We start from the raw sequence: 144,179 nt of genomic DNA, 5'->3' as shown, positions 1-144,179 counted from the left end.
AACATATATTCTCAAAAAGTATTTGTAAGCTAATACAAATACATTTCTAGGTTTTCCAAATTACATACATTTAAATTGTTTATCATTGCAAGAAATCTTAAACAATACTTTTGAACAACTTACAAATCATAAGTCACTTAGGAATGATTAAAAAAATAAATACACGTTTTGTTTGCTTGAAGTAAACATGTATTCATCGTGTTACCAAGCTTAAAGCCCTGTCGTGTTAAACTCACGTATTGGGGAATACATAAAACGAGTAACAGGTGAGGTCTGACGTGTGCCTGAACACTTGTCTGGAACCAAACCCAAACATTGTGTTGTGTATCAAAACTGTTTGTAATAATTCGTTGTTCATCAATTTCATTGTTGAGGACCCCTCGATTACTGTTTAAGATATCTTTGTCCATCATCATCAATACTAGGTGTGTTCATTCATGAAGGAAACTTTAATGCTGTAAAATGTTTCTCGTGTTAGTTAATCAACTATATTGATAATAAGAACTTCATCTGATGGCTTTATAGTGAGAGATACTAATTTTTAATTGTTTTAGTTTGATTATGTTAATGAAACTGTGTACTGAATTTCATTGTTATTCATACGAGGAATTTGGAAAGAGAGAAATAATCGACCAACCCCTAAGGCGTCATTAGTAGAACTAAGTCCAAAAGCATGTTTATGTGCAAAGAAGAAAGTTTAATAGGGCAATATTAGGCAGAATTAATATTAAGTGGTTTTACTATAGGCTAGGTAAAATTACTTTAGCAGTGTTTTTTTTATTTTATATCAAATATAACAAATTATTATTTTTTGAACTCGGTTAAAAAATTAAACAATTAATTTATAATATAAATACAAGTAACGTTTTCAGAATATGTTTAGACTATTAAAAAACTGGCTTAACCTAAAACTTACAGATACTATGGTTTCATTTTCAATGCATCACTTAAATCAGAAAGCGTATTAATTTTAGGTCAACCACAAGATCAGCAAATAAATATTGAGCGATCCTAAGAAATGTTTTAGTCTAAAAAACACATACATTACTCTATAAAAATTCACGCGATAAAACATTGTAACTGACGAATAGAAAGGACATTTGAATTGTAAATAACAAAAACAAAAAAGAACAAAAGTGTTTTAGATTTAAGTTTAGCTAAGATAGATCAAGTGTTGTACATTGATTGCTAGAAAGCTTTAGATCCAGAGAAACAATCAGTTTAAGTCTCTGACTTGGCTTGGACTTAGATTAAAGCTTTTGGAATTGAGCATTCGAATTTACGGTGTTACCTTCCTCTAAAAGCTGAAAGTCCCCATAAAAGGCCTCTCATTAAGATGAAGATGGCAAAAATCTACCTTAATTCACTATTGCAGTTTGAGACCTTTATCAAAGGAAATAAATCGTTTGTGATTTAGTAATCTCCTCACCTACCCAATAACTATTTTACCATTATTTTAAATGAAACTCGTTATGCAATGTTCCGTATCTTAACACTAGAGTAGAACATTCACTATCCAATAAAATTTTAACTAATAATAAAACTTAAGATGAATTTAAATTAACTATAATTTACGTAAGTGATCCACTATATACAAATGTACATTATCTAGCTCTAAAAAAAATAAAAAAAACATTTGCTCCAAGACTAAATAGTAACACACAAAATACGGTATCAAAAAAAATAGAAGGCCCCCCTTAGGTGAATCCTCCGGCCACGAACGGGTTGAATTCAGTCCTAGAACCTAATTAACACGTTACAATAAACTGCACAAAAATAAGTGTTTACAAAGGGAAAAAACAATTTTACCAGGGAGCCACAGCAGATAACGTTATCCTACATAGCTAAAACATTCAAATAAAATAAGAAAGGATAGGCTTTTTGATACAGAATCTGAAAAATAAATTAATAGGATTGAAATGGAAACAAAGTATGGATTGTTGAAATTGTTAACCTTTTTCTTATAACCAGCTTAAAGCTTAAAAACCCATAACTTCACGATTTAAACAAATATAATTTCGTGCAAAAATATATACTCTTTAATTTCAGTGACACTACTATCAGCAACACCAATAGTCACACTTGCGTGTAATTATTTTTAAAGATGACCACGTAAATTAAAAATCTTGATCGCAAAAAATGGAATAAAAGGGAGGAAGAGGAAAAGAAGACGAAACAAGAAGCTGCATTGCTCCAGCAAGTTCAAGGGCGTAAATTCTCATTTGCTTAGTGGTCTTTTGTTTTTAAAATAAGAAAAGAATATTTTTACCAGTTTACTTATGCAATATCAAGGTTTAATTAGCATTTAAAATAAATAGTTGTGAATCTTACTACAGATTGAATTATGTGTTTACTGGAAAAGTTTAACTGAAAAGATTCGGATAACGATTTTTTTTAAGTTTCTCTTCTAGCACCATTTAGGGGTTTCGGTATAGTTCAAATAGGATATAGCATAATAATATAGCATAAGTTTCAAAACGTATATTTTTTCTTTTGGTCCCATATTCTGCATGTTATTTTGATAATTATTATTTGCTGAGTCGTTATATAAGTAAGGGTGATTCTACAAATTCTGAGTTGAAAATGTTTGTCACATAATAACAAAGAGTAACCACATACATCAATAGAATCATAATAACTGCCTATTCAACACCAAATCACTTTCTTTTGTAGCCTATAACAAGGGTTTGCTAAAAATTCACCAAATAAATCATATTTACAGCCTCCACAAACATTGCATTTTTGAAGGAGTGCTTTAAAAATACTTTATTATTTTAAACACATTTTTAGGTATAGCCCCATGTTAAAGTCGTTAACTTTCTATCAAAATGTGTTGGTAATTGAAATTTAAATGAAATGTATAGTAATAGGCTAAATTCAAATTCAACATGTTTAGGCTTAGGTAATGAAAATAGTGTAGAATTTTATAAAATGTTGTTATGTTATAACAATTAAATTCCAAATGATACTTACGTTAAATCTTTTCACAATTGACACAACAAATCCCAGATAATGTCATTTTTGACGTACGAAATATTAAAGGAAACCGATGGTAAAAAATGGGCAAAATAAAAATTGTTTCCTGACTTTTCGAAACTTTCCAGGTTTTTAGCTGAAGAAGACTGTTTTGAACGCTCATTCAAAATTAAATCCACCACAGATCAAAAGTGATAAAATTTGTAACAAAAATAAAATTGCCGTTTAATTCACTAATTTAATAATGCCCATTACTAGAATTATACACACACAATACTCCACCGCTTGCTTTGCCCTAGCTATACTAATGCACTATTTTCAAGTTATTGACTCAAATTAAACTGTAACAACTATTTGTGAGCTAATTATTTTACAGTATACTATAGCTCACCCTGTGTTCGAAAACTTCTCTATTTTCACCCATGCATTAAATAAAACTTGATATTGGAATTTCTTCCATTTGTTTAGATTTTCGGTTTATATTTTGTTGTTTTTTCGTCACCAACATGGTAACCCATGTTAATATATTTTTAAATTTAAAATTAATTTTTTAAATTATTTTTTATTTTTCCATATTTTAATTTATAAAGGGATTCTGCACATCTATAGGCAAATCTTACCAACACTATGGGTAGATTTTCCCTGCGATGAACATGACCTGAAAAAAAAGGTTTTCAATAAACATGCTTGTCTATTAATATATAGAATTAGCCCCATGTTAAATCTCCATAAGAAAATGTGAATTTCCATTTTTGATCCCATTAACATAAATATTCTCAAAATACCAATAAAACCTGCACATATAGGACCGATAACATTTCTTATGGTACAACCCTCGTGTAATTCGGTCCAGTAGTATGGTCAGCTAGCTGACATAAGTTTTGTAAAACTTTTATAATATTGTTACATTATTTTTCGAATATTTCGAATACAAAATATAGCATTATTTTGAATTAATTTTCAAACCTTTAACACTGATCATAAATAATATAAAATCATAAGCTAGAAAGTAACATTTTCTTTGTAAAAAACACCAAATGTGTAATACTAACTTTCGATCTCAGTTAAAATGTAATACACCGAAGCAAGGTATGCCTTAACCAATTTCGTATTGGCATGGGTATATGAGCGTATTGAAGGCTCAAATTGGCAATGACATGCGAATCGTTAGCTAGCTTTGGTGTATGGTTTCAGAATGTGGATCATATACTCAATAGCTACAACATCTGATCCCATTGGATTGGTTAGAATGGGTTGTCGTCATAAATACTGTTATGGTCAATGTAAAACCAAAGTTTTTAAACAGTCAGGAAAAAACCTATATTTTCCAAGGACACTGAGTAGCTTTAGCTTAATCCATTAAACATGGGATCTATTCCACTCATAAAACTCACCCCCTCCTCGCCTGATCAACCCTCTCCCATTATCCCAGTTTTGGGAGTGGGGTTGAGTGTTGAGTGGAGGGAGGAAATATTGCTAGAATCGATGAGCTGAATCATCTACCTGTTGCTCTATCCCCTTACTACTAAAACGTGTATTACACCAGGATTTCTTTCTGTTGTACATGAAGCTAGCTTATTCATACATACAAATTTCACAGACAATTAAACAATAATTAGGTATTAATTCTGTTTATAACATGGTTTGTTTTTTGAATACGCAATGCACTATGTTATGCAAGCATTATAAAACGGGACTTGAGTTATTATTTTATTGTTTTAACTTATATTTCAATATTTAAACTACTGAATGTCAGATTTATTGACGTATATAAATCACGAAGATTTCAATTGTTCTCTTTTTATCCTACATGAATTATCGAAAGTGGTTAAACGATTTACTTAACCATTTTGCATTAAAGTAAAATGAAGATTTTTTTTCAACCGATTTCTTTGTTGGATAAATAAAATTTAACATGTTTGGTGAAAAAATCATGATGTTTATTTTTATAAACTTCATGATTTTTTCACCAAACACGCTAACACTTTAACTTTTGTTATGTTAGCGTAAGCTTGAAAAGGTCGATTTGAAATGGCTTGACAAGTTTTCAAATTTATATTATAAACTATCGATAACTAAACAGTAAAGTTAACTATACACTTAAACTTAAGAACAGATGCTTAACTCTTAGACCATTGTTTAAGAGATTTAAAAGGTCCTGAAGACCAATTTTAATAATCTAATAACCTTCATTGAAGTTTTCATGAAACTCATAATGAATTTCATAAACAACAATACTAAATATTTAAATCATGCTACCTACTCCAATGTTTAAATTAAGGTGTTTAACCGAGATGAATTAATATCAGCCGGAGACTTCTGTGATTGAAATTACATCCAAATTATATAGATTGTATAATCCTTTAATATTTTAAGATATTTGTTATTTACCGTTTATAAAACTAAGATAGAGAATCAATGGGTCGCAAATTTTACAAATTTTTGCCATAAGGTCACTAACAAACATAGTCAATTACAAAGCAATCGAAACTTTGTATCCTCTATCCTCACACTGATTTAAATTTTGCAAAACTATCTAGCTAGGTCTATGTCGACGTACAGTATATGAAAATAAATAAAAGTTAATTTAAAATTAGTAAATTTAAAACTTTTTTTACTAGTTAACTATTTCATCCATTCATTAAATGTAAATGTTTAGTTACTGTAACATTCACATTTGAAGAAACTTTTTATTAATTTGAATCCTAATTTTTTACTCTCTCCCCCTATACCTAGTACATGGAGAAAATATTGTTTTCGTCAACATTTTCGAGTTTTAAGTTTTGAGTGGATATATCCGTTTTTGGCCCCCCTGGACCCAAAAAAGGGGTTCTCGAAGTGATGTCTGTGTGTGTGGATGTGTACAGAGCTACAGACTACATCTATCAATGGTATCTCCAGGAGTTTTTTCGTTTTTTTTATTTTGATTTTAATTGTGATTTTCCCACCAAAACCCATAAAATAACGGAAAAATCAAAATTTCTCAAAGATCGCCCGAACGATTTTAATAAAAATGTAGTATGTTGTAGCCCTTTAAATTCTGAAAAAATAGTAGAACTCCCACTCCCATAAAAATTACGGTTCAAAAGTTATTGTAAATTATGTGATGGTCCTTGTAATTCTAAACAAAATAGTGCAATCTCTCATAGCTGTAACAATTACGGTTTACAAGTTATTGAAACTTTTTTTATTTTTGCCTTCACCTAAAATATCATAGTCACTCTCATAGCTTACCCACGATAAAGGTTGTTGACAAGCTAATGGGAGAAAGTATGTACAAGATTGCAAATACCGTTTTTTAAATTTTTTATTTGGTTGTTAGTTACACGAGTGCTTTGAAAAACCATTTAGAAATCTGTTATAGTAAAACGTTTTAAAATGTTTGATTTAATTTAAAAATAAACTGTCACAGCTTGGCTTGGAGCAACCATAACTATTAACGCAAACACCATTAACATCGAGAATGGGAATACTGTTGCATACATGACAAAACATTGTCCCGGTTCTAGAACATTGCACATTATAATGTCCTTTGGCTTCTTACCCATAGTACATTTTTTAAACCATAAAAAACTAATATATTTTAAATTTGTGACTATTGTATTGTAAACATTGATCTAAAAGTTGTATTTTTTCAGTAGCTATGGTTCTGTGTTTTAGCATTCGTAACCATTTACTATATATTTTTGATGAAGACAAATTGAGGTACATTTATTTAAACAAAATTAAATTTGACATCTTTTAGTTGAAGCCTAACTAAATTAAACATATAATACCTTTGACTATTGTGACTGGCTCACATAACTATGTTCTTTTTTAGTAAAAAACTATAGCTCACCCCGTGGTCGAAAGCTCAACCGAAAGTATATGTATTGTGAAAACTTCTCTATTTTCACCCCACGCTGTAAATAAAACATGTGATTGGAATTACTTCCATTTGTTTTGATTTTCTGTTTATATTTTGTTGTTATTTCGTCACCAACATGGCAACCCATAAGGTCCATGTTAATTTTTTTAAATTTTAAATTCATTTAATTTTTGATTCTATTTTAATTTATAATTACCGTATGGTCAGGCTAGCTGTCATAAGTTTTGCAAAAGTTTTGAGAATATACGATTGGTGACAGCCGGTCCATATAGCTGGGATGTCTACTTCAGTATCCAATAGTCAATGATAATACTTTAACACAACATAATATTATATAACCGCGTGTAGTACCTCTAGTTTTTATAATCGTAAAACTTATTCTGTAAAACTTGAGATTTAATGATTAGTGGTTATATTTAGAGTTTTGGCTTTAGGTTTTTTATAAGAATTAAGGAACTAAACAAGTTATAATATTTTTAATAAAATATGAAAATAACACAAATGTACTTGTATGTGTAAAAAAATATAAGTCAAATGTGTTCGATATTTACTTTATAGCTAAACGTGAAAGCTATAAAAATACAGCTTGCATCGATTTACCGAATAGAAATACTCACATCTACAAAAGTAATCCTTAAAACCAAACTATCTCACAACCAATTATAACCACGCTTTTAAATAAACCCCAAACCTACAAATCTAGAACGTCAAAGAGTAATAAGACCTTTGTTAAGCCACGCAGCTGGTTTAGGCAACGATCGTATGAATGAGAGCTTTTCAGCATTAAAGGTTAAACCTTGTCGACGGCCATGGTGTATAACGGGTTAACGTTTATGCATAGGATTAATGCTTCACCTGATAATGTTTACCCCCCCCCCTTCCCGCTACCCACTCATTCTCTCATTGCACATGAGTACCGTCATGTTGAACACGACAAACTGTACAAGTTCATGACATTGTATCGTGATGAGTTTGTGAGGCCTACATAGTTTATTAAGACTGACAGCATAGTTATCAAAATTATGGCTATATAGATTATCAAACTCTGATGAGTTGTTAAATCAGTTATTTTTAGTATATGGAGTTGGGGAATACTGGTATTGTAGCATTTTGAGTTTATTTTTGTAATTTTGAAACCGTATAGCTCAAAATTAAATACATTTTTAAAGCAATTTGCCAGATCCTTATTTTTGAAAACAAACTATTGTGTTGGTGTAATAAGGTACCCCAGTGAGAGTCTCATAACATTAAAAAATTAGCAGCATTGGATGTAAAGATAATTCCAGCATGGTGTTTAATGAAATCGATTGGAATACTTTTTATTCCTAACAATCTTAAAGCATTTTAATTTAAAGTAACTGAAAATAATATTTTGAAAATTTAGTTAAAGTTTCTGACAGTCTTTAACTATTCTAAATCAATGATTTAGGAAATAGTTAAAATAAAATACCAAATATAATTTATAGGACAAACAACTCAAATTCAAATTTTTTTTATATTTAAGTTTACAAATGCTATTATTCTTATATTTTTCAATTATTACTTTATCTGTTGCCTAGCTATCAACAAGAACAGATCTAAGATTCTCTGAAAATAAAAACCTTTCAGGGAAATAGTTGCCTTAAAACATACATCTGACCTGAGAGTATTTCCACGAGAGTTTCTCTAAATGCTTTCAACAAAGACTTCTTGATTTTCTATTGTTAAGAGGTTTGTTTAAACTGTATGTCTAATTTTACCTGTCGTAAACTGTTTCTCTATTTTATCTGTGAACTTAAATGTTTATTTATTGCATCTTACGTAGTTTTTTACTTTTCAACATATGCTAGGTCTTTGAATTAAATTTTTAATCGTACACGACGATGAAGTATAAAAAGGTTTTCTTAACTAGTTTTCTTTTTATTTGCAAAACGTATTTTTTCTGTGTTCCTATCTCACTTCTTCTTTCAAAACAGTCCTTAATTTAGAAATTTCTAACTGACAATTTTGTTACTTAAATGGATTGTTAGTGAGCATTGTATGGGTATCAGAGTTATTCATTTACATTTCTTATTTAAAACACACGCGTTTTTGGGCTAATGTATTTTATAACCAGCTCTTAGAAATGAAACATTGTGACTTGGCTTTGACAAGTTCAAACCTCAAGAATTTGCAATTATCAAGACATATGAACACAGACCAGTTGTTCAGCTACAGTTAACACTTTATTACTTCATACGTACGTAAAAAACTGGAGAAATTCAGTGGCCAAGCTAAAAAAATAGAAACACAGATTTCGTATTCGCGAGTAATTTAGTGTAAATAAAAAAATAAGGGATTGAAAAAAATATTCAACATACATATTGCTATATTTATTCCTACGATGAAAAAAGTAAAAAATATTTATAATAATTTTTCAATAAGTTCGTTGGGTACATTTAAAAACGAAAGAATACCGCTAAAAATGGTGTACTAAATTTGACCAAAGTAAAGAGACTGACAGGCCAAGTCATACAGTTTGTGGGATAGATTTATGTGTTTTCAGAGCTGGCTTTGTTATTTAGCAACAAAACAAACGTTCTCTGTCAATTTAAAATATCTTACAGCTAAAAATCTATTTTCGAGGGGAAAATACTTCTACGCTGGAATGATTTTACACGTCTAAAACATTCTTTTATATGCTTTAAGAATACGCTTATCTCCTGTACACGGAATAACAATACCAATATTTTATCATGTACACCATGAATAATACTTCACTTACCAACACATAATAATAATAAAAAAACGGGTTCAAAACGTAAAACAGTAAACAGTATTAATAAGTTACTTTGAGGAATTTTTGTTAGGAGCTGAACGTTCTGTTTAAGCTTAAATAAAGCTTGGTTATCTGTAGTTACGACCGCTTTAAAATATCATTGTTGTTTCTTGTGACAATATATGCATTGCCTTTTATCTTTAAGAAACAAGATAATATAATAATTTCTTATTTATTGGCTGTTGGAAAACATTCTTTGTCCATAGTTAATCCATTAGTTAGCCACTAAACTGGTATGACTTAAAAAAAATGAATCGTTCAAGCAAATGATTTGTATGGATACTATCTCATGTCTACGATATTCGAATAAAATTATTCATGAATTGTGTCAAATTTGCATTTCGATTTCTGTAACGATGATAAACCTAAGTAACTGATTAGTGATGCGATTCAATTGCCATACATACTGTACAAATTCATTACATTGCATAATAATTAACATTTAATTACTGTTTAGAATGCCTTCAAACAGCATTAAGAGTTTTAAAGTAATAAGTGTTAAACTTAACTATTTCTTAAATTTAGAAATTTTAATAACTGAGGGATATTTTCCTTTTTAGAGGTATTAAAAAAACTTTAAATTGAAATAGAAGTTTTGTGTGAAGATCGCTTTGCTTTTATGAAACCTAATTAAGCCCCAGCTGTGTTGGCATCTGGTGCTATTGTAGTACTGTGCTGCTATTTTGTCCTTCTACTAACTAAATTTATTTAATAAATATCAGTTTCAAATCATCTAACAACGAAGATGTTTAAAATAATGATTCAACCGTCACTAATTATTAAAGGCCATGCGTAAACTATGAGCAATAAAAATGTAGGCCTTCTTATCTTCATATGATATCATAGACATACAAATTTTACAACTATTAAATAAATTTTTTTTTGCAAAGAATGTATCAACGTACTTGTAGATGTTATCTTAACAAACGCACGATAAGCTTGCTAAACTATTTTCATTGGAGATTATGAGTAGCACTCAACTGAAAATGCACACGGTAGTTTTGTACATGCAAAACTAATTTGGAATATGCAGTCATTTGGAAAAACTATTTTTGATTTGAGTGAAATGAGATCGGTAGATTTTTTTACTTCCTGGAGAATAGTTACTATTTTCTCATGGATTTTGGTACATTTTAGCGAATTTCCCATATAGGGAATAAGCTATTACCGTAGTACTCATGGTAAGACCTGGACGCGGGACCGATTTTTTTTCTCTTTGAGGTCCCTAGAGGCCAAAAACACCATCCGTTCGAATTCATATATATATATATATATTTATATGTTTATATATTTATATATATATATATATATATATGTGTGTGTGTGTGTGTGTGTATGTGTGTGTGTGTGTGTGTGTGTGTGTGTGTCGGTTAGCACGATAACTCGAGCAAAAATGATCCGATTTTGATGAAATTTGGTACAAACGTGTAAACCTACGTTTATTCGAACGAGTTCGCGATCCAGCATGATTGGACCATGGGAACGGGGGTTTACGGGGGGTTTTATGGGGTAAAAATAGGTTTTTCCCATTTTTGACCCAAAAAACATAAAATTTAGCAATTTCTTTCCAAACCACTTTGTAGAGCTTAAAAAAACAAATAATTTAATATATTGAAGCGTTATTATGCGCCTAATGGTTACGGGTTACGGAGAAAATTCCAAAAAATTGTAAATTTAAAATTTCCATGTTATTCTTATGGAGAATAAGTAAACTGTTGTAGTTTGCTTGTTTATGAACATATTTTGATCAAATTTGGAAAAAGTTTTTATTTCTTACTAACTATTAATATTTTACAAAAAAAAACAGTTTTACCCTCCCTGATGCAGCAAACATAAGTACTTGTTAAAATAATTCTATTTAAATAGGGAATAAGTGTTATATTTTTAAGTAGACATTTCAGTGTAAATCCAATCAGTCAAATGGAAATTCGCTTAGTCTGCAGGTTTGCTGCGGCGGGGTATTATTTACTTGTTAGGGCAACACAAATATAGAGCATACTGAAATAACGTTTACAGAATAAGTTGAAAGAGCCACTGCGAAAAGCTTAGTTATTTTTTTGTAAAATCAACTATGAGACTATGTAGAACAGGTTTTTAGTTAGGCACCATGGTAGCATTCGGTTGCTATCGGTGTAAATGTAATATATGTATAATATAATATTTGCATTAATAAAAAATCCCCGATTTTCGTGACCAGTTGACAAAGCTGCTCAAGTTAATCGGTAAAATCAAACGACAATTCTTATCTCGTTATGACATCAAATTGATGAACAGCCGGAAATTGAACACAGCAGAATCACGATACTCGCTCTTTCTCTACTAACCTCGCGAATAATAACACATGTATCAGGTGAAACATATGCTGGGAACACCACTCCCCATTTACACAAATTTATTTATTTTAAAACTCATTAGCAATACACGAATAATATTCGTTTTAAAACCTTGTATAAACCCACTTACAGCAGTGTATTTTTCAATTTATCAAACTGTTCAAAATATTTCAATCCGTCCAATCTAAAAGCAGAGATTCTACAGGAAAGTATACAATAGCCATAGAAAATTATCAGCCAAAGATCCAACTGAAAGCCACCTCAAAAGTAACCACGAAAAAAGTATACAATACCTCTGTACCATAATAATAGTATTGTGATATAACGACTTGATAAAATATTACCAAAGAATTATATTATAGAAAAAATTATTAAGAAAGTTCTTACCCAGATACTCAACAGTTTAGAGTAGTTTGCACTGTCAGACAATGATATATTACTCTGTAAGTTCTTCAGGTACAGATCAGATTTGTTTAATGTGATGTCATTTTTGTTATACAGTTTCAAAATATAATGGGTATTGCTTTGCGGTCTTTTTGAATGCAAATACCTTTTGTAGTGAATTTTGGATGATTAAGCAAAGTTTGAGGTAAATTTAAGATGTTTCAAACAAAATTTCATTAATTACTCGTCAAAGAGTAAAATATTTCCTTCAAGTTTTACAGTTTGTCCATTAGGCTAAAATTTTGATAGAAATTTATGTCAAATATTTTTTCTGTAATTTGTACTATTTATTTTGATCCAAGACTTATCCCCCAGGGAAATAAGAGCAGGATATTTATCAAATCTGTGAGAGCAATATATAAGTGGCGCAATTGTTAATCAAGATACATCAGCAGCAATACAACAGTAATACAGTACATAATCAAGATACAAGTTTTAGAGTAGACAGTTACCGTCCAACCAATCATCGTGACCTCACACGAATACAATGAGGTTATACGTTTGTACTAAATTGTGTCAAGATCGATAAGTTTTTACTCGAATTTAGTGCTTAAACTTACGTCAAGAGGTTGATTTGTGTTTTTAAATTTTTTATGTAACCTTAATCTTTACAATGTATAGGAACGTACTAGAACCATAACAATGTTTTGTTATGTATGCAACAGTATTTCCCCACCCCCAGCGATGTTAATGGTGTTTGTGTTAACGACTATGGTTATGGCCAAACCAAGCTGCGACAATTTATTTTCAAACAATACCGAAGATAAAAACGTTGGTTATTAGTAAATAACGTTGTCTGAACCACATTATGAATCGAGTTACGCAATTTTCAGAATTGATTGTTAACCACCTACAGTTTCTTTCGAGTATGAACATTCCTTGTCTATTACAGTTTTGATACACAATTCACTATTTTGTTTCCAGACAAACATTCAGACACGCTTCAGGCCACATCTGTCTCACGTTTTATGTATTCAACATTACGTGACTATACAAAACAGGGTTAAATGTCTTGGAAATACTTTACATAAAAATATACTCGTGCAAATGGAACGTTCGTATATTTTATTACGAGTCTAAAATGTCTAATACAATGTTGCAGTTTTACACAAGTATTTTATTGAAGCAGGCCATTTTCAGAGAATACCTTTTTATGAAGGGATAACAGTTCTACCACACGTTTATAAACAAGTTTAAAATCACGAAAGTGCCTTTGTACTGTACCGGCTCACCCCTTGCTTTGCTGGATCCGTTCCACCATAGATTAAACATACTCCCTTGGGACTATGTCTATGGTTCCACGCACGGGCAGTTAGTCTATGTGGGCTGGCAAATGCAAGGTTGCTAAAAGAGGCCACAAGCCTCTTAAAAAAATTACCAATACGTCAAATTGGAATAACTCGTTGCGTGGACTCATCGAACCATCACACTAAGTTCAAAAGCACACAACATATAAACCTTCAGCAGGATATGCGCCTGCTGGGAAAAAAATAGACCAAATAGTAACTTGATTACCTATTCTGGTCGAATCGTACTTAGTCAACTACGGCTAAATATTTGAACCAATGTTTGACTAATCTTAGACTAATGTCCAGGTGACTCTCATTTTGAATAAATATCCCTTTTAATTCATCTGATTGCATTTAAAAATACTTAATAATACTGTACACCCTTTTACATTTTTTGTTATATTAAAATGGATATTTCATTATATTCTCGTATACATTTCACATACATTCGGACTCAAATGTGTTCCTGAGGCTCACACAACATAAGAAGGCAGTAAAATCAGCTGATATGTCGTTCCATGAATAATTCATAGTTTCCTGTGTGACTTACACTCTTTGTTCAGCTAACGACCGTTCTAAGTCACTGTTGTTAGCTGATCTCGATCAAAAGGATTACTATTCTTACATTTTACACGTGTTTAACAGTTTTAAAAGGCTGTACATTTTGGAATCTTTGTAACGTTCTTAAAGCAGTTATGTTTTTATTTTTAGGAAAACATCGTGAAACCGATATGAAATGTAGTATAACAACGCTTGTTACCGGGATGATAAAATTGAAAGCGAGCACCTTGTTTTACCCTATATTATTGTCAGGAGATTCCTTTGAGAGCGAATAAAGTATGTCATTATAAACTGGAGTCATTTAACAAGCAGGATGTTGGCTAACTTTAATGTTTGTTGGCGTAGAGCTAAATTTAAATTTAATTTTTGACAATGATATTGGTTAAATGCGTTTTAATATTTTTCAACGTTCATAGATTGTGTGTATGTTTTTATCACCAATGGCATTTTTTCGTTTTAAATGGGAACGGTCCAAATCTGGTCTTATTGTTGAATGGTATAGTTCAAAATCATCTATATTTATATTTTGCCTTTGATAAAATATTTTTATTGCCATTTCACTATTACAGAAAATGTCCCCAGGATAATTTATTAAATTTTAATGAGTCTGTCAACGAGAGGCTAGAAGACGTAATCAAAAAGCTTGGATTAAAGCAGGTAATTTTATTTTACACTTTACCTTAACAGTGCTTTAAATTCCTTTTGAATGCAAACGAATATTCATAGACATAAAACTACTGTGTAAAGATAAAAATAAAATAACCAGGTAGGAACAACCAGAGAGGATGCACATTGTTCAAGGGAAGTGAAACATGTATGTTACATGTTATAAATACTTTTATTGCGGACAAAGTGTATGTGCAGCAGTGAAACGGATTCAAACGACAATCACTCAATATATTCACGTATCCAAAAAAACTTCATAGCTCAATAAATGTTTAAAATGACATGCTTATTGTGAGGATTAAGAGGATTACAACAAACATAAATGCATTATGAGTTAGTAAGTCCACTGCATCATGATTAATATTTATTAGAGACCTTAAAGTTAATTCTTAAATGGAAAAGATTGAGTGGCGTTTGGTGATGATATATCACTCAGTTTAGGCCTACATGAACTGGACCACAAATTAATACTTAAATATAAATATCGTTCGATTTATAGGCTGTCAACCTTTTTCACGCTAGATGTTTTATTAGTTATAACACCGAAAGACTGATGATATTTAGAGAACAAAAAGGTTTCCGATATTATTACGGTTAACCTTAAAACTGTATAGCTAATAGGAAAATACAGCGAGTATTTTTCTTGGGGGTGAGCTAAACTTTATTCACTTACTATGTAATATTACATGTCATTCATTCATCATTAACATTAATTTATCTATTATTTTGTATATTTTCTCACATAATGTCTGTTAATGCCCCTGATAACGTGTTATCAGTTATTTAATATGCTTCTCCTTGTTAATGTATTATTTTCTCCAATTTTGTTCAATGTTATATAATATCTCATCACCCCACAGAAATATCATCCTATTTTATGTTACAATATAATATTTATGCCAATTCTCACCAGATCTATCCTATACTATCAAAAACCAACAATAATCAAATTGTCTTAGAATAATATATAATTGTAAGAAAATTGCAATATAATAATAACATCTTAAATATAGTATTATTTTTAAAATTATCCAAAGAAAATAAAAATTACTGTGGCAAGTGTCATTTGTGTGTATTAACCAGCTGTACATTATTTCAACAATGGACATGGACTTCCAGAGCTTCAACCATTGCCTCCCCCCAGATCCTGCCAACTCTTCACAGTGTTAACATCACTTTATAAGACATTGAGCCTGACTTAAATTAAATTCATCCCAACCCAAAGTGTAATCTAAATTTTAAATTGTTTTTAAATCAAAAGTATTAGGGACAAGTGCCTTGAAAGTACCAAATTTTAACCAATCCCAATTTTATTTATTAGATATGGTACAAAGGTGAAGACAGAGACTCCAAATTTGGTAACCATCATCCATCTTGTTTAAATAACTAAGGATAAATCTTCATTGGACATTTTAATCAGCATAGCCTAATAGGCCCAATTAACTTAACTCATCAAGATATACATATTTCAAATTGAACTTTTATTCAATATTTAATCTTCAAATCTTATTTTATTTCATTGAATTCAGTGAAACCATTTGGAATCTTTCTTTGGACATTAACATATTACATTATAGCATCATGAACCTAGCCTATTTTAGAACAATAATTAAATTATCTGCATTTTAAAGAAGCCTAATATATCATTCGAACCGGCACGATCACCCCTCCCTGAGATCAAGAGCTTATGTATTTAAATATTAATCACTTCAGAAGAAACCAACCCAATATAACTATTATAGCCTAAAAAATTTTTATCCACTTTGGAAGCCCCACCATTTTGTAAATTTACCAATGTTAGACCCTGTAACTAATTCAACCAACTTAACTTATCTTATATTTGTATTTCACTAATAAATTTCATATTGTAATTTATCAAATCTATTTATTCTTAAAATATTTCATATATTATAAGATTAAGATAAAGACTTACCTAATTAAACACAAATAAAACACAAGTTAGGAATTATCTTTATTAAGAAATGACTTTGAGTTTAATGTGGGCTAAATTAATAGCCAAAGGAATTTTGTAGGCCTAAGTTAATATATAGATTTATAGAAAACTTTATGGTGCGTAGCAACTGAACTGGTCCAGTCATTTTAGGGGAAAATACCCGTCTACCTGGAAATAATTCCCCAAATGGTGAAACTTTGCACATGCATAGTACTAGCATAGAATAAATAAACACCACTAGTACTTAATGTACAACATATAATACAACATATAAAAAATCAACAAGTGAAAGTAGCACAGCAAGCACAAATGTTGATTTTTGATATGTTGTTACTGAGTACTAGTACACATATGCAAAGTTTCCCTGTTTAGGGAATTATTACCACCTAAAACCCTAAAATGACTGGACTGCAATGGCAACTAAGGGACCTATAGTTTATTGTGGAATCCGAACCACATTTTCGCCTTGTACTTAACGAATTGGTCTAATTATCAGGATAGTACTGCGGATAATCGTAGTACTCACTGGTGCGGATGTTAATCCACACCAGGGAGTATAGCATCCACAGTGCATGCCTTAAATATCCACAATTCGTGACCTCCTAGTAGCTGGATTACAGGACGACGCCACTATTCCAGTATTTGTGTTTTTTTTTTGTCCAGGTGTGCATTTAACATATTTCATACATTGCTTACTAAGCTCTCACATAACGTGCATGTTTTACTTTCAAATTTGTTACTGTGTAAAATTTAAATGTTTATAAATTATATTAACCACTCATTTTGGTTAGAAAATACAACACTGCAAAGTTTCAAGTTAATATTTACAAAAACCAGAGAATGCTCCAAAAACTATCATTTAAAGGTTTAAAATTACGTTTAAGTGGTTATCATAATAAATCTATTGAGTTACTCACTCAACTACTAGGCTTATAATCCTTTTTTTCATTACTAAGTATATTGTGACCTTATAAAATCATAAATTACTCATGACAACCAAACACAGAGAAAAAGTGAGGGATTTGTAAATAATGGTTTTGATAAACCTGGAAAACGCTATCAACTCAGGGATTCAATATCCCGTAAAATGTTATATAACTCGAGCATTTGACAAACATTGCATCCATCACAATAAACTGTTGTATTCTGTAGTCTACAGTTTAATACAAGTGAACAACCATCTCAAACTTAAGACTAAAATACATTTTGAATTGTGTTGAATAACATAAAATATAAAAATAAAAATTATGATTTAGTGTATGCACTAAACTTTGAACTAAACAAATACAAAATCTCCATGACTAAAATGGAGATTTTGTACTTTTTTTCGGTGTGAACTAAGTAGGCTTCTGTTGAAACGTTGATGAATTGCTAAACCAATGTTGGCCACTTTACAAATTGGGCCAAACCTTTTGATTTTGATAAAAGTTAAAGGGAGTTTTAAGTAACAAAAACAACCTCAACGCATTAAATAAGTAGGAAACACAATGCTAAATATATGTATACAAAACTGACATTAACAAATCATCAAGGTTTTGTAAAATTAACAATGTTTCTTTCATATCTACTTGAAGAACTTACCTAGCAATATATCAGTATTTGACACTGCAAGTTACTTAGAACAAAGTTGGGTTTTGGGGTTGAAAACTTTTTGATACATTTTTCCATCCTCTAACATTTTCTTGATAGCATTCTTCACTTGACAGTTCAAACAATTTCGTTATAATGCAAAATAAATTTCTTAATTTTCGCTTAGTTTTCTCATTACCATCTTTATGGTGTTTAATTTTTTATTTTAAAATTTTCCAAGGTTAAAATTGTTACTAAACGTGTATATGGAGGAAAAACTTAAAAATTAGTTTGGTTAGGGTAGAATAAATATTTTATCTTCACATTTCTTATTGATAATTATATCAGATTGATAATTAATGTTTACTTTTTTTTAATGGTTTTTAAGTAAAAAGTTGGATTCTCTTTATAAACAGTTCAATGTTGTATTTTGGCCGAGTTTTAGTAAAAACTAATCCACTTTTTAGCAACTTCATAAAAAAATCTGTAAGTGTTCACTATCTTTCTATAACAACCTATGTTCACAAAATATGTAACTAACAATAAATTTCAATTGGGCTTTGAATAAAGATAGCTTTAAAGTGTTGTAGTAATAATTATCTAGTATAGGCGTCTTTCAAATACCTAGACCTTTTAATAAAAATCGTTTGATAAATTCTAAGGAAAATATTTTAAATTGTCCTTCGGGTATTAAAATTTAAAACATGTTGCAAAAACTACTTGCACCACTAAACGTTTTGGATTGTATAGAGATATCTCTTACCATAACCTGTAGGATAATTTCCATTTGCCCAACTAGTTACCACAAAGAGTAAATTTAAAATTTAAAATTATCTTAAATAAAAAAATAAATAAGAACCTGTAAAGATTAATCAGGCCACTACACAGCGTTGTACACGAAATTGCTATTTAAACACATTTACAGTGAAGTAAAACAAAGTTTTGTCAAAACACATTCGCGAATTTATAAATAACTTCAATAAGCTGCTCCTCCAAGCATATCACTGAAAATGATAATATAACTGAGACCAACTGTTAATGAAAATGGCAAGGGTAAGTTTGTCAAGTTTATTTGCAGCGATCTCTTCAAGCAGACAGACTTGCTGAAACAATGACTGTCATTTGTCTCTATTTATCTGTCATTGTAACTCGCTTCCTAGGTTAGAATATTTTACTATAGTAATAGTGAAGTTAATGATTGTCAAAAGTTATGGCTATTTTTAATTTTTTTTTATTTGTGGCTTAGTAAGTTGGGGAGACTGAACCTTTTATGTCTTAAAAAATTAAATTTATGTTTTTTGTCTAAAATTAATATCCGTTTCTTCCTGATTAAGAAAATATGTAATACTTAGAATATTAGAAAGCTTCTTATGATAACAATAAATAAACAAAGCTAACTCTACCGAGGTTTCGGCTAAGGGTTCGACTATTCTTATGGCTTTGAGTGTGTGCTGCAAAGCTTTAAGTGTGTTTTTCCGAAAGTTGGTTTTTTTATCTTTAGGTACACATAGTTTAAAATCTGTAATACATAGAGACTTAAAATTTTGCATGCATTAGTCTGGGTACTTGGTTAGTACATTAAACCAATCATATATTGGTTAGTTATAAATTTTCATTTAAAAAATAATTTGTATATTGATATATTTCTTTAAAAAGTGGTTTAACATAAAGATATGGATGTGATAATTAAGTGTGCAAAAAATCAGTATGATAGGTTTAGTAGTTTTCCTGCTATATGTACTTGAACTTGTAGAGAATATCCATTTAAAAAGCATTGAACCAGAAAAGGTACAGTCTCCCCACAATGACTAATAAATGACATCCTTGATGTATACAGATTATCAATTCTGATTTTTGAAATGTAGCATCTCAAATATTTTACCAACCCATGAATACATTTATTAATTTTATACCACTTATCAGAATATATTGCTTAAAAGTTCAATGGAAAAATATTAAAAATTAAATAAATTACTATAAAGAAGAATTGAGGATTTTAATAGGTTATTATCACAATAGGCTAGATTAAAACGTGAAAGGTTATGATTTAATGAACACATCGGTTGGAAAGTAATTAATCATTACATTGTATTATTGGAAATCGTTTTGTATAGATACACTAAATCAAATATGAATTCCCTAATATTCCAGTTAAATAATCTTATTATTTCTTTGTGAAAATTCAAGATCTCATTTAGTAAAAAGAGACTTTGCTGAGAAAAAATAAAACTTGATGTCAGCTTGACTGCTGAAGGAAGTCGTGAGGACAAACATACGTGCTTGGTCTTCCTCTTGACGTCCTTAAAGATATTCTCTGCAAAGAAAATAGCATTCACCTTCCTAGGCACTTAATCGCTTCTTAAACCATTTTATGAAATAAGTTTCATTGTAATTATATTTTAGGTTTATGATTTCAAAATATTCAAAGAGTAAAATAATCTTTCAACACAGATAACAACGTTTACCAAAATTTTACTCAGAATTTGTTAAGGCTATTGGATACATTATTGTAAAGTAGATGTGCTCCAAGTTTTGGCAGGTTTGATTTGTTGACCAGTTAACAAAACATCCGTTTTTTTAATGATATTAGTTAGCACAACGTACATCGTATAAAATAAATAAATGTATTTATTTGCGAGATAATGTTTATAGTTAACATAAGTACGTGGTATTGTAGACTGTCATATAGATGTGTAATGTTCGCGAGGTCAGAAGAGAAAGGGGGAAGCGTGATTTTAGAGTTTAATTTCCGGCTGCTCATCGATGTGATGTCACGACAAGATACGTCTTTTCATTTGGATTAGATTAACAAAATTAGGGTTTTCAACAGGTCATGTAAATTTTTTATACTATTTACTGTTGAAAATAAAAAAACAAAGCAAAGTGTGGAGTGAAAAAAAAACAAATGTTTCATACATCGCCTCATAATTAATTTACAAAATCTGACTCGGAAAATATCTAATAATCACCCTAACTCATGTGTAAGTCTAATAGAATACAGAATAGGACTGGCCTTTGAATAGGTAGGGTTGCCACATCGTTCTTGGCTGGTGATCTGACTTTCACCTAGAGCCCGGCATCCCCCTTACTCTATCTTCCACTTATAGATATAAGGTAGTTCAACACTACAAATTATGAATTTTTTTTCTTGGTGGTATCGGTTAGTATTTTTATATTTTTATATCGTATGGAACGTAAAATTCATCCCATACATTATTATGGTTTGATTATTTGCTATACAATTATCTTTAAAATGGCTCAAACAGCTACCAGATGCAGTTTTTTGAAAAATGTATAAACATAAAATTGATAAATATAAATTTAATCAATAAATCACCGTATATAACCAAACAATTTGTATAGCAGTTTAAAAATATTCTAAAATATTAATCAGCTTATTGTTTGATACATGAAACTAAATAACATTGGAAATGAAAAGGATACAATCTTTCATATTAGTTATTAATTTGAGATGGGGACGCCACCTATGAGCGTATTTTAACCTAAATGAGTGAAGGATGAGTGTAGAATGGAGTGAGATGCCTTGTGTAGCTTTGTTACTGGCCTGTTTCGAATTATAAGCACACTTTAAGGCAATTTCTTGACAAAACAAAGGATATACTCGAAACGCACAGGTCGACTGACGGGCAAAGACTAGTGCGTGGCACAACTTGGCAACCAACGGTGGACAGATTTCTGAAATCTGATTGGATGCCGCTTGCCCGCTCACCTCCCAACTCGAACTGGTTTCGGTTCTATTCTGTAATCTATTAGACTTTAAGAGTCTTCTTCAGTGGAACCCATATTGGATTTTAGTCCCATAAGAGCAATGTTAAATTTGACAGAACATACCATCATTTGAATCAGCATGCCGGTTTTACTTATAAAGATATAGTTTTGAAAATTTATAATTAGGTATATGACATAGTGTACTAAAGAATGAGGAAATGATATTTCAAATTTTAGTTTTTGTATTTTCTTAATAAATTAATTAATTAAATGCTTAATTAATGATCATTAGCTTTCCCTAGATGACCACTAAACCTTAATAACACCTCAGTCATTATTTTATCACAACAGGTTTATTCTGTTAAAAAGCTAACATAAGTTAACATTGCTCTTATGGGACTAAAATCCAATATGGCTGCCACTGATGAAGACTCTTAATAACTATCATTAAGCTGTCAGGCAACATGAACGCAATATGCCAACTGTGAAATTCTCGATGAGGCGCCTCTAAACCTATGCTAGAATTATCGGGTAAACTAGAACTAGCGCAGTTTTAACGAAACATTAGTCGCTAGTAATATTCTACACGAGCGTGAAATCCGCGACGGTATTAACGCGTGAACGCGACAAAATTTTGTGCAAACTACACGTGATGGGATCTTCTCACGTGGAGTCCGCTTGAAACCCGTCGGACCATTCTACGTAAGGCGGGACACGGTGAAGATTGGTATATAGCTGGAGTTGTCCCAGCTTATTTTTCTTATTTTTGTTTGATTTCATATAACTTACTTAAACTTTGATACTTACAAAATCACTTATCTTCGACGAATAAATAGCAATATTAATTTTTTAGAACAAATTCCGGTTGTCGTATCGTGATTTTTGTTTGTATTTACTTTGGCATTATAAAATGCATATCTATGGCAATTTATGTTGGTAAATAAAATACACGATTACTAACTTACTAGCTGGCCGATTATTTTTATAGTTTAAATAAAAATACTTTAGACTAAAGGAATATAAAAATGTAATACAAATGAAAACAAATGTAATGTCGACGTCAACAATTGCTCAATAGTGACTTTGAATGAATATGATTAATACATCGATCTATAAACACAACCCCAAATTTTATGTAATTTAACCATCCATCACAGATTATTTCTATATAATCTTACATAGTTTTTCCAACGTTTTAAACTTGACATTGTGAAAAAAACAAGTACTGTAATTGTAAATTATTAAAATGTTGAATTTGTAATTCACAAACATAACACACTTACTTTCTTTAGTGTCATATCTAAGTGCTCATTAGGATAATATTAATTAAACAGGGAATAACTCTGACAACTTAATGGAAATATTTGAGAAGGAAATTCGCTTAGTCTGCAAGTTTGCTGCATCGGATTTTTTTATTTTTATTTAAAAAACCCCTTTTGTTCTTATGTTATAGAGCCTACAAAATTAACAATTCTTTTATTTAATTTTTTTAACAAAAGAGGTTGTCGGCCTCTTTTAACCTTGCATTTGCCCGTTCACATAGACTACAGATCTGTGCCTGGAACGTATCCAGCAAAGCAAGGGGTGAGCCGGTACAGTACAAAGGTGAACTGTACTGATAAAAGTTCGTGGCAGTGACCAGGATCTGAACCCACGACATCGCTGCCTTGGGCCCGAAGTCTGTGACGCTACCAACTAAACCACCGACTCACCCACATCCCGTAAAATAAAATCCAAACTGAAAACCCTTTTAGCGAATTTCCCTAAAGGAAAATAGTTATTACCTAGGTGGCAATGTAAGACGTAGACCCGGTACCGATATGATTTTTCATTTTGATGTCCATAGAGGCCAAAAACACCATCCGTTCAAATTTGTATATAAGTAAACCCTATATATATATATATATATATATACGTCCGATAACTTGAGTATTTTTGTCCGATTTTGATTAAATTAGGCTAGAAGGTGTAGGGAGGGATAAACTGTAATGAGTTTACGAACCAGCATGATTGGACTGTGAAAACGGGGTTTTATTGGGTAAAAATTGAGTTTCCTCATTGACCCTCAAACAATAAAATTAAAAAAATTCACTTTAAACCTTTTTAAAGAGCTTAAAAAATAATTTTGTTTTTGACGTGCTTTTTATGGTTATTGTTTACGGAGAAAATTTAATAAATTACCCATAATTTTTGTTATACGACGCTAAATAATTTAAAAGGATGTTGTGTTTTGTAAATTGTCATAAAATATTAAGATAAATTACCTAGTTGCACCATTTTCATTAAGTTATATTTATATGATCGACACATAACCTATGGTACTGGTAAATAGTCCAATGACTATTTTGAGGTTAACGTTCAGTAAATCAAAGAATGACTATAAAACTCATTTATTCATTGTTTTATTTCACAGTTCTACATTCAGTAACAGTTGGATCCAAACACAATGAATACAGGTTCTTTACAATAATCTGACATTATACTGTTATCTGACTCATTTACGTAATATTTCGTATGTTTAATTTGTTTGCTTATCATATGATACAAATGAATGGATTTTTGTGGATTCAAAATAATTTACCTCCCCAAGAAAACCCATGAGGCGTTTTTTTAAGTTAGGAATATTAGTAAATCACTTCAACTTCCCTTTCTAAATATTGGTACATATTACATTACTCAGACTTCAGTATAATGTAAGGTTATTATGCTTTGCATTTAGAAGTTTGTTGGAATAGTTCCACAAATCAACCCTTTTTTAGCATTCAGGACGTAATTCATATTCACCTTTATTCTTTCTTCAAAGACTTCTGAATCCATCAGATTCAAATAGCGTTTCCAGTCGTCCTCTGAGACCCCCTTGGGATTCCGAAAGGTGAATTTCGCATCCTTGATGGCTACGGAACACTCTCCAATGCTCTTCGCTGAGGTGACGGTGAAAACGACTTGGCTATCTTCGAAATTCATGTTGTTCTTTTCTATTAGGGTTCTTGATTTTGTTAGTTCAACATAAGCATCCATCTTCAGGACGTACGTCATTAAGTATCCTGTCAAAGATTCCCCGTTTTCCATTGTTGCTGTCGTTGAGGGATCATTCGCTGTTCCCTTGTACATAAGTTGCATGTTGCTTAGTGTACAATAGATATGTTTTGACTCCCTACTATCGAACACATCAATGGTGAACACTTCTGGTGTGACTTTCTTGGCAATTTCTTCCTTCAAAACATCTATGGAACCTGTCTCAGTGAAAGATTTCACCAGTTCATCGCCCAAGCCGTAGTTTTCAGAAGCTGCGAGTGACAGTAGAGATGTGAAGCACAAAAGAAGCTGCAGCGCCATGTTGGAGTCTCTAGTAGCAACAGTGAACTGAAGTGACAGCAACGGTATGTGCTACATTGACATGCAATTACGACGATTAATGTTCAGTGGCATATGGTGTTTACTGGCTTCTAGGTAACACAACGTATTAATCAAAAATGAAATATTGGAAGGTGAAATGTGTTGCGCCGAATAATATTTTTTAAGGGTACGCTGGTTTTAAGCGAATTGAATTTACGTCTTGAATAAATAAATAGATAGATCTTTACTAAGCGAGCGTTTTTCAGGAACAACTGTAAACAATTGATTTAATTCTGTTTTTTTAACAGCTCTTGTCTTAACAGCAAACTGTAAAACAATCTATATAAATAATCTATGAAAGTAGAAACGATGCACACTACCAATCTATTAAAACAATCTCTAAAAACTATATTTCACAAATATTACTTAAACATTACCAGAATTACCAATACAAAAAATTAACAGTAATTAACAATAAAAACCAAATAAATTCATTTTACTTTAACTACTAATTCTTTTACCACTAAAATATTCCTTAAAATATTTTTAAAAAGGGGTTCAGAGTGTTGATTAGGGAAAGCGTTTTACAAGATGGGACCGAAGTAGAAAGAACAACTTTTCCTGTCACGTGGTGCGGGCAGAGACATCTCGACGGTGCAAACCCTATGCGGTCTCAGCGCTGGCTTGTTCGGGCCCGCCGAACTGTGGCGGAGATGCCCGAAGTCAGTCAGAATACGGCACAGTACACTTTCACTGCACTTTACTAAAATTGTTGAAAGATGTATGATACTTGTTTATTTATTTAAACAAAATGTACACCTTTGGTTTCAGGAGAGTCTGAGAAATGCTAATTTGTCAATATAACCCAATTTGAAGCAGTATAAAATTATTTATGTACTAGAGAAGCGGAATTTTGTTGCTTTCTAAACAAAAATATAATAAGTAGTCTTAGGAAAATGTAAATAAATGCGTACTGTAAAATCCAAGATACGTTATAGATTCCGAATATTGTTTTGTAATTTTGTTCATACTAGTTTTTGTAGTTAGTTTTATAGTTCTTCCTAAAGTAAAATATAAAATGCTAACACTAACAACTAAACTCGCTAACAATTTTACAATTTTCCCTATTTGTATAAAAATTAGGCCTACTCATATAAAGAGAGACATTCAAAGGAGTTTTCAATGATATGAGGGTTAAAAAAAGTTTCTTTGAATTTTTATTAAATAAATTGTAAGTTCGAATGATTTTAAATCGGGAATAAAATATATGGTAACTCCGATATACGCAAAGTGTGTAGTCTATCTTTCAGACTCAGAAAAAATATAGTTGTAACTACTCATAAGCAAATATGGTAGCAATTGTTGTAAAACCCGTATTATTTCTGAATCAAGTAGGCCTCTTCTTTTTATTTGATACCACTTTACATACCTGCACACTTACCAATGGTAGGCTTATGTGGTCTGGTCTACCTATACAAGTGTTTGCAGCTTTAGATGTAAACTACTGTACCTAATATAAGGAGAAAATTCAAACTATTGTGAATTAAAATTTCCCATGCTATTCTTAAGGAGAATAAGTAAACAGTTGTGGTTTGCTTGTTCATGGATATATTTTGATCATATTTCGGAAACTTATTTATCTTTCGACAAGCGATTAATATTTTACTAAAAACACACTTTATTACCCTTCCTGTAGCAGCAAATCTAGGTACTTTTAAACCTAGTATTATTCAATTAGATTTAATTTAAAATCCAATCAGGCAAATGGAAATTATCTTAGTTGGCAGGTTTGCTGCGTAGGGGGTATTTACTAATGAGGATTGAACATTGTAAAACATAAACCACTTTATTGAAACACTAAAAAAATAGTAATCACATAAAATCACGTTCAACCAGATATATTTGCATATAAACTATTCATACTAACACTACTATTGGACAGAACTGTGCACGAAATGAGACACTTTAAATGGGGCAAACTCCCCTGGCGGTTCATATACCACAATTCATAATACCACAGAATATAGAAGCTTTAGGTATCTATATTCTGTGACAATATATATGTGTTTCCTGTTTCGATACAAGCTGTCCGTGTTTCGAATCAGTTGCATATTTAATGTAAACCCAAATAATCTGAATCTATAAAAATGTACTTCTGTAAATTTAGAACGTGGTTGTTAATTTATTTAATCACACTATTCCAAAACTTAAAGTACTTTGTAATTTTTTATTTCAAGGGTAGAAAGTGAGTCATTACATAATTGAGACTTTAAGTTGGAATTGTAAGATTTAACCCACTTTTAACCGTGTTTTCAACGTTACTTTTCGCTACACTACAAAGTCTAATTATTTTCTTAATTGAAATAGACATTGGATATATCTTCATAACAAATATGAACCTTGCAAAACTTATAGCATTTTTTTTAGTTTAAACCTTTTACAGGTATAAATGTGTAGTTAAATGACATTTTATATACCTACTTTGTTTAAGGGGAGCAGTGCGCGAATACCACTCCCATGTTATTCTTATGGGAAAACATGTGATTTGATAGGTACTTTTATTTTTAAAACCGTTAGAGATATTGACATAAATTTTTTTTATATTCATTCCTCAGATTGATTTCTATGATTTCATGCTATATAAACAAGAAATTAGGTATAGTTTTTAAAATATAAAATAAAAAAATTACAAATTTTTTATTGTGTTTTTTTATAATAAACAATTTATTTTTAAAGTAAAATTAATGGTAACATTCTAAAAATGCATGAAACTATTCACCATGGTAACAGGAAGTATTGTGTCAAATTTGGGCTTGATGAGTTAAGTAGTTTTCTTTAGAATGGTACCTAAACTTATAAAAACTAACTTTCGGATATTCACATTTGAATCCTTGAAGGGTTAGGCTCAGTAGAATTCAGGGGACCCTCTTTCAAAAATCCGGGAGAATTATTTTTATATACAATATTAGACTATGGGTACTCAGATTGTTCAGTTTTTTTTCCTAAATGCAAATATGCAGTTTGATTTAAGATTAGACTTTTACAAGCTTAGTAAATCAGGAAAAACCGGGAAAATGGGTAGTTTCCTTAATGTATCTTAATGCAGAATTAATGATTCCTTCTTATATAAAAAAATATCCAAAGTATAAAGTGTTATATATTTTCTTACAGCACAAAATACACAATATTTTGTCATCATTTATTAAAACTTTTTTGGGGCATTTTTGCACACTGCTCCCCCAAAATCGGTTTATTGTTGCTGTGCAGCGTACGCTGCGAACTGGTTATTGCATGGCCTGCCGCAAACCTGTTACATTTTAGTGAGGGTGAAGGAATTCCGTGTTGTGTGTGGTGGTGTATTGCGAAGGAGATTTGGGGCTCAAAGAACAATCCGAGCTGCTGAAAACATTGACCTTGTCAGAAGATTTTGCAGTCTCCTCAACGTTCTGCTTGTATGTATGCATCCGCACTGGCAATGTCTAACCGTACTGTGCGTCATATTTTCCATGAGGACCTACACCTCCATCCATACAAGATGGTAGTTGCTCATGAACTAACTCAACGTTGCTGGCAACAACGAATGCAGGCATGTGAAATCATAATTTATTGTGGGCCTGCCTCGTGATGCTCGGGCGTTTCGTGCCGAGGCACACTTCCATATTTCTAGAGCGGGAAATAAGCGGAATATGTGCTTTCGGAGTGATTCTAACTATAGAGCAATTCACGAGAGATGCCTTGAAGGATGTAATTCACCTTGAAGTTGGCTGCACTCACAACATCTGCTTCACAGAATTATGATGAACTCCAGAACCATATTACAGCAGTGTATTGACAATGAGGGACACCACTTGCAGGATGGGCTGTTTTAAAACTAGTAAAGTTACATTAAAATAAACTGCCAAATAACCTTTCAATCCCGATATGAAGTTTAGTTAACAGTGTTGGTTGTCTTTAAATTTACCTTTAAAATTATGGATACTCCCCTTCCCCCCACCCTGTATTATTTGTTGGACTATTGAGCACAATTTTGTAGTGAAAAATAATTAAAAACAAATCTCTCGAATATTAAAACTTGTTTGCACTTTCAGTCAAAGGTAATTTTTAAAATGTTTACATCCTTTTTCTAATAGTAGGGTTCAAAGAGTTTTATACATGTTTAAACTTTCAAACTCAAACATAGAAAACGGTAAAAGCTTTTTATTTAAAACCATGGATTATTTTCACTTTTGAAGGAATGTGACCAAGTCAACTGTAGTTTATTTCTATTAATTAACAAACTGTTTTCCTATCTTCTAACAAACATTTAGGCTACTACCTTTCCAAGAACATTCTCAATAAGTTTCAACTACATTCTCTTAAATATGATAGTTTGAATTTGGGTTTGGGTTTTAACTGTATAGATCAACTGATAAACTTAAAATCTTATTACGTTTGAAATTACTAATCATATTAATTTTTAGTGTTAACTTATTGGGATTCATAAATTTACTATAATGACTTACAAATGTATCAAAAAATGTGTTCCTCTAAAACCAATTATGTTTTTTTATTAATATTGCAATCTTAATTTGTACAAATAACACTCAAATATAAGCAAATAAAGCCAAATGTTATTTTACTCATTATTCTTGTAGGTTTTGCCTATTTAACCTGGAAGTACAGTTTAAATACCGCCTCAATCCCACCACTAATGGCCCACAAAACATTGGACAGAGATGCATGTGTTTTCCAACACCTACTTGTTGTTTTGTGATGTATCAAATGTTGACCAAAGTGGAAAGTTAATTGTGTTGCTAAAAGCGTTTTACTTCAAACCAACTGTTACTTACTACTTACGTTGTTTTGCGAATAAAAATGAAATTAACTATTTTTGTTATGATTGGGTATCTTAAGGGATTAATATACTAGTAGTACATGGCCTAATATCAATAACATAATAATCAAAGATGTGTTTTCATTATAGTTGTAAAATACCAAAACAAATACAATAGATTCACAGTTAACATTTGAAACATGAAAACTTTCGTTGACCACTGAAATATAGAAGAAGAAGAATATATAATCACTATGAATCGAACACATTTATTATAACGTTGGTTTTAAATGTATAAAAACTAATAATGTATGTGTTATACTTAACTTAGTAGTAATATATGTTACTTATATTTTATTTGTGTAGTTTGTATAGTTTTTTTACCAAAAAGTTTGAAAGATCTAAATTTTTTTTACCTTTACTTTTTCAATAATTAAAAAAAAAACTATTTCAACTCTTTGAAATATATTTATTCTCATCCTAAAATTAGATCCCTAAATTGAAACCTTTTCATTTTCACCTTATTTCCTAGCTATTTAATTTCAGTAATTAATATGGAATATAACCTTAGTTTTTGTGCTGATTAAAATTATTGGTTAGTGACACGAAATTGATACAGCTAGTCTTTGAGATAAAATTAAGAAAAAAACGTCGAAGTATTCAAGAGAGGTTTAAAAACCAAGCTTTAATTAATTTTATGTTGTACATAAGTTTATCTCACGTATCAATATTAAAGAAAATGAAATACTGTATATAAATAAAATATAACTATAATCACATCAAGGAATGGTAGTCTCTTGAGCAAATCTATACAATTGTATGTATAAATACATACTAACTATATCAACTTTATTATTATTTAAGGTAAAATTATTAGGAATTCACTTTACAAACATCGGTTAAAATTCATGCTGATAAATTTCTGGACTGTAGAAACCAACAATGTTTTATATTGTTTGGATATGTACTTAAACACATATTTCTTTTGGCAAATTCCCCACATGAACTTGTTGGCGTATTTGTTGTATGCTGTTCGTACCTTTCTATTAAAAATTAAGTTTTTTGTGCTTTAACACTTCTAAATTATGTGGTCCTCATTAAAATTAATGTTATTCAAACAGGAAATAAATCTGACAATTTTCAGGGAATATTTTAGTAGAAATCCATCCATTAAATGGAAATTCGCTTAGTCTGCAGGTTTGCTGTGGCGAGGGAATTTTAATATGACCTTAATACTAGTAGAAGATTCTAGAGAAACGACAAACCAGCAGTAATGCCAACACAGCTGGGACCTAATTAGGCGTCGTAAAATATCGCTCTGACACTTAACACCCATTTTATTTTATCATTTTTTTACTTGAAAATATTTCGAATTTATAAAGTTATATATTACGAGTAAAATGTGTTAAGGTTAACATATATCACTTCATATTTGTTCATTAAGTGAGAGGTTTTCCAGTAAAGGTTAGTAAATTTCCCAATAAGACTAGGTTCAGTGATTGAGACATTTTCACTGAGTATTCAATCTTTTTTATAGTTGATATAGTTGTTTAAGTGAAATTCAATTTGCAAACATAATATCTAAGAATTTATTTATTCATGAAAACTCGCTTGAAACTTTAGTTCAAGACAACTCAAATTGCTCTCAAAATGCTCTAACAAATTAAACAGTTATTCACGATATTAAACAGCTAAACTAATTAATATGACTTTAGTGATGGTTCCCTTAATATTAACTCACAAGATTTTCTAACAAAAACTAAATGATAGCTCTTGTTTTGGAATATACTTGTTTTTACCTACATATAGTTTCATTTTCAATGTATTAATAATATAAATAAACATCCTCTTGCAACTGTCAGTCAGTATAAACCATCATGTAAGTTATGCATTTCCCTTAGTATAAGGTTCTTTGTCAGCTCCAATAACCTTTGGCTATGTAGGCCACATAAACTCAACACGATACAATGTCATGAACTTGTACAGTTTGTAGTGTTCAACATGACGGTACTCATATGCAATGAGAGAATGAGTGGGTAGTGGTGAAGGGGGGGGGGGTAAACATTATCAGGTGAAGCACTAATCCTATGCATAAACGTTAACCCGTTATACACCATGGCCGTCGACAAGGTTTAACCTTTAATGCTGAACCTCTCATTCATGGGATTATTGCTTAAACCAGCTGAAAGCTCTAGCAAAGGTCTTATTACTCTTTGGTGTTCTAGATTTGTAATTGTGTTGTTTAATTAAAAGTGTTGGAATACTTGACTGTTAGCTAGGTAATATTTAAATTACCCTTTTTAAAAGTATTTACGAGTAAAATAATTGAGCTCCTTGTATTTGTTTCATTTTTACAATAAAAGTAACTAACTTATTAGTCTGGTAGGGTAGTTTTAACTTACACAAATATTATTTTTACACTTTTTTTTAATGTGTAAAATGTTTTTTCAAGTAATTTTCATAATTACACATAGACAAAAAACATAAAGACCTTACTATTAATGATAGGCACGGAATCTTAACTAAATAATCAACTAAACAAAATATAACCAATATATAACTAAAATAACTAACTAAAATATATATTTTAAATATATATAAAATATAGGTCTAAACTATTCAAAATATTGATCTTTATGATAAAAATCTATTTCGGACTAAAATTCACAACTCAAACCTTAATGTAACAAATTTATCATAATTAACCAAATAAAATGTGTTTTAGAAAACATTTTCATAAATTTTAACATAATAAGTAGCTACGGATTAAAATATAGAATGTATTATATTAAGCTCTGGCTTTTAAAAAAGTCAAACGCAATTCTGATGTTATACTTTTACCTAAAATTAATTTATATCTGAGAATATAAGTTAAAAGTCTTGAAACAAATAAAAATGTTCATGAACGTTTGCATTTGCACATTATTCGTTATTAAAATATACGTGTAATAAACTAAAGTACATAATTATGTGCAATGTACTAGAACCGGAATGATGTGTTATGTAGCATCAGAAATCCCCATTCTCGATGATAATGGTGTTTGTGTTAACGACTATGGTTATGACCAAGCCAAGCTGCGACAATTTATCCTCAAACGATATAGAAGATAATAAGAATATATTCGTTAAATAGCACTACATGGAGCAGATTGCATTTATTCTTTATTGAGTTTTTTTATATTTTATTTGTTCTTAATAATATTAGTTATATGAATCATGTATAATATCCATACATATATATTTAGATATTGCATAAGTGTTAAAATGTAATAAATATGGTGCCAATTAAACTTATTAAACAAAAACTAACAAAAACGTAAAAAGGGTTTAGTTATACAAATATAGTTTATTAAAATTGATTGTCCTATTTAACTGTCTGAAATGTAAAATTTTTACTAAATAAATAATTTTATATCAGCATCAATTGCTTAGCCTATTCTAAATTGTCGTTTTTATTATTTCAAATCGGATCACATTATTTTAAAACAAAATGTTAACGTTACTGTTACGCAAAGTGGTTGAGGAAATTGGTTATCGATTTTCAATAATTCACATATGATGGAACATCTGGTTTCTTTGAGATTAATTTACGTCTAGAATAATAAAATATAACTCAGTAGGCCTAGCGGAAACATTAGCTTCAACATTAAATAATAAGACAGCTGTAGACCTTATAATGCTAGTATAACAAAGATTTATAAACTGATCATTAAAAAATAGTTCTACTTTAAAATAAACGATTAAAAAATTAAATGATAAAACTTGTCAGTGCATAAAGATATTTATGGAGGAAAATTGTTAATTATTTTAAATCAAACATGCCAATAACTCTCATGGTTTGGAAATCTTAATGAACATTTCAAGAACATAATGTTGAATTAATCTTGTTTATGCTACTGTTAAAACTACTATCATGTTAAATCCACACATATAAAACTCATAGTTAGTGTAAAGACGAAAACCTTGATCTTTTTAGCAAATCATTTTTGGGTTTCCATTTATGGAGTTGGTTAAGGTATTAATTTCATTACGTCTAGCCACATAGAATAGACCTGCCCTATAATTTCTTCCAATATTTGTAGGCCTATACTTCATTAAAGATTTACATAAATATTTACCATTACATTTCACGGATGGACAATATTATTAAAAAACGTGTTACAGGTAGAAATAAAAATGCCTGGCAAATATTTATACCTTATTACCACAGAAAACCAAATCCGCTATTATTTAAAAGATTCGATGTGTTAAAAAATGTCATTGAATTGTAATTATATCTATACATTAATTATTTTTCTATGTATAATTTTTGTATACAGCTTACAATTATTACTTAATTGAATCTTTAATGTTTGTGAAACAGGAATTATCGTAATTAAATTTTTCAGTAAAAAGCCGCTACACATTGTGCAACATAACACACACACTAATAATCCGTAAACATTCAACGCCTTTTTTCAAGAAACACTTACTGCAAAACTCCATAACACTTTTAGACTCGCTTCCTCTTTCTCTAAAACAAAATCTTTGAAATTTGGACCTGTTACAGCGTCCAAGAATTCTTTACTCGGATCAGCTCCAGGAATGGTATTTCAAATACTCATAGATAAAAGTGTATTATTCATAAGTATTATGTAAGACGTGCATATCTGTAAATTCAATTCTGTGTATATCTGTTCGTAAGTTAGCAATACAAATATATTCTCGATTCTTAAAGATAATATTTATGCTAATTCTGTCTGAGTAAATGATTTTGATGTAAGGGGAGTAAGGAATTTTACGTTTGTTACAAAAAAATACACTCAACCTTAGAAACAAAAGAAAACAGCTACGCATAAACAACACACCATGTTCAGAGCAGAAGATAGACATTTCAAAGTGGATGTCTATTTGTTATGGGTATGTATCACCTTCAGCAAGTTTTGTAAACGTGGGTAAAGCAACAGGTTGTGTTTTCAGCTTTCATCGATTCTAGCAATATTCCCTCCCTCCACTCAACACTCAACCCCACTCCCAAAACTGGGATAAAGGGAGAGGGTTGATCAGGCGAGGAGGGGTGAGTTTTATGAGTGGAATAAATCCCTTAAGCATGACTAAAGCTATTCCATGCTTTTTATCAGATAAGTTTCTCCAAGCTGTGTTAAACCAAATCACTTTAAACAGAAAACAAAATATAATTGAATATGACAAAATGTCTCCCGAGAAGAGTCTTTAAATTCCTTGTTTAGAATATTCACACTAAACCTACTTAACAGATTCTCATTTTCTTCCTTCGCTTTCGATAATCACATCCACCCACCTCAATATGAAATTGATCATCACCAGTTTATTGTTCTGTATCTAGTAGGTTGGGGTAAAGAAATAAGAAATTTCATTGGAATGCTTTCTATCCATAAAAAGGTAAAAAGTTAGCGAGCTGGGCTAGTGGTTAGAGCGCGGGACTTCGGTCCAGGGTTCAAATTCCATCAAATCGCCAATGTATATCCAAGTCATATTGCCGCAACTCTTAGGTCTAGCCTGAAGTAATGTGAAAAATAATCCCGGGCTCGTGCTTAGCTTGTGCTTAGCGTCCTAAGAAAAAATCAAAAAAAAGGTACTCTTTAATATTATAACTTTCTTTCACTTTTAAAGAATCTTTTTGAAGACTGAAATGTACAAATACACAAATATCGGCTGGTGCTGCAAATTGTTTTTACAGTTGAATTATTCAGATTATACCTCATCCTAATCAATTCTAAGCAGAGGCCAAACAGCAAACAGTGAATTTGCATGATTGTGGAGGGAAGATTACAGTGTTATTTTTAAATACTTTACACCAGAGAATGTTACATTTAACTATTCGAAAATTAAAAACTGCAGGACAATTTATAAAGGCTTTTATTAAGACACTTAACAGTTGACCTGCAATTGATTGATTTTCAAAACATTTATTGAATGCTTACCAGGAAAGAGTCAGGAAATTTACAAATTTTACAATTTCGGGTGCGTTATAATTTATACGCAATAAAATAATTATTTTCAATTCGTTGTGACGGGTTTATACAGTTTATTCGGAACTTCATTCCCTAATATTACATTTAAAAAAATATAAAAATAGTTTCTCACTAATCTCCATAATACACTAATCTTAATCTTTTAGGGTTGATTAATGTAACAATCCAAAAGTACTTCCTAATAAAATGGTTTTCCTAAAAGAATAAATTTAAAAAAGTAAGATTAAAGCGCCGTAAGTAACGATTGAACACTAAATATTCTCATATTCAAAAGTTCGTCCAAAATGGATTATTTTCTGTAGAAAATTTATAGAAGCTATAAATATCTTATGATCTCGATATTGCAAGCTATTTTGCGTATCTTTGGCGAACCTCTTGTTATAAATTACAAAAGAATTTAGAGAATAGGCAGCGATCACAATTCCGTTTAAATATATGGTTATAGTATTTCATAATGTTACATTGATTTAAATTTAACTTCTATAGTATCACCATTACTAATATGCCTACTTTCTTAGGGGTAAGCTGGTCTAGTGCTAGAGCGCGGGGCTTTGGATCCCAAGATCCCGGGTTCAAATCCCACCAATCACCAATGGATTCTATTGATGTGATAATGCCGCGTCCCTCTAGGTCTAGCCTGAAGTAATTCGTAAAACAGTTGCAGTCTAGAACCTAGCGTCCCTACTTGGTTTAAATTCGAAATATCGTGTAGATACTGTAATCACAGACAATGGAATTGTCTGTGCTGTAATGTGATTAATTGCACTTTATGAACGCCGCACAGAACTTTTGTACTGTAATCAGAACCAGTACTCTCAAAATTATAGAAACGGTATACAATCCTTCCATGTATTAATTGCTATGTCGAATACAAATTATCTCTTTTGTTTACAATTACAACTAAACCAGCTACAGAAGACACTAAATACACTTTTTATTCTAATAGAATTTAACGGTTTAAAAGTTAAAATGCACATGAAAACCAAATATTAAAAAACTATTTGTAAAAGTAATCTGTTCTTATTTAAAAAACAAAAGAAGACCATTAGACAAATGAGAATTTACGCCCTTGAACTTACTGGAGCAATGCAGCTTCTTGCTTTTATCTTGTCCTTTTTCTTCTCTTCCCTCCCTTGCATTTAGGTTTCTTATTTCCACGGTTATGTAAAAGTAACCACACCCAACACCGACTGTTGATGCTTTTGATGCTAGTGATGTGTATTAATATTATGTTTTCAGCTGAAAAATTCGATACTTGTGCTTCTGAGATATATGGGATTAATTGCTTTAAGGTATTTGCATAGTATTTATTAAGGCGATTCAATGAAACAGTTTATTATATACTAGTGTACATGTTGCTAGAAATCGAGCAATTGCAAAGAAGTACAGGAGTTATTTATAAACAAATAACTTGTTTAAAAACTAATAACAGTCATAATTTCTGATGATTTTAAAAGAGTCAACTATAAGATTATTAACTAAAGGAAATACTCACTATTTACATGACAGTCCTATTCCAGTTTAAAGGGTTAATTTTTAACAATCAATCTGCCCATGTACGGGAAAAGGTAAGCTTACATTAAGTCAACGTAAAAAGGCTCTCAGCTTTTATAAAGTACCGTACCTAAGTTGTTTAGCCAATATGTAGACAATAGGTGTAGGCTACTTTAAACTCTACAGGATAGTTAGGCAAAAACTGGCAGAACTCTGAAATGGTGTTATTTATCATAGGCTTACTCATATGCCAAATCCTTAGAGAATAAAAATGCAATAACTAATAACCGATATCTTCAACACAAACCAACATCCAAAACTAAACACATTTTTAATACAACATAGATAATTTACACATTGACTGTTTTACATATGTTCTTCTTCTCACTATTAATTTTTGCTTCGCAACGGGAAAAATCTGTTTCATAATCATTGAAATAGATTTATAATAAATAATCTATCATTAAGTTTAAGATTAAATAAACATACCACATAGTTGTTTTACATGGTCAAAGGAAAATACATTTTTTTGGATCAGCTGTCGGAATTTGTTTTTTTTTTTTAGATTTTATTAACCGATCAGCATTTCATTGCTATACAGGTTAGGTATAATTTAAGAAAGACAAAAATGACATTATTAATAAAATTAACATAAGTAGAGGTCAGCTTAGCCCCTCAGGCACTTATTGTCACTGTTTTAGCGGGTCGGACTGTAAAGGCACTGTCCACCAATGAAACACAAATTAATAAAAAAAAAAAAAATGGTTATAATAAAATTTGTGAAATAGAAATTTGACAGTTCTGGTTGTTTAAAATAAAATGTCAAAGCAAATGTAAACATTGTGAATTTTCTCATGCTTCCATGGAAACGAATTATTTAATACTAGTGTACATGTTGCTCGAATTCGAGCAATTGCAAAGTATTACAGGAGTTATTTCAAAACGAATAACAGTCATATTTACAATGAATTTAAAAGAGTCAATTCAAAGATTACCGGTGTGTAACTCAGACCATGTTTATCTTCGTTATTGATAAACCTAAAGCATTCCGGCCGGTTTTCTCCTTCTCAAAATGCCTCGCTGTACAGGCAACACAGGTCATTGATAGAGGGCCAATTGAGAACGAAAAGTTGTTTTGGGGTAGTGTTAGGGCGCATTTTTAACCTATTGGTTGAGCGTATTATGTGTCACTGTTCTGTAGCTGCGGTCGTTATCACGATTACGCCTCCTGTCTATGTTTCGCTGTCGTAGCGTCGGAGGCATTTGAAAGAAAAAACAACAAATAAACAAAATATAGCTACACAAAACAACGTTTAATTCACAAATTTAAGTTACAATCATACTAACATGATCTGTCATAGCGACACAAAACAGCGATAGATACACAAATTTAAGATACAACCATACTAACACGATCCGTCTTGGGGGTTATGTTTACACAAACTCAAATAGTAAATAAATGTACTTAATGCGTTTCATTGAATTGAAAAATAAATAACAGCAATTAAATTATACAGCTGATCAAAATGTAAACAATTATGTTCTTCATAAGGATAACATGGGAACTTTCAAAGCAACTGGGGCAGAGCCCAAGGGACTTAAAAAAAATGTAAGGCCAGTTTGCAAATCTACGCGACATGCTCTTTCCAATGAGACGTAAATGGATAAAATCGGTTAAGAAATGGCGGAGGAGTTCAACCGACAAAGTTTCATGTAGCGTATTAATTATATAGAGTTACTAGCTGACCCGGCGAACTTTGTATCGCCTAAGTTATAGGTTTCCCCTAAGACAGACCGATGGAAAGAAAGTACCGTTACGTTTAATTTTCAAGATGATCTCGTTCGCATCGCTCAATCACGTCCTGGTTGAAGTTCGTTCGCTACGCTCACTCACCTTTGGGTTGGAGCTCGTTCGCTACGCTCACTCACCTTTAGGTTGGAGCTCGTTCGCTGCGCTCACTTGCATTCAGGTTAGCTCGTTCGCTACGCTCACTCGTCTCCAGGTTGAAGTTCGTTCGCTACGCTCACTCACCTTTTGGTTGCAAATTAGCTGTTGTCATAAATGTAAAAGAAATAATAGTGCTGCACCCTGTTGGTAATCCTTGTAACTTTAATGCTATTGAACATCATAGAACAGAACCAACTTGTTTAATTGAAACAGCTGTTAAGATTCATTAATTCCATTTCTCATAAGGTTAACATGGGAAACTCCAGAGCCACTGGGGCGGAGCCCTTTTAAGAATTTCGAAACGGGAAATAGTTTACTTCCTATTCGCATACCTACAGAATTTACACACCAAATTTCATAACGATCGGTGAAGTCGTTCCGGAGGAGTTTGCAGACAAACACTGTGACACGAGAATTTTATATATTAGATTATCTTATTCCTCCAATTCCACCCCTAAAAGTCAGGCCAATTCAATTTTTAATTCAGCTGACCATAAACAAAATTGTATTAATAAAATGTCTTTATTAGCCAGTGTTTCTCTGATACATATAAGTTTTTCAGAAGAACATTTGACACTAATTACTTCTAAATAGTTATATATTTTAAGAATTTTTTAAGCTATTGATGGATGCAACGGTTTTTAAGCTCTCGGGTAATCTGTTGTACAATGTGGGTCCAAAATAAGAGAAACATTTCTTTACCAATTCCAAGGTGACCCTTGGAAGGTGAAGCCTCACACCATGACGTGTTCTACGTTGGTTGATCTCATCCCGGACAGAAAGCCTCTCGCAAAGATAGTCGGGCTCACGGAGAGTCAGTACCCTGCTCACAGTAACTGATCCCGACTATCTTTGCGAGATGCTTTCTGTCCGGGATTACTGAATGACTAAATTCAGCACGTCAAAGAAATGCACAAGGCTTCCATGGACAACAGAGCAGATGCTTCACGGAAGGGGGAAACATGATCAATTTTTTTAGGCAGAATACAAATCTGATTGCTGAGTTTTGAGTCCGCTGTATTCTGCACATGTCTTCCTTAGTGATACTATTGCCTTATGCAGGAAGCAGTAGTAGACTACTGACAATATCAGTGACTGCATGAGTTGAAGCATTGCAGCCTCAGGTAGCAAACATCTAAACCTGTACAGACCTCTTAGCCTTCCTATTGCTATTTATTTGCGTATCTTAATGTTATCGATTACTCATTTTATCATTTGCATTACTTAAACGTCATACTGTAGCTACCATACGTAAAGTTACCACATACCATTCATACGCTACTAAATAAGATCATGGATATCTTATGAGTATCATAAGATCATATTATTGATACTCACATGATTGGATAAGAATGTGGTACATGAAGTAGATATAGAAAAGATAAACAGGTAGTTAAAATAGTTTCAAAATGTATTCTATCTAACAAAAAAAAATTTAAAATTAAATTTTAATTGAAGTTAATCCTATTTTGTAAGTTAATCGTTAGCTTTTAGAACAATGTATTTATTCCAGAGCCTTTAATGTACGTCCGAGCCCAGCAGTTACAGATTGGTTCTCTGAATCTAAAGCTTTGCAGCAATCAATCGACAACACCAGATCTATCTTAACAACACCTACATTTCAACGAATTACAAATTTTTGGAAATAGTATTGCAATAATTCTTTTGCTACAGTTTTTCTCAGTTACCCAATGAATCTTGTGACGATTATAAATTGGCATTTTAATCCTGTCAGTTAAATATCTAACTGCAGTAGACATGATTTTTTTTCTTTTGTACATGTTTCAATTTGGAGAGGTTCTATCATCAAGAATTTTTATCATGGCGTCATTGTAACATTTAAACTATGAATTTTTCCTTTTTGGTTCATGCATGTCCAATTGTTGCATGCTTAAATGGTATTGTTGTTACAAACTGTTAGTTTTCAATCAATTTTTAATTTTATAAAATAACAGTTTCGAGAGAGTATGAATCATAAAACCAATAAAATTAAAATCCCTGTCTCAATTTAAAGGGTTATCAAGCCAATCAACACTTCCAAAGCTGTTTTCACGGTTGTAAAAAAATTTAATTTATTTTGGTTAGTTCATAGTTAAATTTCATTCAAGCACAGAAAACGCACTGGCTGTGAATTTATTTGCCAACGCAACGCTTTAGGGATTTGGTAGAGCGTTACTCAGTTGCCGATTGCTTGTTTAAGTTGTAATGGAGTTCAGTACACAGGTGTGTAAACGGAATTATTCAATAGGTTTTAATGAATGGTGGGAGCCAATATTTCTTTAAATTAGTTATCAGTTTGCGATTAACGTTATAAGTAATCCAATCAAAACCCACAGCCGTAATTCAGTTTACATAAAACACAGTGGCTAAATAAGTCTGGGCAGTGAGCATGCTTGTTGGTTGATGAAAATATTCATGATTTATTTGGAATGTTGCGTCTCAAATGGACTCTCATGTACTGTATAAATAAATGTAATCTAAATATAAAGCCAAAAGTACCCATGAACTTTTGAGAAAACTACAAGTCACACCCCCATAAACCATATACTTAAAATGTTCGTCATGACGAGAAACCTTGCGCAAAACTATCAATTATTTCATAAATTGCCCTATAAGGTCGAAATTTCTTTCCAAGGGGAACTTTCCATTTACCTTATGTTAAAAATACCTCAGCTGTTATTATTTGTTACTGTATTCTGTACCATTACTGCATTCTGTTTTGTTTATTTCAGCTTAACTTGACCAATCAATAGTTTTATTAATACTTATGTAGTAGAACGGGGTGGAACCCGTGGGTAACAGCTAGTATTTTCTAAGCTTCAATTTATCATTTGCTTTACGAAACCTAAAAAGGAGCAAAAGTAATAGAACATAGTTTATTCATGTAGAAAAATGCAATATTCCATAATAATAATAATAAAAAAAACAAAAAAAAAACAGTGGTCTACATGGCTCAGATGAGTGTCCTAGGTAATATATTATAATTTATACAACAATACTACACGGTTTGTTAGAAACAAGCATTGGTTCTCATGGGAAATTAATTAATGTTGCATTGAAAAACAAGTTAGATAAATTATTGTAATTCTAATGGTCTATACAACTTTTATTCATATTTATTTTCTCTAAGGTGTATTAATTTTTCAACTAACCTCATTTTCCATCAAGTATGAATATACAAGTTTTCCCTTAACCAGTGTTTATATATTTAAAATAATTGGTAGGATAATTTAGGTGTTCTAAATTGCTTGTTGTTGCTGGATCTGTCCACAAATATTGAAATAGACGAGTTGAACATCTCTTTAGAAGGACAATCTTCTGATCTCCATTGTAAATTTCTGCCAGCTGTCATACAATATTTTCACCTACATTGACTTGAATTGTTAAATTTACTACTCAATCCTAGATCGCACCTTATCTCACATTTATCCCTGCGTCCTAAAATAATATACGCATTTTTCAAACCTTAAATACTGTTTGCGCATTTTAAAGCTACATAAATTATATGAAACCAGGGGTTTAACCTATAAAACCTCTTTTATAATAGATACCACAAAAATATTTACAGTACTTTCGATTGTTAACAAAGCTAAAACATTTTCGAAGTAATGTAGGATAGGAAATAGTACGTGGGTAGTGCAAAAGCCAATTGTAGTATTTATTGAGTTTAGTATTTACAAAAACAATTAACGAACAATAAAAGTATAAACAAATATTCGTATGTGGACTGAATAACATCGGCACTTAATATTTCTTAATATTCACACAATGAAGAAAAATATCTCTGAATTATATATTTAATTAATAAAACGTATAAAAATAGTTTATAAATTCGAAAAAAAAATTAAAAAGAAATTGAGTTTCAACTCTTTGTAGACATTATTTTCCGTGTGGTCCTTCTTTTTCAGTTTATAGTCAATGCATTTATCGTTTAGAATTGACTGACTTCCATCATATAAATAGTCTATAAAAGCAAGCCAATGTTTTAATAAACAACACAACCGATCAAACAGTAAAACACATTCATTGAAAACAAATCAAAGCAAAAGTGTACAAAAGATTTTGCAGAAGAAAACATTTTACAACAATAAAAATGACACAGTATTATTGCAATATCACAACCATTTTAAAATTTACATAGAAGCATGTACAAAGCAAAGTGACCTTTTAAAAAGCTGTGCACGAAATTTGAGTACAAAAATATTACGATCTTTTGTTGCATTATTTAAACAGTTGCAAACAGTAACACTAATATATCACAATAATATTTTATAATATTTATACATCGGTTATATTTGAAAAATCATACATATACTGTTTACCAACAAGAATAATTCAGGTGCATTACAACTTTAATATAACAACAAGCAAAGGATATAAGTTATGTTTGGCTTACTATTTTAAACTGGATTAACACGGAAGATTTATAGAAAAATATCAACGTTTTAAATTCCCATAGCAGTTAACAGCTTGCTTATATTTTTCTGTTATTTTATGGTGTTTTATGTTATATGTCTTTACATTATTTAATATAACATGGTAGATTGAGAACCTATTAGCTGAAAGTTTAAAGCTATTTTTGGCCGACCAAAAACAGAATTGGTATTAATTCTATGAATACTAAGCCAAACTAAGAAATGAAACTTTAAGATCAGAAGTAAAAACTATTATCTTACAACATTTAAAAGCGTTCTTATATCAACACTGCAATATCATAATAAAATAGAATATTAATATCAGTAGCCTAATATTATTTGAACACATGACAAAATTTGATTTCGCCTTTTGATATTGAAGTCAGAGAGAAAGACTGAGGCGAATTTAAACTTTTAGGCCGTAGTTGGGGAACGTAGGGGTGTCACATAAAACCCTTGGGTTATGAGACTTTCAGGAATCAAAGGATTATGATGTGAAATTGTGTAAGGAACATTCCGGTATAGAAAGAGTTTTTCTAAATAAAAAAAATAAGTGACATGGAAAATTTACTTTTTCTTTAGCAATTGTTATAAGGTCAGTAACCTCTTTCGGTTACTTTTGTCTAACTATTCGATGTTTTCATTAAACCAATAACCAAGTGTATACAAAAAATAATTAAAAATACCTTCTGTGCCAATCTAGTGATCCCATAGCCATCTTTAATACAAGGCCGCGGCGTTGGTTTGTGGCAACATCGCACCACCTATTACTTTGGTACAGTAATAGCAGTGATTCGGTATTTCTGCGGCCTTAAGAGTCCTTGGAGGCGGTCATCTTTGGATGATTTTAAATAGCGGCTAAAGAGTTACATTTTTAACAACGAAGTAATTATAATTTAAATATCTAGGACACTATTGATCCGGTATCCGGAAGGGAGGGTCAGATTAGACAGTTTCATTGTAGTTTAGATTTTTTTTAAGGGAGCCCATGGAAGCCAAAGGCCATCTTGGATTTGCCCACCATAAGAGCAATGTTAAATTCGTTAATGTCAAACAGCTGCTGAAGAGTTATTTACCATAGGGCCTATCAATTTTTTTTTCAAATACCAAAAGGATTATAATTTAAATATCTAGTGCACTGTTGGATTTAAAAAATTCTTGTTAATTGTTTTTTATGAATTAGATCGTCTAGTCTCCAAGGACTCTTAAAGAGGCTATAATGATCTTGTTTTCAGGTTAGGCGACCAAGGTTTCAAACTTGACGGTTCATTGTTTCAAGGAATATCTAGCAGTTAAAAAGAACTTCTCTCCATTTCTGGGTTTACGGTATAAATTATAAATCATCTTATAACCAGAGAATCAGAAATATTTGCAAATATGTATGTAAGTATTTGAACAAGTAGACTGTAAGGTTGAGGTAGAGTAGACTGCTATCTGTAGCTGCTGTGCTGCTGTCCGTGTCCATAGGGGTAGTGCTGTCCCTCCTGTGCGGGGGACAGCAGCAACCCTCACGTCCTCACATACTTGTACACCACTCCGAACACCATCACACTCACAAGCATCAGCACCAGCGCCGTCACAATCTTAGCGAACGCGTTCAGGCCAGACTCCGAGGGGTCGAGAGGTGGCGGGTGTGTCTGCGAAGGCCGCCGCTTTCCCGCCAAACCACGAGCCAGCGCGGGAAACGCTAAACTCTGCGTGAACGTCAGTTTGTGTATAGACTCGGAAAGGCTGTATGGACCGACACTACCGCGGGCGGCAGCGCGGAGTAGAGCGTACTCTAGGTCTAGAGCGTCGAGGAGGGAGTACCTCGCGGTCACTGTGGAGCTCCGCCTCCGCCGGTCCCACGGGTCGGAGTGTCGCGACGCCAGGGAGGCGACGGCCGCGCCAGCCACACTGGTCATGGAGGAGGCGGTGCTTGGAGAGGAGGGACTCTGAGGTTCCTCCTGGGGCTCTGGAGTGCTGGGACGGCGGATGAGCAGTCGGGCGTGGTCCGGGTGCAGCAAGGTGCTGGAGCGACGTCCCGACACGGAGGCGGACACTGAGGGGGAGGGTGAGGCCGGGGCCACCTGACGCTCACATTGCACTCCTGGAGACGGGCTTGCCTAAGGACATAACATTCTATGAAGCTTCAAAATATAGAATAACATTACGCAATAGTTTTAGGTATTCCCTTATCACATTATCGGCGAATCCATTAGCTATTCAGTAACAAAGAGAATTTTGTTTCTATAAATTTGCCTGAGGACTGACCAATGGTTTGAGTCCTAGGCCCGTCATAGGTAGACGGGGTTTAGAAGACATAGTTCATCGTACAGACTAAATTTCATGTTAGTTTCACCAAACTATGTAGGTATTTTTGAGGTAAGCAAAAGTAATCAACAAGTTAATCAAGCTCAGCTGTGTAATGAAATCTTCGGAGAGTGAATCAACAAAGTTGTGAACCTTTAAATGGAAATTACATTTTAAGTTGTCAAAACTTTCGATAAACTTCTTACTCACAAACATACACTTACTTGACTAAAAATTTTGTAAATAAAAAAATTATGTTTCACTGTATTTGTTTTACGTATAATAGTTATTACGAAATTATTGAGTACTATCTTTGATTATGGACAAAGGTATACACCATATTCCTATGTGAAACTTTAGCTACTTATAAAATAAGATAGAAAGTAGTTCAATTAAGATAAACTGTATTATTACTGTATTATTGTGTGAATAACTGTGTTATTCAACTGTATTCCATCAAACTAAATATTGCTACAGCTGATCAATATAAGAAGGGATGTAGCTACTTAAGTATCCAAACAAATGCATAGCACTATATTATTTTTTCTACTGCATGATAAAGATCACATTGCCACCCCTGTGAACGGTCCGCAAAATGGCTCTATTCCGCTCTAGGGCGGGAATGACCATTTCCGCTCACTAAATCGCAAAATCAGCTGATTTCACAGTTTTCGTTTCTATATAACATTAACAACCGGTAAGCAAATAACATAACCCAAATTACATATTATATATACGTACAAATTATAAGTTATTGCCGCTCTCAGGTAAAGTTTCATGTCATCTACAGTTCTCGAGTGGAAATCACGTACTTTGCGCTCATAGTACACAAATAATTTTCAAATGGTAAATTACCTGGACAGACTCGATACCCGAGTCATTTTGATGAGCCGTCGCCTCATCTGCTGGAAACACGAAGCTTTGCCCGTCGGCCTCCCCTCTAGGTGAGTCCTGACTGGGCCACACTTGCAGCAAGGGCAGGGCACACAGGTGGCCTCTGACCTCTGCCCCTCCACCCTCCTCCCCACCACTGTCCGAGGGCACCGCACTCTGCTTCCTCGTCCCCCACAGTCGCCGCAGATCCCTCAGTGGCATCTGCAAAAGAGTTGTGGATTGTAATAGTTGAAGTTAATCTGGGGTTTTCTTCATAGTTTGTAGGGTATAGTTTAAACCCTGATCAATTATTTAACTACGAACTTATTATGTGCTGAGTAAACTAGTTCCTTTGCCTAGACTATTTTGACTTGTTGACTATTTCTGCATCAATATTCAAGGACTCTTGAGGTGGGTGGAATTTCGACTGGCAGTTGAAGTAAATGTGGCTATTATTTTAAAGAATGAGGGACATTACGGTCAAGGTAGTAGAAAGTTAAATTTGCGATTTGTTTCATTCGTTTACTAACAGTTATGATCACAAATGATCGATGTAATATTTAACACATATTAAAATAGCGTATCAATCAGCTGGTAAGTTAACCAGGGTCAGAAAAATCTTAAACGTCAAGATCGAGAACACCTGGTTTCAATTCTGAGCTATGGAAATGTCGCACCAAATTTCCCTGAGTTTAACTCAGTGGTGAATGAATAATTCCTTCGTTTTCCTAACAGTTTGATGAAAGACGGTGAGAAATAACACTATGCTAGTTTTATTTTACGCTCAAATTAAATATTTTATTTATCCTTAGTTAACAATACAAGTTGTACTGGCTGGGTCAGGTCATAAATTAGAATAAAAGTTTGCTTACATGATACGAATGATTTACGTTAGTCGCCTGTAAAGATTTTCAAACTAGATAATGATCTTACAATGTTATTCATTCACTATACTCATAACATTAAATGTGCAAGTACCAAATACCTGTAATGACCATTAGATTCGCCCAAGAGGGCATTTTACTTCCAGAAAGGCACTTAGGCGGTCCTAATTGCCATCCATTTACGTTTCCCTCCATTTTCTGTCAAACTACATCGTATTGAGAAACTTGTTTTCCCTCCCCTTTGACCATGTTAATAACTCTTGATTGAATACGTTTGGTGTACATAAACTAAATACATAACAAATTTCCCGAATTGGTTTTGTTGAATTGAATAAATTGTAGGTAAGTAAAATTTGTCGAGAATGTTCTTGATTTGTCGCACCCAGAAAATTGCACAAGGTCAATTATCATGCTCAACAAGCATCCAAAGATATTTTACAATAAGTATTTATACTGATTAATTTTTAGACAGTTTTTTGTTTCTTGGCACATTGAATGCTGCTTCAGAGCCCTTTAATTAATGTATAGACTTCTGCTGGTTACTCATATATTTTTTTAAGAGGCTGCCTCTTTTATCCTGCTTTGCCCTGGGCCCATCAGAGATATGTGCGTGGAACGTATCCTCCAAAGCAAGGGGTGAGCCGGTATAGCATAAGGTGAACTGTACTTATAAAATGTATTGTCCGGTACCAGTATCCGAACCCACGACATCTCTGGGCCCGAAGTCTGTGGCGTTACCGACTCACCAATAACATATACCTTGAATAATAAATAACAAGTACGTTGAATAATAAAGAAATTGAAATATAACTGACTAAATAAGTTGAATGATAACTACGATTAAAATTAAGCTTAACGAAGCTTATGCAGTTTGGTTTTTTCTAGAATGAGTAGTAGGGACATTAAATAAAAATTTACTATTGTGGAAAAACCCTTTACAAAACTATAACCTTTCATTAATAAGATTTAAAATTATGTAGAGGTAATTATATTGCATAAATCCTGGAAAGATAATAAACTTATTAATGTACTCCAAACATCTCTGAAGGAGTCTGAAAATCCTCCCTAATAAAATAATTTACGAAAGAAAAAGAAACTAAAAAGCCTGAGGGACGGGACATTGTGTAGTCTGTTCTGTGTGTTTTACTCATAAAAGTCGGGTTATTTCAACGTTCATCCTTTTTTTTAATTCGTTCTGTAACTATTTGTTTTTTCTGTTGTTATTTTTACGATTTGTTTATTTACTATAATTCAAAGCTGGTGTAGTGGTTAGAGTGCGGAACTTCAGTCCCTGAGGTCCCGGGTTCGATCCCTACCAAATCACCAATGGATTTTATCTAAGTGATAATGCCACAACCCCTAGGTCTTATATTTATAAGTAATGTGAAAACAATCCCAGGCTCGTGCCTAGCGTTCAAGGGCAAAAAAAAACATATTCAATTACCAATTAGTCATTAAGTTTCATTGAATCAAAGCAATTCCAACCACTTTAAATAATCGTTTTTCTAGTAGTAAATAATATTTTTTGTTATTTTCCCCGTAAACATATTAAAAAATTGCAAATGTTGTTAAGAGAGTCGTGTTTCAGAGTGAGTGTAACGGGTTTTAAATAAAGATGAGCCGCAAAACTGGCATCATCCGCTGTCGTGAAAACAAAACAAGTTATCACCAAACAAACAGTTGTCTGTGACTGATTACTTCTGATGGGAACGATTTGCTTCCCAACTTTACTAAAATACTTCTCTTCTTATTCTTCACCCTGCAGAATTTATGTACAAAGCCAAATTCTTATTTCTTTTATCCATTAAACAAAGTTTACACATTTGCAAATCTATGGGAGTAACCCTATAAAAACCATTTTTGTAGAAACGCAAATACATTTATTCTATTAGTCATTATTAACGAGTTTCACATTTAAGTTCATGGCCATGTAAAAACCCTTGAACTACAGGATTTGATTACCTAATTATTTAAACTTCAATTACGTTTTCACTTATTTTAAAAATAGTAAAATTTAAACTCTTTTTTCTATTTTTTGGTGGATAAAAAACACACAGTGAAGCTAAGTAAAAAAAAACAAAATGGCTGCAACACTGCTTACTTTTTCAATGAAATACTTGTTTCCAACATCCATCGATTACACCAACTGAGCCGATTACGGTTTTTTAGGTAACGCTCAAACGTAGGTAGTAAATTTACACAGCACACGTCAGGGGGTTTCAGACGTTTTATTTAGCTATTTCGTAAATTTAAATGAACTTTTGATAACGTTAAGCTTACATTTTATGTAAGAGTGTTTGGAGCTTAAAATGTTTAAATCATCCTACATCATAAATGTATTATTAATTAATGGGCTGAAGGCAATTATAGACTGTAATTGTATCCTTTTTATATAAAATGTGTTTTGATGAGTCTTAATATTTATTTCTTGTTATTTCATTAAATGTTTTGACCAATTAAAACGACGATTTTGTAAAAAAAAAAATACTTTTCAAATGATTAAATGACCATAGATTACAGTGAATTCTGTTAAATTCGTGGAAAAATAAGATAAACAAATTAAGTCTACATCAGTGTGCTCAAGCAAGATCAGACCTTAAACCTCATCTAAAACTTGTTTCAACCTATACTTTATAATAGAACGAGAAGACCACTGCCAATATTAAAAGTAAATCTTACGATGAAATTGCCATTATGTAAAGGATATTTACGGATTTACTTTGTATTACTACTTACATTTTAAATATAAAATTAACTATTATTATCTAAATGTGTCTGATTATACTACAAAAGTAATAATAAGTAGACATCTAAATCAAAACCATATTGGCTAAGCATCTTCTCAATCAAATCTAGCTTTCACAACCTACCGGTATTTACGTACTCGTATATTACACTCTTCTAGTATCAAATACATTTGAATACGCGACGGGTATTTTCTAGCTGGAAGTATACTTCCGAAGTTCGTTGTTCTCAATGCACATACATTGTCTCAAGCTGTATTCTCAGCTTCGCCTGCATTATTCAATGAACTTGGTCATACTCTCTCGGCAGAGCTCTCGTGTGTGATTCAAGTACTTCAATCTTAGTTTTCCGTGTTGTTAAAATCTTTCGTAGACAGGTTTTATGCGTATGATGACGTCAGAAAGCAATATAATTGTGTATTTTCAAATATTTTTATTGCATGTAACATATTCGAATATTGTAAATTATTGGTTAACGATTGATTTATTTTTTGTCCCTAATTTTGAACATACTAGCAATAATTAATAAACGTTTAAACTACGTCCCCAAATGGTAGGAAAACAATGTTACAACTATTCGAAAAGATTCCAAAATTAAATTAGGTTTCTTATTACCTCTAGGTGGTTTATGTGAATTTTCGAGCCTCCAGTGAAATTGTAAACGCGACATTATACATGTTTTTCATCTTTGGATTGCAAATTGAACAATTTTAGAGTTTTTCATAAATAAAAATTTCTATTGTGTTATATTTCCGCTTTGTTGCCAACGGCTCATTCAAGTTAAAGGTATCAGACGAAGACAGTGGTTTATATTCATTACTAAGTTAGTTCTCTGCGGAAATCCCGAACAAAACAACAGAGTTTGGAAATTTACAAGTCGGAACTCTGCTTTTGTTTCAGATACAATGACTATCTGTTTAGTATTGTCTTTCAACAATGTAAATTCGTATTGTTAATAATGGAACGTTAATTACTAGGTGAATCTATTAAATAAGTTGTAGACATTTGTTATAAAGAGAATTCACATCAAACACTTTAAATTATTTTAAAATACGTAAATAAAATAACACAATTTATTTAAAGTTTAATACATAACTTTTTCTTCTAATTGAATATTTAAACCTTTTTCTTTTATTTCATTGAATTAAAAGTTTTAAGTGGCGTAGGTAAATAAATAAACAAGTTTTATATAACTGGACAGACAAAGGATTGCCTTTATGAAACACGCGTGTGTATAAATTCTCTAGCATAAAGGTAATATCGCAGTTGAATAAAAAATTTAATTTACAGTTCGATGTAAATTATTTTTAGGCAAAAAATTGATCCATATTTTACGAGCAGTAGCTTAACTTTTAAGTATGAACCTATAAAGTAATAAGGTGTTTAGTATTATCATTAAGTAAACATCTACTCTAAGAATTTTGGTGTATGGGTCCAAAATGTTACCCAGAATCCGACTGACATGTTTTTCAGATTAACCCTTTGAGGTCATTTACCTTGTCATTCAAGCAGTCAGGAAAATGGCGCCCAGCGACATATACTCGCCATTCAACCAAAAAAATTAACTTTTTTGATTTTTTAATATTTTTTTTTTTTGTTCTTGTAGGTCCAACGTAACGTGACACAACTGTTCAATACGAAAGGGTTTCACTAAATTCTATATTGCATTTTAACTAACTGTATCCTTTCCCTATACGTAATATTTTTGAAATATTTGTAAAAAAAAGGGAAAATATATTTACATATATTAAACTAGCTCTTCTATGTTTTAAATCTCACTATTTTAACAATTACGGTACGAATAAAAAGATTAAAAAACTATATTTATAGTTTCGTACACACTTAAGCTAAATATAGATTCGATAAAATAACCTCACTACTGAGCTGTGTTTGGAAAATTCCATTTCTGGTGCCGGGATTCGTAAAATATTCATTGTTGGGCTCAAAGGGTCCAAACAATTTGGGCTTGCACTTCCGCTTTGTGTCAGAATATAGTATATTACGTTACTAGTCCTGAAAATAAGTGTTTACCGGACGAGTGTGGTCGTTCCCGTGCGAGACGAAGTCGAGTACGGGATTACCATACGAGTCCGGTACACACATTTTGGACGAGTGACGTACGATAGTTTACGCCATACTACTAAATCTGTACAAATCCTTATATATTTCCACCAACTAAAGGACTAAAAATCACTAGTCATTGAGAGGTTATGTTTTTGTTTATAACCACTCATTGCCACCTAAATACTAAATACAGTACAAACAGCTGATTGGTGTCCGGTAAAAGTCATTGCAGCACAGTAGTACGCAATGAAACCCCATTTGAATAAGCTGGCGGCAAACAGCTGTTTTCTGGACTAAATACTTGCGTGGGAAGTTCGTCAAAATATTGTAGTGTGGCGTAAAAATGTTTGAACAAATTTCTAATCATTGTTGAATTTTGATTCGGTAAAACTTAACTGTTTTTTTTTCCATGAGAGCTGAGGTATCGAAGAGTCTAAAAGAACTTGACTGAAAATTTGAAATTGCGCATATCATACAATCTTGGAATCTGAAAAAAATGAAAATTAAGATTCTTAAGTAGTTATTAATTTTTATTGTCACTAATGTTTGAGGATTAAACGTATTTTTATTACATCGAATGAGTACACTTTTTAAAATGTATTTATTTTATACTAGCTTATAAGCATAAATGCTCAGCCTTATCCATGCTATAAATAACATAACATGCTTAATTATGACATAATTAATACACATGACTTAATTAATGATGATAAACATACATAAAATAGAAAATATGTTTTAAAATTCAGTTAAACATGTTTTGAGCCTCGATGGGGTGTATGGTCATGAGTTAGGTAGTCTAAGGTTGTTGTATATCTTATACAAAGTATATTACGTACATTAAAAAATTAGTAATGTAATGATTGTACTGATGAATATTTAGTTGACCTTGAAAGTAATTTAATTTTCAGCTTTAAGTTCTAGATAAGTGTCTTTCTGATTCTTTAACACCTCTTTAACTTAACTTTACATGTACTTGAACCCAAAAAGTAATAACTAGGATGAAGCCTCATATAAGCCCCAAGAGCCCCAAGAGCTGGGTCAATATCATTGTTGGAGAACTGATATCCTACTCAACTCGCGGGAAAATGGCTTTAATTATTGAAAACTTCTATGGCGGGTGACTTAAACAATATTTCCGATTTATTTATGCACTTCCAAAACTATATTTATTGAGATTAAATTACATAGTTGATGAACATGACGCCTTGTATTAACAATCTATTTAAATAATATTTTTAAGTATTTAACTATTACTGAGCAGGGGTGAATTAAATCTCATTAACATTCTCGCAATTTAATAATGTATAATGCCAAGAAATTTTACTTTATAACTAAAGCTCAATTTATTTTCAGATTTGTCGATTGTGTTTAAAAAAAAGTATTAAAACTTAATTTTTGTGACTCTCACACTATCAGGTTTACCTATATTTTTTATTCAATTTACTAATAAACACTAAATTATTGAATTTGCATAGTGCATAGATTGTACCACTGCATCAAGAATAATTTGGCAACGACAAGTTGTGGAATATGATAGGGGAGGTATTATTATAGTAATAATAACAATTTTCTCTCGCAAGAGATACATCTTCTAGATGTTTATTTTTACCTACGAAGGCCAACTTATCATATGTTCTGAATGTTGTAGGCGTTGAATACACACAGATCTAAAGTTACTTTGAATATTAGCGGGATTGGAACCTGAATAATATTTGGAACAGAATCCATATTTGTTTATAAGAAAATTTAAACTGCATAAATAGTTCTGATCTCAATTATTCACTGAGTTGGACAATATAAACAAACAGAGACAGATAATGTTTTGGTCCAACGATAGTGTAACGCTGGATAAATGTGACTTGACAGTTGGCAGTTTCAGGATTATCTTTTATCAAATTTGTATATCTGACCGTCTTTAGTTTGTATTTTTAAATGTTAGATTCACCCTTAATTCCTTTCTCTCAAAAGTTTAAGTTTAAGAAAGTATTATTTATTCAGTGAAAGAAATTGAGTTTAAAAGAAATTGTGGTTTCTGTGGAAAAAAGTTTTTTTTTTGCTGTGATGTGTGTGCGCATGTAGAGCTAGAACCTACGCCAATTCCACTTTCACATTTTACATGTATTTAGGTTTGCTGCACCAGGGGAAAGGGTCTACCGTATACAAATTTGAACCAATAGGGTTTTTGGCCTCTGGGGACATCAAAATGAAAAATTTTAATTAATCGGCCACGAGGCTAGTCTTTCCGTGCCAACTACGGTAATATAGTTATTCTCTGTAGTAACTTAGTGATTTTTTGTGTTTTGCTATTTTCTTAACAGAAACAATCAAACGCAAACTGTTTATGTAAAATGATGATTCAGTGCTAGTTCATAACTGAAAATTAAATATTAAAAACTACTATATTCAAATTTCCCGTTTACTGAATTTACTTTGAATGACAAATAATTTATATTGAATGACACATTTTATTTGAGATCCGAGAAACAATCAGAGAACACACTTTTCCACGGGAATGTAAAAATTTAGTTTAAAGGATTATATAAATAGTGACAAAAAGTTAAACGTGGAAAAATCACTCAGAAAATCAATTGTACGTTCATTTGTACTATATTTATTATGCAATGGTAATGCCATAGGCTTATAAAGAACCATGTTTCTTTATACAATACAGCAATGAGTGTATTGGCAGAATAATGTATAAAATGGTGGATATTGCGTGGTCTTGTATTGTTATAAAGTAATGTGTAGAAATTGTTGACCATAACACTTGACCTAGACTCTGGATAACGTATTACGTCTGGTTTTTGTATTGGCTTCATGTATGGATTAGAATGTTATAATATTAAGCTAGTGGAATAATATAAAGCATAGTTCATATTTTTTTTTTCATTTGTATCGATATTTTGCAATGTTTGTTATACTTTCAATGGATAAAGAATTATTTTGAATGTAAATTACACTATTAAGATTTCGTATGGAAAAATTAAGTTATCTACTTATTTACTTTTGCGTGTTTTAATAATGTACCAGTAGAAAGTATTTCAATAGTTTGCTAAAGATAAGTAAATATTTGTGAACTCATAGTACCCCATCTTACCTATGCATGAACTAGAAAATAATACAATTATAAAAACAGTAAAGAAGTAGATAAGTGTTTTTAATTGTATATTTATAAACTTCAATATTTTCTTGGTGATTTTTACCATAAAGAATCATGAAAAACATGGACAGCAAAGCAAACAGTAATTTCAAGGGGTTCATTTCTGACAACGGTTGGATTAAATAAAATATTCATTAAATGTCCCTTTGAAATATCGCAACTGTGAGCGTATAGAATAAAACGCCAACTCCCTTTACTAGTGAAATATTATTTATGCACATATATAAACACAAATAATGTATAAGAGCGTCGTATTATTTAGTAAATATACAACCTTATTAATGACCTTGAAATTAAGGGAAAAATGCCTATCCTCAAAGATTGTAGGTTTAGGAAAATTCACATAATACATTCATAGAAATAGCTTATTTTGTAAAACTTAACCATCTTATATAATCTAACACATAAAACTGTAGTATTAACATGATCAAACTTTGTCTAAGATAATTGAAATCTGCTTTTATTTTTTCTGTTGTAGGGAATAGGCATACTAATAGTGTATTTCTAAATGGTTGATTAAATTATCATATGAATTACAAATTTATTAAAGGAATTGTATGCTTAGAACACAACAACTGCGAACAAAAGCCATACGTTTATGAGTACATAGGTTTGGTGCAGCAAGGAACATACAAAAGTACAATTAACTTCCAATTCACCAATTAACCAATGAAAATCTAAAATAACAATCATATTCAGTTTAGGTAACTAATTAGATATAACTTATTCAATATTATTGGCAATTGGTTTGTTGATATAATAAGTTAGTTGTTTTAGAGGCTCCCAAGAAGATAAATTTGAAATACTGACTTCTAGAGGTGGAAGTTAACCTTATTTAGTCCTTGAAAGCTCCAACTCAAGTGGGTACCATCACTGGAATATTAATGCAAAAGTTCTGTATTTCATATTTATATTATTTCTATGGTTTGATGGTTCGAATTTATGTTCTGGTGATTAAAACCCAGACATTAATTTCAATGCCTACCATTTTAACATTTTTTTAAATATAATTCACTATTACAGTTCAAAGATTTGAAAAAGTATATTTTTATGTATTATTTTGACTTAAAGTATCTAGAAAGGTAAAAAATGGAGTAGCTATAGTTTTTGATTTTAGTAAAATAAAGGAAATTTAAACACATATCTTCCTTAAAAAATTTAAGTCTTAACGCAGTTAGACATTCAGTGTTCGTAAGCCTCTTTAATAATACTCTTTTACGTAAAATAAAAAAAAAACTTCACAACTTAATTAAACTTCGTACATGTTAAGTCATAAATATTTATAAAATGTATAAATGTAATTGAGCTTATTTTTTTAAAGTAAAGTGCTTGATTAGTAATCCTTATAGGATTATTTTTTTAGAAAACCATTTGAATTATTTAAGCCTCTATTCTTGATCTAGTCACTATTATTATAGGGCCTACGGTGGGTTATTCTAAAAGGTCACATCGGTAGGTACATCCAGGATTTTGGAACCCTTTAAATGCCAGCGGCATCAAATGCCGTACTCATTACTCAAGGACTGTATCATTAACAAACTATCTGTCACTATAATTTCATTTTGCATTTTACTTTTTGTTCAATCGTTCTCAAAGGAAATGTTTATATTACTTCGAATAAACATGGTGTTAAATGTGGATGGTATAAGGAATTTTAAAATAACTTGCTAACTCTAAAAATGAGGTCTCTAAGGAAGTTTTCCACATATTTGAAACTTCTGCTGATAAAAGACATTGGAGTCTCATGAGTATTTGCACTGTGTTTTGCCTTTATAATCGAGTCGCGTTTAAAGGGTAATAAAAGACTAAACTAAAGGGCCTGTGGGACAGGACTTTGTGTAATGTGTTCCGTTTGTTCTACTTATAAAAGTCGGGTTATTTTAACGTTGTACTGTTGTTAAAGTGTATTACGTGACCAGTCCGGTAAAAGGTGTTTTACGGTGCGAGCACAACAGTTACCATGCAAGACGTAGCCGAGTACGAGCTTACCGGGCGAGTAACGTACGATACTTTACAATAAAATAGGCCGTTGCAGTTAGTCCAGCTGACTAAGTGCACGGTAAAAGTACATGAAGATACTTTTCCGTGTTTAGGCACGGTAAATGGCATCTTTCCGACCATTAACTACATTAAATTGAAAGTATGAATACTTCTTATAATTTTAATAATAATCGAAATGGTGACCATACGAATGTAGATATTTTAAGCCAAGTATGAATGGAGATAAGTGGTGCGATCTTGTTGTCTTGTTACTGTCTAAGGCCGAAATGTTCCTTGGACAGAACTATTTATTAACAGCCCATACAGCCAATAGCAACTAAAAGACCTAAATATTATAGTGGAATCCGAACCAAATTTTTGCCTTGTAATTTATGTATTGGTCTAATTATCAGGATAGAACTGCGGTAGTACTCGCTAGTGTGGACATTAATCCACACCAGGAAGTATCGCATCCACAGATCATGTCCATAATTATCCACAATTCGTGATCCCAAGTAGCTGGATAACAGAACGACGCCATGATCCGAGTTTATGAAGCAGTCATACAAAATATGACCATGAAATAAATAACATCAAACCTATGTCGTGCACACATGTTTCTACCCATACGGAATTCGCTAATAAAGAACTGCGGAAGATATTTCTGACCGTTTTACTTTTTACGTTTCCAACAATAAAATCTGACACGACTCAAACACGCAGGCTCCTAACCTTGTCAATAGCTTGTTATTGGAGTTGGTTAGTGTTGTCACGCGAATCCTACATTATTCCACAATACTAAATAGGTTGTGTCTCGCAAAACAAGACATCTCTGGAAATCGATTGAGGTTTTATTTCATGTATTGATTGGTGTCTATCCTGTAACTATATGAGCTGATGGCATGACTTGTATGGTTAAAACGAATCTTTCAACATTAAGTTACACAATAAAACTTGTTTAGCTAAATAAATTTGTCAAACTCGGTTTTGCTTAGTTCTTTTTCAGTTAATTGTCTGGTAAACAAAATGGCGGATAAATGGGTAAATATGCATTTTCTGACATACCTTCACATAAACTTTTTCTTCCTTTTAGTATGCGGATTCATTTCCCAAAGTCCTGAAACGTTTTTTATGGACACCCTGTATAGCTGTGTCTTTGACTCTTGAAATTTTACTGCTCCATAAATATGAATTGTCAAACACATTTACTATCAAAATTTCATTCATGTGTATAATAATTCGGGAACGCGCCAAGGCGCCACCACGTCAACCCGCCACCAAGTCAACCCGCCATCAAAAAGAAGAAGAAGTTTGAGGTGGCGGGTTGACGTGGTGGCTCGTTGTCGGGGTGGCACGTTGACTCTAGCGTGCACGACAACCCGCCACCTCGGAAAAATGTGTGGTGGCGGGTTGTCGTGGTGGCACGTTGTCCTGGTGGTGCTTAGACATGTTCATACACGTCAACCAGCCACCTCTTTAGTGTGGTGGCGGGTTGACGTGGTGGCTGGTTGACGTCTACGTGCGAGGTGGTGGGTTGACGACACCGAACATTGAGCGTACACGACAACCCGCCACCTCATAAAATAGTGATGGCGGGTTGACGTGGTGGCACGTTGTCGCTTACATGCGAGGTGGCGGGTTGACGAGAGTTAACATGGGGCGTACACGACAACCCGCCATCTTTGTTGGCAAAAGCCGCTGTTGTCTGTGTATTATAAAATGCATCACTTTTTGCAGTTTACCTGGACTTGTGTTACACTAGTTTACTGTTAAGTTAACTAGACATTAGTTATTGTGAATTCATTAATTTTCGAATTGTTTTAATCAATTTTTCCTTTTAATCAACGGTTATTGTTTAAAAAAAATTTTGTAAGATAAACTCAATACAAATTAAACGACTTAGGGTCATTCTAGAATTACAATAACAATATTTGTTATGTTTTCGCATATTTTTATTAAAGACAAAAACATGAAACTTTAAAAATTTTGAAAAATAAGTTATTAGTTTCTTAGGATTTTTTTTAGGTGTATACCTGGTATAATACCTATACTTATTTTCTTTTTCAGCATTATGACAATGAATTGCAAAATAAGTTACCTAACAACTTCATCAATTAATTGTAATTCACATGTGTATGGCCTAAACAAAAATTATGAAAATGTATTGTTCGGTTATAATCTATATATCTAATTCCGTAAGCCCAAAATTTTACAATGAAATTGTGAGCGAACGGGAGGCTGTAGAAAGCTGGGAGAGGCCTCATTTTAAAGCTCTGGGCATGAAATTTTGGGGGAAAATATTCATTTTTCTTAATTATGCACCAAAAGGTTGTTACGGAATAAAATAATTCACATTTAAATAGCATGGAAATCTAGGTCATGTCTGCTTTGTTTACTTTAAAACATGTGGTTTAACTTTATTTAAAGCATATGGTGATATGTAACAGTCAAAGGTCTTTGACTATTAATACAACAACTAGACATTCCATCCCCATGTTAAAGTTGTAGCCAGGTTTTTAATAAAATTTGTTAGTTGATGTGAGCCCCCTACAGATTGCGCTGATCTAAATTACTGATGTCTGCCAATTACACGATGGTTTTTACCAAGTCAAACTGATGGAATGACTTATTATGTGCTATAGCAACTGTTGTGACCCAGCAACGATGTCAGTAGCCAATAGTCAATGGTAATATGTACTGTAATATGTATACTACATATTATAAAGCTGAAATAGACTTTTCCTTATTTTAAGGGTCTGGATTATAGTTAATGGAGTATGATTGGTTGTGTTAGGTGTGTCTGAAAAAAGTGTTAACCTAGAAGTAATTGCTGGAGTAGGCAAATGGAACATATTATCATGCCAAAATAAAACTAATATCTACAGATCCTAATATGCCGTTTTATAAGGATTCAATTCCTATTGCGATTAGCTTTCGCTATTCCTATAATTTAAGCGCGAGGCCCGCATACCTTCACAAAAGTCGGCATCTATTTGAAAAAATAACCCATGGACAACTTTATGTTGCTTTAGCCAGGTTAAGCGGCCAGATGATGTTAAAATAGTACTAGAACCAAATAAAGACCAAGGAATCGACCAAGATTAATAGGCCTACTATACAACAAATGTTATTTTCAGAGAGATTTTGTTATAGAATTAGCATTTTACAATTTGGAGGATGACATTATCTATATGTGTTTTATCGAAGTGAATTTGTCTACATTCAAAGAAATATATATATTTAATTAATATTCATGAAGATTATCATTGAAAATGTTCCTTGGTGGTATTATAATTAGAAAGTTCATATTGTAAACACACTGCATGAACAGTCCTTTTGAATTTTTTTTTTTAAACAGAGCAGACATCAAAATGCATTATGCAGGGTATGTAATAAATATTATATTAAACAAACACAAATTTTTAACGATAATTCAAGGTAGGGTAACCCATGAGACTAATAATTTGTACAAAATAATTACTAGAATATAGACCTATAGGGGCTATTGCCCCTACAAGCCACTAGTTTCTCTTAAAGCCGTATTGTGGTGAAAATAATAATACATTCAACCAAAAACATAAAACAAAATATACATCGTTGATACAGAGTACAACAGACTAAAATGTACTTTGTGTGGTCTAGCGCGCACCTGTTTTTCTATTTAGAAGAATTTGATAAAGGATACAGAACTAGACTCGACCGAACCGGTAACTTACTTTGACCTCTTGAGTCAAGGGTATTGCCCAGAGAAGTTCATACCAGACAGATATATTCCAAAAATCTCATTAGGAGATATCTTAAACTAAGATTTCTATTGAATTTATCATGCTCTGCTTGAAATTCCATTTCATGCTTCAGGAAATACCGTACCGTTACTTTGGTATTATTCGGAGGCCACTTGTTTTCTAGAGGGATTTTTTACCTAAGACAAAAAAACACATAATTAGAAAGAACATACTTTAATTAACTTACTGTCCAAATACGAAATTATTGCAATTGCAATTAGTGGTTTTTGAGTTCTGCCTCCCAGAAGGCAAGATTGAGTTGAATGCGTCACCGCCCCTAGCTGCCACACGAACTCCGCCGAGTAGATACTGAGTAAATACTGCGCGCTGTAGCGGTTATGTTAGGTTGGGTTTCCTCGGTTCATTATGAATCTAACAATACAACATGAGTGGCGATACCTGAGATACAGGTGGTGACAGGTGATGCGCGCGCTCCGGCCATTGGTCAACGACCTGACCTTGGCCTACTTGGAGGGGATTTGGCGATGGTATGACTCATCTGGTATCATTCCATCCATAACGAAACTAAGAAAGTTCTACAAACATATTTATGATAACCCAACCTACCATAACCGCCGCAGCACGCTGTATATAAGGGTGGCCTCCGGATAATATCAAAGTAGCATTAATACCGTACTTTTACTCTTGGCACAATGGGTTCTTGGCATTCCACTAATGTACTGTTGAAAATTGTATGAAATAATTTATTCATATTTAAAAGTATCTTTACTAACTAAACTAAATCTGTGTACAACTTGTACACAAATCAAATATAAACAATAACAATAATCACATAATAATGACATCTATCTATACTATTATAAAGAAGAGGTGGTGTTTGTGTGTTTGTATGAGATAAACTATAAGCTACTGAACCGATTGTACTCAAATTGGACAAAAATCAAGCTACCGCTCCGAGGATTACTACCCCCCACCTTCGATATTGAACTAGTATCTGCTCCACGGGCTTTCAAAATTCTGAGGTGAGGGATTTTAAAACTTATTTAATACGCAAGCAGGTTTTTCTGTGACATTTACTCCTCCGAAACTACTAAACCGATTGGCATGTTTTTGGTGTCATTTGGAAAGAGCGTAACGTGAAGTTGTGCAGGAAACTTTCTTTTTAGGGAAATAATTAGAGTGAGGCCCTGGGGCCCTTTACAGGTTCATATTTCTCCATAAAATTCATGGGAAACAGACATTGTTATCTAACTCCAGCTGTTGTCAGAAATTAAAAATGAGAAGAAGAACATATGTTAATTGTAAACATTATGTAATTCACACAACTATGTGGTAGGTTTATTTATGCAATTGATTATTGAAATGAAGAAAAATTCTATAACCATAAGTTATAAAAATTATGTTATTGATATATTTTAATGTAAACAGTAGGGTAATTACAATGTAGGGCATACATTTTTGTAAACATTTGATTGCTATTTGTTTAAAAATTCAATCTACTTAACAAGTATTTGGATTAGGCAGTATGGACTTTTGGTACATCTTCCCGTTGCGAATCACGGACAGAGCAGCTAGTTCCGTTTATTCACTAATTGTAAATAAATTATAACGTAAAGATATAATTGACAGTTGGTAGGAAGACGATTACACTAAACAGGTCGCCAATTTTTTTTTCAGATAACGTATTATCTCGTCACATTATGGTATTTGGTAAGTGACGTTTTAGTACAATTTTAAAGAAACGTGTCCAATATCATTTAAAACAGTGATTTGGATTGTTTTGTCTAAAATCTTTCAAAAAATATAATCCGACGACTAAATAAAATAAATTAATACAAGAAATAGAATAGTTTTATCAACAGCAGAATATTAGTTTGGTTCTCTTTTGTGATTACTACGTGAAATGAAAACAGTATTTAGTTTGGAAATTAAAGGACAATCGCGATCTCGCAACTATACGGGAAAGTGAACTGACCTGAGTGACCCGACACCTCAATAACTGGAATGGCCTGTTGATGTGAAAGAAAAATCTAAGAAATTTCAGATTAAGTCCATTCGCAGAAACGTGAGAGGGGATTAACGGGACACCCTTGTATTCTGCTCCCTAATATTTCCTTTAAAGTGCCCAGTACTGACTGTTATGGGTTTGTTTATATTAAACAATCGGCCAAATACTTTGCACCAGGTGTCCACGTCTACATTTTACAACATGCATTTCGTTCACCTTTCCCAATAATAATCCGTGGTTCGTTCCTGATTTTTTAATAATGAGACATATTGTGCTATTGTTCTAAATACATACGAGAGATATTCAAGAAGGCAAAAAGAAAGAAAAAAAGTTTGAGGTAATAACAAACCTATATTTTAATCAGGAAAGTGTTATAATCATGCCAAATTTCAGCCTAATTCCGATGTGCCCAATGAATTGTTATTGAGTGATTGAACCCCAAACAAACACACAAACATTCATTTGTAATATTAGTATAGTAAAGTAGCACTGTACTTCAACGTATGAATCAGGCCGTAACTTGAAATAAACGCTTAGGCCAGTTACAACATCCAAATGTAATATTATTTCGCCAAACAGCGTTGATCAGTTACTAAACGGAGGCAAATGGTACCAAAAGTCATTATCTTGCGAAAAAAACATTTTTTTTTTCAAACAAAAATCAGGTTAACAAAAATAAAGGACTTTGGCTTTGACTTTTTTCAGGTTATAATCCTAAGTCAAATTTGTATCTAATTGTATAATGAAACTGCTTGATGCAATGGGGTGTTGTACTATTTTTTTAAAGCATCATTTGTTTATGTTTATAATCCATACCCGGTCTCTTCTAGTATTCGTGGTCTAATCACAGAATAACGATAATTTCACCCGAATTACCTTTTGAATTCAAGTGAATACAATTTTCTTTGCGTCTTGCTTTCGCAATCACCATTTTAAAATGGCACAAGACTATCCCTGACTATCGCCGGTTAAAATGTATAAAATGCATGCTTTTCACACGCATGTTGCGTGCGCACGTGGTGGTAGGTGCGCATAAAAACTTATATATATATATATTTATACGCCTAATGAAAAAAAACTTTTATTCACTGGCAATTAAGTAAAATAACTGTTCTATTTTTGTTTTTGGTATACGTTTTTATCAACTCATATTAATACGACTGTGTTTTGTGAAAACTACTCCTCCCTTATTTGTGGTCAAATTTCAACGTTTATAAACTAAAATATCCAGAAATGCTATTTAAGAGTTAGGTACATTAACTTTCTCTAAATTAACTGAATCAAAGTACAATATATTTAATGCTACAGAATATAAATCCAACCGATTTATTTATTGATAAATCCAACCGCGAGGTGGCGGGTTGTCGAGGTGGCACGTTTTCGCCTATGAGCGAGGTGGCGCGTTGACGGCACCGAACACTGAGCGTACACGTCAACCCACCACCTCGTAAAAGAGTGGTGGCGGGTTGACGGGGGGCACGTTGTCGCCTACGTACGAGGTGGCGGGTTGCCGACATCGAACATGGAGCTTCACGACAACCCGCCACCTCTGATAAAAACTGGTGTTGGCGGGTTGTCGTGGTGGCATGTTGTCGTGGTGGCTCATTGACTTGAGTGTGTACGACAACCCGCCACCTCGGAAAATTGTGTGGTGGTGGGTTGTCGTGGTGGCCTGTTGTCGAGGTGGTGGGTTGACCTGCACGTACACGTCAACCCACCACCTCGGTTTTTTTGTGGTGGCGGGTTGACGCCTCTGACCAAAACACCGAGATGGCGGTTTGACGTGGTGGCGCACTGACAGCGACCCAATAATTCACATCATGTGTATGAATTGGTAAACTAAAACAAATTTACTATGGTATTAAGTAACACTACAGATCACTTGTAGAACTGTTAGGGTCATTTGTTTTAGTTTTTCAAACAACTACAAGCTTCTCGTGCTTTGTACATATTCGCTACGACCACAGATAGCAAAAGTTGGTCCTTTGTAGATACATTTTTGCATAATAAACGTTGTATCCTATTTTTATGTACACTCATGCCCCTTTTTAAACTAGTTTCTATGGATAGCTTGATGTATAATTTATCAAAATTACAATTATAACTTAGTTCATAAAACATATTGTAGTTAGTTAAAGTCTAAAGTATTTCCAAAGATAAGTCACTTGGTTAGAAAATATCAAATTACTGTACATAAATTTGAATCAGCTGTTAAAAATTAAGGTGGTTGGTTTGTTTTTGTTGTTGTTGAGAAATTAAACAACAACAAGAAATATTAAAGACATTCTTTAAGTTGCTATGTAGACCAATCAATATTCACCTTCTAAACTCATAATATACATAAATTTACATCTAACCTTATCCTAACAGTCTTATTTCATCTTATCAATAAAATTGAATTGTTTGTAAGTTTGACCCAAGTCAATCTCGTGACCTGGCCGACTGCATGGGTAGAGCAGCAGTACATTTAGTATGTCTTAAAATGTTCGTTTTATACAATGTTTCTTTTATTTTTTTTACATGTGTAATCGTTCAAAAAACCTATCTTTTGCAGAGTCATGTATTTTTCCATTATATTTAGAGGGCCTTTAATTGTAAGTTATACAATTGACTGACAGTATGCAATTAAATAATTAAGGCAAGAAATTTGCAATTGAGATAAACCACAGTCTCATATTAATATCCCCAATAGTTACTGATTGCTTTCACAAATTCAGATCTGATTGTGAAGCAATAATAATGAGCTCATTATCATAAACCAAAGCTTGTCTTGAATCTTAACGACAGGAATTCGTTTTCCGAGAATTAATATTTCTCCTTGTCAGTATTCAAGTGTTAATTTGAATTGTTTTTCAAGCTGTCTGGGGCAAATTTGCTTGTTTATTATTTTAGGAACCACAATGACTAAACTGTTTTGACCTTTACAAATTAACTTCCTAAACAAAGTATTTTTATTTTCTTTGTTATCATACAGATGTAAAAATGTCTTGAATATTTGTTTGTTTATATAATTTTATTTTATAATCCAATCTAAACTGCCACTGACAGTAATGTGATCTGGTAGAGGGTTTTTTATTTATGTACGAATGGAATATTCAAATATATAAAATTTTCCATCTACATGTGTTTTAGCAAATTTCCCATATAGGGAAAAAGCTATTACCGTAGGTCTACCTTACGGGTTTTCGTACAGTTAAATATTAGTTTGTTTCATATTTAATTATTATTCTCAGAAAATGTAAGCCCTTGAAAATTATATGAACACCTTTACTCCCTCTGGTTTGACCACAATACTAAAATCGATGTATGTACTTTATACGAATAATTACTGATAACACAGCCTTTACTGCAAATAAGGTCCACCCTCTTACAACATAGGGTAGTCAATTAAAGGGTGGCAGGACTAGAATCGATGAAGCCTTGGTGTTCTTCCGGTGCTGATAAGCAAAATTACTGATAACGGCCACTCTTGCAAATGGGGGCGAACCTTCTCAGAACTAACGGTGGGTAACAACAATTCACCTTATATTTTGATAAGGGCTTGCGAATCATTGATAAATGTTTGAAACTAAATTAATCGTCTAAGGCAATCAACACAACCTTTAGCCCTGCTGGATTGGTTTTGGTATCAAATTGTTCTTGGAGACACGTTTACATTCATGCAAACGATGACAAATACAACGGATTTCCCATCAGACTGGAGATGGCACGTATTTTGTTCCGGAACAACAAGGTCATTCTTTCGCAGTCCTTGGAGGCTAGCGGCCATCTTAGATTAATTTAAACAACTGCTGAAGTGTTATTTATCTTCAAAAATAGTTTTTTTAATATCAAAGAGACTGAACAAGTAACTGAAAAATCTAAGGCACTACGAGATTCGAAATTGTCTTTGTTATTGATAATGAATAAGCACGTCAAGGTCCTAAGGACTCCTTAAGTTCAAATATGACTTATAGCAGGTGTGCACTATTTCCCCTATGTTATCATTAGTCTCCTTATAATTACATAAAGGTACGAGTAAAATTATATCCAGATTATCAATGTGAATAAATTAACGTATGAAATATTGTATGATACTGCAGGACTGTCGGAGTGTTTTGTATAAAACTGGAATGAATACACATAATACATGTCGTTTGCAACACCTCAATGATATGACATGTTATAAATTCGACGTAAAATACATTTATCTCATTCTTGAAACAATGCGGGAAAGTTTGACAAATTATCCAGCACTTGAAATAATTCATCTTTCACTTTCCCAAAAGTATAAATGTGTTGTGAATTTTTTTTTTTCAAAACATATTGCAGATTAAACATAAAGTTTTCGAATTTGTACCTTGACTAATCTATTGAAGATTGGTTTATATGACACGGTAATTTAACATTTGTTTAAGGCATAAAAATTTATAGCGAGGTAAATAGTTATGAGCAAATATTACTGGTATATTTAGTTCATTTTTATTGCGTACCCTATTCTTCTGATATTGTTATTCAAAAGTGAATGCGCTCAAATATTATAGAAAGTAAAATTTCTAAAATATCACTTAAAAAAGTCTTACAAATGGAACTTTTTAGTATAATATACAATAGTATAACACTTTAATACATTTAGGTAAATATTTGGTTAAGTGGGCGACTCTTATAGAAGAAATAAGTATATTTTGGTTTTAAACATATTTTGCATACTATATCAAGGTCAAACCTTTTCTTCACTTAATAAAATTCCATAAACCCTTTTCAATTAAGTAAAATTTAGTAAAATATGTCAGAATATTGAGAAATATTTTAATTCAAGCGTGATATTGTAATAATGGTAAATAAATTGTATGAAAAATAAAATGTATAACCATTAACCAATCCATAAATTGATTCCCATAAATTTATGAATTTTAAATATAGTACATTTTATAAAGTATAAGAGAAGGAGAAGGAGAGCATCCTAATCTTCGTTCATTGAAATGTAATAGTAAACTTTTCTTTAACTGGAATCACTGGTGCGTTTACCTTCTAACTCCAACTTAACAATGTGTGATTTTCCCAATGTTGTAACGTCTCTGTTATCCTTATGACTCCTATTTCAAACTCATTCGAGATAGTCTAAATAATCGAATTTTAAAATAGTGACTGTTATAATTATTACATGTTAGACCATATGAACCATAAACGGTCAATGATTAGATACATTTAAAATATTCTTTATTTAGTACCCTAAAAAACAGAAATTTAACTGATTTCTGGGAAACAGGGGAGTACCACTTTTAAACGAAACATTTGGAAGCACACAATCGAAGATTAAGAAAACCAAATCGTTTTGATAAGATTTTATTTCCTAACCCAGTTCTAACACAATACAGCTCTCAATGGAACATTAAAGCAGTCAACAACGCCAAACATTTCTGTAATATTAAGTTCTCTGAAATTACTACAGGCTAATCAATAGTTTGATAGTTGTCAAGCTACAAGTCATTGCAGAGTCGCTATAGGGTAGAGTAGGGAGTGTAGGTCAATACACCAGTTGTACAGTAGTTTCTACATTAGCATAGAGTAACACATAGCACTCAAGACAGACACCGGCTTATTTACTGACCTTACCCTAGGCTATTTAGCTTACTCCATACACCATTCCTCCAATCCAGTTGATATTGACTGTTAAAACATTTTTTAAATAATAATGTTGGTGTTATCTTTATTATTGTACTAGCTGAGTACCCGTCCTTCGTACGGGGTTGGTATACAATGCTTACTCGTGCTTTGCATTTGCAATGAGAGAGGACAAGTTTTGAGAAAATTTGGTTTATTATAATCTACGGTATACTATAGTATATAGAACATCTACCATAGCCATAATGTTCTACCACTTCACATAAACAAATTGTTTAAAACAATAGAAAGAAGTAAATTTCTCACACTCAGGTTTTTGTTGCTGCTTGGTTCAAATTAGCTGTTGTCATAAAATGTATAAAGAACTAATGGTGCTGCACCCTGTTGGTAAACCGTATAACCTTTTAATGCTATTGAATATCATAGAAAAAAATTGTCTAGTTGAAACAGCTGGCAAAACTATTCAATTTTTTTTAAATATGAATACTCATAAGGTTAACATGGGAAACTCTAGAACCGCTGGGGCGGAGCCCGAAAGGATTTTTGAGGTAAGAATATGTCTATATGTTAATCGGGAATGTGAGCTATCATCATACCAAATTTCAACACAATCCGACCAGTAGTTAATGCGTGATTGAACTTCAAACAAACAAACAAACAAATAAACAAACAAACACACAAACTTTCACATTTATAATATTAGTATGATTTTGTTCTAAATGTAAATACTATTTAAGTTTACACATTTTGACCATTTCTAAGGATGTATATATTTTCCCCAGGAAATTCTGTATGCAATAGTATTCATGCTGGATCTCCTTTGGAAATCTGTTACCTCACCTGAATTATGGGTATACTGATTAATAGTTTAATGAAAATAAGTAGTGTTAAATTTTTGTTCGTACCGTATGTGATTACTTTGTTATTTGTGTATGTTTTACTTTAACTTTTAGTTGCATAACTGTGTTGGATTAATATGAAGGGTTTAATGTAATCATATTTTTATAAACATTCTTAAGATATTTATAGTATAAAAAATATGGTTAGGGGGTTTCCTTAAACCATAACAATAAGACGTACAAAGTAAAATATTTCTCAATATCACTGATGGTAAACAGATTTTGACGAATTTCTTAAGTGGATGGTATAGTTATAAGATGACTTTCAATGCGTTAAAATATTGTGTACAAGTCACAACGACAAAGTAACGAGCACTACAGTATTAAAAAAACACAAATAATGTTTTAGTAGGTTTTTTATAACAAGTATTTAGCTCGACGTCAATGAGATGGTGTAATTGATTTAATTATTTCATATGTAACACTTGTTTTTATTAACTAAATTTGGTTGAAAAAAAGTAATTACTACACCAAATAATGATTTGCAGACAATTTCGATAAAAATCAAAATCATAATCAGTAATTTTACTTAAATTAAAATTATCTAACAAAACCCATTTAAAACTTGGTTATATTTTATTTATATAAGATATTAACTGAAAGTCTAATAAGCTTTTATCACAAAAGTATTTTAAAATCAAAAGACAATTTTGTATGTAGTTCATGTTTACCTGAGATAATGCATAAAAAGCAATATCACTTCATTAAATTCCCTAAACATCTAGTTTCCCTGTTAAAACTTGGTAATTCTGAAAAACAATTTAATGTTCACCGACAACTTAAAATATTTTATCGGTTAAGTTTTCCTCCTGGTTCCAAATAATGTATCGTTAAACATGTTTCAAAACAACAAAAAATGTTACAAGCTGGTATTTTCTGGTATAAAGGGTTTTAATTTTGTTCCAATGAAAAAACAAAAAAACAAATTAAACTAGAAATTAAATTCCAACCCTTTTTCTCAAAAAAGAATTAGCAAATGTTACTGTTATATTTATATTATCTATAATGTACAACCTGTGTTCCCCACTCAAACTTTTGTGACAATTTTATGCAATTTCATCCAAATCAATGTTCATAACCCATTATTTAAATAAACACATTAAATAAGCCAATGGATCATTTCCTCAAAATATTTTGAACCAATCGCATATAACATATCATAATTAGCATACGGAAATAATTATATAGCCTAGTATTTTTGTTTCTACTTGAAGAATATCTAATAACTTTTTGTAAGTGAATAGTCCAAAACACGGGGTTGCTAGTGTCTAAAATGTACCATATAAAAAACACGTCAATAATGGATAGCTAAATGAAAAATTACATCTAAATCTGGAAAAGCTACTTCTTAAAATACTAAATATTTTAATTTAGAAAAACGCTATCAACAATCTCTACATGGTCAACAAAAAAAGAATAAGCAAAGGTTATTACCAATGATTTTTTACTTGCAATCCTCGCTCGAAACAGGGTAATAATTAATTTAAAATAAAATTATAATTGAACAAGGAATAAATCCTTATCATGAAACTATTTCATTTATATGACAACATTGTTAATTTTTAGCCATCACAAATATTAAAAAAATATTTTTCATAATTCAATAAACTATTTTCAATTAACAGCCAAATAATTAAAAACTGATGAAAATTGTAAATATTATTCCTAATTACGTAAGCAAACAAAAAATCTAGTACAGTCACACACAAAAATAATTTACAAAGGTTAGTGTTATTGATTAAATAGTGCAATAAATTGTACAAAACCTATTCTCCACTCAAACCTGGGTAACAATGTTATTTGCGTTGCAAAATTGCAAGTAAAAAACATCTTCTTCGCCACAGTATTAAAATAAATACGTACGCTCAATAATTTTTAATCAATTATTCCACACAACATATCTACAATCACAACAAATAATTATTTAATTTTTTCCTACAAAAACGATGACTAAAAAAATACAACATAATCTAACACAAAAAGAATTAGCAAAGGTTAGTATTATTGATTAATTACCTGCATTATAAAGTGTTGGGCCGCCGTACATGCCCCCCGTGTACGTAACCTAGCGCACCGACCAACATACTGAGGGGGTCTGGTGGCGCGCGCAACTGGGGGTCAAGGCGCGTGCATCGACCAACAGGTGTGCGTGCGTGCGTCTGTGCGTGTGTGTGCTACTGCCATAACCTCCCTTATGACCTGACCGTCACCCTTGGGTTACGCTTTCTATTTATAGTTCACCTTCACCTGGGGCGAAATACTATTATTATGGCGGATTTTGTTGTATCGGGTTTTTAACGACGAGTAGGCTGTACAACTTGGTGCTAGAATATGGATGTAAATAATAATTGTAATATTTATGAATACAGAGTCCACGAAGAGGTTTGGTTTATAGTTGAGACTATAGATATTATGAAATGAGGTTAAAAATATTTTGCGGATGTAAACAATGTAATCATTTGTTTCGTTGCCATTGTGATTAATCCAATATGTACTCTAGTTGGTGAGGCGGTAGCGCCACAGACATTGGGCTCAAGACAGCAATGTCGTGGGTTCGGATCGGGCGCACGTGAAAAGAGCCCAAAAACTCAGGCAGACGCTTGAAAAGCGCCCGACCCTCCAATGTCCCTCCCAGGACGGTGCGGAAAGAGCCCGGGCTCAATAACACAGTTAAAATACATGAACTTATTTACATTATTAAAATATAGATTATTAAAATATATTTACATTACTAAAATATATAGTCTGTTTACCTAACCTTACCTAACCTAACCTAATCTAACCTAATCTTACCTAACCTAACCTAACACAACCCTATTTTAGAACACGAGTCAGCGTCCTCCTCCTCAGGTACCTGTGGAGACATGGGCTCTTTCCATGTTTAAGATTAGTGAACCTTTTTGGGGATTAAAATTTCGGGCTCTTTTCATGTGCTCCATTCGGATCCTGTCCCTGTCACTACTTTTTATTAGTACAGTTCCCCCCTTGGGCTGACAACGAACTGCACTCACGGTCAAAGGAATTTACAAGGGTTGGAAGGGTAGCCCGCCTAAGCCATATGGAACTCACGGTCAAAAATCGGTCTTTCACGGCTGAACGCTTCGCTAGCCCCTTAGTCATCTGTTTATTTCGTCCTCTGTCTTACTTTATCCAATACTTTATTTAATACACATTTAGTGTCTGTCCCAATAAATACAACAATAAATAACCTAACCTAACCTGACCTGACCTAACCTAACCTAACCTAACCTAACCTAACCTAACCTTTACAAAAGAAGCTTCGTTATAATAAGAATATAGCCTATCATGTTATCGTAAATACTATGCTAGAATTTTTTGTGCACATATATATGTGTATTTTTTACAATGTCAGTAGTAAGTTTATTTTTTGACTTTTAGATTAATTTAATCAAAACTTTTCAATATATTTCAACTAATTTAATAAGTTTTAATCAATTCAATCATGGTGTTGCACAATGTGATATAGGCTAATTAAAAACTGACCGTGAGTGCAGTTCCGGTACCCCCAGAAAGGCTCAAAGTGACCGTGAGTGCAGTTTCGTAGTTGGATTAGGACCAGGGACTGACCGTGAGTGCAGTTCCAGCCCAACCCCCCCCCCCTTGTACTGTACCGGCTCACTCCTTGCTTTTCTGGATTAGTTCCACGCAAAGGCCTCTAGCCGCCCATGTGGACGGGCACATGTAAGGCCAAAAAGGCCGCCAACCTATATAGGTTACCTATATTTATTGTACTGTATATACAATAAATAAATATATATATATATTGGCTGTCTTTCAGCCCACTTTCAACTAATTTCATCGATCGACCATTATGCAATGGAAAAGACAGTCAGACGCCTATATTTTTACAATTAAATTGATTGATTGTTAAATATTAGATAGTTTAAGTTTAAAGGATTGCTATGTATGTGCGTTCCTAAAATAAAATATAATTGTTTTGGTTTACTAATCAAGCGTTTCGGCACTTTTAATCCGTTCTTCAATTAGTTGCTAAGGATTAGGTGAGTAATTTTGAAATTTCAAACTTTTGAAGTGATTGATAAAAGTGTGTTTTAACAAAAATCTGTAATGCCATTGGACAGTTCTCATAATATAGTATTATACTGCGTATAAACAAGAGATTGTATAAAAAAAGGTTTCGCATGTACATCAAATATTTAAACAAAAACCCTATTACGTAAAATTATTGAAGCTAATAATTGTACTATTTAACAAACGTCCATTGTACTTATGTGTTTAATTATATGTGGTTTAAGGCTATTTAAAATAGAGAAAATCATGTTTTGTTCTTTCTCTTAATGGTATGTTAGTTTTGCATATCTTCTAGCCATAAAATATTATCTAAAACTTAAACTATCATTGATTTATAGATCTTATAGATCGAATAAAACGAATTATGATTTTACTTTAATAAGTCTTTTTTTTAGTTTTTTCTATTTAGTCTTGGTTAGGTCCAGACCTAACTTAAGCAAAAAAATCAATAAAAGTAAAAAAATATCTAGAGCGCTCTAATGCCTCACTTGTTGATTCAAAGCTTGCATTCCCAGCCTTCTAGATCCAAAAGGTTAATATATTCTAGGGAAATCCCCGTCTGTCGCTGAAGGCTTCAACATCTCCATTTTAGCTTATCCGCAAGCTTTGCCCCAAAGGAATAGTAATGCTCTTTGTTTCGACTCAACTTGATTTAAAGTGATTTGAAAATATATTGTCTTTTATACAAATTACTGTGTAGTGTTCGTCTTTAAAAAAGCAGAGCTCCTTGACGATCAGCTGTAATAATTTTGTAAAGGTGCAACTCCTGAAAATACCAAGAAGAGGTTTTTACTAAAACAAAGAAAATGCATCATTTTTTTAAAGATTTTTTACCCCATAACCCATTTAGAGCCCCACTATCTTGGGCCATTGAACTGTATATTTAATTTTCTCGACGGAACCAATATTAATGCTTTTTACAGATAACACATGATTGTTGGTGATAAATATTTGAAATTATATCCGCCTGGTAACCTTTTAACTGTCTACGATTGTGGAATTTTTCAAATGAGGTGGAATCGGAGGTAAGCAAACACTTTTGGGGAAAGCGTTTCAAACACGTATTTTTTGTCGGTGTGCCGTGAATCTAATCCGTCCCTCTCGAAGTAAGGTCTAAGACGCTACCCTACGACCAAACCCACAAACTGAAAACAATTACAGTAAGTGCTGTAAATGTATTACCTAAAATGTCGACTTTTTAATACGCATATTTAAGCAGAACTTTTACAATATCGTAGCATAATCAATTTTTGAACTGTCAATCTTTATTGCACTAACAGTGAAGATTCTTAACGTGATACTTGTGGTGTACATGTGGTCTGCAGGTTAGCTGCGGTGGCGGTTTTATCAATATTTTATAAACCATATTCCACTAGTAGTAGTGAATTAACGGAAAAGGTCCCAAAATTGTATTCATATATTCAAAACATTTTACAAAGCTATAATATCTATATACAGGGTGGCTGAAAAGTAACTTGCACCCCCCTTAGCTTTTCAACCATTTGAGATATTTGAAATCTGTTTGCGGCAACCTTCTTAGATATGAGGGGCTACAATAATTATGGTCAATTTTGAAAATTTTGCCCTTAGGGGTAGCGGGGGTAGGGGGTAGCTCAAACTTTTCAAAGACAAGTATAGTCGAGTTTGGTATCATTTTACAGGTCTTGACGAAACATAAACATTGACAAAAAGAAAACCAAAATCGGCTCACTAATAACAAAATGTCACCCTAAAACGTTTCTAATCCAAATAACCATGAGGGTGGCAAAACAATTAACTTTCACCCTCTTTAACCTTTTGACTATTTGAGATATTTGAAATCTGTTTGCGGCAACTTGTTTGGATATAAAGGGCTACAATAATTATGGTCAGTTTTGAAAATTTTGCCCTTAGGGGTAGCGGGGGTATGGGGTAGCTCAAAATTTTCAAATAGCAAATATAGTCGAGTTTGGTATCATTTTGTAGGTCTTGACGAAACATAACAATTAACATAAATAAAATAGAAATCGGAGCATTAATAACAAAATGGCAGTTCAAAATTACTTTAAATAACCATTGTCTCAATCATTTTTAGCTGCCATTTTGTTATTAATGCTCCGATTTCCATTTTCTTTATGTTAATTGTTATGTTTCGTCAAGACCTACAAAATGATACCAAACTCGACTATACTTGCCATTTGAAAATTTTGAACTACCAGACCCCCGCTACACCTAAGGGCAAAATTTTCAAAATTGACCATAATTATTGTAGCCCTTAATATCCAAACAGGTTGCCGCAAACCGATTTCAAATATCTAAAATAGTTAAAAAGTTAAAGAGGGTGCAAGTTAATTTTTTTGCCACCCTCATGATTATTTGGATTTGAAACGTTTTAGGGCGACATTTTATTATTAGTGGGCCGATTTTGGTTTTCTTTATGTCATGTTTCGTCAAGACCTGTAAAATGATACCAAACTCGGCTATACTTGTCATTTGAAAATTTTGAGCTACCCCCTAACCCCGCTACCCCTAAGGGCAAAATTTTCAAAATTAACCATAATTATTGTAGCCCCTCATATCTAAGAAGGTTGCTGCAAACCGATTTCAAATATCTCAAATGGTTGAAAAGTTAAGGGGGGGTGCAAGTTACTTTTCAGTCTCCCTGTATATATTTAGTAAAATGTATATCACAGATATGTTACATAAAAAATTTTTACTACCAAACTAACTGTGGTATTGTTCCATAAAACAACGATTCCCAGAAATTGGAAGCAATTGAAGACTACTCGTTGGATCTGTGGCGCACTGGGGCAGATTTGATTGGAATCGTGCATTGTATAATTGAAGGGGTAATAGACACCCTTTCCCCTTTTGCTCTAACGCTAACGCCCCCCCCCCCCCCAGAGCGATTCTGTACCTCTCTTCTTGTTCAGCTATTCCAAACTGCTGGAATATCTCCGCTTTTAAATTATTTATCCTATTTACTTTACCAGGTCTAGTATAGGGGCTACGTATGTTCAAGTAATTTCGGATTTTACAGATTTGGAAACTAACTTCATTGATTTATTTAAGGATTTTAGAGGGTAAAAGAGGTGCAGCTTGTATTTATGTGGAAGAATTGAGAGTAAAACTTGGAAACATCTATTTGCTATCCTGCTGATCATCAAAGGATTTTATCCATGTGATGGTTCCTAACTGGTGGATTTGAATCTACTGACCTCTAATTCGACCAGAGGATGACATTCACTTAGCTAAGAAACTACAGCAACTCTGTATGGGAAACACCTTTCTTCGCTAAGTGATAAGAAAAATGAATTGTTAGTCTATAAAAGTACAATTTACGAAAATCTCTTTCTATTTCACTAAAACAATGATAACACACCTCAAACAGATTTTAAATTGCTAATGGTTTGTGGATATAAACTATAATATGTTGTGGATGACATAGCGGCTGTAAAACATTAAAGATTATTGTTTAGTTTTGTTAAAATAGATATTATAACAGACTCTGAATCGTATACTGAGAGACAAATTAAACCATAAAACAAATTAAACTCTCTAATCTCTTTGTTGAAGATTTTGCTGATACGTAACCTGCCTTAAAATGTACATAAAACCTTTTTGTCTTTCCCGTTACTGTATTTTTATTTACTATTCAAGGCAGTTATTTGTTAAGCTATTTCAAATTTTTAATAAGCATTGCCATCTTCATCGTAACTAAGGTAAAATCAAGAACTTATGCAGTATGGGCTTTAAAGGAAGAAGAATACGTTACAACTTTATATATTGTTTTCAGTACATATGCTATTCAGAAGGGGAAATATCGTGTTCTTGTAAGCCCATTACAAACAGAAAGAAGGAAGAGTAAATATTTCATAAGACATCTTTGTCTGAAATGTCATTTTGTTCAAAACCATCAGTGTATTGTTTTGATAGGAATTAATCGGCCATATATTTTCAACGTCGCCCTAAGAAAATGTTACTAGATTTATTTAGAATAGTAAATAGCAAAGTCTTATAAACAAATACATTAACTGTGATAAAAACCTTTATATAAAAACAATTTATCATCACCTTTTGAAAATGATAATATATAATAAACCGTTGATAAGGAGTACTTAGATAAAAGCTTGATGAGATACAATAATACTTTTGCAAAGCATAATAAAGAAAACGAGGTTTTCCAGGCTATGATTTTGTTGAATTTTCTGAAGACTTCTGATAAACTCAAAGGAAACACAAATCGTCTGTAGGGAGTTATATTCTGTTACACACTCTGTGTGGATTATTTTCTGTCCTACTTCGAAGTAGAAACACATAATATTCAGCTATCGACCAGACTGCATAGCTTGAGCCAAGCCAAATATCACCTCGGTGATTAGAACACCTGAAAACGACCTTAGCTTGACGTTTTAATTAAACATGTCTTTACATTTATTAGATATTACTAATATCTACGAGAATTCAGCACGACATGTGTGAATACTATTGTAATTAATTCAAGCAAAACCCATTAGCTTGATTTTAGAAGCATAACTTAAAAATTATCTGGTCTCCAAATCAAATTTAAAAACTTATGCTGTATCATTTTTGTCATTTCAATGACGGGCCTAAGATCACCAAAGGTTGAATCTATGTACCCCTACTACTGAGTGGATGCATATAGCTGTTAACTGAGACATTTTTTTCTTTACTGTTCTTATATACAATATTATATGTTTCAATATGAGGTTAGTGACAAAAAAACTGATTAGGCTTTGAGACTAATACGAACCTGTTTGCAGATTCACAAAGTTTATTAACTAAACATACTTCTTTCTTACTATATTGTTAGATTAAGACAGTTTAACCATTGACTAATAACTATATACCATATAGTCAATGGTTTAACCACAGACAAGGGAAACAAAACGTTTATTTCCTTAGTCAATGGTTTACCGTATGTTATTATGGATAACGCTTGAATGTGCTGGTGTCATGTTTTTCTCTCGCTATCACACAAAAACTTCAAGGCTATTATGTAAACATCAATTTAAAAACTACTGACTGGTACTTATTATACAGTATAACTAAAGAAGAAAAGGCGCAATAAGTGTATTTAAGCAGAAACATGCTGTCCACTTAGATGAACATGGGGAGTTAATGGACTTCAAACACTCTTCGAATCAAGCATCAGATTCAAAAATATGACGAGAAACCAACTTAAAATATCAAAAGTTAACCTTAAATAGGAAACGACTTTTCCTTACTACTTTTACTGCAGACAACCACAATCTCCCAATTGCCGCGGGCGCTCGTGACGTCATGGTTGTACAATATCCAACCCAATACTGCGGATTCCGTCGTATATGTCCCCAATAAAGCCGTGTTGTCGCCATAACTGTTGTCGTTATCTAGTGATAATATCGTAGACGAGGGAACGTTACGTTGTAAACGTTATAAACGTGATTCCCCAACATTGCGGTCCCGGGATTACACTAGGATCATGAAATGGGATGGTAAAATTAATTGCCGTAATTAATCTTTTAATTTTTTTTATTTTTTTTAAACTTATATTAACTTTTTTTTAGTTATCAAAAACACTGTTATATATATTATATTAATATAATTTCACTTCTTTATTTATAATATTATAAAATTGAGGTAGTGTCTGTCTGTCTATTTGTCTGGGCAGATAATACTACTAAAATACTAAACCGATACAGCCAAAACCAAGCACAAAGATGTTCCACATATCTAGCAATGTCTTCACTTCTAGGACTATTCACTTCCCTGAGTTCCTCTTGGTCTACGCCACTTGGATGTCCAAATATTTGAAGTGAAGTTTTCAAAAGTAAATATTTATAAATGGTCTCCGTTGAAGCATGAGAAAACTCACAATGTTACCTTTGCGTTAATGTTTCAATGTAAACAATCAGAACTGCCTAATAGTTATTAGCGAATTTCCCTATAGGGAAGTAGCTATTACCGTAGGTCTCATAGTAAGACTTAGGCCCGGGACCGATTTACTTTTTCATTTTGATGTCCCCAGAGGCCAAAAACACCATTCGTTCAAATTTTTATATATGTATATATATATAGATATATATATATATAGATTTATATATATATGTGTCCGTGAACACGATAACTTGAGTAATTTTTATCCGATTTTGATGAAATTTGGTTTGAAGGTGTAAGGCGGGATAAACTTGAATGAGTTCGCGATCCAGCATGATCGGACCATGGGAACAGGATTTTATGGGGGGTTTTATGGGGTAAAAATAGGTTTTTCTCACTTTTGACCCTCAAAACACAAAATTTTCCAATTTTTCTCTAAACCTTCTTAAAAAGCTTAAAAAAAACAAACAATTCAGTATATCAAAGTGTTTTTGTACAGTTATTGGTTACGGAGAAAACAAAAAAGAATTTATATTTAAAATTCCCATGTCATTCTTATGGAGAATATTGTAAAATGTTGTAGTTTGCTTGTTTATGGATATCTTTTGATCAAACTTGGCAAATATATTCATTTCATACTAAGCAATAATTATTTTACTTAAAACGCACTATTTATTAGTTTCCTTGTAGCAGCAAACCTAGGTACTCGTTAAACCTAATGTTATTTAAATAGACCAATTGAAAATCAATTCAGCCAAATGGAAATTCGCTTAGACGGCAGGTTTGCTGCGGCGGGGGTATTTCACAATTTCAGACAGCTGATCCAATCAAATTAAATATAATATTTGACAGAAGGTGATAGGTTTATTTATTCTAAAGCTTTAACAAAGACTATTTATTCTAAAACTATGTCTTTGATTATGAAAATATAAAAAGACCCTACAACTGTTGCTGTATCAACCCTGGCTCTGCTTTCGATGTATTAAAGTGTTTAAGTTATGTAAAGAGTAGAATAATTACAATGTAGATTATACTTTGTAGCATAAATTTAGTGGCTTTAATAAATAAAATAAATTCGAACTAATTAACAAATGTTTGGATTAGGCGGTACAGTACTTAGGGGTTTTGAAAAGCACTGGTATGGCAGCTAGTTTGCCATTAATTATGGATTTAAGGATGTCAAAACATAAGGAACAATTTCTTTCATTGCAGGTAATTATTTGTTTGTGATGCCAGTGAGTTAGGACAACACAATAATTGTATAACTGTTGAAAAGAAAACTTTCCTTATAATATACTTTCTAGTAACAAAGGCTTATTGAAGACCCTTATTTATAAAGCATTAATTAGTAGCCAAATAACTAATGGTAACTTTGTCCAAAGTCAAACCTTCCACAATCAACAACTGCTGACATACCACCCTTTTCCTTTGTTAGAAAGAAGCCAGTAATTGTTAAGCTACTGTAATCAGTACATTTCTATAAATTGGTTAAAATATATAAGTATGTATGTTTACTGCCAATCTCCATCTCCTATTTAGTTCATCTGTTTTACAATTGGTGTGTATTAGAAGTGTAAATGGTTACGCTTTTGCAAACAACCGGATTTAAATTGGAACGAACACTTTTTAACTAAATAACTTAGGGTTTGGGGAAGAGGGCTTGTCTCGAAGGAATAAGGGAAGTAAGTCAGAAAAATACTTTTTCGATGGGAACTGAATACTTACATATCATAGATAAGCAATCAACAGACCTTTAATCATCGCAAAAGTTAGGTTACACTCGATCATGATAGTTCAGCTTATGCTAGGCTAGATAACCAAACATAAATTTACTCAGAACTTTACTACAGTCAATTACAAACAGTCTTGATTGAAGTTTACCCTGTTAAATAGTTTATAGGTCAAGAGTGTTTGAGTTTACAAATTAATCCGCACATAATATTAACTATACGTTTAGTCAACTTTGCAGCGTTAAATTATACCTTAGGGGAGGGTCTGATTAACTCCCCCCCCCCCTCTCATCCCCACAGTCTGCTCACCGTCCAGGGAGTAATCAAAAGTTTTGTGAAACTAAAACTGGCATTTGTATGTTTCATTTTTGCATTTTTATCATTAAAGTTGTGTTTTACATTTTAAGTAAGTTTCCAAGTCTGGATTGTTACTATGTCGACCTATTTTTTAACACAAAGGTTTGTATTTTAAGACAAAGATTAATAAAGAATGAACAAGATGAGAGCATCATTACAGACTAAGATAAGCTGGTTCCTCAGCAGGACCGTTTATTAAAAACCTAGTGATCAAAGAAACTGGTTTATTACTTATAGAACAACTTTACTGGATCCAGAAAGAATCGCTTTCAAGGCCAAGGGTAAACCCTTACCTATTTTAATTTTATTTTTTTATGTTCCACCACCACATCCTAGGACGCTAAGTTCTAGCTCGGAACTGTTTTACACATTGCTCCAGAATATTCCTAGAGGGTTATGGCATTTTCACTTCGATAAAATCCATTGGTGATTGGCAGGATTTGAACCCGGGACCTCAGGCTCCGAAGCCCCGAGCTCTAGCACAAGACAGGCTCACTCCCAACCCAGGTTTGAATGCGAGGACTGTCATCCACTGTGTTATTCAGAAGATCAATAGTTTGTTTCCAAACTACTCGTATGTATTAACTTGAACAAGATTATGTAAATTCAATAATTCCGCGTATGAAACCCAAGTCATTTGGGTTTCCAAAATGAATTTCCAAAATGAAATTTAGAAGTTATTCACTTCCAAACTTTATCAAATGTGTTGAGCAAAAAGCCATATTGACTCTTTATAAGTAAGACATGGAATAAATAAAAATGTTGAATAAATTATTTGTACCTATACTTGTTGGTATTTAAGGTTCGAAACTTCCACACGGTGAATATTTTTCCACGTTTCGTTAAGTTTAGCATTAAGCCACACTATCTATAAAAAATACATGAACAGTTTACACAGAATAATAAATTTATATTTCTTGGTGGAATAAGAAAAAAACTACTTGCAATATTTAAATTAATTTATAGTTTATGATAAATCGTAAGATTAAGCCCCGTTTACGTTTTAAAGCAAAAAAATAAGGTATTTTAAAAAGAAATGTACCAATTAAATGGAATTAACCTTCACTATATACCTTACTTAGTTTTAACGATAGGAAATATTAGCTTTGAACATCCACAAACACCTGCAAAAACGTAGTTATTTTGGGTATAAAAGAAATAAATATCCACAAACACCTGCAAAAACGTAGTTATTTTGGGTATAAAAGAAATAAATATCCACAAACACCTGCAAAAACGTAGTTATTTTGGGTATAAAAGAAATAAATATCCACAAACACCTGCAAAAACGTAGTTATTTTGGGTATAAAAGAAATAAATAAGTTAATAGTTGACTTCCACGACTTGTTTTATTATTTGGAGCTGCGTAGGATATATTTGTGACAACAAAAGCACCAGTATTGCTGGATAAGTCAATAAAACCCAATGACTTTCAAACAATGACATATAAGCTTAAATTCAACTGAGTGGTGAAATTTAGTTAGTTTCATGCTTGCAAATTAAGTTTTGGCTAGTTATTCAATTTTCTTGTTAAAAGAGAGCATTTTAATCGTAATTTGTGTTATTGGTAATCTCACGGTATCTATATTATGTTATACACAGGAAAAATATATTTTGAAATGTTTATGTACATTTCATTTTCTAGAAATCCTAGAGTGCTTTACGTTATACCAATCGTATTACCAATTTTAAAATGTTTTATTATTTGATATGAATTTGGTTTAAGATACCTGAACATAAAATTTGCCTTTTGAAAAATAAGATACAATTTCTGTATAATTACATAATATCCTGTTTTACTAAAAACGAATCTGTATTTGTGCGAACACTTCCTGTCATATTACGTAATAATTTGTACTTATAACAACAAGACTCACAAATAACGAAGTGGATCAATATTTTAAATATAAAATGATCTATTAATTGTACAACTATGTTTTTGCCATATTTTTCATAATATACGATGAATTGTTTAACTATTTTTTTACTACTTTGTAATAATTATACAAGAAACCACAATGTAACTAGTTTATTATTTGACAGTTTAACCAAATAAATTACTGCATGTTTTGATATTAAATACATTTAAAGTGGCTTACTTTTGGGATACAACAGTCTAAGAATATATTAAAGTAAATCCAGGTGATGACGGGAAGATAATTACCTTATCTAAGAAAATACAGCCTCGGAAATATCTGGAGGTTGTGCGGCTTTTATTGTCATCGGTACTTCATATACATCTCACTGTATAAAATATCACTATAAGCTAATTATACTTGACACGTTTTTAAGTGTTTCTCCCATCACGTCATTAGTCTTAAAAATACTTTTAAAATCATGTTTCAACTTTTTTTGTTTTTGATTTTTGATTAAGATTACGACAAACCTTTTATTTTAATACTAAAGAACTAGCTGAAATTAAACCAACCATTAATATTTTTACTCCCTCCCTTAGCAGCCAATAACCTATTGGCACGAATAAAATAATCAAAAATATTATTACCTTCTTAATTTTTTGTTATTATTTTGATAGAACTGAATTAATTACAACAAAAATAATTAATTTGCCCTATTAATTTGGACGTGTAGCAAAATAATCTCAAAACTTGCCAGACGTTTTAGCTAAAGTGTAAATATATGCAGGATAAACAGGCTTATTCTCAAACAAAAGTAGTTCCAAAACGTTTTCTGATATCAACAAACAAATTATCTTCATTTTGAGCACCTGTGATTTCTCCTCCTAGGTCTGTTGATTTTCATGTAATAAAGAAGGAAATAAAGTGTTATTTGCCTACTATTCCATGGAATAAAAGTAGAATTTATAACACTTTATGATGTTTTGAAAATTTAAATTTGCAGCAGCTTAGTAAAATATAATAAGGAAAAAGAGATTTATGTTGCATTATTGAAAAGTAAGTTATTATGTTTAGGAGCTAAGAGAGTATTAGTACGTGTTATTTATTATATAATTTATATGTGGTAGCGAACAAAGCAGATTCATCATGCGTTTTTCAAACGAAAGACTTAAAGAATCAACAGTATTTTGTGCTTAAAATAATCTGAATTCAAATTAATGCTGTAAGTCAAACCATATAATACCACAAACAAGGGCTTGAAAGAACAATGAAGTTATACTTGTGTGGTTAATATTCTTGGGTCTGTGTTGTGGATTAATCATATGTTAAGTTACAATACAGGGTGTGGGGATGGATACGTCACCACTACTTTATATATTGATTCACTTACTGTAATCATTTACAAAGAGTATTTATTATTTAATTTCTCATTTAGTTTTTTTTTTAGTTGTCTTCATCATGGCAGTGTGCTTTATCAAAACTTATTTACATTTTTTACGTTTTAATTATCCTCATGTTTAGAAACATTCACCCTGAGGTGAAAAATAACATCACTAGCGAGAGAAAACATCCCTTATTAATATTCAGGCTATGGTGAGGCTTTTGCAAAGTGCTGAAACAAGGTTAGAGCTACAAACAAGGGCTAAAGTTTAAACTTTAAACTCCTCTCAGAGTAAATAAAACCGCTCAGCCAGTATCAAAGTTCCTTGGGTTTATTTATCAATGTCAAATAAAGATCAATCGCAGAATATATAAATCATAACCAATAACTGAAGAAATAAATATTATTATCAAACGATTTCTAGCTTCTAAAGAATAAATCTAGTTGTTTTATTGCGTGGTTTGATTTTATTATGCATACATTCGTTGGTAATACTCTAAGCTACGTTTTGAATACAACTTATATCTGGTACAGTTTTGCCCTCATACAACATGTTATCTAGATTAGATTTTAAATAATACTGTAGTTACCTGGTGCATATCAAATGTAAACTACTCTTAACAGTTTTGTTTTACAATCCCAAACCTTTTTGGGCATCTGATAAAATGTTGAAGTAGGGCAGTAAACGGGTTTTTATAACTCTTAAGTCAAGAGCTATTGTAACAGATTAAGTGCTTAATTGATTTCAAAAAGTAAACTAAATAATTTGTATTGTCTCTTGACTTTGTGAGAAATATATAGTTAAGTAATTCTAAGTGTAATATAACTACATACATAAATAAATACTTCTTATAGTGTAAGCTGTTGAATTGATAAATAACAATACTTGTTGTATTCAATAGTTGTTACAGAATCAATACCATTATAGGCACCAAATGTAAACACTCTTTTATAAACTCTACCAAAAAGTTAGTGAAACTTACCCTAGATTGTGTTATTGATGGTGGATTTGAATTTGTTTCGTAAGGTTGTTGCCGCTGCTAGAAAAGGTTGTGCCACAACATAAATATAATTATATGTTTATTTCTTTCATATACATATATATAACAATATTATATTTTATGATGCCAACAAAGTAGTACAAAGTTACTGTTATTGGGCTTGCTATAAAAATAACAACTCAATACCCTTTTATGTGATTCAACATCTAGTTGTATATTATTTATGTCAAATCCTTAGTGTAGTAATCCTGAAACTATACATTAATCAGGAGTAAAAAAGGGATAATTTTATCAGGATAACATGATTCAGAATTTTTTAATACTAAATTAGCGTTGGCATAAATGAAAAAAATAGTTGTTGAAATAAAAACTAAATACCTTTCTATTATAAATGACCCACAATGCAGAGTATTTTACACTGGACAAATTCTCCTTTGCGGATTACCTTCGCTGGTGTTAAGTCTGATATAAACTAGGATTATTGCTCTTGACCGTCTCATAAATCACATAAATCACATCAACTTAAACACGTCTTTCTACTGTAAACGTTTACTTTGTGAAAATTACTTGAATTTTGTGAATTTTGTGTTGTTGAAACAGTGGACAATATACAGATCCTATCATAGATGAGATTTTACTGCATAAGTGTATATTCAGTAACTAAGCTGAGACATTTAAAATCTATATTATTAATACTCTACATGAAACTTTGTGAAATATAAGGCTTTTTTGTTTTTAGATTTAACCATACATATTATATACCAAAATGATCATTTTAGGTGTGTAGATTTCAAACTGACCTTATATTTTTTTAAAGTCCTTGGCCTCTGCCCCAGTGGCTTTTAAAGTTCCCACGTTATCCTTATGAAGAACATATTTGTTTACATTATGATCAGCTGGATAATTTAATTGCTGTTGATATTTTAGTTGCAATTTAAGGAAATGCGTGCTACAAACATTTATTGACTTGGTTGAAATTAAATATTAACTATTTGAATTTAGGTTGGTGTAAATATTACAATGAAAAATATCGAGAAAGCCTGGACAATTTGATATACTAAAAATAAAACTGAATTTGTGCAATCATTGAAAGAGCCGATTTGCAACTATGGAAACATAGGAAAGTCATACTGTAGTACACCACCAAGAAGAAGAAATAGAAATAATGTTATTTTTTTTTAGATTTTATAATCGTTATTATGGACAGCCTAACGCGGCTAAGAGTGGAATCATTTGTAGAAAACACAAAAAAATAAGATCAGCTTTTGAAAAATTATAAGATATTTACAAGAAATGTTTATTATATTGAACTGTTATGTACATCGTGAATATTTCCATAATCTTTGAGTCGACTCTTTTAAAGTCATCGGAAATTTTTAATGTTACTCGTTTTAAAAAAACGCCAGTAACCTGTAATACTTAGCAATTGCTCGAATTCGAGCAACAGGTACACAAGTAGCTTATTAAACGTTTACATCATCAATATTAAAAACTAATAGTTTTAATTTTAAAAGTTCCACCTAAAACATATTAAATTTCAAATAGATTGAATATTTTTTTGTATTTATAGTAGCTTTACCTGACCCCTTGTACCTGTAGAAAATATCATTCCTTTTGATAGAAAAACAGCTGTGTACTTATCTGTTAATCTCTTCAAGACATATACAAGAACGTCATAAAGTAAGACTGAATAATATGTTTTGGGTTTACATAGGTATTTAGTTTATAAGCCTTTCACATTTATTTTTGTTATTGTTTATTTTTACCTACTTCATCTTAGAACATAAAATTCCACAAATAATTAGACTGATCCCAAACCTATTTAGGTTATTTCGAAAAACAGTGAGAATGGTATTTTAATAAACAGTTTCTTATTTGATAATACCTTTACATGAATAATCTAACGCACAGTTTTATTTTTTTACATTTAGAGGAAGTGGTTGGGGAGTTATGGGAATATATGGATTTTCGTCTGATAAATCAGAGGACCTGAGACCGTATACATAGTACTAATTTATAACTTCAGTTCAACCATCAAGATGAAAATTAGTATGATACTAAAAATACTAATGTATAATCCGTGCTATTAACAATTTGTCACACCCCAATGTGATTTAATCTAATTCACACACAAAAATTTGTATACTGTTGATCTTTTTAGCTCCCATGATGGCTTCTATCTTATAGTACATACATTGCACCAACTATTGCTACCGCAGTCAATCTTTTTATTCAGTCTGTACCAGTGATAAAATTCACAGCTGATGCCCTCTTTACAGCTGATTGTTTTTTTACCCTATGGATAAAGAAAACTTTGTATTGTATTTGATCAATCGGTGCTACGAATCTTATAACCAAAATACTACGTTCATCTTTCAATATACATATTAAAAACAAACGTTGTATGCATCATGAAGAAAACCCTTAACCAAATCTACACTTAAAGTTGGAAAGCAACATAACAGTTCAATCCATAATTACTTATCCAACATGCGGTTCTCACTACACATTGCAACCCCATATCAACTACTGTACTTGCACAGTAGAGATGCATTGTTGTCTAGTGTGTACATTAACACAACAGCTGATGTGAAACTTCTATTACGTCATGACCCTGACGCAAACCACCATGACAGCTCTACTAATTGCTTTTGTGGCTGCTTTGTATAACATATAGTTAACATTGTGTGGTTGGCATAAGTTAGGCCACAGGAAGTTAACAAACCGAATATTATATGTCAATAAAACTTTACAAACCGTTAAATAACTTTTCAGATACTATATAACTTAAGAAGATTTGATTTTGAATATATCGGCAGATAAAAATAAGTCAGTTATGTAAACAACCACAGTGTACCAAGTGTATCAATCTCAGTTTACCTTATTTTATGAACATTTTTAATTTTTCCTTAATTTGGGTGATTGGGTGATTCCTTGATTTGAGGTTGGTTATGTGAAGGTGGATCAAGATAAATGTGAAGATATCCAAACGAGTTTCAAAGATTTGATTACCAAAACCCATTACACTGTGGTTAGCACTGCTGCAACGCTACCGGTTAACCCTAACCTCTGTGATGCGTAGGTGAATCTGTACTCCACTTCAGGCACATTATTTTACAAGCATCAGCATTTAACTAGTTTGTCGTCAATTTAGTATACTAATCATTTCGATTTTTCACATACGGTCAACACTGTTTCACAAATCATGTTCAGAAAAGTTAGCATGTTTAGCCACCATCTTGAACTGACCGGAGAACCCGTCTTAATTGTAAGTTATACAGATATGTTGAAGTAAGTAATACAAGTTTAAGTCTGTCTGCTGACTTTTTACTATTCAGGCATCCGTTGTGCAGTGACGTCACCTAGGGAACGTTTGATAAGATGTAAATATACTACAGTACATTACAGATCCTTTTTGCCATTTCATCTGAAGCTACCAAGATGCGAGCTAACAAAGCAAACTTCATTTTTTTATAGCAAGATGAAAGTTTGCAAACTTCCAGTGTTCCAATTTGACCCATAACATTCGAGGCTAGAATATAAATTATGTTGTCTCCTGTAAGACGTATTTATAAACGGGAAGGGTGTAACGACCCAAAACCCGTCAAGGGGTAAAAACCCGATTTTTAAAAGTTTCATATTAAATATTATAATTGTCTACGTTCGGGGTAAGCCGCGCCCGCGTTGTCAGCGGCATCGTAGGGGCAAGGGTCCTACGTCATCGTAGAGGGGATGACGCTAGTTACCTACCCCGCCGCCAGGGGCGATGGCGAAGAAGGACGAGAAGAGCGGATCTCATGGTCAGTCGTCCACCCGCTACCGAACCGTCAGTACGCTTGCTGTTTGGAGACAATCCAACAGTATATAACCTCCTAAATTGTGGTCAATTAAAGATTTCCCCCGTTCCTGGTAGAATCCTAAGTCATCAGGTTAGTGTGCTACCGAATTTATTTTGTTTAATCTCATAGAGAAGTTTTATTATTTTTATTTTACTGTGCCGCAGTTGCGCGCAACCCGCACGCCTTTTCACGTACGAGCACACTACCTTTTGTCTTAAACCAGCTTCGGAAATCAGTTAAGTTGCCAGAACGGTTTACGTACGACTTACCCCGTTACCCCGGACCGTCCTACGTAAATTTGGTTTAAGAAACCCCGTACCGACTCTGGTGATCGACCGAGTCTAATTTTCCCGACACGTTTACTTTGGTGATTACCAAGTATAACGACCGATTCACGTTTTAGTTAAGTTTCTAATTAATTAGGTCATCCGCATTCTCGATAATTTATTCAAAATTCTAAATTTAACTACACATATTTTTCGAGTGGCTATGATGAGCACTTGTTAAAGGTAAGCTTAACATTGTAAGCATTATTGTTGTATTTAATTCTGAGCCAATAAACTCGAAACGCTAATTAATTAACGAACACGTTAGAGTCCTGGACTATCTCATAGTAGGCTAAGCTATCTGGACAAATTTAAGGTGTGACAGAATTTCAGGTGAGACGACAAACACGTGCTTTAAAATATAATTTTGTCTCTCAACCCGAAATTTCGTCATATCAAATGGCGATCCGAACAGGGACAATTGAATGTTAACGATATCTTATGGCGCCCGAAGGCATAGTCGATAATTAATTGTTTTGGCTCAGAATTTAATAAATATTACACATACGAACATTACCATAATCAGTGTTGTGTACGAGACGTTACAGTGGAATATTGGTTTTATACCGTAGAACTAGATACGATTAAACGTCAGTACTGTTGTTTAACGTACTACGTTTGTGTAATAGAATTACAGGATATTTATTGGAATTTAATTGATTTCGAACTTAACCGTTTATACACCGCATTAATTTATACCAGTGTTTATACATTTCCTCTGATAATTCATTGTTATTTGATTATAATCATTTAAGTAGGAAATAGTTAACACTGCCTTTCGATTTAATTCCGAATATTCTATAAGGATTGTTCTGCTTTAAGAAGGCTAGTCGACCTGTCAGTTCACTAGTGTTGCGCTTGCCTATTGTTCTCTGTATGAATGGGCAAGAGATAAGAGCGGCCCGATCAGCTGTTTGATAACGGTTGTTATTGGAGTTTCCCCGTAGTTCTTTCAATTCTAGTGGGCTTATTTCTAACAATATTTACATCCATTACATTGCATAGTATTTATAACGAAACCGACGTGCGTTAAATATTTGGGATCATAACTGTTTTATAATAGTATTGTTGATTAACATATTGTTATACTTCTGGTCGTCCTAATATTTAACAGCAATTAGAATACACCAGTTTTATTGTATTGTAATACACTTAATATTGTTACACACAGGGAATAACATTGTTTAATATAATAACACAGGATTGTTATATTTTGGATTGAGCCTAATTACGACGGTTTACGTACACGTTAGTGATATAATAATATTGTTGGTTAACATATTATTGTATTGCTCAGTAACAATTAGTTCACAACGATCATTAGGCTAACGTATTATCGGAACTTTGTTTACTTTTTGCGATTGTAAACATTGATTGTTGGGGTATTGTATCAGTGGTTTAAATATTATACTGAACATTTGCGATTAGCGACGAGCCTTACGACAGTTACACAGTCTTTTGCGTATTTTTCCGACAACAACCATTATCGTCGACTGTTGTATTTCCTAGTAATAATTAAAAAATGACACCTTGGGAATTATTTTTGCGCCTTTGGACTTATCTTTTCCCAGTTATGTATATGCTGACTCCAGATGAATCGGGGAAAAGGCCCCCGCGCAAAAACAATGACCCACCGCCAACTGCTACCGCTCCCGCCGTAACAACCGCTCCCGCCGTAACAACCGCTCCCGCCGTCACAACCGCTCCCGCCGTCACAACCGCTCCCGCCGTCACAACCACTCCCGCTGTTACTACCGCTCCCACCGTTACCACTACAACTGCCGTCACCACTTCAACGTATGTCGCTACAGCGACCACCGCTGCCACTGCCGTTACCACTCGTGGGTCTACGGAATCGATCGTGCCGCGCACACCGTTTGACGAACCGCGCGTCGGGTGGATTTATAGACTGAGCAAAGAGGAGCTGCAGAATGAGATGAGTAAATACGGCCTTTCTACGGCAGGTACGGCAGATGAACTTAGGAACAGTTTTGTGGATTTTTGGCGATCGCCATTCTCCGCAATTACCCGTACCGAACCCTACCGGACCGTTGAACCTCCACGCACTCTTAATATCCCGCCGGCGAATTACGGGTTGGAATACGCGTCTAAGGACAAGTTAGGCGTACATACCGCCCTCGACGAACGTGACAGTGTACGGGAGATACTTGGGTTGTCACCGAATGCGGACTCTACGCTAGTGAGACGGGTCCTAGCCTCAATGGTGAATACCTTGAGGTCAAACGACGCGACTCCCACGGGACACTACGCGACCGACACGGTTCCCGCTCACGCCGCACCCCCTACCACGAATTATGCCGATCTGTGCTACGGTGCGGTACCACGTCCTAACGCCTCGGCAACTCGCGAGTTGCGAGATGCCGATCCATCGAGCCACGCTGGCCCCTCAGGCCGCCAATCGCTAGACGGAGCCTCCATTTACAACGTCGTTCGTAAGTGGAACCTTCGTTTTGACGGTCGCAAAGACCCGGTATCGTTCCTGGAACGCTTGGAGGAGCTAATGGAGGCGTATTCCTTAGCCCCAGACCAGGTCTTCAGGGCTCTGCCGGAACTGTTGACTAGTAACGCCTTGTTATGGTACCGCAATAACCGGGAAGCGTGGGCCGATTTCCAGGATTTTCGTAGCCATTTCGAAATCCAATATCTACCTCTCGGTTATCGCCGTAACTTGGACGAAGAGATTCGTAAGCGGACACAGGGTGACCAGGAGCCGTTCAGAGATTTTGTAGTCGCGTTAAGCACGCTAATTCGAAGGAGAGGATCCATTTCGTCCCACGATAAGATTGACTTGATTTACACGAATATGCGACCCGAATACAAACTTATGGTTCGACGCCAGGACTGCTTGACTCTGACCGAACTGATTAAGCGTGCCGAGGAGTACGAGTCCTACGTTAGGGATAAGAGCACGTTTCGTCCACCACCCCCTCCGGCTATCTCTCTCATTCCTGAAACCGCGTACCACGGGCGAAGGCGTTCTGAACGTCCGGTCGATAACGCCGCAGTCACTGCTGAGCCACCGCGCGAACCGAGCTCCCGGTCCTACCCGCAACACCAGAGGTACGACCGCGCGCGGCAAGGACCGAGTTCGCGATCCAAGGCACAAACCCTATCCGTGCCCAACTCCCACACGAGTGTGAGAGGGGTGGCACTGGAGAAAACCGTCCACGTCAACAACCAGTACGTTTGCTGGAATTGTGACCGTATGGGACACTTGTTCCGCGACTGCCCCGAACCAAGAACATGGAAGTGTTTTTATTGCAAAACAAAAGGCGTCTCGACCGCAAAATGCAATTGTAAGGCGGGAAACGCACACAGGATTCAGCTAAGGAGGGGGCGGCTGAGTCCAAATCCCCGATCCGAAACACAACTCCCCCAACAATGGAGCGCATGGCTCCAACGAATAAAGGATTTCCCCGTCTCTACCAATCACGATGTTGTTTCCCTCGACACAAGACCCTTCGTAACCGTAGAAATATTCAGTCGACCGTTTAGGGCCCTCGTGGATACCGGCGCCGTGGTCAGCCTCGTTGGTGACCGTCTCGCAACGTTATTGCAATCCCGAGGGGTCCCGCCTATAGACAGCGATGTCGATATAAGAATGGCGAATGGCATGCTGTCTCACATCACGACTGGATACCGAGTTCGCGGATTATTCGGTGGACTCGAACACGAATGGGACGCGTTGCATGTGAAGGGATTGGCTTGCGATTTAGTTTTAGGAATAACGCAAGTTAAAGACCTCGGCTTGGTGCGATTTGAACTCACTGTAGAACGCGGTCATGGAGAATGTTCCGGACCCGCCAACGACGTAGCTGCAGTGAGTAGGCTGTCGAATGACCAGGGCAAGCGACTGGAGACGTGCCTAGCCAACGAACTCGGGCTTCTCGAGAAGGTCACGTCCGACCTGGAAGGCGAGGAGGAAGAAGAGCCACCCCATCGACCCGCGGTTACAACGGTCGTGCTGGTGGAGATATCCCCAGCCAACCGTCGCAATGCTCCCGCAGATACGCCTCACACCCCGTTCACCACTGCATCGTCTAACCGGCCAGTGCCACAGGAGGTGCGCGACCTCCTGTCCAATTTGCCGATGGAAGACACGAGGCGGCGAAGGAAAAATCAGAGGATGAAGGTGTTCAGGGGAGATGGAACATTTTTCCGGGTCCGCACGAAGAAGCTGCGGACGATGAAGTAAATATATTGAGACGATGTGCCCGTTTTAAGTAGTTTCAATTTTGTTTTGTTTACGCTCGAGTGAGCTTCGCGGCAGATGCCGACAATACCCTAGGTTTGGGTATTCTTTTTTTTCTTTTTTTCCGTTTTTCTTTTTTTCTCTGCGAAGTAAGAAGGGGGTGTAACGACCCAAAACCCGTCAAGGGGTAAAAACCCGATTTTTAAAAGTTTCATATTAAATATTATAATTGTCTACGTTCGGGGTAAGCCGCGCCCGCGTTGTCAGCGGCATCGTAGGGGCAAGGGTCCTACGTCATCGTAGAGGGGATGACGCTAGTTACCTACCCCGCCGCCAGGGGCGATGGCGAAGAAGGACGAGAAGAGCGGATCTCATGGTCAGTCGTCCACCCGCTACCGAACCGTCAGTACGCTTGCTGTTTGGAGACAATCCAACAGTATATAACCTCCTAAATTGTGGTCAATTAAAGATTTCCCCCGTTCCTGGTAGAATCCTAAGTCATCAGGTTAGTGTGCTACCGAATTTATTTTGTTTAATCTCATAGAGAAGTTTTATTATTTTTATTTTACTGTGCCGCAGTTGCGCGCAACCCGCACGCCTTTTCACGTACGAGCACACTACCTTTTGTCTTAAACCAGCTTCGGAAATCAGTTAAGTTGCCAGAACGGTTTACGTACGACTTACCCCGTTACCCCGGACCGTCCTACGTAAATTTGGTTTAAGAAACCCCGTACCGACTCTGGTGATCGACCGAGTCTAATTTTCCCGACACGTTTACTTTGGTGATTACCAAGTATAACGACCGATTCACGTTTTAGTTAAGTTTCTAATTAATTAGGTCATCCGCATTCTCGATAATTTATTCAAAATTCTAAATTTAACTACACATATTTTTCGAGTGGCTATGATGAGCACTTGTTAAAGGTAAGCTTAACATTGTAAGCATTATTGTTGTATTTAATTCTGAGCCAATAAACTCGAAACGCTAATTAATTAACGAACACGTTAGAGTCCTGGACTATCTCATAGTAGGCTAAGCTATCTGGACAAATTTAAGGTGTGACAGAATTTCAGGTGAGACGACAAACACGTGCTTTAAAATATAATTTTGTCTCTCAACCCGAAATTTCGTCATAAGGTTCCATACAGATTTTGTTACTTTTTGTCGTAACTAGGTACGAGTCTGGGATTGTTTTTCACATTCCTTCAGACTGGACCTAGGGGTTGTGGCATTATAAATAAAATAAAATCCATTGGTGATTTGACGGGATTTAAACCCGGGACCGAAGTCCTTCGCTCTACCCACTAGACCAACTCGCTCCCCAGCTGTTAAGCTAGTAATACGATTATTTAACAACACTTAAAAATATAAGATATAATGTTTAATGCAATATATTTTTTTAGTTTTTCAGCGTGTTTGTATGTTAAGAATTGAAGCTCAATTTGCATGGCGCTGAAGTCTGACGCAAAGGATAAATAATATATATGAGAACTCTGCACTCCTTTAAGATCAATATAAACATCGTCTACAACGAATTTAGGAAAATAACAGTTGTTTTAAGTTTTAGTACATATACACACATTAAACCTTTATGTTTCTTCTTGCAACCCAATGCGGTAAGTTATTTTACCAGGAGCACTTAAGAAGATTGGAAGGGGTAAGAGAATTTGTATTCACTTCTCGTTCTGTTGAAACACCTTCAATCAACATTTAAGTAACTAATTGAAAACTAAGCATTTACTAAACCCACTTTTACAGAAATATGAAATTACAATTTTCAAACTCAATTATAAATCATATTACAATAATTGATAAATACGAGTAAATGAATTTCCATTCCTTTTAATTATCTTTTTAATTTATATATACTATTGATACTTATTTGGTACCAAAAGAAATCAGTTAGTTCCCTAGATGTGCATTTTGTGGACTAGTCTAGGCTATTATAATTTTATACTTATGGACTCCCTAAATAAGTAAATGATCAAGTAAATCTTGATTTCGTTTTTATGGGGTTGTTAGTTACCCCATCTTTTTAAACAAACATGCTTGAATGTTGAAAAAGATAATTTTAAAGATTGTGTCAATGAAATAGCTTGATTAAATATACTCAGTAATTTTAAACTTAACCATTACATTTTAATCTTCTAGAATCAAAGACCTTCTGCATATTGGCAATGTATTCTCTTCACATATACCAACAAGAATATTATTTAAAACGCAACTAGGTAGAACTAGAATAATCAATGTTTAATAACTATTGTGCAAATACATATTTATGATTAATTTTGTTTTATAACGTTCATACTTGTATCCTATGTATTAAAAATCAATGTCGAATTTATTACTATCCTATATTTTATTGATTGGATGTAACCATTGACTATTGGATGAAATATATAATCAGTTTTGGCCTGTCAGCAATGAAGAGTGTGTTCTAAAAGTGTCTCTCTTTACATTTTAAAATCCAAGGCTGCGTTATTATAATCCATCTTTTCAAAATTTACGCCACTAATCCTTTTCGAAGTGGCATCAAAGGCTTGCCACTGATTATATGATTTGTCATTTATAGCTCCAGTTACCCCCCTCACCCCCCCCTCTACACACATACACACACACAGACATAGTTACATGAAGGATCATGTGTCATTCCCAATTTAAACCTAACAATCACCTACCTAATTACCTAACTACTAGCTACTATATATAGTCCTGCCAACTTCAACAGTTTCACTGCATAATACTATCAATTACCGTCAATTTTCTCGGATATTGTTTCTGACGTTGACATTTGTATGGGTTCTGACATAACTGCCAGACTCAATACAAACGTCAGTAGCAATAATGTTATCATTGTATCGTATACAGAAGTACAATGAATTCATTAATCTGCGATATGAATAAGGTCTCTCGAACTATTTGTTTTTGTTGTAGTGACAAAGTAATACGACGAAATAATTCATCATAAAATTTAATGAAACAATAAAATATCATGTTTGATAAGAATCTATTCGCCAATTTGATCAAACATTTAATTGTACTATGACGGGTGTACTCGAAACATTATTAGTTAAATTTGGACACTGATTAAAAAATAGAAACTCTAATTTAGAACAGGATTTAAGTTGTCCATACTTTGACTCAAATTCATTGTAAAACCGAATCATTAAGCTACTCGAATCATGAAACAATGTAAACTATTACACTAAACAGTGATTTAAGTGTGGTATATTACAGGCAAATATAGCTAAATACGATCATTACCGTACACTATAAACGCCAATTCGTTAATTGATCCACTAAGATTTATTAAGATAAAAATTACGCCACTGGTCTGAAACTTGTGGGTGATTTAATATTTAAATTGAATCGTCAAAAATCTGTTCAATCCAGATTTTACGGTTATTGGTATCATCAAATAGTCAATGGTATCATATTCGGTATATATTAGGGTCAGTGACGTCATTTGTTTATGCATATGATTCATACCGTAAACTACCATAGTGCACACTACTAACGATTGACTATAACTTACAGTATAACACCTTTATGACATGGCAACCACACTGAAAATAAAGGTGATATTTACCCAGATATGAATAAAAGGAGTAGAATAAGTGAGATAGTTTTGTACCTTTCTTATACTGACTAAAGCCTGATGTTTCATTAGTCAGGACCATTTATTAAAAACCCAGTGATCAAAGTAAGCTGGTTCATTTAAGACCTTTGTATTTTATTATTAAAACTATTTTACAAACCAAATTAATTAGACTAGAGCTTCGGATTCAAGCAAAACCTGTTTTACATTTTCTCACCTAATAAGATAAACAATAAACAACATTTTTAATACAGTACCGCTTATCTCTTTTGCAATCCATCTTGTATCTACAATTGGGTTAATAATTTATTGTAAATAAAGATTTGTTTATTTAGTAGCTGGCATTATATTTAAAATGCAGGTAATCACATCTTTATTTTTCTTTAAGAATTTAAAAGTCAATTTAATAATTGGATTTTAATTACTGGAGTAAATAGTATTTTGCAGACAGCGCACTCTATTTGAGACCAACTCAAATACATTCTACAATATTTGAACAAGAAAATTCGCAACAGCTGGCCTAAAGAGTCGGGATGTTTACTTTAGTAACCAAAATTCAATGACAGTCAATAAGAAGGAAATCCAATGTCGATGCACAAATATTTATTAATATTTCATTAGCATGACTGGCATGAACAATACCCAGTCATACATTGACTCATGTCTGATGTCATATTCAGTATTCAGTGACAGATCGGTTTGTACGTAGTTGATTGTTGTTTTAATTAAATATTCAACTAATTATTAATTTGTTTACTGTTTTAATTCTGTGCATTGAATTTAGAAAAGCTATTGGTGTAAAACCAGTCAACTGAATATCAAAATACTGTAACCATTATTGTTAGTGTATAAAAGCGAATCCTAATACTCACGGAATTTGGATAAGGTCAACTTAAATTATCTGTTGAAATGCATGCATGGTAAAGAATGTTCATGTTATTTGTAAAACTGTTTACTCAAATCAAAAGTTAATTTTAAAAATATTAATAAATCATGGCTATATAATTTAATCAAAAGTGTTCATTACTTTTTAAAGTAATTTTAATTTTTCGAATAAAATCAACGTATAAAGGAAATCATAAAAAATGTTTATGTAAAAACATTATAGAGTACTACGTTTCAAACTGGGCTATTTAAGCTTTACCTTTATGATATAAAGAGAACGTGATTATCACATCAAAATTGACAAGTCGTGGTGCAGCTGTGTGTGTGTGTGCGTGTGCTTGTTTGTGTGTGCGTGATAATGTTTGTCTCTCTGCGTTGCTAGGCCACTACTTCGATCTAGACCATTCTACTGACCCCCTCAACAACTTACTGTGTGTCTTCAAAACAAAATGGAAATATAAATACTTCTCTATAGTACTCTATAGTTCTACAACATGCGCGGAATGAATTTGTAAATCTCAGCAACACGGAATGGTCAGATTACCTGATTAGTAAAACTTCGCGTGACATTCAGCAACGTGTCCTTGGGTTTTAGAGAATTACCCTTGGGAAGTAGTTATTAGGTCTACCGTAGGTGGCACGGTAAGACCAAGCCCCGGGACCTATATACTTTTTCATTTTGATGTCCCCAGAGGCCATAAGCACTATTTGTTCAAATTGTTATATGTATGTGTGAGTGTGTCCGTGAACGCGATGAATTGAGTAATTTTGACCCGATTTTGATGAAATTTGGGTTGAAGGTGTAGGGTGAGTTAAACTAAATTGGGTTTGTAAACTAAAATAATCGGGTCTTGGAAACGGCTTATTCCCCTATAAAACATGGGAATATCAAATTTGTATTACAGCTATCGTATGGAGCTTAAAAAATCATTTTTTATGTTGAAGTGTTGTACAATTAAGTTTAACGTAGAAATTAAAACTGTACATTTTAATTAGCAAGTTATTCTTAATGAAGAAAAATAAAACTGTTATAGTTTACTTGTTTTTGGATATACGTTTATCAAATTTGGCAATTTTTTTCATCCTATAATATTAAAATTTATTACTAAAAAGAACACTTTCCTTCTCCGTAGCACCAAATTTACGCACATAAAATAATAGATATGTCTTGTTTATGGAAATATTTTAGTAAAACTTAATTAGGAATATTAAAATTCTCTTAGTCTGCAGGTTTGCTGTGGAGGGGGTATTAGTTTAACCTTTGGTAGTGTAGCTACAAAATAAAGCGGGAAGGAATCAATTCTAAAATAAACTAACTTACAGTAAATTAAAAAATTTTCTTTTAATTTTTATTTTTCTCCAATCTTAGTACATTTAGTGTTCTTTTCGTACAATTTGTTTCTACATTTTTAATACCATACCCTAATAACAGGGAATTCTTCAACCGTATGCAGTTTGTTTTATTATTATCAAACGATTTCAGTTTGAATACGCTTTTGATCAATACTGCCGATAGAGAATAAGGGAATGTCTACTTAGGCAAGCAATTATGTTTTTATGATAATTATAGAGTGTATAGAAATAATAAACGAATGATAATTGTTACACAAAAGAGATCTGGCTATGCGTTCGAAACATTTATTCAGAATACATCATTTCAAATAAATAATCTTTTATAAATATTAATTTTTAACCGGCTTCACGAAGAATGCAAATTGTTGATGCAAATTCATTGATGTTCATTGAGCTCATACGGCTAAGCTATTTCATCGCTGAAGTAGGACATATTCTCATTGTCTATTTGAAGCACATACCTCCTCAAATAGGTTACCTGAAATTAGGTTCATACATTGAGGCTTGAGAATATCGATCTTGTATAAACTATGATTTTAATTTAATATTTTCAATAGAAGGGAGTAAACGATTAATCTTAAGATATATATCAAGACAATTTATTTGGCTTTCTTTTGTATTGCTTACTTGAACGAAACATAACTGTAACTATGAGTGCAGCTTTTTTTGACGAGGATCTGACACGTTGATAATTCTTTATCCATACCTAAGTAAAAAAATTATAGCGTTGCGGTTCTAAATTAGTATAGGGAGTAAAAAGCCTTTTAGTCCCTAGGGAGTGAATGTCAGCTGTTGTAAACAGTTGTAAATTACGATTGTAAGCAACCGCATGGATCTAAATTATTGATCGATTGATTTAGGCTAGGTTTTAGCTTATTGTTGCATTCTTGACAATAGTTCGGCATATTGATGGTATAATGGAAAGTACCGGTAACACAATCGTAATAGACTAAACTATTGAATCCCTTACCAAACAGCTGCTCATTTACATTAGCAGAATTAAAAACAAGCTGGAAGTCGTTTTTGAGAGGACATCTTTACATGAAAAGTATTTTACGACACACTATATTATATTGACGAACTTCCTACGCAAGGATTTAGTCCAGAAAACAGGTGTTTGCCGCCAGCTTATTCAAATGGGGTTAAATTGCGTACTACTGTACTGTACTGCAATGCGTTTTACCGGACACCAATCAGCTGATTATACTGTATTTAGGTGGCAATGAGTGGTTATAAACAAAAACATAACCTCTCTTAGAGGTTATGACTAGTGACTTTGATTACTTTAGTTGGTGGAAATATATAAGGATTTGTACGGATTTAGTAGTGTTGCGTAAACTATCGTACGTAACTCGTACAAAATGTGTGTACCGGACTCGTATGGTAATTCCGTACTCAACTTCGTCTCGCACGGGAACGACCACACTCGTCCGGTAAACACTTATTTTCAGGACTAGTAACGTAATATACTATTGTTTTCTAGCTTAGTTTGTTCATTAATGATGTAATACAATGAAACATATAGTTAAACACACGGGGAAAAAGTGCCTTTTCAACCCTCGCTTATTTTCTGAAACTTGAGCTCAGGTCAAAAAGAGTCACTTTACGCCCTAGTGATGAAATATACTATTTTACATAAATAATAGGTTGCGTAATTTTTCATGGACTACCTGTTTTGTAAAAATAAGGAAAATATGAATTTTTGAGGACAAAGTTCTATCAAACAGGAAAACGTAATAATGATTTACATAAACCAGACATTTTGAGGCGGTAGAACACATTATCCAAGTTTATATTGGAGGGATTTATCAAAGGATAAACGCTGTCACGAGAAAAATAGTTCTCAGTAAAATGAAATGTTGTTGTAGTTGTTTATTACGGTTATATCTCCTGTTTTTGTTATGACATGCAGTTTATTTTATACTAGGAAACCAACTTATTGCTGGACTACTAGTCCAAACTAATTAAGTTCAAAATACAGTTTTGTATGGAAACTTTAATCATATTTAATAATTATTGTTAATAATCCATAGCTAATTAAAAGTTTTTTATAGAGAAGTAAATAATTTTTCAATATATGTTTCGAATGATCTTCGTCTATATTTTTTTTCGGATTTCATTAATAATTTTTACTAGAACGTATTATTATTACACAACATATTCAATTACTTTGTATTTTACAATGGTATCTATTACAACTTATTACAACTATTACAACTGTGAAGCTATTGATTGATACAATATTAAACCTTTATTATTTAACCATACAACTCATTAATTCAAAATAATCACTTCTAATTATTAGAGTCGTATTTATTTAAATACATGGCAGGTTTTTGTTACGTTAAATGATGATATCATACATACTATATTTCCCATACAAAATTAAGTTTAATCAATCATAACCATAAGAATAGGTTTAATATTACGTTTTAAGCAATATTAAAAATAATCGTGATAGTTGAGTTTTTATTTACACTATTTTGCCTTGTTATTATGTTATTCTCATTATGTCTTTTTCATGTTATTGTTTTTAAAAATGCTGTAGGCCAGCTACGTTTATTTTTTTAATTTTTTGTGGAACAAATATTTTACCTAAAATGATTTCCTAAACTATAACAACAGTCCAGTCCATGAACGATCCAAAAGTAGGTGTAGAGTGCGTGAGCAGGTAACTAAGCGATTCCTTCAGAAACTTGTTCAGGGGGCTTAGGGTGTTAACATACCAAAAGTCCTGACTCCTAGGTGGTGAGCCAGGGGGTGGAGGGGGGAAAAAGGGGGGGAAAAAGATACGCATTTTGGGTTTTTTGATTATATCTCGAAAACTATCAACTTTTTGTATACTATAGTAAATTATAAAATTGAAGAAGATTAAATTTTCTACAAGAAAAGTATATAATGTGTTTATTTTGGTTCAACAGATTACGAGTTATAACTTATTTAATTGATATCTTATTAAAATCTTCTTCCATAAGAAATACATGTAAATGAGTATGCGAAATGGGGCGAATCCTATCCGCCCAAATGAAATATAAATGATATTCTGGAAATCTTGACAAAATTTCCAGTAATTTGACACTTTAATCATTAAAATTGATCCAAAATTAAGGCGAGGGCGAGGTAACAAAATTTCGAGTTTTGGTGTTTTTTTATTGGAAATATAAAAAAAAAAACCTTAAATCATCCCATTTTTAAACGCTCACCCTCGCTTTAATTTTTGACAAAATTTCATGATTAAAGTGTCAAATCACTGGAAATTTTGTCAATATTTCCAGAATATCAGTTATATTTCCTTTGGGCGGATAGGATTCGCCCCATTTCGCATACTAATTTACATGTATTTCTTATGGAAGGAGTATTTTAATAAGATATCAATTAAATAAGTTATAACTCGTAATCTGTTGAACCAAAATAAACACATTATATACTTTTCTTGTAGAAAATTTAATCTTCTTCAATTTTATAATTTACTATAGTGTACAAAAAGTTGATAGTTTTCGAGATATAATCAAAAAACCCAAAATGCGTACCTTTTTCCCCCCCCTTTTTCCCCCCTCCACCCCCTGGCTCACCACCTAGGAGTCAGGACTTTTGGTATGTTAACACCCTAAGCCCCCTGAACAAGTTTCTGAAGGAATCGCTTAGTTACCTGCTCACGCACTCTACACCTCATTCCTTGACTGGACTACAAATAAGCCCAAAATTTAAATTTACTATGAAAATAGGCATATTTTGTTAAAGGTTTAGTTATATTTAGAAAATAACACTATTATCTTTTGAATATTAACCATTAACACGCATACTCATATTTTAATCGTAGACCTAAACCTTTATCATTTTTACTAACAAGTTATTTGATCTCTTTACTAAACATTTAGCAAAAAATTAGGAAAATGTGTTAAATAATGTTTAGGACTATGACATTGACAATGCGGGTGACATTCGTTAACTGAAAATTTCCTTGTTTCAAAGCACATAAAAGGTTTGACAGTTTTTTACATATGCTGGATTATTTGCAAAAAGACCATGAATAAAAACCTTTGTACTAACTAAACATGACTAACCAGTTTTGCACCTCTAGTATATGTTTTACAGAGTGGATTTGTAGTAATACAGTGTTACTTAAGGTAAGAAATTCTTGGAAAATATATAGAGTATCATGCTTTTGAACCATATGTTACACCGGATTAGAGTTCAGTTGAATGCGATATGCAAATACGTTAATGTTTCGTACATAAAAAATAGGTCAATCACTGCTTAGTAAAATGTGTTACGAGTTCCTATAATTCCGGAAATTAACTTCCCCCTGGCCTTTAAATTCATTACCGAGTGCGTGATTTGAACCCATTCAACCTTGCACTCTGGCCTAGAATTATCGGAGATTCTAGAAACGTTTTAATCTTAATTTGTTAGAATTTTTCATAGCATCTACTTAAGAGAGTAGTTGTTATTGCACCAACAATACATTGGATTATATTGTACAAACTAAGCTAGGAAACGGTAGGATAAATTAATACTGCTAGTTAATAAATACAGCGTTAAACCTAAAAAAGGTATATTCTTAGAAATATTATCAGCTACATGTTTTTCCTTAACTACGTGGGTATTAAACTTGTACTATACTTTGTTGGGTTTAACTTTGAAGGTCAAATTCTTATGTTTAATTTGATTTGTTTTGTCTGAGAAAGTAATTTATTGCAATGTTCTAGTATAATAAATTATCTCATTCATGTTTATGGCAACTCAAATGGCAATTACTAAACAGAAAAACGTGTTTTTACATAAATTATATGTGACATGATACTGATTGCAGTATTATATACAATTCGATTATATGCGACATAAAAGGATTTTCAATAGCCCTCATAAGCTCACTCCTCAAAATAAGCATACTCATAGTTCTCAAAAACTGTACCAGTATTTTTCATCACTTGATCAGAGGTATTTTTTTAATTACTTATCTTGCACCGATTTCCAAGACACTTATAAGTCCAGTTGTATCTGATGAGGGAATTCCCTATGCATTTTAACTGAATATTAGTAGTCCTAACATTACACAATGTGTAAAGTTTCTTCAGCTGCTGAACAGATGCATCTTTAAATTTCCATCCCATTGACTTACTTCTTTGCATTCCCGAAACATTGTTAACTGTTGGATGGTAGGGGGTTTTTGCTATAAGTCAGGTACATTTTGCAGGCCACTCAAAGGCCATTTAAGGTTTCAGCTAATCAATTATCCATATCAAAATGCATTGACTTTATCCACAATTAAGTTCGTTAGAAAACAGATTTAGTTTTGTCTGACCATGCAAAGTTTCCCCATGTATTTTTATTAAATTACAATTAATTATTGTATTAATAGTGTTGAAAGAACAGTTTATTTTATGACACCTGTTGATTACTGTTAAATGATAATCATATATTTATTTGCTTTTATTTGTTAAAAAGGTAAACAAAGTTAGTTGATTTGGAGTTTTGACAAAAAATAGTGCATCCACTTAATTATTAGTAAGATAGCCAATAACGTTTATAATATCAACGTATTGACCCAATCAAACACAGGTTTTCTTCTAATTTTGATGAGAAAACCATAAACTACAGAATAAACAGTCCATTGTCAATACTGTAGGAAGAGTTTGTCCTGTACAATACTATTTTCAAAACGTTATTTTTTATGTTTCCTAATATGAAATTTAACACTCATACACAAAAAAACTAATAAGGATCTCCATGCACGACAACAATACTATAACTGATTGAAACAATGGCCTCCTTATGACAAAGAGCACAATGAGCCCTATTGTTATGGACACGGATCAGTCTACATAAAGGACCAAATCTGCACCATTGTTCTTAGCTTCTGCAATGTACGGTTGTTGTTGTTCAATGGAAACGCACAGTGCGCAGAAACTTAAGGCTAACATTGGATACATTGACCTTGCATGTTAAAGTAGATCTTTCCCCTTGTCATAAAAATGAAGTTTAGCGTGTGTTTTTCTTCTCCGGGTTGGGAGCGTTAAAAGCGTTGGGAGAAGATAAAATCATTGACTATATAACCTTATACAGTGTGATTGAAAAGTCCCGGAACGGTTTAATATTTTAAAAAATAATGCAGATAGAGCTAAAATACTTGGTACAAAGTTACAGGGCATAAAACTCTATTTTAACACATATTCAGTGATTCAATAACTCTTCAGGGGGACGTCCCACAAGGAGTCAGAAGAAAATCTTGAATAGAAGCATAGGTCAATATGCACATCAAATTAAAGGTATTTTTTAGTAGAATACAATGCCGCAAACCGCACTTCAAAAGGTTGATCCTGCTCAAAATGACAGTTACTCAAAGATTCATTTAATTTACATTGCTATCATACGCTTACTCCTCAGGGGGCACAGCCCTAGGAATCGGAAGAAAATTCTTAACGTAAGAATAGGTCGATATGCACATCAAATTAAAAGTCTTCACTTTCATATTACGATGCCGTAAATTCAAGCTCAAAAGAATGCCTGAGTAATAAATGGCAGTCGTTCAAAGATTCAAAATGGCGGATTCAAGAAATTTTTGAACATCTGCCATATTGCGCAGGATCAACCTTTTGAAGTGCGGTTTGCGGCATTGTATTCTACTAAAAAAGGCCTTTAATTTGATGTGCATCCATTTAACCTATGCTTCCATTTAAGATTTTCTTCCGACTCCTTGTGGGCCGTCCCCCTGAAGAATTATTGGATCACTGAATATGTGTTAAAATAGAGTTTTTACCCTGTAACTTTGTACCAAGTATTTTAGCTCTATCTGCATTATTTTTTAAAATATTAAACCGTTCAGGGACTTTTCAATCACACTGTATAGTCAATGTTAAAATGGACCCGTTATTAGTATACAGTTTTACAGTGCTTTCCTCTTTCCTCTTTGTTTAAAATGTCAGATTTAAAGCAATGCTTGCCAAATGGTTTGTTTGGTTGTAATAATTACTAGGTGAGTAAAATTATTCAAAACTGGAGTGGTGTAACGGGTATCGTTGACGGGTTGATACTGGGTCCAGTTGTAATTTGTCATTGAGATGATTAAATTGTTATTTTTATCTTGTGAGAATGAGACTAGTGGTATTTTCATAAAACTGTGCAATCCTGGTGTTGTTACTGTCTAACGGTAATAGCCCAGTCAATCTAGGTTTTTACCCGGAAATGCGAGATATAAAGCTAATTGTTTGCAGATGTCCGTTATGGTATGTAAAATCACACCCTAAAAGTCCCCTGTGTGCTTCCCCCGTTTTAGCGAAATAAAGGGGGGAGGGGCGCAACTTATTTAAACGTATCCGTGAACGCAATAACTTGAGTAATTTTGGTCCGATTTTGATTAAATTTGGCTTGAAGGTGTAAGATGGAATATTCTTAAATGAGTTGGCAAATCAGCATGATCGGACCATGGGAACGGGTGTTTTATGGGGTAAAAATTCTGTTTTATGGGGTAAAAATTGAATTTTCTCATTTTTGACCCTAAAAACACTAAAATTTCTAATTACTCTCCAAGCCATTTTAAAAAGCATAAATAATCAAATAATTTAGTATATTAAAGCGTTTTTGTGAGGTTATTGGTTGCGAAGAAAATTTAAAAAAATATAAATTTAAAATTCCCATGTTAGGAGAATAAGTTAGCTGTTGTAGTTTGCTTGTTTACGTATTTATTTTCATAAAACTTGGCATCTCAACTTAATTTATATTAAGCTACTAGCCGCTATACCCGTGCCTTGCAACGGGGTCAAGATGCGGAAGAGACAATTTTTGGTTCCTTGAAAATAATGGCAAGCAGCTTGAGAACGCTAAATAGAACAGTTCTTATGTACCCTAGATCTGCTTTATGTAGATATACTTATATTAATTTACTATTGGAATTAACTGGCTACACAAACATAACTGTAAAAAATCCATCCATTGCATGTAGCACCTGTTTGATACAAATTAGCTGTTGCCATAAATAAAAAAAAAATAGTGCTACACCCTGTTGGTAAACCTATTAACTTTTTAATGCTATATTGAGCATCACAGAATGAAATTGTTTAGTTGAAACAGCTGTTAATATTCTTTCATTCCATTAAAATATAAGTACTCATACGGTTAACATGGGGAAACTCCAGAGCCGCTGGGGCAGAGCCGATTGGACGGATAACGAAATTGATGGTGTATAAACCTATTCCATGAAATTCTACACGTATGTACCAAGTTTCGTGGCAATCGGTCCAACGGTGTCCGAGATCATAACGTTCAAACATACAAACTTCCTCTTTTATAAATATAGATTGATACTTTACTAAAAAAACTCACATCATTACCCTCCCTGTAGCAGCAAACCACGTACTTGTTAGGCATAATGTTATTTAAATAGACTTAATTAAAAATCCAATTGGGCAAATGGAAAGTCACTTAGTCTGCAGGTTCACTGCGGCTGGGGTATTTTCATACAAAGTTCCACTGTCCTAAATTTACTTTATCAATGGTTTTCGTCAAAACAACACTTATTGTTTCCCCCTTAACAAGTATATTTAAGCTGACAATAGTATGAATAAACCCCAGAATAAACTTGGACAATGGTCTAAGATGCTTTATGTGAAAACTTGGCATGCATGCCTTCAATTTGAGACCTCGATCATAAAAATCGATCGGGTAGAAGAGCCAAACGAACTCGGAAAAGAAAACCCAAATTTAACTCCAATAAGAAATACATGGGGAGCAAATTTCGTTTACGTATACGCCGAGTGGATTTATAGATAAATATATGCCGATGCTTGATGGCAAGTCTGTGCGTGCACACCTTCAATTTGAGACCTCAATCATGAAAATCGGTCGGGTAGAAGAGCCAAACGAACATGGAAAAGAAAACCCAAATTTAACTCCCATAAGAAATATATGGGGAGCAAGTTTTGTTTACGTATATGCTGAGTGGGTTTATAGATAAATATATGCCGATGCTTGATGGCAAATCTGTGCGTGCATACCTTCAATTTGAGACCTCAATCATGAAAATCGGTCGGGTAGAAGAGCCAAACGAACTCGGAAAAGAAAAACCAAGTTTTTTTAATATATAAGATTCGCCCCTCCCCCCTTTTTTCTTTATACCGGGAGAAGCACACAGGGGACGGTAGGGGACTCTTAGGATATGTTAAAGGATATCATAAAGAACATCTGTGCCAAAATTCAGCTTTATATCTCGCATTTCCGGGTTTCCATGATTTTTTACCTAGATTGACTGGGCTATTCATCGCTGATACGAGAATCGTGTGAACTTCAACCTTTGTTTCCGCCGCAGTTGTGGTTTTGGATTCGGTGAAGATTAAAGGAAATAAACGATCTCGTAGAGGGTTTTCTTTCAGAGGAAATCCTATCTTTCTACAGTGCGTTGTTTCGGATTTTTATCCGATTTTTTAAATCTAATGTTTCTTTTCTCGTGCTCCTTTTCCTACTCTGTTTAAGAATTGGATGGGTAAATGAAACAAACTACATGTATACTTGCGACTAGCACTTGGTGTAACCAAGTCGTGAAATTGAAATTAGTACCCATATAAAATATTTGAAGACCGTGTATGAAATCCATGCTGCGTTACAAACATGGAAATATTAATGAACACAACGATATCTTGGATAATTTATGTACCTTCCTATCAGATAGTCATGCGGTTGAGCGGAGGCAATTTTAAGGTATGTTTCTGTTCGCAGTAATCGCAGTGTCTGGGTTGTGTATAGTTCGTGTAAAGACTATTAAACCAGGAAATATTAGACCTTAAATAATATGGTTTCAAACCAAGCTTCTCAATAACTATTAGAAGCGTAACTTATGTTAAATTAACCCCAAATTTGCAGAAAACGTTTGCCCGACATCAATTATCAATTATCAATCAATTATCAATTATTTAACATGGGGACGCCACTATGTGCGTATTTTAACCCAAATATGAGTGAAGGATGAGTGTAGGATGAGTGGCGCAATCTTGTAGTCTTGTTGTAGGTACACTTGAACATACTGAAACGTGCATCAAAACACACATACAATTATAATAGGTTTATTTTATTAGGTTGGTTATTAGGTTTATAATTTATAATAGGTTCAGAAGTCACTAGTATCTGAACCCTACTATAATTATTGTTTTCACCATCAATGAGGCGTAGACATAAAATCGTATACCACACCAAGGTCAGATACATCTCTTTGTAATCTTTGTTTGTTAAGTAACAATGTTTGCTCTCAATATTGCTTAGTAACGAAAATCATTTCGAGATTAGTTCACTCAAGAGTTTTACTGGCTTTTAACTCATGGAATGGCTCTGGATTTAACTCCCGCGGGTGCAGCTGCAGGTGGAATTATTAACCTTAGCCCCAGACAGACAGACGTTATGATGACGTCATCTCATTAGTGGCCCACATGTGGTCTCCGGATGTTCCATAGTTTAGGACAATGAACGAGACATGAACTTCCAGCAAACGTGGTAAGTTCTTTGAATGTAATTAGACACGGTGTTGTATGGCTATTAGGAGATCACAACCATGTAATTTAGACTCAGACAACCGCTATGTCGGTAATTTAAATGCTAATCGATATATGAAACTCTCTCGGTCATGTTTATTCAATTATTCTATGAAACGTCATAGTTAACGTTTGTCCACACCTCGATTGTTTAACGTAAGCAAACCGAATGGGTTTAGTATTGTTTACTTGACGATTAGTTGTATGGTCATCTATAGACTGATACTATCAAACGTGGGTTTTAGTTGATCGGTCCATATTGTTAAAGTACGGTATAATTATTTTGTAGTATCCTGGTAGTTGTTAACGATGTTGAACGATAGATAATCTTAAAGATGATAAGCGATAAACCAGAGCGATATAAGTTAGATTATTTTTAGGAGGACCGTTTTCAATAGGCAGTTCAAGAAAATTCGATTTTACTATTATTTTTCTCATTCCCTAGAAAACGTTAATTATTTGGAGGCATGGATTCTCCAATATGCCGCCCACTTACAAGCGATAGGGTAGGTCCGGGGAAAAAACGGTTTATATTTTAAAATTTATTTATATAGATTTGTAAAAATAATTTAAAACCATGGAAACAATGCATTACCTACATCTTATTTATGGCGATGCAGTATGAACATATTCAACTCAGGGTGAAAAGTGAGTAAAATTCTTAATAATATCTAGTGTAGGTTTCTTATGAGTATGATATCCTAAAAGCCTCATTGTGTACTAAAGTACCTATGAAGTATTGTACTATTATTGCTACCAATCGTAATTTCATTAAATGAAAATGGTTAAAATAGACGGGCAGTGTAACTGTCAACTATTTTGGAAGCATATTTAATTTATCTTGGTTACAATCAGAATGGGGTTAAAGATTCAACTGAAGGTTCATCTTGTATATTACAATTCAAATTTAAACCGTTATAAAGAAAGTTAGTAAGCAGCACTGGGAGTGTACTTGTTGACAAAATGTTATTTTGGTATCTATTAAGTTAGGGGAAATGCCAGAATCAGTGGTGTAGTCTGTGGACGTGCACGTGACTTATGGAGTTTATGAACCAGTCATGTATTTTTCTACCCTCAATAAATAGGAGATTATAGTTATACTCACACTAGTCGAACCGAGGAGCGTCTCGATCCTACCCTTGCGAATTCTTCGGACGTGGGGTTGACAGTTGCTCCTCTGTCCGTTTCCCTTCCACCCTCACGTGTAAAGGTATTCAAGTTGGCATATTATTATCCTCTCACTTACCAAAGAGGATTTCAGATAATTCTGATGAGGCGTTAACCTCCAGTTAGACAAAGAATAACAAAAATAATAACAAATATGTATTGATGAGAGTTCATGTTCAATAATGAGATCTAAGAACTTGATTTTCATACTTTCAGTAGTTTTATATTATACGGATCATAGATGTTTTACAAACTGTTTGTAAGCTAATTTGGAAATCTTTTAAAATGATTGTCAATGCAAATTACCAAATAATATTATTAGAAATCACCTCAGTTTAGACCACAAAGATAAAACTGTCATTTGTGCACATTTAAAATATACTATGTTGAGCAAGATTTGAGTTGTTTGAACAAAAACTCTACAGAGTGTGCTCATATCAACTAGAAAATTGTTTAACATCTGGTAGACATAAATGAAAAGTAGCATTACTAAAACAAATTAATATTAAGACTCTGACTATAAAAATGTTCAAATGTTCAAATAGAATTTTAAAGAAAATCTTTAACGTTAAAAAAAAACTTTAATGAGATTTACTTACTGTATACTGTAATCCTTAGTAGTCGGGGAAATTTAGTTTTAGATGTTTACTCATTTTTACCAAATTTGAAATAATAGTAATTGAACTGAACATTTTATATGGAATTTATTGCTTTTGTAATTTGATACTATAACCACAGAGAAAAAAATGCTGTGACATTTTCTTTATAATGGAGAAACAAAGCTATAAGTGGCTTTTTTATTAAGAATACAGTAAAACTAGCTAATTTGACTAAACTATATTTTTTCAAACGAAACTGATTCCATAGTATGCCTATATTAAAATTAAGAACAAGTTTACATATTGCTTTAATTAAACAAAAAAAATGTTACAATATAATTTTGTTTTTCTGTTTCATCACTTCACATCAATAAATGGAGTGCACGAGTCTCTGTCCATAACAAAAGGAAAATGTTAGTGCTGAAATTGTATAGAAGAAAACTACGAGAAGCAAGAGCAGGGAGGTGTTGGAAATACTGGAACAGTACAACAAATGGAGAAAATTGTGAGCAAAGGCTAGAAACTCAAAGAATGTGTCAAGGCAAATCAAATAACTAAATCTCTAAAAGTTTACCAAGAACCATGATGCCGTGATTTTGCAATAAACTTTCAAATGTTTTATTGTTCAGTTACTTACAGTATCCTTTAGGTTTTAAGTTTCATGATGATTGTTGTTACATGGGTTTTTACCTTAGTTTTATTTTTTTACTTTCTCCCCCTATACAATGTATATGGAGAAAGTATCGTTTTCGTTAAAATTTTCGAGTTTGATTTTTGAATGGATATATCAATTTTGAGTCCCCCCCCCCTGAACCCAAAAAAGTGGGTTTCGAACTTGAAAACCACTGTGTGTCTGCGTGTGTACAGAGCTACAGACCACACCTGTAGTCCGATTTTGATGAAATTTGGTATGTAGGTACAAATTCATGGTATCTCCAGGCGTTTTTTTTTCATTTCTTTTATTTAAAAATAAAATATAAAATATTTACCCTCGCCGTTTATGATAAAAGGTTGTTGACAAGCTTATGGGAGAAAGTATGTGTAAGAATGTTGATACCATTTATTTCTAATTGTTGTACATACTGCTCGTTATATAAATCATATAAACCCCGTATATACTTTGTTCTGTTTACGTTATTTTACAAATTAAGAATGTCATACGTATTTAAAGATTAAAAATGTAGGCTATTATGTAAACATATCTTTTCTTATCAATTCGGTTTTAGGTACGTTAGGAATGATTCGGTTTAATGACTATACTAATACCGTAAACGCTCAATGGAAAAATATTGTTCTTCAATTTCCCACTTGTGATATACATAGGAAACTGGTGGCGAGGAGCAGCAGTATGGAATCCTTATCCGATCGACGTACGAGACTTGTTCTTCACACGTTTTTTCTCCACCTCCATTTCGGTGGTCACGTCGGAGCGTCGTCAAGGCCGAAGACAAAGCCGAAGGTTGGTGTCCGAGGCAGAACCGATGGACGTGCGACAACCTGCCACCGCGGAGCTATCAAACCATCCACTGACTAGTGAGGGTATAGTTGGTATAGACCAAACCGAAACAGCTGACACAAAGACAATGTCGACAACGCGAACGGCTAGGCACTAACTGCACAAAATTCAATTTTTGTGTTGTAGTTATTGTTTTCTCAAAATGTAGGTATTTTACACATTAAAATAAATAATGAAAGAAAACTGAGGAAAACAAATTATTAAATGAAAATTTAAAATATTTTTCACGACAAAGACAAAATGTAATTCTACGAAATGCTGACCCTAAATCAAAACATGGCAGCTGGTTATCCTGTATACCATTGAAGAAATTAAATTTAGACATGTCACCCCAAGAATTTAGGGATTCCCTGGCACTGAGATATGGTCGGACACCGATCCATTTACCAACCAAATGTGATGGCTGTGGGAAAGAATTTAATATAGACCATGCCCTTATATGTCTTGTAGGTGGCCTAATTATAAAACGACACAATGAAATTAGAGATGCTTTAGGACACATTATGGAACAGGCATAGGGGAATTGTATCAAAGAGCCCCTTATGGCAGAGAATGGAAATGCAAACGGGCCTGCAATTAAAGCTGACTTGGCATGTAGAGGGGTATGGGAGACACAGAGGGAAGCATTATTTGATATCCATGTCGTAGAAACTGATGCTCCCTCATATAATAATTAATATATATAGGATTGTAAAATTATAACTGGTGAAGGTACATCTTAAATTGAAGAGTTAGAAAATAAATCACATCATGTGTTTCGGTCGAGTAGTACAGTAGGTAAATATTTGCTGATGCTTTATGTGAAAACTTGGCATGCATGCCTTTAATTTGAGACCTCGATCATGAAAATCAATCGGGTAGAATAGCCAAACGAACTCGGAAAAACCAAATTTAACTTCCATAAGAAATACATGGGGAGCAAATATCAAATGTCATATTACAATTCCGGTATTTAAACAAACTCAGAATAACATTATCTATGTGTCAGAATAGGCATCCCTACACAATATCTTTTGTGTAAAAACCAGTTTGTTGTTCTTCTTTGTTTGCTTTTGTTAATGTCATTTTCATTAAATAATTTGAATCACTCCAGTGGTTTAACATGAAAAGGCAGCAAACATATCATTGTTTGTGAATAAATACTGGTTTACTAAGGTAGGCTAGCTTATTGTGGTTAATGAGGATAAATAAATAAAAGCTTCCCTGTTTGGAAATTTTTAAATTAATTGGAGGTTCGCCTTCAGATGAATTGAAGACGCCAGCAATTTCATCTGCAGTAGGCTTATTATACCTACGACGATCCATATTTATCCTGTCTACAAACCTAAGTTCTAATTCACTGTCACCTTGTACAATCATTTCTTCCGAAGCTCTTTTGTAAATTTGTGAAAATGTATTTTCTAATAGAATTTCAGCTAGTTTTGACAATATTTCAGGTTTTAAGTCACTATTTTCTCGACACCTTTGACGAATTTCTGTTGCTGTTGATGTGTCAATAATGTACAATTGGCCATACACGGGGTCCTCATCATGTTGAGGCAGCAAATCTGAGATTGATCTTGAATTTTGAAACAGTATGGTCCTTTTCCTGGAATATCTTTCTTACTGGCTGAAAAATAAGCAAAAGCCATCGCACTGTTGTATTGTCGAATGAATTTATACAGTTGTGGGCTCTCTTCAAACAAATTTTTAAGTTCTACATTAGTTTTTGGCTGAGGAAGGTTAATAAGTCCGTTATGGCAACATGTCATAAAATGATTATTCGTTAGTTCTTCTCTAAAATGAAGAGCACTACATTGAATGCACTCTTGGTCCAGTAATCCTGCATAATGAATATTTACATCCCTCTCGTCTACCATGGGTCTCCTAAAAAGGGGTTGTAATATATCTTGATTAAGTTTGTCATTATCTACTCTTGCTCTTCTACGCGCACTGTCATTCCTATGAACAGTTCCCCGCCTTTGTGGTCTTCCCCTGGCGTTCATATTAATTACAGTACTTATGATGAAAAGAATATATATCCAGCAGCCTACATACCAAAACATTTTGAATCCCTGGTGATTTTATAAAAATTTTGATCGAATATGATTACTCTACATTGTATATTCACTGCACTAAAAAAATATTTACTTACGAAGGAATGAAAATACACCATTTTAGAACCAATAACATTTATAGGTTATTTTAGTTGTATATATTAACACAACCTTAACCTTAAAATGTGTAGAAATATAAAGAAAACAACATCATTTAAAATAAACTTGAAAATATGATTCTAAAATAAAAACAAAACAGAAGTTAGATTTAATTTCGACTCTTTGATTATTTATACAGAATATTTATTCTATGTCGTTTGTTCCTTTAACACGACAATAACGTAAAAGCATGAAAAAATGAAACTTGAGTATATGATTTAAATATAAACAAAGAATGCAGACGTTTTTCCGATTAATCTTCAAGATTTCAGTTTTATTATAGTATACATAGTTGACTGGCTAAAAGTAAACCAAATGCGTGTATTGATCACTGTTTTCAAGATATAGCACGATCAGCTGTATTGAAGTAAACAGAAATCAGCAGTAAATGACTTCTAATGCTATTCTTATTGAGAGCATTTTACGTTATATCTAATTTTGTATCAAGATTTGGGGAATTTCACTATTTTTCCCGCCGTCACGGGGTCGAGACCATTAATTTGAGCCCTCTCCCGTCCTTCTACGACTTTCCAGTCGCCCACAATTTTGACGCAAAGAATCGGCTTACGTAATTAATATATACATAGAAGATAGATAGATAGATAGATATATATATATATATATATATATATATGCCGATGCTTGATGGCAAATCTGTGCGTGCATACCTTCAATTTGAGACATCAATCATAAAAATCGGTCGGGAAGAAGAGCCAAACGAACTCGGAAAAGAAAACCCATAACTCCCATAAGAAATACATGGGGAGCAAATTGCGTTTACGTATGCACCGATTGGGTTTATAAATAAATATATGCCGCTGCTTGATGGCAAATCTGTGCGTGCATACCTTCAATTTGAGACCTCAATCATGAAAATCGGTCGGGTAGAAGAGCCAAACGAACTCGGAGAAGAAAACCCAAATTTAACTCCCATAAGAAATACATGGGAAGCGAATTTCGTTTACGTATACGCCGAGTTGGTTTATGAATAAATATATATGTCGAAGCTTGATGGCAAGTCTGTGCGTGCATACCTTCAATTTTAGACCTCAATCATGAAAATCGGTCCGGTAGAAGAGCCAAACGAACTCGAGAAAGAAAACCCAAGTTTTTTTTAATATATAAGATTCGCCCCCTCCCCCCTTTTTTCTTTATACCGGAAGAAGCACACAGGGGACGGTAGGAGACTTTTAGGATATCGTCAAGGATATCATAAAGAACATCTGTGCCAAAATTCAGCTTTATATCTCGCATTTCTGGGTTTCCATGATTTTTACCTAGATTGACTGGGCTATAAAGCAAGCTGGTTACTCTCGAGTGGTGCAGTGGAACTTCAGTTCCAAGGTCCTGGGTTCAAATCCCACATATTACCAATCGATTTTATATAAGTGATAATACCACGACCCCCTTTAGGGCTAGCCTAAAGTAACGTGAAAACCAAAATGTGGCTTGAATCTGGTATGATAAAATGTCTTTAGAATGCACAGTCGGGTATCAACCATGAAGACTTATGTTTTTGATTTGTTTTTTTAATGACAGAAAATGTTAAAAATTGCATATAATTTAATTGGAAAACTTATAAAATAACTTTTATGTGGGAAACACTGTTTCCACATATGTAGCAGTTCCCCTCGTAAACTTAATGTATTGACGACAGTCAAGACACATATATTATAAACTACAAACCTTTAGAGTTATAATTAGATAATGTCTCCATAATCTTTGTGCAAACCTGTGTAATCCCAGGACCACAATGTTGGGGAATCACGTTTATAGCGTTAACAACGTAACGTTCCCTCGTCTACGATATTATCACTAGATAACGACAACAGTTATGGCGACAACACAGCTTTGACATTTTGTACTGTACCGGCTCACTCCTTGCTTTGCTGTAAACGATCCACGCACGGGCGCTTAGTCTATGTGGACGGGCAAGGTTAAAAGAGGCCGCCAACCTCTTTAAAAAAAAAAAAAAAAAAAAAAAAAAAAAAAACATATACGACGGAATCCGCAGTATTGGGTTGGATATTGTACAACCGTGACGTCACGAGCGCCCGCGGAAATTGGGGGATTGTAGTTGTCTGCAGCAAAAGTAAGGAAAAGTCGTTTCATAACTATCATTGACTTTGGATACGGCAAGTATACTGCTCATCCTGGTGTGTAGAATTGTGTTTTGATGAGTTTTTAATGCCCGGTAATTTTTTAGTCAAACATATTCAAACAATATACAATTTCAAACACAACATCTACACTGGGATTGATTAGTTAATTTCATTAATAGATACACTGATTAATAACAGATAAATATATAATTAATTTATAATAATGGCATTTTTAGTACGGTAACTCGTAAGGAAAAAACCATTCAGCTCCAGATATTTAGATATATTATAGATTCCAAGAGATTTCTCTTTGTTTCTATTGGTCAAAGATTAATTAATTACCAGTAAACTGGAGTAATTATTGCATTTGAAATAAATTAGAGATTAGTTCGTCTGAAGCACGCTGCTGAAGAAAATTTCATTATAAAAATTAAAAGGGTTACTTAAATGGTAAACAGAGCGTAGGAACTGAAGAGCGCAGGCGAGCATATTAAACCTTTCTGTTAACATTTACAGGATAACATAACTTTGCTGATAAACATAAATTTGATCCATGTTAAATTCTTTTAAGATAACGTAATGCTTTGCGAAATATATTTTCTTTAACCTCTAACAAATTTAAAAATATTTTTGAAGGGAGTTGCTTCAAAACGTTGTAAATTTTGCAGTATTTCTTCCACCGGATCTATTTGGTGCTTCTAAGAACTTTTTACGACTTAAACCCTTGAAATTGCACCTAATATGTGAATAGTAAATAAATCATACATATGTAATTAATATTAAAAGCTTACGAATTTTTGTTATGCTGATTTTCTCTAAATACACATATTATGTAATATTTACAAACATCACCCTTGCCCATTATGCCCTTGTATTTCTCATGACTAACTTACAAGAATCAATAAGCCGTCGTCTTAACCCCGTTGACCCCAATAATTTATTTATCAACCGCTCGAGGTCAGTTATTGTTTATCGAAGTCACTTTCCTACTTCTTAAGAATTCTTTTCAGATATAATATGTATCAGAAGTTAGCCGAACATGGTTGAACTTCATACACAATTTGTATCTATGAATCATCACTATATTGAATTATTAAACAGAGTCAAAATACTGTAATGTTTCCTAAACCTTAATTTGAATGAATTTAGATATTTTCATGTTTACATTTATTGCATTATGTTGACTAAGTGTGTTTAGAATCTATAGTTGTTGATGATAATCAACTTACCACGCCTAACATAAGAAATATCTTACCAATATCGATAAATTGAAACTGCAAATATTAATTCTGTTTTAAGCCATTTAAAAATAATTTTAATATAACCAATAATAAAAACAAAAGTAAAGTTATTTGTTTGATGTTTATTCTTGTTGATGGTGGGTTTATGGTGTTTGAATGATTATTGCGGATATGTTTCATAATGATTAGTAACAAACAAGTTAAAATATTCTAGTAAAAAGATTTGTTTACTAATCGTGTTATGCTTTAGTTACGTTCTCACCTGAAGTCGGGGTCAGATTTAAGATCCTGAAACTTCGTGAACTTGTTTTTTACCAATAATGATGGGAAATGTCCACAATGACCCCGCAAACACAACAATAAAGTATAATAAAGATTTTATTCCATCCCTTGGATTGGTTTCAAAACTCGTGTTCATTCGATGTGCAATCATTCAGAAAATCATTCAGATAAACATTTATGTTTTAAAATGGAATGCTATAAATACATATGAGATAAGAACTTTAACAGCAGCATTGGCAGCGAAGAGACTATAAATTCCAAAATAATTCACAGCAGCCATTAATGCAAATGAGATTATGCTAATTGAGTAATTATGAGGCTTAAAGTTAGAGATAAACTGCATATTTCCACCATGAAATTGCTCCAATAACACTCATAGGCACTCTATATATTTCCTTTAATGAACTATAGATTTGGGGGATTTCGCAAAAATACGTCCTCTGTATGCAAACTTTTATTCTAATTGTATAAATAGAATGAAGGAATAATGTTTTCTGTATGATGGACGTTAAATATTAAAGATTTAAGATTATCGCATTGTTATCAGGATTTTCATCAATGAGAGTGGATCTCTTGCATTGGATATACATTTTTGTGTATCAATGGCATAAATATAAATTTGTTAACTGTTTTGGTGCCTGCCTTTAAATCCGAAAGTTACCAGTTCAATATTTCGAATGAGTTCTTTGATTCAGGACCCGTTAACAATTGTCATTAGGTTAAATTATTAGAATTTGTACCAAGTCAACATTAGTTAAAAACAAGACCAGGGGTTTCCTGAAAAGACATCTAGTAATAAAATCCTTTGATGTAAAAAAACACATGTCCATTTATTTTAGTTATTTTATGACCATTCACTTACAGAAAATAAAAACTGTCTCTGGCAAAGGATGTAAAGTAACAAAATACCAATAATATTATCATGGGTGTCTTTTAAACACATTATTTTTACGTATTTTAGCAATATAACTCTTAAATATTTAGAAAATATGTTCTACTTAGTATTGTATTTGAGACTACCGGTATCTAGTTAAATAGAAAAGTATTTTTTTTAGATATTCTACCCCTTTTACCGTGTATAATAGTAAAACAGAATAACTTACTTAAAGTTTGAAAATATTGCCATTTTACCTTATACAACAATAATTATAGTGATAATGAGACATTTTTTTAAACACGTTCGGATACCCACTAAAATGGAGTAAGAGGATTAACTAATTATTCACAATCCGTTAAATCGTTGGTCTTTATCCATTGTGAAACTCTGTCATTAAATTAATTTAATGGAAGACAGTAAGCTTATTTCACCTCTGAATTGTTATTTAGGTACTCAAATTAATTTATTAAGTTTCATTAGTCAAGTATTGCTCTTCCCAACGTATAAAGCACTTAGGGCTTAATTTCGTATTCAAAAGCAAATAACTTCAAAACATTTCCATTTGCCTCTTCACACCTCACCATTCATTCATTCATCATTTGCCTACACCGTCACAGTGGTGTACAACATTGATCAGAAAGGCATAACGTCGAAAAGTATGTAGTAACTTTTTTTAACGCAATGAACAAAATGAAAATAGCAACTACTTGAAAGTCCTGCGTTTTATGGATAGATGAAAATCTTTGCTTAATTGAACAGGAGTTTTTTTTTATATATATATCAAAAATTAATCACCCAAACACAGACGTAAACTAATTGGGAATTATTTTTCCTACTCACACACAATTTAAGTAGCTATGTAATATTTTTAGGAATGAAGACATATTTTATTTGATTTTAACTGACTGCTAGAAACAAAACTTTAGTTAGCTATTAAATGTAATTTTAGTTTTGCTTCATGATTACATTTTGTTGATGAGACAATAAATGTGAAAATAAAAATGGATCTGTACAAGATTGTATTAGCCCAATCTCGACCAATAGACCAGTTACAGGGCGGAAAACTGTATCCTTCCAATATTTACAGTATGAGACAAACTAGCTCTCGAGTCGAGCGATGGTTGTAGCAATAAAATTACATTTCTACTGTGCAACCTTTAGCTCAAATACCGCACACAAATGCGCTGTTGTAGCTATAGAACGTTTGCCGATGATGCTAAATGAGTGTCATAAAGTATTTAATATTAATATTTTTTATTCTATTAGAATTTTCGTTTGTTGCTTTAGAAGTAATTGTATTCTCACCTGGACTGATTAATATGATTAAATGAATATTACCAAATGAATGAAATGAATATTTACCAACTTTGAATATTCAACTGATTCCTCACGTTACCATTTTACGCTGGAAACATAAGACATCCAACTCATACCTTTTAGTATAATTTCAATTAATCAGATTAATTGGAATTACCTAAATCTAGGGTAAAAACATCGTTAGTGTTTCGTAGTTGATTGCTTACATGTGAGAGCTGCTTAGTCAAACACGCGACAAAACTATTACAAGGAGGTTCGCCCGTGTCCCAGTTATCATGTGATTAAGTGCAAGTAGTAATTTTAATTAAACACTAAACAGAGTGTTTTCTTATAAATCATTAGGTAACCATTTTATCTTGAATACAGGCTTCTAAGTTAAAAGTTGACTGTCCGATCTTGATGATGAGTAAGATTCGAACAACAAGTTAAGTCCAAAACAGCCAATTAAAATAAAGTCTTTTTGAATTAACATCCAAGTCACCGATGTACAAAAGACGTACCAGTTCAGAAATTACGAAACATTGTTCTTAAAAGGACAATAATAATGTGCCAGCCAATTACATAATAGCTAAGATCATAATAGACAAAGTAGGCCTAAGTACATTTTTGTGTCCGTAACAGTTCAGAAATTACGAAACATTGTTCTTAAAAGGACAATAATAATGTGCCAGCCAATTACATAATAGCTAAGATCATAATAGACAAAGTAGGCCTAAGTACATTTTTGTGTCCGTAACAGTTCAGAAATTACGAAACATTGTTCTTAAAAGGACAATAATAATGTGCCAGCCAATTACATAAAAAGATCATAATAGACAAAGTAGGCCTAAGTACATTTTTGTGTCCTTTTTATATCGTTGGGGCTTGGTTACTGTGCTTGTGATATAAATTAGTCTTCAGCTGTTTGATATTGTGAACATTTTTATTTGTTTATCTTTGGATGATTTTTATTGATTCTTGTTGTCATGGAGAAATCAATATTTACCAGAGTTGGATTGTTCTGATGTGTATAAAATGTTAGTTTGTTAAAGCATTAAATATCTTAATTATTTTTTTTAATTTGCATGTTGATTTAATTACAAGCTATTTCGGCATAATGTCAGGTACTGGTGTTAAGTTCTCAGACTTGATTAAGCAGTATGATGGAAGTGGTGATTTTAGTGAGTGGTTAAAGAAACTAGAATTGGTATGTAAGCTCCAAAAGGTGAAAGACTTGCAGACAGTTCTCCCCCTATTTTTGGCTGGAGGAGCATTTTCTGTATATGACGGGCTAGCAGAAAATGTAAAGAGTAACTATGAGGCTCTCACCAATGCATTGCTGCAGGCCTTTTCTGCGAACTGTTTTCAGGCTTATGCAGAATTTACAGCTAGGCGTCTACTTCCCGGTGAGTCACTAGATGTATATATGCTTCTGATTTGAAGAGACTGGCAAAATTGGTGGACCCTTTTGTATCTGATGAGTGGATTAAGAGCGCAGTTGTACATGGCTTGCCAGAAGATACTCAAACCCAGTTGAAAGCTGCGTGTTCTCTTCAAAGCATGGAGTTGTCGGATGTAATGACAAGAGCTAGGAATCTGTTGGGCAGTGAGTCAAACTTTGGGGCGGTTGCACAGGCTAATGCCAAAGTTTTCAAAGTTGGTAAACAGTGGTCTAAAAAATGCTTTGTTTGTGAGAGGGAAGGCCACGTAGCACGTTCGTGTCCCCATCTAAATCGTGAGTCAAAAGTAACCTGTTACCGGTGTGGGGAGGTAGGACATTATGCCTCAAAATGTTCACAAATTCCAAAAAACGAGTGAACCTGCCTTATGTTGCGCGGGTGGCCCAATTTCTTCAGCGCAACTCCCTAAATTAACAATAAGTGTGTCGGGTTTTAAATGCTGTGCCTTGCTGGACTCAGGTTGTTCAAGGAGCATTGTGTCACCTAGTTTAGTGAAATATGGAGTAGAACTGAAGCCAGTAAGTCAAAGGATTATAATGATGAATGGAGAATCAGTTGAGTGTAACATGACATGTATGTTACAAGTTTTGATAAGAGGTGTTCCGCTCAAACTGAGTTGCTTGGTTGCCAGTGTATTGCCAAGGTATCAGATGCTTCTAGGGATGGATGCAGTGACTGCAATGGGAGGTGTCACTATTGATGGAGATGGCACTATTACGTTCAGGGACGTTGGTATCGGAGCGATGGCTGAGGCCAAGAAGGAGCTGTGCGTGAAGGAAACCTCGGAGAATGGCAACGATGAGATCGCTATTAATGATTGTGACTTTAATGCGAAATTTGTTGATGGAAAATGGACTGTTGAATGGAATTGGAAAGATGGCGGTAAAACACCTAAGATAAATAACCAAGTACCTTCATACTCAATTTCAAAAGAGGCAAGGGAGGCGTTTGACGCTGAAGTGCATGATTGGATAAGAGACGGTTGGCTCCAGCCTTATGACGGGGAGTTTGATGGCTTAATTCCTTTAATGGCGGTCGTACAACATAACAAGGACAAAGTGCGACCTGTAATGGATTACAGGGAATTAAATCAGTATGTTTCAAGCCATACTGCAGAAAGTGAGGTTTGTGGGGAAAAGCTAAGGATGTGGAGAAAGCTAGGAGAACATGTGAGCACTATCGACCTTCGTAAGGCATATCTCCAAATCCATATTGCTCCTCATTTATGGAAATTCCAAGTGGTCCGATTTAAGGATAAGAATTATTGTCTAACACGACTCGGGTTTGGTCTAAATGTCGCACCGAAAATAATGAGCAAAATTGTTAATAAAGTGCTGTCAATGGACCCAATAGTCCGAAGTGCTACGGACTCTTATGTTGACGACATAGTGGTGAATGAGAACATTGTTGACGGTGATGTAGTAAAGAAGTTGTTGGAAAAATATGGGCTGTCAGCGAAACCAGTGGAGCCACTTGATGGAAGTAGGGTTTTGGGGCTTAACGTCTCAAAAAGAGATGGCAAGTTGATGTGGACCAGAGACAACAAGATAAAAGCTTTGGATAAAATTGAGACCAAGAGGGATGTGTACTCCTTGTGTGGGCAGTTAATCGGACATTTCCCGGTGGCTGGTTGGCTTCGACCAGCATGCAGTTTTCTTAAGAGGCAATTGACAGATTTGAAATGGGACGATGTGGTGGGCAACCGAATCAAGATAATGTTAGGAGATATAATGGAAAGCGTAAAAGAAAAGGATCCTGTGTTTGGAAAATGGGCAGTGTCATTTAGTGACAAAGGAACTGTGTGGTGTGATGCTAGCAGCTTGGCGATCGGTATTTGCATTGAAATTGATGGTGAAATAGTTGAGGACGCGTCTTGGCTAAGGAAAGAAGATGATTCGGCGCATATTAACTTAGCTGAGTTAGAGGCTTTGTTGAAAGGAGTGAACTTAGCTTTGAAATGGAATTTGAAGGAGTTATACTTGGTCACAGATTCGGCCACCGTTTATGCTTGGGTAACATCCATATTAACAGGAGACCGACGTATTAAAACACATGGGATGGGTGAAGCTCTTGTAAGAAGACGGTTGGGTTTGTTAAAAGACCTCATATCAGAATGTGGCCTTAAGGTGAGGATGGATCTGGTTAAATCGCAATTTAACAAAGCAGATCGCCTGACGAGAGTTCCTAAAAAGTGGTTGGCAAGAGAGGAGGAAAAGACCAGTATTGCAATGATGGGTGAAGAAGAGGATGAGGATAAACAAAAGTTGGTCAAAAGAATCCATGGTCTGCATCACTTTGGTGTTAATCGAACTCTTTTCACAGTTAGGCGTTGTTACCCGGCCGTTGAGTTTAGTAAACAGGACGTTGACTGCGTAGTCAAATCATGCAAAGAATGTTTATCTGTTGATCCATCCCCCATCAAATGGAAGCCGGGGCACTTGGATTGCGACAAGAATTGGCACAGGCTTGCGATTGATGTGACTCATTATGGGTCATATAAATTTCTTACAATTATAGATTGTGGTCCAAGTCGGTTTTGCATTTGGCGACGGATCCCAAGTGAGACTAAAGAACAGGTAGTAAAAATCTTACTTGAACTGTTTTCAGAACGAGGTCCACCCCAAGAACTATTAATGGACAATAGTGCAACATTCAGATGTGAACAAATTGAACAACTGTGTGAGGAATGGGGGGTTATCCGTCGTTTTAGGTGTGTGAACCGTCCGTCCGGCAATGGAATCGTTGAACGAAACCATAGAACGATAAAGAGAATGGCAACAAGAACCAGAAGAAGTGTTCAAGAAATGGTATATTGGTATAATCTAACACCAAAAGAAGATTTGAATGAAGAGTCGACACCAAGCTCTAGATTGTTCTGCTACAGGTGGAGGTGTAAGGGCGAACCTGTAAATTGTGACGAGCAACTAAGAACTGAGTTTTCACCTGATGAACCTGTGTTTGTCAAGCCTAAAAATTCCTTATGTACTACGAGATGGAAGCCTGGTGTGGTCTCACGGCAGCTCTCACAAACCAGTGTAGAGGTTGATGGTATGCCACACCATATTGCTGATGTTCGTCGTGCTGGTGTTGACACCACGGGGGCGTGTGCTTGTGATATAAATTAGTCATCAGCTGTTTGATATTGTGAACATTTTTATTTGTTTATCTTTGGATGATTTTTATTGATTCTTGTTGTCATGGAGAAATCAATATTTACCAGAGTTGGATTGTTCTGATGTGTATAAAATGTTAGTTTGTTAAAGCATTAAATATCTTAATTGAGGCGTTGAGAGGCCAAGGGAGATATGTGACTTTTTAAAAAATGTTGTCATGGTAACGGGTTTTGTTAAAAAAGGGTGGAATTTCAACAAATAATTCACTTATATCCCCTGGCCTCCAAACTAAACACCTAAGAGTTGGAAGCCAAGGGGTATAAGTGAATTTATTTTTATTTTTATTTTATTTTTTATGACTATGAAAAAAATACAATGACATTTTTAAAAAGTCACATATCTCCCTTGGCCTCTCGACGCCTCAATTATTTTTTTTAATTTGCATGTTGATTTAATTACAGTTACATCAAAAACAAGTTAGCACATAGTAGACTCTCTCGGTAGTATTTTCATCTAAAGTTCTCGCATTTTTCCCACATGTAATTTGAATATTTCACATATATTTATCACAAATGCATTCGTTAGATAAATATGTTATCAACTACGTACAACCAGTACAACTGAACTTGGTAATTAGGTTATGATTACAATGTGTTTCAGAAGTTGCAAACTGTGTTTACTTTTCGTAGGATAGAAAAAAGGTCTCTTTTAATGTTTTATTCAATCGAGTAAACATACACGTTTAATGCATAAAAAAATTGCATGACAAATCAAATAGAAGTTTCTGTTAACTATCAACACAAATAAGAACCCCTTAATCAACTTTATCAAGCCACTCCAACAACAATGACTGGTCCTCAAAGAAGTGTTGGGTGCTTTGACTGTCTTTCCTTTTAATCAAACCGATATTACCAAGTTTTCTTTGGTCTTATGCTTCATCTATCACCAAACTTTGCCTTTGAGTAGTTTCATGTTTCAATCGCAAATAATTAATGTATAGCAAAATTACAATAGTCGAAGTATTGAAAAAAATTTAATTTTATTATTGATAAGTACTCTTATTGTGTTTACCATTACTTGTATTTAGAAGGGTATAATATTTCTTCTACGAACCAAAGGACTCTTCCAATAAAAATATGGTTTCTGAAACTATTGTTTCATCATTAATACACAATCTACCTTTCCATGTCAGTGAGTGATTAAAAAGCTACAAACGTCAAAGCATCCGTTTTAAACTATTCAGAAGAACGCTCTGTCTATAAATGATTATGGCATGCATATCAGTATTACACTTATTATAGTAGACAAGCTTGCACTATTCCTATACAGGGTGTTCATTTGAAAACTTTCCATATCTGTTGTATGCAAAGGTACGGCTTTTAACACTTGTTTGTTCTTATTTTCCCCTGATTTGGACATGCAAAATCCAATAAAATTATTTTCATTTTTGAAAAATGCCCCAAAAGGGCCCATTTTGGGGGGTAGGTGTGCTTTTTAAGAAATTTTCAAATGAACATCCTGTATATTCTCATGTATACAATATATATTTAGGTAGCCTCATCAAACGCTAACTTAATAGTAAATTAAAATATATATGTATCTCGATCAGTGGAGATTCATTACAAAACAGTACTTATATAATAAATTATGTATCATTGTAAGCTTCCAAACAATGATTTTTAAATAAATTTAACTGGGTTTCCCCAAATATGAAAGAAGGGTACAATTATAATGAGAAGAGCTGACTGTGGAACTTTGTTATTAAGACGAGTTGATTTTATACCCAGGATCTTCAGTAGACTGGATGGACGAGTGGCTCATTCGCTCGCTTAACCATGAGAAGGTCGCCGGTTCGATCCTGAGAAAAGTCAGTAGCTTTTTGATGGTTCGAAACTGGACCCAGCTGTTCCTGATTATTGCTTCGAAATGATCCTGGCTAATAAAACGGTTGATTTTAGTCAGTAACAAAGCTACACAGGTCATCTAACACCATTCTGTGTTTTATCATTGAATATTAAAAGTCAAGGGGTTAACTATGATTCTACACTCAAGTCTTCACTCATATTTGGGTTGAAGGTGGCGACCCCATCTCAATGATTGATAATTGATCAAATAATTAAAAGATCAATCGATTTCAAATAACATGCTAGATATATACAGGTTTCTAATTGGTCTAGCAACAAATGATTGATTGAGTGATACACCTATTTCTGTTTTTAGTGGTTTACAGAAGTTGGACGAGCCCAACAGGTGCATCGCTCCATGAAACCTGGAATGAGAGAAAATGTTTACACAGAACACAATGACCTACGTTACCTCGTAGTGGCTGGTGTTCACCTAAATTGAAATTGATTCCATCAATAGCTGGCTGTAGTTAGTGTAGGCTGTAGTTCTATCAAAATTTTATATAATTTTGCTCGTGGGATAATTAATTCTGGTTGTATTGTTGACACAATTCCAGATTGAGCTCATTAGAAGGTTGATATTGAAGGAATTCAAATATTTTGAATATTCTTTATTTCCTAACCTAACCTTTCTTAAATGCAACTTTGCATTCTAGTTGACTTTGGAACACGAGAAAAATACGAGAACATTTTTTTATAGACATTGTTAGAGAAAATGTGTATTTAGTCTGTGTCTCAGATGAAATTAAATGACCTCCAATATCAGATGTAAAATACAAAATTCAAAAATGTAAACATTGTAAATTAGGAACGTACAAAATATATTTGAAAGTAAAAATGACAGACGAATACAATGACAACCTAATAGACAAAAAGAATCGGTATTGAAATCCAAATTTATAAATTGAAGAGAATGAGATGCTCAAAGTAAATAAATAAGGTTTTTTAATACATCAAGCACTTCATAGGACATTATGTTCATTTTTCCCCTTATTAACCTAATACTGCCCCATTAATGTAGCTAGATAAATAATGAATGTTTGTTATTTTTCATTCGTTCATTATTTAGAACCCGGATTTCAAGATTGTCGTATTTATTTGTAGTACATAGCACGAATACTAGACATAGCTTTGTAGAAAATCACGTAAAAATTTACAGCTGGCTGTAAACTACGGGTATTAAAACAGCGACCACGTCGTTCCGGAAAGTATATGGGCAACGATAAATAAAATTATGCAAAAGAGGCAAGCTATCATGTGTAAACTTTACTAGCTCGTACATTCTTGTTATGTGTGAGGCTTGCATACATTACGTGATGCAGCCTTTGAGATGTTTTATAATTAGTTGTTTTAAAATAGTTTTATTTATTTAATTCTAAATTAAGAACTTCTAAAAGTTAAAAGCTGTATTTGGGTGCAGATTTGAAAATTCATCAAAAGCGTATTTTTGGGGGGATCGAACTGTTTACAAAAATACCCTTGCCACAGCAAACCTGCCGACTAAGCGAATTTCCAGCTGCCCAAATTGAATTTCAATTAAATGTATTTAATTAACATTAGGTTTTATGAATACATAGGCTTGCTGCTACAAGGAGGGTAAAAAAGTGTGTTTTTTAGTAAAATATTAATAACTTAGTATAAAATAAATAAATTTACCAAGTTTGATAAAAATATATCCATAAACAAGTAAACTACAACATTTTGCAATATTCTCCATAAGAATAATATGGGAATTTTTAAATAACTATTTTTTGAATTTTCTCCGTAACCAATAATGGTACAAAAACACCTTGATATACTAAATATTTTTTTTAGCTCTATAAAAAGGTCTAGAGAGAAATTGTGATTTTTTTTTAGAGGGTCATAAATTAGAAAAACCAATTTTTACCCCATAAAACCCCCCGTAAAACCCGTTCCAATGGTCCGATCATGCTGGTTCGCGAACTCCTTCAAGTTTATCCCGCCTTACACCTTCAAACCAAAAATCAAAAACCAAAAACTTCATTAAAATCGAACCAAAATTACTCAAGTTATCGTGTTCAAGGACACACATATATATAAACTTGAACGAATGGTGTTTTTGGCCTCTAGGGACATCAAAATGAAAAAGTAAATCGGTCCCGGGCCTAGGCCTTAACATGCCATCTACGGTAATAGCTACTTCCCTGTAGGAAAATTTGCTAAAAACCATTTTTATACAACATAAAGTAAAATAAATATGTAAGAACAATTAATAACCGTTTTATAAGATGAGTGTCACACCAAATTTATTCGAACGCTGTCCTATATGGTTTCTTGACATCACAGAGAGACCATAGGATGGTCTATTGTCTGTGATGATATAGTTTAAGTGTTTATATTATTATGAAGCGATGGTTTATAAAATTTTACCTAGTTCATTCAAAGTAAAAACTTCTATTCGGGTTATAAGAATGGTCAGAAAAAATACTTTTATAACCTCAACTATATGCTACGTTAACCATTAATAATTCTCCATATTACCATAGGATAACCACGATCCATCTAACTACTAAGTCAATGCTACTGCTCTATATATTTTTTTAGTTTTCTTCAATAAATATAAGACCTACCATGAATACTAAGATAGAATATTCTAACGTGATAACTAAAAGCGAAATTGAAACCCAGCTTAGTAATGTTGTCTCTAACAACTTGGAAATGTGAACGGATATTTCCCAAGAGAGATTGTTTATTGATTTTCAGTAATTCATAGTCAATGTAACGCGTGGATTTAGGACCTCATGTTTTATGTAGCGAAAAGCTCGTCCGATTCATTTCCGGGCCTATTTTATTGAAAGCCGTCATATCTTTGGTAGTTTTTTTGGCCAGAGAAACAATGTACTTTATTTTAAGGAGGATTTTATAAAATTACCAGTACCGGTACAGTACAAAGTATCGGGTTGTTAGTTTCAGAATAAGTTCAAATCTTTGCAAATTAGTTAAAACTACAGGGTGAGGCAATGAAAGCGTCCCAATTTATAAATAGTGCAAACTCAAAAATATCTACCCTATAATAATAAATAAATATACTTACCGAAGTCATTTTTCCCATTTCTTGAAAATAAAATCCTGCAAGTGACGTCCTCGCTCTACTTGGCTTTTTAGTCACTTGTAAACTCCATCAAATACTCCTCCAGCATTTCTTTAGGAATCACTTTTTTTTGACAATTCTTAGCTTCGGTTCAAGCAAATCTGTAGGGTGACTTTGAAAAAATCTCGAACTTCAAGAAGCTTATCAGAATAACCCCCCCCCCCCCCCAAAAAAAAAGAGCCAACGTAAAGCTTTCAACAACAAAAGCTTCCTGGCTCTTTGGACTTCGAGTTACTGCGACTCGCACTCTTTCAACATTTGCTGGTGTACAAAGAGTTCTGCGGTACACGCCGATTATTTTTAGGGTTTAAGCTGTTATCCTAAATCATTTTACCCAGTTCCCAATATTGTTTCCCAATCTGGAACAGTGCCATTTTGACCAAGGATGAAAAATGTGGTCCAAACAATCTTTGGGTCTTTGCACAAAATTTTAAAAATAGGTTTCCACATCCAAATCTCAGTGTTAAGAGCCTTAGGCATAATGTTTACTAAAATAATTGCATAGCTGTTTAATTGCTATTATAAGCACAGCTGTTCATTCATTTTTGCTTTACTTATAGTGTGACAACGAAAGAAAATCGGGGTGCTCTCACTCCTTCACCCTGTACTTTGACTCCATGTCAAATTCAGACTGTTCCAAAATAATATTATTCTTACTCGTTGTATGGGGAGTGAGCTGGTCTAGTGGTAGACGGTGCATCGGGGCTTTGGTGCCCGAGGTCCCGGGTTCAAATCCTGGCTATCGCCAATGGATTTTATCTATGTGATAATGCCACGATCTCCTCTAGACCTAGCCTGAAGAAATGTGTAAAAAAGTTACAAACTAGAGCCTATGATGTGAAGGTGGGTCAAGAAAAACTAAAAGAACTCGTGAGTAGAGAATTCTTTTAACACGATACTACTGTATAAATGCTTATTGAGATACCGTACATCATCGCGTTTACGGACACATATATAAATCTATATATAACATACATACAATTTTGAACAGATGTCGTTTTTGGCTTCTGGGGACATCAAAATGAAAAAGTAAATCGGTCCTGGTCCTAGGTCTACTTACCTATAGGGAAATTCGCTATCAATAGCTTACTGGGTAGCTAACTGATAACGTGCACTCATTCATCTACTGATGAAAGGGATTTTGGTTTTAAACTGAAAAAAAACCTCTAGCTTCTAGCTATATTGCATTTTTGGATAGGCAATTTAAGAATGGACCATCTGTAACAAAACATTGCACTTCACCCAAACAGCTGGTATATTTTAGATCTATCTATCTATCTATCTATATATTAATAGGCAAGCATGTTTCTTTAAAACCTTTTTTCTCAGCTCGCGTGTATCGTAGGAAAAATCTACGCATACCGTTAGAAAGCTATTTTCCTGTAGGTGTGCAGAATCCCTTTATAAATTAAAATAGGCTCAAAAATAAGCACAAAAAATGAATTTGAAATTTAAAAAAATTAACATGGGTATTATGGGTTGCTATGGTGATGACGAAATAACAACACAATATAAACAGAAAATCAAAACAAATGGAAGACATTCCAATCACATGTTTTATTTACAGTGTGGGGTGAAAATAGAGAAGGTTGTACAAAACATACTTTTGGTCGATTTTTCTACCACGGGGCGTGCTCTCGTCAAAATTAATGCGTGGTTTATTGTTTGAGTGCCGAGAGATGGTGCATTTCGCAGTTTTGTTCTTAACCACGCAACATTCAAATAGCTGGTATATGGTACAAACAAGGAAGAAGGTATAACTGAAAACCACCTGAAAACCCGTAAAACGTAATCGATTGATTAATAAATACCAGGTAGAATTAGAGTTTTAAATAGGTAGGCCTACTTTTGTTATGAGTAACAAAATTGTCAACAAACGCACCCTGAACAGCCACCTCTGCAATACAGTTCCATGGTTGAGTGTCCATTGGTTACGTTTAAATAGAGTAGAAATAATCAATTGTTCAAGTACCGGTATGCTTATGTAAACTAATTGTTTTTCCATATTGTGTTTGGATTTTATAAAGTTAGCTATAATCTTTGTTAAAAATATCAAAGGGCAAGCAATATAAATAGAATTGTTTTTAAAAGTGCCCTCAATGATCCGCATTAATGACAAATTTATAAGTAGGAATCAAATCGTAATTTAAACAACTTTAAACTATTATGACGGAATAAAACTATTTTCTGTTGATGCTAAAATTATAATATGTTAATGTTAATGGAACAATTCCAGTGGCGATTCCAAAGGTGGCTAAGACCCCCCCCCCCTATCATGGACCCTGGGTAAACAAATTTAAAAGTTCATTTCGTCGTCCCTAAAACGTAACCTAGGGTTTTTTAATACAGTTCTAGACCTAAAAAGCTGTTTTAGAAAGTCACCAAACTGTTTTAAAAATACAAAATTTTCCATAGACAAATTAGGGGTTAGGGAGGGGTGGCTGAAACCCTCTCTTCTTGGAGGTTGTGAGACAGCCACCTGGAGAGTTTAGCTCCTCTTGACAAGGTCCTGTAATTACCACTGAGTCGAGTGCTGCTTATTCCCCGACAGTACCATCACTTAGAATGAGCGCGTATTGTAAGATCATGAATGGTAAGGTAAGACAACATTTTGTTAGAGTGTATCGTTTATTGAAGATTCTAAATTCCAAGATAAGTAATTGTTTATTCATAGAAAACTAATCAGTTTAATTATTTATTGTGAATTGTGAAATGGGTTTTCTTTCTGACAATAACGAATAAAGAGTAAGTATAAAGACAAATCTTTTCGCTTTAAGCTCATTTAATAGTGAACAATAACCAACAGGCATGACATACAAAGTATGGCTAGAAAAACAGACTCCGAATTGTAATTAGGATGTAATGGCTTATTGCAATATCTAACTACAATAATCCCAGATAAGGGCTCTAAAACTTACTGGATTTTAATTTTACTAGTTATAGTATTGCAAAAAATCACAGCCTTAGAAACCAACAGCTAAAGTAAACAGCTGAGTGAAATCGAAATCATCAAGCTGTAAATTGGCGTCTGCTCTGCAACAGTCAGCGGCTGCGCCATTGTTTTTGTTGATCCTGCGTTGTAGGCAAGGAAAATTTATTAATTTTGCTCTGCATCGGAGGAGGATTTCAAAATGGCCGGATCATTTGCGTTATCGAGGGTCTCCCTGCTGCCGAAGAATAGCTTAGGTGAGCTTTAATGCATATTTTTTAACGTCGAAATATTTCATCATGGTGTTTCAATGTACTACACAACTTGGAATGCGATGGCGCTTCAAGGATGTTAATAATTGAACGTTATGTAAGACACGGAGAATTCCACTCTCTATGCAAAATATTTGTGTGTAGGCCCTATTTATGCCTAAGCACTATTCAATTGATCTTAACTATAACATAAACTCTCTTCCCTAAAAATGTGATACTGCATTTTTAATAAGTATTTTATGCCATTGCAAAAATTCTGACCTTGTGACCTCCAGGGCCAAACAGTCATTGGTGTATTTTATATTAATTTGTAACATGCCCTATGAATGTTTTAGACCCAACGCAATGTGCAAAAGGCAGAATATTTCCATTCTAATTGCTGTATTATTGAACGTCATTTAAAGCTTAAGTTTAGGCCTAAGTTGTTTTACGTAACTTAAACAACATTAAATTGTAGGTATTTAGATAGCCGGTAGAACTTTGCTATAGCCTAAGGCTCCTTTTTTATATTAATACGATTTAAAATAACGTACAACGTCTTGGGTCTATAGTCTAGGACAATGGAGTCGGATAAGAAAGCTTAACGAGCCAAACTATTAAGTTACTTTCTGTGCCTATTTGTTTCATTATTTTCATTTAGGTTATTTACCTAGAAGTAGCATTCAAAGTCTTAAACGCAATAGCCATAAGTTCAGAAAGTTTTCAATTTCATTAAATAGCCTCACTTAACTTTCTCAACTCAATTTTAGACCTAGGCCTATATTTATTCAGAATTCATTGATTCTCACAAACAGGGACTCAAACTGTCAGGCGAATGTAATCACTACCTGCCCTGTGTACCTATACAAATATTTTAGGCTAATTAAAAATTATATATCAATTGACCAGATGTAGCCTATTTAGGATTCTTTGACAATAGGTAGTCAACTCGTTGAAATTTGTAGGCCTACCTCCAATAGCCTACAATTTTATCTAAATTGGCAATCTTAAGTTTAATGCAAAATTATTGCCATTTATTCTCTTTGAGCCATAGTCCTTCATGATCAATTTATTTTCTTGAATGTTCCTAGTTCTCTTTTAACTTGGTGTGCGTTTAATGTTTCTATCCTAAGGTACCTATAATAAAAACTGTTCATGTTTTGTTAATAGGCAGTGTTGGAGCCAGCCTAACACAAGTAAGACATTTTGCTGATGCTCCGCCGCCACAAACCAAGGTTTGTACAGGTTTTAAAGATGTAACTGTAAATATTATCTGTAAAAACCAAATATTTATAATAGGCTAAGGCTACTAAATACTATTTAGTAGGCTAAGGAAGACTAAGAGATTGATTGGTCCTACTAACCTGAAACATTCAAGTTAGTGTTGTAGGCCTTGTAAATAAATTGGTATCTTAACGCAAGTTGAATAAAACATATAAGTTTCTAATGATCTACACTCAAGGTAAACCTTCTAACTTAACAGTAAAATCCTTAAAACCCCCATTAACCTTTGTGAATATGAGGTCTAGTGTATGGTCTGCTAAGATGCAACACCGCAACCGTTCCGCCTGTACCCGGCACCCTGACTCTTGCCCACCAAAAAATATGCAAATATAACTGTCAACATTTAAAATTTCAATTACAGTTTAAGTGGGGACCCTGTCACATATTTTAAGTTATTCATTGCCTCTCTGAAAAATAACCGAAATAGTTTATAAGTAACATGATTGCATATTTCTTTGTTTCTAGTACGGTAATCCTGAAGGATTATTTTCAGTAAGAACCTTGATAGTGTATATTTTAGATTTGATGTGTTGTTTGGTAATAGTTCTGTATTTCAATATATTTATCGGTTCAATATTTCAGACAAAGTTCGGCCCATTGGCCGATGAGGACCGTATCTTCACCAACCTCTACGGACGACATGACTGGAGGCTCAAAGGAGCTCTCAAACGAGGAGACTGGTACAAGACCAAAGAAATACTTCTCAAGGGGCCTGACTACATCATCAGTAAGTCTAGTTTTTGAATTGTAGCCCTTTAAATATTTAATTTGCCACTTAAATTTAACAATAGCCTAACCTAACTGCCTTATGGACTCAAAGTTGGAATATATTTCTTTACTTAGAGAATAGAGTTTACAAAATAAATCCTGAAGATAGAGATGGTGGTTTTTGTTAGGTTTCTAGGCTTGCATTGTTGTATCAGCAAGTGCTGGTGTTTCTTATTCAAAGAAATATTGTAGTGTTACTGACAAGTAATATACAATTGATCCCATTACTTAAGCCATTTATCATGACGAGGAAGAGCAGAGGACCAAACCCAGAACCCTGTGGTACTCCATTTGTATATTTTTGTCAACATTGTTTCAAAGTATCCGTTGGTTTGTGCCTGGGTTATAAATATTGTTTCAATTTCAGATGAAGTGAAAACATCTGGGTTGAGAGGCCGAGGTGGCGCCGGGTTTCCAACTGGAATGAAATGGAGTTTTATGAACAAGCCTTCTGATGGCAGGTGAGAATTATCTTATTTTATTGGTGCTGAAGTATGCAAGGTATGATATACCCTAATAAGTTAGGCAAGTGCCATGGCAAGCATCAAACTATGTGGCTCCACCAAACTCATACAACAAAGTAAAGAAATGAATATGCTGTAGGCCTAAATGTTTGTGACAGCCCAAAATCACTGCTCATAAAATAGCAGAAGTAAATTGCAGCCTCTAGGTAAATGTATAAAGAGAAAAATGATAAGATAATCCTGTTGTAAAAACTAAAAACCTGAAATTGAGCATCTCTTTTTGTTAAACAAGAAAACTATTTTATAAAACGTTTGAAATTTCTTCTCGGATTATTTAATTTCATTTTTAAAGCGTACTAGCTGTAACCCGCGGGCTTTGCCCCGTTTAACTTCTTAATTTTCAAGATGATCTCGTTCGCATGGCTCAATCACGTCCTGGTTGAAGTTCGTTCGCTACGCTCACTCACCTTTAGGTTGGAGCTCGTTCGCTACGCTCACTCACCTTTAGGTTGGAGCTTGTTCGCTGCGCTCACTTGCCTTCAGGTTAGCTCGTTCGCTACGCTCACTTGCCTTCAGGTTAGCTCATTCACTACGCTAACTCGCCTCCAGGTTGAAGTTCGTTCGTTGTGCTCACTCACCTTTTGGTTGCAAATTAGCTGTTGTCATAAATGTAAAAGAAATAATAGTGCTGCACCCTGTTGGTAATCCTTGTAGGTAACTTTAATGCTATTGAACATCATAGAACAGAACCAACTTGTTTAATTGAAACAGCTGTTAAGATTCATTAATTACATTTCTCATAAGGTTAACATGGAAAACTCCAGAGCCACTGGGGTGGAGCCGATTGGACGGATCACGAAATTGATGGTGTATAAACCTATTCCATGAAATTCTACACGTATGTACCAAGTTTCGTGGCAATCGGTTCAGCAGTGTCTGAGTTTATCACTGCTAAATATATATACAAACATCCTCTTTTATACTTATAGATAGTTTTTGCCCAGAAGGTTTTTAAGATGCCTTTTCACTTTTGACTTTTTCAACTAACCCCAATAAAAATCTCATCCTGGGAGCTGTTGTTTCTAATAACAAAGCAGCTCATAGGCACAACATACACTCTTCACTCACACAGGTTTAATCACTAAAATATATACCAAGAGTAAAAGTTGATTTTCCAAATGACATACGTATATCTAATTCCTACAACCCTCTAGGCCCAAGTACCTGGTTGTGAATGCTGACGAAGGAGAGCCAGGAACGTGCAAGGACCGAGAGATTATGCGTCACGACCCACACAAGCTGGTGGAGGGCTGTCTGATCGCAGGTCATGCCATGGGCGCCCGAGCTGCGTACATCTACATCCGAGGAGAGTTCTACAACGAGGCGTCTAACATGCAAGTGGCCATCAGTGAGGTAGGTGACAAATTGGACAGTGTTTTTGTCATTTATAAATGATTACATGTATTATTTGATGCCCTTTGTTGGTGTTTGTGAGTTGATAGACTCCTTTATAATATTGTTAACTTCAGGAAATAGATTTTACAGTTAAAATGTAAAATGTTAAAATGTGTTTACTACCTATATAATTAAACTAATTTGTATTTTTGGCTGATTTAGTAGTCGAAATTTAAATTAAGTCTTGAATACCGTAGAACTCCAAAAATTAGTTGGGATGACTAGAAACTTATTGTATTTCTCTAGGCCTACCAAGCGGGCCTGATCGGCAAGAACGCCTGTGGCTCTGGCTACGACTTTGACGTGTTCATGCACCGAGGCGCAGGAGCTTACATTTGCGGTGAGGAGACAGCGCTCATCGAGTCCATTGAGGGGAAGCAGGGTAAGCCCCGCCTCAAGCCACCATTCCCCGCAGACGTCGGAGTGTTCGGCTGCCCCACTACTGTTAGCAACGTGGAGACCGTAGCAGTTGCTCCTGTAAGTGTTTCAACTCAACTACATACATCATTAATGCTTGCACAAAATGTTACAATGATCAGCATCAACATTATACCAACAACACGATATTAAAAATATCATACTCAAATAGGTACTTAACTATAAATAAATGTCAAACTAAACTGATGAAAATTAACCATAATCTGTCCAATTGTTTCAAGAATATAAAAAATAGGGAAAGGTCAAGAATGTATCTGGCATAAAATTGTGTATGCTTTTAATTTTTTTTTTTTACTCTATGGTAGGAGTATTTAAAAAACACCTATCCTTATTCTATTCCATATAAAAATCTCGAGAGTGTTTTCAGTCTCAATTTTCACTGTTTTTAATGGGAAATTTTTTTAAAATTTTGTACCTATCTTCATCAGTTTTTAAGGAATATCTGTACAAACTGTTTAATCCATTCTGTGATCAAATCTTGAGCTAAAGAACGCAATTAGATAATTTTTAATAAAATAAATAAATTTGTTATAATACATCCAACATTATCCATAGTGCTGTCTAATTATCATCACAACCCTGCAGGCCATTTGTCGACGCGGCGGTGCATGGTTCGCCGGGCTCGGAAGACCTCGTAACTCAGGTACCAAGCTGTTCAACATCTCCGGCCACGTCAACACACCTTGCACTGTGGAGGAGGAGATGTCCATTCCTCTGAAGGAACTGATTGAGCTACACGCGGGCGGAGTGGTGGGCGGATGGGACAACCTGCTAGCTGTGATACCCGGCGGCTCGTCTACACCACTGATACCAAAGAGGTAAAATGTAGCTGTCAATTAGTTTTAGTACTTCTTGTTCTTGGCTATCTAGATTAAATTAAATACATCATACCACTTTTTAGGTTAACATGGTGAAAAACTCTTTTTGTGTCCAACCTTCAATATATAGGGGCTAGGATCTAGCCTGGAACTGTTTTACACATTACTTTAGGCTGGACCTTTGCGTAATTGATTAAACCAAATTAATCGGGGATTGGCGAAGATTGAACTCAGAGCCTTTTAAATTACAGAGTCCTGCTCTCTAACATTGAACAGCTGAATAATACACCCCTTCCCCATGAATGAAATTCCAATTTCATGGGTGTCGCTAATGTGTATAGCCTAATTCTCAGTATTCCGTGAATCATGTTTCAAATCACAAAACTCGATCTGAATTGATCATTGCAGGTTGATTGACAGTAATATTGTGACAGTAATATATCATAGGCTTCTAGGCTTTGAGGTGGTTTAGGTTTTTTTTATGTTGTTTCATTAGTTTCTCATAGGCCTCCAATCTTCTAATTAGTTGGCAACCTCGGTGTTCACTCTCACTCGTCTACCAAGTCATTAGTTTTAATTTTCAGTCCTAGATCATTTCTACCTAGTTCTAATGTTGTTTGTGTTGTGACAGTGTGTGCGAGGATGTACTGATGGACTTTGACGGCTTGGTAGCTGCCCAGACCAGCTTGGGAACTGCGGCCATCATTGTGATGAACAAACAAACAGACGTCATCAAGGTAGGAAACATGTACATAATATTATGTACTAATAAGGGTTACAGTTTTATACAAGGGCGGTTTTTTTAAGTAAGGTCCGTTTTGTCGTATAGATCCGTAGTTTGATTTGTGAACAGAATGACACAATTGGCAGCTCTCTGTAGCTGACATGTACGCTTCACTGTGTGTGTTATCCGCTTGCAAGATAAGGCAAACCGTTAGTAGTAGGCCTACTTTAAATGTTTTTTTTGTGCGTTTTCATGCCCTTTGTGTATTTATTTGAATGTCATTGACGAGTCTATTAATGGATGAAACATTCTTGAAAGCACTTGGAACACGTGGGCTTGACCACTACTTTGATGAACTATTGACGTATGGGAACTTATAGTCTAATTAAACAGTTCAGGGGCTACATAATGAATTTGAATGCAAATTTTACATTTTTGTTTGTGTTTATTTTAGGCCATTGCCCGTCTCATCATGTTCTACAAACACGAGTCCTGTGGCCAGTGCACACCGTGCCGTGAGGGCATCAACTGGATGAACAAGCTCATGTATCGCTTCGTCGATGGAAATGCTCGCCCTGAGGAGATCGATATGCTCTGGGAACTAAGCAAGCAGATCGAGGGACACACCATCTGCGCTTTGGGCGACGGCGCAGCCTGGCCTGTACAGGTAAACTTGATTGCTCGTCCTCAATGTGGTACTAACCTACCACTCACTACATCAACTTCAGTTTGTGTTCTCTCAAATATATTCCTCAGATAATTTTGTATGGATTTCTATCAAGGAAAAGGAATACACAACTAACAAACTCAAGAGGTATAAGTTGAGTTGAAGTAGTTGAGAATTTAAGAAGTAGTTCCTCTCCTCTTCAAGCTCCTCAAACCCTTGCAGGGTTGAAATATAAAATAACTTTTGTTGTGAGCTTTTTGTTTGCTATTGAATGCTTGAAACTCTTGTCTTGGACTAGTAATTTGATTATCCATTCAATTCATTCAACCTTGATATATATATACCTAAGCCAAGTGCTCTTTAATCAAAAAATTGACCTTTACAACCAAACGTCATGAGAAAAACATAAAATCTTGGGTTCTATATCAGTAGCTCCCATTTCCCATGTTCCCTTTATAACCGTGGAGTATTGCTCTTTATATTTTGCCATTCTCATGGTATATTGTGACTGCCAAACCTTCAGTCTAAATTATGGCATAGTGGCTGGTTTGGCGTTCTGTTATATTACATAACTATAAATTAAAGGACCTGTTAGTCGGTTCTTTCACTGTATGTCTATTTTATTTTACATTTGTGATAGGAAAGAAGGATGATATATTTATATGTATATTAAGAATTTACAAACTATGGAGGCAAACACATGGTTTGCCATGTGTATGGCAATATCCATATGTTTGGAGGCACATATGGTTCTGAATTTAAAACTCCAATTTAGTTTTCAAAAATATAAGTGTTTTTCACATTAGTTAGTAACACTGTTTACCATTATACTTGAACTTATCAAAATACTTTTTTACTGTCAAAAATCAAAATCAAAATTTTGGGGCTGAGGCGCCTATTGGTAACAATTATTCTCAACCCTATTCCATCCCCATAAGTTTGAAACGTTTTGTTTATTATTTTATTCCAGCAATGAAATATGTTTTAAAGGTTCTACAAACTTTCCTTTTTCTTTTTCCAGGGTCTCATCCGACACTTCAGACCAGAAATCGAAGAAAGGATGAAGAAGTTCCACGAGGAGCAGAAAGTCGCTAAACAGAACTAATACTATGTGTATACTCACTAGAGGCCGCAAAGGCTGGATAGGCCACACACTAAGCCAGGGAAAACAACCCATTTATGCAATGATATTTATTAAGTTATTAACCACAATTGTGATTTTCCCGGCAAGGAATTAAATGTATTTGGTTTTGTACAGTATTAAAATTATTTTCCTCTGTTATTTGTTCTAGTATCATTCAAAAGCCTATATTCTATTCACTATTTAGACTAGATGCAAGTGTAGCTTGTCATTGAAAAAAATTCAATCTGTGGTTTGTGACAAGGGTTATTTGCTACATCACTGACAGAAACACCAACAGTACATAACAAATTACTAAGCCGCTAGCAGAATTTTTATTTTTTATCACTATGTATACGAAAGTAGCTCATTTCTGTACAGCTGAGCTATCCAAAAACAGTTGATTTCTAATCTAGCAAAACATATGATTTTGCCTGTTCTAAACAGCCATACAAATGAATTTTCCGTTTAGCTTAACAGGAGCACTAATGTACGCATTATTTTATTACAAGAAATATTTTCAAAACATCAGACTTTTATATAAATTACATAACTTAGGCTTTGACAACTTTAAACAGAATTACTAGACTATCGAATAGTAGCTTATTATTAATTTCTTGCTTCGAGATGAAAAGTATTGTTTACTGTTCGTCACAAAATGACCCATTCCGGGTCTCGATCGTTGTTTCTGTGCAATGCCTCGCCTCGCTCGTAAACCACTATTTTGCCCTGAAATGGCACTTTCGGGACTAGTAATAAAATATGCTATCTATGAGTGGTAGCAAGTTAAGGAAGGTTTCCATTGATCAATATGTTAATGCAGTTCTCAGTTCTGTTATTATTAATTGGCATTGTCCGCCAATTTGGATCAAATTTAAAAAAAATTCCTGACTACTAGCCTAGTCTTTTTTGATGGTTTATTGGTTTGAGATTTTTAAATGTAAAAAAAGCTCCCAGGGAGAAATTTTTTTATGATGTAGATTTTT

At 33.5% G+C, this 144,179-nt stretch overlaps 3 protein-coding genes across 4 annotated transcripts; 2 read left to right on the top strand and 1 right to left on the bottom strand.

The window, feature by feature from the left end:
- Positions 1 to 45,510: 45,510 nt before the first annotated feature.
- On the bottom strand, positions 45,511 to 89,856 carry LOC129001217 (uncharacterized). 2 transcript variants are annotated; one of them, XM_054428442.1, is made up of 3 exons: positions 89,747 to 89,856; positions 47,333 to 47,572; positions 45,511 to 46,290 (listed from the first exon to the last, which is right to left on the bottom strand). In XM_054428442.1, the coding sequence occupies exons 2-3, from the start codon at positions 47,570 to 47,572 to the stop codon at positions 45,694 to 45,696; spliced, it is 837 nt and encodes a 278-aa protein (XP_054284417.1). In that variant the 5' UTR covers positions 89,747 to 89,856; the 3' UTR covers positions 45,511 to 45,693. The 2 variants fall into 2 exon arrangements, with proteins under 2 accessions (XP_054284417.1, XP_054284416.1); XM_054428441.1 differs by lacking the exon at positions 89,747 to 89,856 and adding an exon at positions 72,459 to 72,501.
- Positions 89,857 to 95,399: 5,543 nt separating this feature from the next.
- Positions 95,400 to 127,271, top strand: LOC129000655 (uncharacterized). Its single transcript, XM_054427615.1, has 3 exons — positions 95,400 to 95,459; positions 124,130 to 124,346; positions 124,732 to 127,271. The coding sequence occupies exons 1-3, from the start codon at positions 95,400 to 95,402 to the stop codon at positions 127,269 to 127,271; spliced, it is 2,817 nt and encodes a 938-aa protein (XP_054283590.1).
- Positions 127,272 to 135,316: 8,045 nt separating this feature from the next.
- On the top strand, positions 135,317 to 143,355 carry LOC129001252 (NADH dehydrogenase [ubiquinone] flavoprotein 1, mitochondrial). Its single transcript, XM_054428485.1, has 10 exons — positions 135,317 to 135,461; positions 136,626 to 136,690; positions 137,322 to 137,466; positions 137,875 to 137,968; positions 139,186 to 139,384; positions 139,673 to 139,903; positions 140,450 to 140,682; positions 141,314 to 141,419; positions 141,861 to 142,073; positions 143,095 to 143,355. The coding sequence occupies exons 1-10, from the start codon at positions 135,407 to 135,409 to the stop codon at positions 143,176 to 143,178; spliced, it is 1,425 nt and encodes a 474-aa protein (XP_054284460.1). The 5' UTR covers positions 135,317 to 135,406; the 3' UTR covers positions 143,179 to 143,355.
- The last annotated feature ends 824 nt before the right edge of the window (positions 143,356 to 144,179 follow it).

The sequence above is a fragment of the Macrosteles quadrilineatus genome, unplaced genomic scaffold, assembly GCF_028750875.1.
Source record: "Macrosteles quadrilineatus isolate MER2022 unplaced genomic scaffold, UCM_ALF_1.0 Scaffold_8__2_contigs__length_117827958, whole genome shotgun sequence".
NCBI lineage: Eukaryota > Metazoa > Arthropoda > Insecta > Hemiptera > Cicadellidae > Macrosteles > Macrosteles quadrilineatus.
This window is presented reverse-complemented; position numbering and strand designations above follow the sequence as displayed.

Bases quoted from the DNA above. Each gene is read 5' to 3' on its own strand.
- LOC129001217 (XM_054428441.1), bottom strand. The intron at 46,291-47,332 runs GTAATTTACCAT...TTATGTCCTTAG, and splicing joins CGGGTATCGAGTCTGTCCAG to GCAAGCCCGTCTCCAGGAGT.
- LOC129000655 (XM_054427615.1), top strand. From the start codon at position 95,400: ATGGCGAAGAAGGACGAGAAGAGCGGATCTCATGGTCAGTCGTCCACC. The intron at 95,460-124,129 runs GTCAGTACGCTT...TCTGATTTGAAG, and splicing joins CGTCCACCCGCTACCGAACC to AGACTGGCAAAATTGGTGGA. The intron at 124,347-124,731 runs GTAAACAGTGGT...GTATGTTACAAG, and splicing joins TGCCAAAGTTTTCAAAGTTG to TTTTGATAAGAGGTGTTCCG.
- LOC129001252 (XM_054428485.1), top strand. From the start codon at position 135,407: ATGGCCGGATCATTTGCGTTATCGAGGGTCTCCCTGCTGCCGAAGAAT. The intron at 139,385-139,672 runs GTAGGTGACAAA...GTATTTCTCTAG, and splicing joins TGCAAGTGGCCATCAGTGAG to GCCTACCAAGCGGGCCTGAT. The intron at 141,420-141,860 runs GTAGGAAACATG...TGTTTATTTTAG, and splicing joins AACAAACAGACGTCATCAAG to GCCATTGCCCGTCTCATCAT.